This window comes from Sebastes fasciatus, chromosome 16, assembly GCF_043250625.1.
Source record: "Sebastes fasciatus isolate fSebFas1 chromosome 16, fSebFas1.pri, whole genome shotgun sequence".
In the NCBI taxonomy this organism is placed as follows: Eukaryota; Metazoa; Chordata; class Actinopteri; order Perciformes; family Sebastidae; genus Sebastes; species Sebastes fasciatus.
Window position 1 is genome coordinate 23772279 of NC_133810.1, and position 128368 is coordinate 23900646.

The window sequence follows — 128368 nt, forward strand, 5'->3', positions numbered from 1 at the left end:
GTAATGTTGAACATCCTATTTAATTCTCAAGAAATGTGTTTTGTTTGTTAGTTTTTTACAACTAGATTCCCACCATTTAGACCTGATAGTGCCTTTTCCGATGTTTTTATAGTTTTTATAGACTGGTCACTGTTCTTAATATCACTAGGCCTAAATTAAATTCTTGAAGGTGCTAAATTCAATAACCAGAGCATCAAACAACAAAAATATAGTCAAGTAATGTCTACCTGAGCAGAGAATGAAGTCACTCTCCCTCTGTGTGTGCTGTAATCTGAGCTTCTCCTTGCTTTGTTGACATAGCTGGGCTGGCCGTGCATGCTTTTTTGAGCATGTCCGTGTATGTGAGCGTGCCCCACTGGCTAGCTCACGGCTGCTGATCTGCCCTGCTCTCATACGGCGGTTACAGCTGATAACGCCATCCCAACCAACGGCGTCATCACGGAAGTGTTACCTTTAATTTATACATAAAAAAAAAAAAATCAATGTATTAATCTTTATATTTTAAATGTCTGTATTTGCTTTCAGGTCTAACAGTGGTTGAAGCGACAAAAAAGGAAAATTTAAGTTTTAGGTTTGTAACTGGAACAGCTGGTAAAAATAAAGAAAGCTGCTTCTTGATATCTTAATAATTTGTTGCCTTTGCATGTCAGTCGAAAATAATGGATGCAATTGAAAATTTCTGGTGAGACTTGAATGCTTTTGCTTTCTTAGCAAAACACCTGTGGTTTGGTAATGATTAGTTACAACTGAATAATAATCTAATATCAACTTTAGCCATCAAGATGAAAATAAATTCACTATGTCTCTATGTTGTTGCTTTAAACGCCATCAGTCCTAACTACTGCCACTGCGGACCATGCAGCCTGCTGGTTCAGATAGATAGATAGATAGATAGATAGATAGATAGATAGATAGTAACTTTAATGATCCCGAGGGAAATTCAAGGTTCAACTATTCAACAAGAAATGGATCAGGTGAAATAGGGAGATTTCAATTCATCCAGAAGCTTTCGGAGCTTTAAACACATGCTCTCGGTAAAATGAGTGAGGGATCAGCTTTTGCACTTTATCACATCTTTTTTTGTTTGAATGCATTTGTGATTTGTGAATTGTTAATCTGTGTCTTTAAACTCTGAAATGTATATGAATGTTGCATAAAAATGTACATTATAATTAATGCATATCATAGATATATTCTGCGACATAATGCATTAGGTCTGGTTTAAAATGCATTCAAGCAAGCTCCATTCATGACTATACGCATTCAAACCTCATCAGCCTGGTTTCTGTGCTTCTGTAAATGTTTGATGATGAATAGAGGATACAAGTGAACCTGGACTGAATCCCAGAAAAATAGGGAACAAAAGGAATAATGTGAAAAATAAAGGATCCATCACTGATTATCACCATCCCAAGATAGTCCAGCCACGTGATGGAACTGTCTTTAATTATTGTTATAGACCAACATAATGGGACCAAAATCATTTCTAATAATGTTTAAACTGAGTTACGGATCCACAATGGTACCGTGTGCGTCATCGTGTCTTTTATGAAAATGTATCACCGGCTCAGAAGTGTGCTAATCCAATATTGTGCTTGTGTCATTAGTTACATAAGGCACAGTGACCGCGCCACCTACCCTGATCTGACACGTCGAGTCTCTCATTTTCATCGTGGTTATCTGTTTACTCTGACATGATCATTTCCTATGTAGCACAAAGGTAAATAAAATCCCACCTGCTGTGCAAAGAGCAGCGTTTTTTATCTCAATGTCAATATTATTATTGTTTTGGTGTGTTACTGTCTGTGTGCGAACAGTTATTTATTCGTGTTAATGAAGCACAGACAATTCAACCAGATAGACGTAGGTACAGTGTACACTGCATCAGTTAAAGCTGCAAAAGATAATTCTCTTTTCAAAAGTATTTTAGATGACCTTCAGGGTTAAAACAAACAGGGCAGCCCGTTCTCATTCCCAAGGTGTTTGATACCAACGCACAAGGCACACTTTGAGACGCACCAAATTTTCCATTAACTACAATGTAAACCCATCCGCGTCAATATTAAACAGTCAGGTAAAGCGCGCCGGGAGTGTGGTGACGTAGCTTCAAGTGTGAAAAGACACACACCAGGCAGGCGGGGCGGCAGGTGTATAGGTCCAACAAACGCAAGGTTTTCATCCAGGAGACCGCTGTTTGTGTCCCTTACGTCATGTTACAATCAGTTGTTCATTCATAACGTTCAATGTCATTTTCACTGTACAAACGTACTGTAGTAGTTTTAAGCCCAACCATGTTGTTGTTTTTCCTAAACCTAAATATAGTGGTTTTATTGCCTGAACCTAAGCACATGTTTTTGTTTACTTGACAATATTAAGCATATGTTTACTGCTTCCGAAAAGTGACACCAAGGGCTCGATAATCACGTGTTTTATTGAAACCGAAAAGAGTGACGGCGAGGGGTCTGACAAGTCCGTCACTGTACTCATTACAATATGAGAAACAGAGGCACTAATTATGTTTATGGAGAAAAACAGATGAGGCAGATGAGATAAGTTATGAATCTTATCAATAACCATGTGTGACGACCCCTACTGTGTGTCTGCTTGGCCTGGCCTGCTTTTTTTTTCTCATCTCCTTTCGTTGCTGGTGGTTACCAAGCTGGCTCACCTGGGTTGATGAGCACAAACCTAAAGCTGGCCGGTTTAGACCGCCTCATTCTCTCAGCTCCCACATGGTCGTTTGGTTTGTTTGCTTTGTGTTGTTTTTTTCTTTTAGCATGCAACACCGCCTGGCACTATTTTTCACTCACCACAGCACATACATACACCACTGATATACTGATTGGTCACATCTCATTATTTGTTTTTTGAATAACATTCTTTAATAAATGATGTTACCTTTTGATGTCTAACATTTTGTGTGTTCTCCCTCGTTTTATCTGGACCGTGAGCCGGTTCATGACACAGGTCAGGAGAATGAAGCATGAACTTTTAAAGCTTCGGTAGGCAACAATTTTGTTGGCATCATTAGGCAAAAATTCCATAATGACCTTTCAGCATATTGTAGTTCAAGTGTTCTGAGAGATAACTAGACTTCTGCACCTCCTCATGGCTCTGTTTTCAGGCTTTAAAAAATCTGATTTGCTGATTTTGCTGATATGACCAATCACAGGTCATTTCAGAGAGAGAGCGTTCCTATTGGCTGTGCTCCGGCCATGTGTGCGGTGCTTGGCATTCCCTCAAGAGTTCTCAACATGTCTGCCGGGTCACAAACTTTTTCATTTTACAGCTAAACCGTGCAGTACAAGATGATTCTGAAAACATTTGAGGTGAGAAATAGGCATTAACGTGGCATAATATTGATTCATATTTGATCAGCACTGCCTAGTTTGACCGTTTGGTCGGAGTTTGCGAGTGATTGACAACCGGCTCTCATAGACGGAAGCTGGACGGCAGGGCTCCAGCTCGGCTCGGACTGGTTGTTTTCCTCCGGTCTGTGAAATCTTGCAGATGCCATCAGTAGCACTGGAGGACACCAGACGACACTGGAGGACACCGGAGGACACCGGACGACACCAGAGAGGAACATGTTTTTTTTTTTTTCAGATTACCTGTTTCATTTACTAATGTGAGGATATAGCGACCCTTTTACAAAATAACTTCTTTTGATCATATTTGCTCCAATCTCGCCTACTTCAGCTATAATATGGTAAACTTTGTTAAATTACAAGGAGGTAAAAGTTCCACACCTCAAGCAGTATATGCATATTTTATACCTCATGTATGGCCACAAATTATGCTGTATGCTAATGTAGGAGCTGGAAAAGTGTTTTCTGCCTTCAGAGAATGAGTAGGAGCAGTGCACAGTGCAAAGGGATGACTGACAATAAGCCTATATTACTGCTGCTAACAAGTTAACTGTAGCAGTTGCACACTCTCTGCTGAGGCAGAGGAGTGTCATTGAGTTTGTGAATCAACTGCAACTATCTTTCTAGGAAGCCAATTGTATTTCTCCTGCTTTCTCTGAAGTGAAAAAGTGGAGAGGTGGTGATACCTGGGGCTGGATTACCAACCAGGCAAAGATTGCAACTTCTCCAGGGACTCATACCTCAGGGCTCCCCCAAAGCACTGGGTGCAGTTAGTCGCTTTGTGGTGGCCCTGTCTTGTCTAGCTGTGTTGTAGAGGAGCTCTGTTTGGAGATTTCTATGATGCATGCTCCTAATTAAATTTGTGTTTTAACAAATTACCACAAACAGAGGTCAGTTTGGGCCAACAACTAGATTATACCGCAGGGCCCCCTAGTGGGTTAATCTGGCCTCGGTGCAGCTGCTGCCTTTTCAGAGGTCCATTATTCATAGATTTGAATATGTTCAACCTGATTTGCACATTTTTCAGTGAGTGGATTCACAAATTGATGTTGCTAAACCTGCGGTGTGTCCATGGGGCATGCTGCAGCCTTTATCAATAGTTCTGTTCTCTCATGTATGTCCACCAGATGGCAGAATAAACCAGTTTTTACTCTGACTCAACCTCCATAAATAGTAGATAGACTTCCCAAGGTTCAGTTCCATATGGTATGCATGCTCTCAAGACAACAACAAATCTTGATGATGAGGAGTATGCAGATACAGGGAAAAAGGAAACCTTGTATTCTGTGTTATTTCTGCAAGGTTCCTAAGTGATACGTGGCAACATAATGTTTTTGGATGTGGTACAAGACAGCACTCGTGCCATTATGGCAGTCGACAGTTTAAGAGATCTATGATTCATTAGCAACTCGGCAACTCATTAAATACAAAAAGCCCCCATAAATGTTACCGTCGGAACGGAGATAATCAGCTTTGAGATTTAGGAGTAGAAAAATGGCTATAAACTCTGATGATTCTTTTTCTTAAATGTACTTAAGGTGTGTAGTGGTGCATCATGAATGTGGAGATGTTTCAGTCCACAAGGTCTCTCTTCAGTATAAAGTATCTCTATTTGGTTGTTTATTGATTTATCAATTTACTTATTGTCATAGGAATGCGATAAGAGTGTTTCAATAACCTCATCCATTATGCAACTGAGTAGGAGTTGAGGTGGGTGGTGAGGTGCGAAGCGTAAAAAAAGATTTTTCTCCTGCATAGTGAGGTTGTAAATACTGCCACTGTATTTGATTAGAGTGCTGGCTGGTGTTTATTGAGTCGCACATTCTAATTGTCCCCAGTGGACCTGAACAGGACAGCAACTGCTATGGATAATTAAACAAATTTCTTCCGCATGCTGCGCCGGGAGTGAATTTTGTAGAGGTTGGCCAATGGGTCAAACTAAAAAGAAAGCAAATGAAACAAGTGTTAAGTCAAAATGTATACTTTTAATAAGCAGCGTCTCATTTTTAATCAGCAGATCTCTTGTGTTTTTGCCCAAAAGGCTGTGATAAATTACGTTTTACTTTCAACTCTGCAATAACACAGTGTGCTGTACAAAACGGATGATCTTCTTTATGTGGATTCTGCTTTCTCAGCACTTCTTTATTGGACCTACATCAGTGCCAGCTGCAGCAAAAGTGGTGTCTTGCTGTTTAGTGCTGTAGAAGAACTCTCAACTGAAGTGACTGTTTAACTTCACAAAACTTAGTCTTTTTTCTTAATATGTTTGGCTGTCGGTCTGTCAGGCATACAATTCATGGTCCCTACAGGATGAATTGTAATTACTTTGGTGATGTCCTGACTTTTCATCTAGTGCCGCCACAAGGAAAAAATATTTCCAATACTTTGGTTTATGACTAGGGCTGTATATCGATTCAAATATTGTTAAAATAAATAAAATGTGCGATTTATTTGCGATTAATCGTGGACAATCGTGATTAATTTCAATTAATCGCACATTTTTTAGCTGTTCAAAATGTACCTTAAAGGGAGATTTGTCAAGTATTTAATACTCTTATTAACATGGGAGTGGACAAATATGCTGCTTTATGCAAATGAATGTATATATTTATTATTGGAAATCAATTAACAATGCAAAACAATTACAAATATTGTTCAGAAACCCTCACAGGTACTGCATTTAGCATAAAAAAATATGCTGAAATCATAACAAGGCAAACTCCAGCCCAACAGGCAACAACAGCTGTCAGTGTGTCAGTGTGCTGACTTGACTATGACTTGCTCAAAACTGCATGTGGTTATCATAAAGTGGGCATGTCTGTAAAGGGAAGACTCGTGGGTACCCATAGAACCCATTTACATTCACATATCTTGAGGTCAGAGGTCAAAGGACCCCTTTGAAAATTGCCATGCCAGTTTTTCCTCGCCAAAATGTGTCATACATTTGGAGCGTTATTTAGCCTCCTTTTCGACAAGCTAGTATGACATGGTTGGTACCAATGGATTACTTAGGTTTTTTTAGTTTCATATGATACCAGTATCTTCACTCTAGTTTTAAAACCCGGGCCCCCTACAACCTAAAAAGTGCAAGTTGCGTTAATGAGTTAAAGAAATTAGTGGTGTTAAACTAATCTGTGTTAACACGTTATTATCGCGTTAACTTTTAACATGTTGTAAAACTGAATGAAACTAACAACAAAGCTACTAGCTCCTGTCATAATTACTACGGTGGCTAGATGGCGCTGTTGCCTTCTTTTATACTTTCTTTCAGTGATCGACCGTGTGAATCTATGATAAAACCTACTAGTAGGTGTAGTAGGCCCCTTCTGACCCACATCTTTGAGGCTTGTAACCACTGATAACACCCATTTAATGACCTGACAACACTCTAATCGGCTGGCACGTTAGCATGCTAAGTTAGGATTCAGCTCAAAGCTGTCGACCCAAGCTTGTTTAGTTATTTCCACATGTGCCTCTTGAAACAGCTGAATGTTGCAGATAAATTTTACTTCACATCAGTTTAATTTGCAGCTTTCAACCACCATACAATAACTTGCTTATAACAGTCATTCTTTTTTCCAAGGATAAAGCCTATTACCGATATTATGAAAAGCTTTCGTGTTACAGTCGAGACACGCTTTCTTGTATATGTTTTCGTGGGTCTGTATGTGTTTTTGTGTGTGGGCGTGAGTTTGTGTGAGCGTGGGTCTGGCAATGAAGCCTCACACTGCCAGATACCTCAGCTCCATGTCCTCCCACTGTTCTTGTCACTTCTCATCCTTCCATGTGCAGATGACTGCTAAACTCCTGTCTAGAGATTCAGAAGCAGGTTTGTCTGAGCATGCTCAGTGCGGGGGCTTGGGAGACTTAAACTCAGAGTGTGGGAGGCATGGATGCAGTGCTGTTGCAGGGTTTCAGTGGCTGCCGGTGCCCAGCAGCAGGTTTCACTGTCAGCACTGAACAGCCAACCCTGAGGAGATGGAAAAGCTAAGGCTTCACTCACCAAGATTATGCAAATGCATAAATGAATGAACACTGGATCTTACTTTCAAAGCAAAGCCATTAAACATGCGTATCTTATTTTTTAATAAACTCCTGAACATCTCCTTCTTCTTGTTGTTTCTTCTATACTCAAGGAATTGGCTTCACTATGGCAACAATATCTTCCCCAAACAAGTGCCAAGGTAATTTTTGAGAGCTTATTTATTAATACCTCCATATCACCATGGACACTGGTATTTTTCATGTAACTGAGTTTTTTTTTTCCTTCCTCTTCACCTTCTTTTAGCTTTTGGTGTTGATCACACATAGGGTATTGCTGCCTACACGATTTTAAAAAAGCAGTTTAATGAAAAAACATAAAATTATTTTGTCACCGAGGCACTGATATGCTGTCACAAACAATCCCATTATACAGCAGGTGATATGTTTTTTTAGGAATGTATATTATGTTTGTGGGTGTCACGTTGGCCCAATGATTAGTTTTGGTTGGTGTAAAAAGCTACATGATACGGTATGTAAAGGCTCTGGGTCATGCTTGTGATGAGGGACTACATGAATAACTTGACAGTGCCATAGAGAGAAGAAATTAGACTGGTGTGTTGACGTTGCTATGCCTACTAATGGTCTCCAGGGGGCAGACATGGTTACATTGAGTGGGTGGATGCATGAGCGAATGAGAATGTCATCTCTAGTTAGTTTTTGGACGTGTTTTGCAGCAGTGGTTGAAAGTAAATTAATTTACTCAAGGACTGCACTTAAGTTCAGTTTTGAGGTACTTGTACTTCGCTTACTATGTTACTTTATCTTACAAAAAAGAGGTCACAAAGGTGTAGTTATAAGATTATTTGCAGTTCCGCCAAAAATACATGTCCACTCTGAACTTCTCACATGGTTTCATTTACAGAACTTCTTGAAGCCCAAAGAGGTCGAAGTATCCAATAGTTTAAAAGAAATGAAATATTAGAGGACAGTAGAAAATATGAATACGATTTATATGGCAGAGCTTTGTTTTTTTTTCTTCTTTCCTCTCCCATTAATCATCTCACAACCACTCAGATTTATCTTTTGAGTCTTAAGAGGGGCCCGACCCCTAGGTTGGCAACCACTGGACTAAACACTGAAAGTAGTTAAAACTGGCTCCAAATTGACAATCTAATAATGTCATGTATAATAATATATCAGTCACATTTTACTTTAAGTACACTTTGCTGATAATATTTTATTAGGCTCTATATTTTTATCTTATTTTAATTATTTTACTGATCTTGAATGCAGGACTTTTACTTGTGATGGAGTATTTTAAAACTGTTATATTGGTTCTTTTACTTAAGTAAAGGCAGTAGAGGAAGACATATTCTGATATTTTACTTCAGTAAAAGTAACAATACTGCTGTGTAGAAATACTGTGGAAAAATGTAAGTTTTAATTTAAGTAAAAGTACACAAATATTAGCATAAACATAGTTCCAAAAGAATAATATATATTGTATTATTGAATTGTAATCATTGATGTATTCTTGTGTTCATCACTTTAATGTTGCAGCTGGTAAAGATGGAGCTCATTTGAATCACTTTATATACTGCTGGGTAGTTTAATCTATAATAATACATTATCATTTATTAGTTGATTTATATTTTATATTAATAATCTGAATCTGCAAAGTAACTTAAACTATCAAAATCAATGTAGTGGAGTAGAAGTATATAATAACTTAAAATGGAAATATTCAAGTAAGTGCAAGTACCTCAAAAGTGTAAATGTACTCTGAGGATCTGAGGATTTAACCTGTTTTTAATCTTAACAAATGTCATGTAACTTGCTGATAATTTCCATGTCCAATATGACACCAAAAGTGGTGAATAATGCAAAATATCTGTGTTTTTAGGGTAGGCAGCATACTACACTACCTCCTTTTACCCCTTCACAATAAAGCGTAATAAAGAGTATCTTGGTGAAAGTATGAAAAAAAAGTCAAACAGAGTCAATAAGTTGATACATAAAACTAAAATATAGGTTTAAGTTGACTGTTTTGTTTATAATTGAACAGTAATTACTAATATCGGGCATATACTCATACTCTATTTGACACTGTGGCTAGAACTGTGCTGCTATTTTTACTCTGCCACTCTGTGAGTAAAGTGCTCCCCTCCTGGGATCCAAACAGGATTGTGCGAACAACCACCTCAAGTCACGAAAGAAAGCTACCGTAGGGTCTTCCATAAAAAGAAAAATGTATGTGTGACATTTAGGATAAAGCTACTGTAGGACAGGGACTTCCTGAAATGCAGCGGTGACTGTGACTGTTAAAGGAGGAGATAAATAGAAGCTGTAAGCATTAAATATAGACAAGACAGAGGATGAGGGGGGGAGAAAAATAGACAGAGGAAGCACTGCGTCATGCTCTCCTCAAGCATTTCCCCAGTTCAGTGGAGTGAGAAACAAAAAAGCTCCACAAGCAAACTGCAGGCTTACATAACCTGCTTCACAGTCATTTGGTGATGGACTAGACTGAGTGTTTATGGACGATTGCCTCCATATATGTGAAGTTGGCACAGACCTTTTGCTTCTGTTCCAGCAATGATAGCCACTCAGCACTGGCGGGTGCCTGATCACCATAGTTACGGAAATGTGCATTCAGGGTTTACGGATGTACTTCCCTGCTATAGCTGTACAGATAATAATGATGATGGTGATTCATGTTATTGCTGTAGGCAGCCATTCTTGCGGGATAGCCTCTGTTCCACAATGTATTTTTAGACAGGGATTTCTTTTTTTAAATCCATCCTTTTTCATTTGCCATACCTTTTTTTCCATAAATATATCCACATGTAAATGCACAGCAGTTCACTTGATACATACTGAGAAAGTGCATGCATGATACAGTACTGTGAACACAAACATTCTCTTATCCCATCCCCAGACTCACCTCTTTCTGTTTTCAGCCAAAAAGCAGAAAGTTAATGGGTATGCGTTGTTGTGTGCAATAATTAAATTTGTGTATCTTGTTATTTTAACTAAGGAGTTCCATATGTTGAGACAAGATAGTGTGTTTTCTTCTTTTATGTGACTTTTGGGTAGAGACAATTTGTCACAGTGAAGTGCAGTGAAAGCCCTGAATTGTAATGCATGAGGCAGACAAAAATGTAACGATGTGTGATTTTTGTGAACATTTTTTAACAACAGCTAAAAACGTATTTATTTAATTTAGCTTATAATTAATGTCATTCTATGTATTATTATGATTGTTGTCATTATATTATTATTATAAGTAGTAGTAGTATTTTTTAACTAATTCTCCCATTTTTATTATTATTAATGGTCTCTGTTTTTAACTATTATTATAAACATTATTATTTATTTACTTTTTTCTACTAATTCTCCCATTTTATTATTTTTAATGATCTCTGTTTATTATTATAATTATTATTATTATTATTATTATTTATCTATTTTATTTTATTTTAATTATTTACTTTTTTTAATAATTCTCCCATTTTTATTATTTGTAATGGTCTCTGTTTATTATTATTATTATTATTATTATTATTATATTATATTATATTGTATTACATTATTTGAATTATCTACTTTTTTTTACTATCATTTTTATTATTCTTAATGGTCTCCGTTTTTAATTTCACTTTTACTGCCCTCTTATTGTCTAATTTTATTGCCTATAATTGTTTGAATGTGCTGCATTTTTTGCACTTCTTTTGTAAAGAACTTTAAGCTCCATCTCTTGTATGAAAAGTGCTCTATAAATAAAGATATTATTATGATTTAATACGGACTGTATCACTGATGTTTCACTATAAGCTGTGATGTGACATCTTTCAAAAATACATATAACAGCACTGACAAGGTGTCCAAGAAAGATGTGTGAATTTCACAGTAAAATTCTGTAGGTGCTATGAATGAATGTCAATTTCTATTTATGGCATTTGCTATCACAATGTGTGAGAAGATGTTGTAATAGTTCATAAAAACTTGACTATTTGCCACAGGGATCTGGGCTCTAGCCTTGAATGACCATGAACCACCAACCTTAACCGCCCCCTTGCTATTTTGCTATTTACTGGATCATGCAACTGTGAAGGCTCTAAAAAAAAGAAAAGAAGAAAGAGCATTAGCCAGACTGAGAGTGAGGGAGCACAAATCCAAGACAGGAGGAGGGAGCATAGAGGAGGGAGGGCGGGTACAGTGGTGGCTGCTGGGCGCTCTCTGCAGTACAGATCTGCTGAGAGCACCAGAGCAGAGCTCCTCCACAGACCACAGCCGCAGGGCTCCCACTGCAGCTCAGAGACAAAACCTCACACTGGACACTGAGGAACTGCTACCTCACAACACCACAAGACACAAGACAAGACAAAGAGGAGGAGAAGAAAAGAGTGATCAGACAAATACGGAGAGGAGGTGAGAAGAACCGGACTGGGTTATCTGCTTTATTTTTCTTGGAAAAACAGAACTTCCAGGCTCACACGGCTCTTTGCGCTTCACGTTTGGAGTCCATTAAATAATTTAACTTCTGCCTCATTTTGGTTTGTGGAACACAACTTTGCTTTTTAAAAGTTTTGACATACAGGTCTGGATTTTATTTTATTTTTTTCAAATCAGCATTTCTGCCCATCTGGCTCTTTTGGCAGCACTGTTTCAATACCTGCCTCTAAACTTCACCACAGTGTGTGTATGTGAGTGTTTCTTTGGGTGTGTGAGCATCAGTTTCTGATTGACCTCAGTGAATAATGGTTGAGTTAACAGGTACTCACTGCATGGAAGAGAATATACATTGTTTTATTCTTAAGTTACACTAGTAATATATTTTGCAGGTGAATTATTACTCATCACAGTTCTTACTTTTTTCTCCTCAAGGATCCCCTTAAAGGACCTTAAGATGTTACATCACAGAAACTACTGAGTCTTCTTTGCAATAAGGATCGCTGCCCACGCTATAGCAGCAATATCTCCAGAGAGGACACTGTGGAGACACTTGCAAACCTTTTTCTGAGATATATTGGAAGAAAGAGTTTTTCTCTGGTGAAGCCTGTGCCCCGTCTCCCCCTGCCTCTACCTCAACCTCAGGATGGCTGGCTGTACCTGCCGCTGCAGGCAGGGGGTGCTCAAATTAATCCAGTCCCTACAGAGATTGGTCTCAGGAACTCTCGCGAAAGGTACTGTGGCTTTTTGCTCTTTTACTCTCAGATGCGTTCACTGTACATCTTTCACTTAAATGTGCATTTACACGGTTCAGCCGCGAAAGTTTGTGGCTGGTATTGTTTTGTGAGTCTGTGTGTGAGTCATCATGACACCTACTGTAGCGAGAACTATCACAGAAGCGGTTTTGAGTACTTTGCCAGGTGTTTATATTCCTGTCTGTCTGTCTGTGGACCGATTTTGTCACCGTAATAGCATCACAGCCGTGCAAGATGCAGTCACGACTCTTTATAAGTGTGTAGCTGAGTTGAAGACTAAGTTCAAAGATGGGTGTGGTCTGAGCAAGGGCGCCAGAAGTAGGGGGCAGGCCCCTGGTCTGATTTAGAGTCATGGCTGGTGTGATCCCACACATATTAGACATATTAGAGTGTCTTGAAACCAAACAGATGTCGACCCCATTGTGATCATTGGGTAACATCTGGGTCTGAAAAGTTTAGCCAATGCAGAAGTGCAGAAGTCAACCTGCATTCGTTCTAATGGCCAGCAGGAGGCGACTCCTCTGGTTGCAAAAAGAAGTCTGATTGTCTATGAGAAAATGAGCCTACTTCTCACATGATTTATTACCTCAGTAAACATTGTAAACATGAGTTTATGGTCTCAATCGCTAGTTTCAAGTCTTCTTCAATACAGCATGATGTTTATTTAGTAAATTATGGTCCCATTTAGTCAAATAGATGATAAAGCAGGGTATGCTTTAGGGCGTGGCTACCTTGTGATTGACAGGTCGCTACCACAGCTCTGGGAGTTTTACGTGTTTTCGCCATATAGCAGCTAATTGTAACAATTTGGTCGTCTAAAAAAGTCTTATTCAGCGTTCAGTTGTACTTAGCTCCACCCTCTCGTGTCACTTCTGGTTGCAAAAAACAAGATGGAGACGGCCAAAAACCAAGATGGTGACGGACAAAATGCCGAACTCTTGGCTTCAAAAAAGCATTCCAGAAACCTATGGGTGATGTCACGGTTACCACGTCCACATCTTATATACTCTCTATGGTGTGATTCCATCACAAGATGGTCTCCAATTTTCATGAGTACTTCATTGGATACAATGTGGTTTTGTGAGATGGCTACACACAACATATTAGAGTGAAACCCAACAGATGTCAACCACATGATGTTTTCATACAACAGTGTGTAAAAAAACATAATTTTAATGTCAACAGCCACCAACTTACCTTCTTTGAAACACCCTCACTATATAAAGTAAGCCCATAGATGCCATTATCTTGGCACTATTGTGTTCTGTTTGATGCAGCTGCAGCAGCCATGTGGTCGAGGTCAAGACTCAACTCCCACACCAGCCAAAGGGAAGTCTATTCATCAACAGCCATGTGTTCTGTCACAGTGTCCTTGAGCAAAACACTGAGCCTTTGCTTTGCAAGTGTAAGTCTGCAAGAGTTTCAGCTCCTATTGTCTTATTTGATGATGCAGTAGTGCTCAATTGTAACACAGTTAGATGTGAGAATGCGTCACATATCTTGATTTAAATAAGAGCTTCTGTTGCCAGCCAGTGTTCAGTTTTGGACATGGCTCGTGGCAGCTATATTGAACCATCAGGTCGGATGAGCAAGATAGAATTAGAGGATTTGAGGCTCTTTAACATAGAGGACAGTTATTTTCAACCTATGGGTCAGGTCCGAAGATAAATATGAGAGGTCAAACGATATTTCTGTGAAATACTGGATATTTTCACTTTTGGGGGGGCTTCTAAAACTGCTTCAAATGAACCTCCAATTTGACTGTTATCAGGCCATTAAATGTGCGTTATCAGTCACTATAAACACCATAGATGTGGGTCAGTAAGGGCCTACTATGCCTACTATGTTAAAAGCAACACGTTCTAACATGTAAAACTGAATGAAACGTCACGTTTTGAACACAAACAAAAAGGCTTCTTTAGGTTTAGGCAACAAAACTACAACTTCTTTAGGTTTAGGCAATGAAACTACAATGTATTTGGGTTTAGGCAATAAAACTACAACTTCTTTAGGTTTAGGCAATAAAACTACAACGTATTTGGGTTTAGGCAATAAAATTACAACTTCTTTAGGTTTAGGCAATAAAACAACAAATTCTTTAGATTTAGGCAATAAAACAACAAATTCTTTAGGTTTAGGCAATAAAACTACAACTTCTTTAGGTTTAGGCAAAAAAAAACACTTGGTTAAGTTTAAGGAAAAACATCTTGTTGACTTCCACTTCTGCTTCCGTCATAATTACTAAGGTCACTAGAGGTCACTGTCGTGTTCTTTTATACCTTCTTTCTGTGATCTACCATGTGAATAGATGATAAAAACCTACTAGTGGGTGTAGCAGGCCCCCTTATAGCGACTGATAACGCCTATTTAATAGCCTGACAACAGTCTAATCGGCTGAAATGAAACACCCTGAGAAGGAAAATTCACTTTTTGGTTGAACTGCTCACAATTCCACAATCCCTGTAAACATAAAGGCCATAACCTGTAATGAGAGGTCATAAGTAGACATTTTAAGGGGTCACAAGCCAAATAGGTTGGAAACCTCTGATTGCACATAACTTTGCATCACTGTTACAAAAATAGCTATTTCTATAATTCGACACTGTCCTCAAAAACCTTTTACTTGCAATGGATAAGGCCCCCTCCTTTATGATCTGGGTCCACCTTCAAGAGCTGAATGATGAGACCACATCGTATGCGTCATCCGTTCACACCCCTTGGGGCAAAAGTTGAGATGCACTCTCAACCTCGTGTTCATCATATTTGTGATAAAAGCTCTCGCTCTCCTCATGACCTCCATCATCCTCTAGTTCAAAGTTACTTTTTACCTAACAGCAAAACAAAAAGTATGCTGAGTCACCAAGTCAGAGGGCAGCTGCAAGTCTGATGAAACACACTGACCTGCTCTCACTTCTTGAGAAAAACTCTGGTCGGATATATCTTTAAACTAAACACATACACACACATATGTGCAAATATCTGTGCAGCTGCATTTAAACTCTCACTGTGGACCATGAATTTCAGGGCTATGCATTTTTTTCCATCTTTTGTTACCTTCGATAGTCTCCAGATGCATTCTTTCCAACCAGAAACATTTGGATACTCTTACTCTAAATCATTTGCACCACTTCCAGGAATTGATTTCTTACAGTCTTTTTTTAATTTATTTTTTATTTTCAAAAGTAGCAAGCTATTTGTAAGAACACAACTTAATAGCCGGCAGCTCGTATAATGTTTGATCCTACTCAGGAATTTTCTACACTTTCTGTCATAAGTATGAAAATGCAATTGACATGAGCAATAATATCACTGCTTCCCATATAAAGCAGTAATCCATCCACTTTTGATTTCTGTTTTACCTTCATACTGACCAAACTCTCACAGATTTCTTATGCCTTGTTACCTGGGATGTGGCTGTCCAGTGGGGCTGTCCTATGGACAACAAGGCTAAAATCAACCTCCAAAGTATATGCATATTTATATGACATTCCTTTGATATAAAGTAAAGTAGCTTCTACAACTTTAATGAAATGTAATGAAACCTGCTGCGGGTGTGTTCTAAAGCGGTGGCTTCATCAGCTTCTGTGCTATTCTAGAAATAATACAGCCTACTTATGGCCGCATGGGTTGACTATCTAGGTCATGCAACGCGATGAGGCTTCATATCTGTATCTGTAGTTTCTAAAAACTGAGAGACTGCGGAGCCTTTTATAAAATACAGATATATGTGAACAATTCAAAACCTACTTTAACAATAAGAGGCTGATCTTCAACTGCTCGGACTAACCAAAGTAAAGCAATACTGTGGGGGAATAAGTCGGACGTTCAGACATTGGCCTATGTCCTGCATTAACATATTTTGCATTAAGGATTGGCTTTGTTTAAGTGAGTGTCTTGTGCCAAAAACGATATTAAATCCAGAGCATAAATTAAGTCGTCTGTGTGTACGAAGCAAGAATTACTAATTTGAGAGGGTTTTTTTTTTCTCCGTGACACCTCTTGGGCTCCTTTCATTATCCTTAGATAGCCAGTTATGGTGCCCTCTGCATCCTCAAAGGATGAGCAGCTGATGAAATGGAGTGTGAATTCTATTGAGCGTCTAGTCCCTTGACGTTGTGCCTCTGCGTGTGTTTGCTGCTTCTCCTCAAATGTTCCTTTATGCTTTGCTGATTGCAGCACAAGGTACTGACCTGATGTTACTTAAGGTTGACATCATGGTGCATTGGGCAGCAAAGGGGCTGTGTCCTCTTTTAACTCCATAATTGAATGTCACTGAGTTAAAGGTGCCTCGAGACAAACTATTAAGTGGTCTAAAATAGGAATTGATTCCATCATTTCAACCCACAGTGGGATTTTTTTTTTTAAATATATGTGTTTTTTGTCCTGCTAGTGTGAGAGAAAATAAGGATAGCTTTCTAATTTAGCACAACAACACTTGGTGTAATGTGTGTTTCAAAGTGTGAATTATGCAATATCAGCTCTTCATTGTGATATCAAATGCCCAAGCTTTTATATACACATTTAACACTAACACAACAGATTGCATCGCATATTGTACATATGTTCCCGTTACTGAATCCATAAATTAAAAAAAAACATAAATAAAAGATTTCCATGGGGTATAAAATCCTCTAAATCACTTCTCATTATTAATAAACTAAAATGACAAAATGATCTGTATTAAAACAAAAGGCCCAATCCATGATTTTGTCTCCATGTAAATTTGAAGAAGGTTCATATATATACACAGTAAATTATATGCTTGGAAAGTTTGTATTGTGCATTTCTCAACCAAATGTAATTCCAAACCCAGGCCATTTTTTTTCATCAATGTTTACTGAGCCAAACAAACCATTTACTGCGTATTAAATCTGGTGATTGTCCACTGTTAGTTCATGTATTAAAAGATCTGTCAATAAATGTGCATACTACCAGTTTGCACGTTTGTGTGTTTGTTGTTTAGCAGCAGGACTAGCTTTTGTTTACTTTCAGATCACAGATTGTACCTTTAATCTGTACGAAATATACATTTTGAGTATATTCTCAACCAAAAATGGACTAAGAGCTACATTTACCGCATGCAAGGTCATAAATGTCATCTTATTTTAGTAAAATGGTATGCACTGCAGCATGGAAAACAATATATAATCTTTGGGCATGATAACATATAAGACATATTCAAGAGTTGATCTTGCTATGTAGGTTTATAGCAAGTGAGACAATGGTCTTTTTTTAACTGTGGTTGTAGTTGCGTTCCAGATTGAAACCTTTCGCTGCACAATTAACTTGTAGAGGATTTTCAGAGGACCTGCTTGCTATCATATGCATGGAAGAAGGCATGAAAATATGCACACACATGCATAACCAGCTTCGCACACGCAAGCATGTCAGGTAGACTGAAAAATGTAAGTCCCTTATCTCCAGCACACACTTATCTCCAGTAGTTTGGTTTGTTAAGCACATTTGCCTGCACACGCTTCTACAGATAGTGACATGAACCGTAAAACTGTGCCCACTCACCTTTAAAATGCTAATGCAGCAGCATGTTTAATCATTTTAAGACCTTTAGCTGGAATGTCAAGAGTTGGGGTTGGGTGGTGATATGCCTTGGGCCCTATCACCTGTGGACTTAAGAGGGGGGTCAGGGTGAACGACCACAACCCTTTGTGCCCCCGTGTTCAAACAAACCGCAGCAAAAGTACCCTCTTGTATGTCCTTAGGTAGATAAAACATGATAAAGTGCCCTCCAGGGTGCCTTTCCAGTAGAGAAAACGTGATGAAGTGCCCTCTAGGGTGCCCTTCAAATGGAAAAAGCGTGATGAGGTGCCCTCTAGGGTGACCTTAAAATTGAGAAACATGATGGAGTGCCTTACAGGCTGCCCTACATGATAGATAATAATATATTTTTTTGCCCCTGCTCCTCAGACAGCCTGAGTCTGTCACTGTGCCTTATTAAGGTGAAAGACACTTCTAGTAGCTAATGTTTATTGTATACTGTACTATACTCTTGTTTCACATAGTTCTGCTTTTAAATCGTTCTGTTGTAATCTGTAAATCCGCAAAAAAAAAAAAAAAACTTTGATAACTTTTTGTTTTTCTCTAAAAAAGCAACTGCTGCTTAATTTCTTTATAATGACAGCCAAACAAAACTATCAAGACAGTGTCCATGCATGCAACCCTCTTGTCTTGTCTTGTCTTGTGCACAGGTATATTTGATTGTAGATTGGAAAACATTAATTTCAATTCAGTCAATTCATACTTAGCACTGGCAGCTATGAGCCAACACTATTGCCCCTAACCCAAGTATTAAAATTCACATATGTGATGTGTCCGACAAAACTAACCAAGCTATTTGCATGAAACGAAAAATTATAATTGAATATTAAAATGTAAACGTTGTAGTTAAACCCATGATACTGGCTTGCATATTACTTTAATAAATAATGACCCTGAAATTGTTATGCTTCCCTTCACAACATCTCACGTAAAAGCAGGACTATTTAACTTTTGAGAGAACAAATAACACACACTATGACCTTAGAAAACTTGAGGTAAATATTGCTGCATCACGGACTGTACGGAGTCAGTTCATTGACTTTATGGCTGTCCTCCACTTGTGCTACTGTTTATATATAGCTTTGCATAGCATTATCTCATAATTGTCACCACTGTTCAGTTAAAAAATCATGTTGAGACCAAAATGGTGATTATTTTTGAAGAGTTTGCCTTTACTGAGATATACAGTTTCTTGTGTTTACACCATTTTTCGTACAGGTCCTATTGGAAACAGTGTAGCTGAGGACAGAAAGCCTCTCATCCGGCCCCATGCTGCACCTGTCCCTCGCTATTACAAGTCACATGTGTCCTCTAAGTGCATAACCTTGCAGCAAGAGTGGCATCATCCCCCACTGCGGGAACAGATTCCGATCTATGGCCTGTGTACTTCTACCATAGCTCTATACTATGACCAAAACATATGGCAGAATTACCCAGCATTACCCTGTAATGTGTTCTCCCCCAAGACTCCTTCTCTTCCTCTTCCTCTCATTCTCTTTCACTTTTCCCTGTGGCTGCAAAAGCAGTGGAACGGAGCTGACAGTGTGTGTCTCTGCTTTTAATTTTTTACATCACCTCGCTACACACTTTTATGTAACCGTCTTCTTCTAGATTTATTTTTATCTCTTGCCTCCTCTGTGTGTTTCCTTCTCCACATTAATTCTCTCTAGCCTCATTGTTTTACTATCTGATATTTACTTATATGATCGTATTTTACTGTAATGGACAAGTGTTTGGTGCATTGAACATTATGGTGATGGTTGGGTGATGTGTAGTATTGTAGCAGGGTGCTATAGATTCTGCACGCTCATATGTTGTTGTTAATTTTTTTCTCATATTGTATTCAGTCAAAAGCAATATGAGCTTGCAATAGTGACCCAAGCTGCTGATTGTACCAGGAAATATTGTACACTGCCGCCACCTGCTGTTCAAAGAGTAACAGAACAGAAAACATAACAGAAAAGGAGCCGACACAGCTCTGTGCTGGCAAAGTAAAAATAGATAATAGATTCACGAAAACGTTGTGAGATACAACTCACAGATATGAACACCATCATAGAGCTATTTACGTTTGTGTATCTGTGCTGACTTTTATCAATCACACTATTTAGATACAGTTAAAAATGCTTCAGCTGTTATGTACAGCTACTTGAGTGTGTCCATCTCATTGAATAGAGCCAGTGGTATATTTTTCCAAGGAGCATTTAGGGCACTGTTCAGTGTGGAAGATACCAGGACTCCAGACTTCAGGGCTCCTAACTTCTCCTTACAAATGTAGTCGGTAACTTTGAGCAAATATGATGAAAAGTTATAGTTCAATCGATTATAATATTTAATCGCAATTAATCGCATGATTGTCCATGATTAATCATGATTAATTGCTCATTTTTATCTGTTCAAAATTAACCTTAAGGGGAGATTTGTCAAGTATTTAATAGTCTTATCAACATGAGTGGGCAAATATGCTTGCTTTATGCAAATGCATGTATATATTTATTATTGGAAATCAATTACCAACACAAACAATGGCAAATATTGTCCAGAAACCCTCACAGGTACTGCATTTAGCATAAAAAAATATGCTCCAATCATAACATGGGAAACTCAAATCCAACAGTCAAAAACAGCTGTCAGTGTGTCAGTGTGCTGACTTGACTATGACCTGCCCCAAACTGCATGTGATTATCATAAAGTGGGCATGTCTGTAAAGGGGAGACTCGTGGGTACCCATAGAACCCATTTTCATTCACATATCTTGAGGTCAGAGGTCAAGGGACACCTTTGAAAATGGTCATGCCAGTTTTCCCTCTCCAAAATTTTGCATAAATTTGGAGCTAAAGGTAGTATGACATGGTTGTCTAGTTTCATATTATACCAGTATCTTCACTCTAGCTTTAGCCTGCCACAACCTAAAAATCGCAAGTTGCGTTAATTCGTTAAAGAAATTAGTGCCAATAAAAAATAGATTTGTGTTATCACATTGACTTTGACGGCCCTAATTTTTTATAAAACTGTCACTATATCCTGACAGAAGTGCATGAGACATATAATCTGTGGAAATAAATCATGTTCCTCTGTGTTCTCCTAGTGCTCCTAATGGCATTTGCAAGATTCTACCGCACCCGAACAAAAACAACCAACTGTTTTAAACATGGTAGCAAACTTTCGCATTTTACAGCTGAACAGTACACTAAAATACGCTTCTGAAAACATTTGAGGAGACATATAGGCATTACAGTAACAGAATATTGATTCATATTTGATCAGCACTGCCTAGTTTGACTGTTTGATCAGAGTTTGCCAGTTTTGCGAGCAGTGATTGACAGCTGCCCAGAGACTCATCGGCTCCGATTGGTTTGTTTTCCTTCGGACACGTTGAAATCTTGCAAATGCCATTACAAAGCACAGGAACATGACACAGAGTAACATGATTTTTTTTCACATATTATCTGTCTGCACTACTGTCATGATATAGTGACAATTTTATGAAAATAACATCATATCATATATGCTCAAAGTTACCGACTGCAGCTTTAAAGCACAACTAGTAACATGGAGTATGCAGGTGTAAGAGGAACATTCAGGTGAAGAAGAGAGCAGTAGAAAATAATTTAATGATGAGAACCAGGTATGAAAGATCTGCCATCTCATGCCAACACAGAGACTGCAGTTTCCCTCAAAAGAGTATTTTAAAGTAGCTGTTCCTACCTCTGCCAAATTTAATTTCTTGAGCCTTGAGAAAGATTTATTATTTCATCACATTTAAAGAACGGTTTCAGTCAGAGAGCCGGGGGTCTAACTGAGGACACCACATGAAGCCACATGAAGCGGGAGATTCCGGAAATAAACTGAAGCAAGTCAGTGAAAAGGAAAGTCGTGCAAACATGCATCTATTGATAATTATGGATATGAATTGGCATATAATTGATATACAACGGACAAAGCGAGTAACACTTGATAAATCCTGACAAAAGATGGGATGTGTTAACAAATGTTTATTGATCTTTCACCTTTGTCAGCAGTGTCCAGTCACTGTACTGGCAGCTGGTGGTGGTGAGCTGACTTGTGTAGATCATGAACTGCTTAAAAGATAATGAGGAGATTATGAGGTCAGACTGCAGTGCAGTGACGCTGCGTGCAGGATGATACGGTGCAGAAAGGCGCTTCCAGATGGCGAACATCTGTCACGGCGATTACGGCGGGTTGCTTATAGTTTTCTGAATACTCAGTTCTCCATCTGTAAGTGTTTGTATGTGTGTCAGGGGGCTCGTTTCTATTTGCAGTGGGAGAAGCGGAGGGGAAAGGTTGTTTACACATCTGGGATACCACTTGTAATTGTAATTTGTGCTTCCCGGACTGCTGATTTTTCCAGGAAGTAAAAGTAATGAATAATTAATAGAAACAAAATGCAGGGAAATCAATGCAACAATGACATGAGTTAATGTTATCTGTAAAGGTAAAGAGGTAACTTTTAGTGTGACAGTATTTGAATGGAGGAAAAAGAGGCTGCAGGTCACTTAGCGTGAGCGAGGTGTATATTTTTCAGAATTATGCATGGCTTTATGTTTAATTAATCAGTGCATGTTAAGTCCTTACCTCAGCTCCACCTGGGAAATCCTCTCAGCAAACTGCATGCACACACACACACACACATACACACAAATTTACTTGCAACGACCTACATACTTAGCTCTGTGCAGTCCCCTGCAGCGTGGACAAACACACAGCAGTGATGAGGCATGTTTCAACGCTTACATAACTATCAGGGAATGAATATTACATTTATGAAAGACCACAGAGCTAAGGCTCTTATCTCGTGACGTAATACATCGTAAATCTGGGGGTTTTTTTCCTGCATTTTTGCCAGTTAATGCCACCTTTCGCATGGCTTTTGCAGTTTTTTTACAGCTCCGACAAAGGAGGTGGAACGCAACTTTCAAGAAACAAGGAGGCTGAAACGTCATTGTAAAAAATGGCAGTCCATGAATTTTTTAAACAAAGAGAGGTTTTCTGAACACACACACACACACACATACACAAAAAAGAGGCAGAGAGAGCATTTACATTTAGGCCTGCAGCGAGTGGAATATTTAAAAAGACATTTTCTGTGCTTCGCTCTGTGTCTTTCCAGTACACGGACCACACAGAAGCACTCGCGGTCTTCGGCTGAGTCCTGCTGAGAATCACTGCCCTTTGTATGTCAGATAACATATCAAATCCTATAATATTATCCTGTCTTAGACATATTTTTACTCATTAGCTGCTTTTACCACAGTTAATGATCTTGTTTAAGTAGCAAAAGCACTTATAGTATACAGTAATAAACATTCCAACATCCCTGTGTGGTTTTTAATGCTCAGCACTTAAACGTTACTCACTCCCTCAGCTTCCCTTTCCCCCCAATGCACACAGTCTCATTGTCTCAAATTGAAGCTGCTTCATGAATATTAATTGGCACCATTAAACACTCTAATGTTCTTGTTTGTACGGCAGTAAAAAATCACTAAATCTCTGTTGCCCTCTGCATTAGAATTAGAGAGAGAGAGAGGAAAAAGGTCTAGCCATGTTACTGTTGTGATTTAACACACCAGTGGGCAGCCTGCAGCTATCTACATGCTCATGGTGCAAACTGGAGCAGACACTATTCAGTGTGTGCATGTATATATGTGTGTTAGGGGAATAAAGAGAGGATTAAGAATGAATAAGAAGATAAAATAAGAATAGATAGATCAAATCTAAAGTGCAGGATCTGTCAGCTTAAAATTCATGTCCTTCACCTGCTACCATTCACTTGTTAGTAGAGTTATTATTGCATCGGTTACCAGCACTCCACAACAACACGCGGGCATGAGCAGGGAGCTAGAAATAGGGGGAAAGGCTGACAGATGAGTAGAATCAGGCACAGAACGGAGGGAGTGGCGCAGAAAGGCAGGAGCAGCTTGTGAGTGTGTGTGTGTGTGTGTGTTTGGAGAGAGGAATCAGAAATCCAAGAGAAGCAGCTCAAAGAAGAGACTCGTCCCTCAGTAACAGATCTGAGGCCAGCGAGGAGAAAGAGGAGGAATCAACAGGGGCAAATCCCCCCTTTAAGATTCAAGAGCCGTGGAGGCAGATCCTGACGACAGGGCTGACAGAATCCTGAAATAAACAAAAGGACTATCACTCTCTGGGTTGTTTGACCGGGCCGGTTTCCACGGTGACAACATGGGTGCAGTGGTGGGCACTTTGACCATGCAAACCAAGCAGAGGAGACCGTCCAGAGGTACGTCAACATTAACAAAAAAAAAAAGATGGAGAGGAAACAAAAGAGCAACAGAGTGAGCAGAGCGAGAAAGCATTCCACGGAGCAATTGTGATTCATAATATGGGTTGTAATATGTTATTTTCTACGTGTTGCACACTTTTAACGTAAACAACAACATTTATATGTTTGCCATATCTCTGTGGAGCGACTATAAATTATTGAAAAAGGAAGTCAGTCAAAAAAATAGCAAAAATAGGCCAGCTTATGTATACTAATGCTACTTACATGTAACCAAATGACATGTAAAGTACATTAACCAATAGCATTGATGCATTTTTTATATATACACACAAGAGTATAAGAAAGAAAATAAGAATAGCTGGGGTTTTTTTAGAAAAATTTAGAAATATTCACTCAAGGAAGTAGCAGCAGAATTGCAAGAGATCAAGCAATAAGAGGTATGAGGCACAACAGCGATGGAGTGATTACAGTATACACCGTGAAGTATACGTCCTTGAAAATAACTGGAGAGCAAAATCACTGCTCCTGACTCTATATGACTGCATGTGTGTTTTGTGCGGACGGCCGTTGAATGTAAGTGAAAAAGAGAGAGAGAGAGGGGGTTCAGGCGAGAGCATGTGAATTAACAGGCAGCTCACATATCATACCTCTCCCTGGCCTTATGCTTGAGATCCTCGTTGTCATGGAGACTGGGTTGTAGGGGGCATAAGAGGGGAGAGTGAACGCTACTCAGCCAGGAGATGAACGAGGAAATTTATAGCAGCGTGAAGCGGAGATAAAATAGATGAACTGGCAAACAAAAGCAATTGCTCTGTGACGGTGGACGTATAAAGCGCCCCGCAAGACAGAGGTGGTGTTTGTTTTTATGAGATGGAATCATTCGTCCTTGTTCTGATAAAAAGCCTTTGAACAAAATGCACAGAGGTCATCCAGTTATTTTGAAGCTCCATTAAAGTTTATCTTGCGGCTGCCAGCTGTGCACAAGTCTATGAGATAAGATGAGACAAGATAAGACTTTATTGATCCCCCCAGGATGGGAAATAAGTGTCCCAGTATAGCGCCAGAAATGGGGCAGAGAGACAGGTCAAAGTAGTAATAAAAATAAGTCTGAGTCAGAAAGCTATCAACATGATATTGTAGCCCACAGAGCATGCAGTACATGTGCTGTATATGTCAGTTTCAAAAACTGATATTTCTGTCTGGAGGGTTTGCTGTTTGAGTCATTGGCAGTACCAGTACCAGTCATTCTATAGGTCACCAGTATGGTGGATAGGCTACGTCTGTGGTGTCGAAAGTCAAAGCAAAGACCGAAGATTTGAAGCAACAGCTGTTGTCGCTCCATGGCAAGAATGTAAAAGAAAATAGAAATAACTGTATGTGTCATTAGAAATAAAGGAATAGTTCTTTTTGGGAAATACACTTGGGTTGCGTCCGAAATTCAACACTAACATTCAATTTAGTACACTAAAACAGTATGCAAGATATTTTAGTGTGTCCGAAACCTTACTATGGAACCAATAGTACGTGAATTGCATACTATTTCCGGTGAAATATTACAGTATGCAACGCTGGACACTACGGTGGCATAAATATCCCACAATGCAATGCGGTAGTGACGACAATGTTCATAACGAACGTTGACAGGCAGCTCTATAACATCAATAACGCTTTAATTTAACTGTAAGTTTAAGATTCCACTTTGTAATATAGATTTTAAATGAATTCAGACATGAGGTTGGCACGGGTAACCATGGTTACTTGATTCATAACAGATTGACGTGGTTTGTCACAGTCATATTTCTATTGGCCCAGAGCCAACGTGGGTGGGAGTACTGGACACAAAATGCTTGTTTAATATGCACAAATGGTCCCCATCTGTAGATATGTACTTTTTAATGATACAGCAACATTTTATAATTTATAGCAAATTATTTCGGACCCTCTGGCAGAGTGCCACGGACCCCTGAGGGTCACTGGACCCCTCTTTGAGAATCGCTGCTCTAAAGCTCACTAATTCCAATGTTATATCTCCTTTCTTTCATCAGTATAAAAATGGAAGTATACAATGACACGTTGTGGTTTTATGGGGGTTATGAGCCTGACTAATTAATGGCTCGGCACAGTAACTTCCTGGAGATTTGTCGTCACCATGAGGTTGCAAGGCAACAATCAGGAACTCCAGGAAGCTTTAATTTGGGAGCTTTAGAGTTGCTAGTCGGTGAATTTTTGTAACCTTTGGACCAGTGGCGTACCGTCTCAGACCAAACATCCCCTTAATAGGTTCTGAAACGCATATGTTAATCAAAATAGTGCCTGAATGCACCACAGTTTAATCATAGAAGCCTTATACATCATCATCATCATCATCATCTAAGGTAATGTTACAGGCACCTGACATGTTTGCATGCACATGTCCACCTACTTTGTGTGTAAAGCAACCTGTTACATTAATCATTTGCACTCATTGCACTGCTGTATTATTGTTTACAATTTACAGAAACAGCCTGACACAATACATATGTAATTCTTTTTATATATAGCCTATATGTTTATCTTCCTTATTTACTCTTGTTCAGCTTTGTTGGCCTTGCTTTTAGCTGCATTTCTATGTAAAATGAGAGTAAAATAACCAGAGTCCTGGTAGCCTCTATGTGTGGCCTACTCATACCTGGCCAATAAAGCTGATTCTGATCCAATAAGGCAAACATTAACAGCATGGCATAGCCTGGCAAGGCAGGCGGCCACATATTCACACTACATCATTAATAAAGCATATGGATAGAGCACCTGCATTAAAAAAAAATACACTTTAACATAGTCTGGCACGGCAGCCACATATTCACACACACAGCTGGCAGCAACATCAGCATCAAATCTAATTGTACACTGAAGAAAAAAGCTACTCACAATAAACAATAATACTGAAACAGGCCACTATAGTCCAAAACTGTAAAATGAGCTTACTGTTGATGCTGGCAGCAGGAGACTTGGTTGGGGCTTGGTGTTGAAGTGATTTCATTACAGTCTCTCTGAAAGGAGAGCAAGGACAAACAGTTCAGTCTGATGTGAAGCACTGATGCCACTTTATATCCGACTGACGGTTGAAAAGAGTCTTTCAGCAGCAGGCCTGCAGCTTGTTATGGGTACATTATATGGTGACGAGGGGCCACATAATGTCCTTATTATTTGGCACTTGTTGAGGAGAAAGTGGCGCAGGAGGATGATGGCTGAACTTCTCTTCCTCCTGCTCCTCAACGCACAGGTGTTTCAGTTCAACGAGTGACCGTGTTCCCTGGTGACTTTCAGCCGAACGCATCCGTGTGCTCGCAGGTTATGTCCAAGCCCCTCCAGGAAGAGCGCCATATAAGCAAAGAGGCGAAACTCCGGTGCTTTTTTGACAATGGCCACTAGATGGCGCCATTTTGGACTGAACACACCAATGAGTCCATTGCCATGAATGTATAAAGAGACATCTGTAAATCAGAGGGTATTTTTTTTATGTAAATCAACTTTCCAGTATGATCATTTAAATAGTCCTCATTTAAATCATTATGTCCTAAAAATTGTAAAATTAATGAATAGCCAAATCCAGAGTTATTTTCCTCGGTATAATAAACGTGCATCAGACCAACAGAACTGCACGTTCATATGACATATTCAGTTCTGCCAGCTTCCTGCTAGCTTTATGATGCTATAATAATGGATATATTGGCTGTAATTCATCACTTTTATTATCTTATAATACATCCATGGTCTGTATGCTGTAAGCCTGTACCATGGTGGATGTATTAACGCCTCTGTTCCCGGCCAGTAGCTAGTAGTGCTAGTAGCAAGACATAAACAGAATTTAATGTAGTTGTAGTCTATTTACCAAAACGCAGGGCAAAGCACAGGGCACAACTTCTCCATGGTCTGTGGCCTATTGGACATCTATTTGTAGGTCCTTGATATGAAAAAGTTTGAGATTGCTCTCAAAATCTGTGTGCTGGATTTCCATTTATGTCCATCGCTCTCTTTATGCTCCTCTGGGAAGCGACCGGGCAAAAAAAGTTTAATAATAAATAAGTAGGCTAAGTAAGTAGTTATAATAGTATGCATATTTATAATATTTTTTATTGTTGAACACAGGCCATTTTGGTAGAGACATTTAAATGATGACAATAGAATAGAAATCATTTAGTTTTATTTTTGTACTGCACTTTGTAGGCGGACGTTTTATTGGCAGTCCAAAAAGGCGGAGGCGCAGGCCTGCTGCTGGTTGCTGGCGTTGTAACGGAAAAAAACAATTGACTTTCACTTCTTTGATAACGCTATGCCGAAGAATTTCTGTGAAGTTGTTTGCACTGACCATAAATACAAAAACGCTGATCTCCGATTTGTTCCTCAGCCATATCCTACAAAAGACCCTTTTGGGGGAAAAAAATTCACTGTCACAAGACAGAAATTGACGAAAAGCTGTTGTGTAGTGGGTTAACAGGCTTTCACACTGATTGTTGAGGCACATAAGAGACGTGAATATTTACTGTCAGTGTGGTAAATGGAAAGCAAAGATATCCTAACCAGCTGCTGGCTGTAGCATTATAGCCTCTTTACTGCACAGACAAGAGTGATATTGATCTTCTCATCGAACTCTCAGCAAGAAAGCGAAAAAGCGTGTATCTATTACTAGAAGGTCAGCTGACAAAGGGGAAAATACGTCATACAAAAGCACGCTGAATCCCACCTGTAGAATCAAAGCTACACTTTGACCTGCAGCTCCTTAATAACAACCAGTCACTCATATTGTTTGTGTGTGTAAACACCACTGGCCTGAAGCTGCTGCAGCAGCTGGCGTAAACAGTATGACAGAGCTGCTGGTTTGTCTATAGAACCACCATCTGACACACACCTATAATTATCTCCATCACTTCCAATCATGTAACACTTCCCTCCCAGCGCATACTGATGAATGTTTAGCATCAATACTGGAACTGTTGGTAGAGAGTCTGCAGCATTTCTGTGCCTGAAAAAGAGTAAATCCCTTAGTTATATAACAATATGGTAATCAGATAATGTTGTCAACTGGTAAGGTTTTTATCATCAATATGTGTTTTAGACCCCCAGGCAGCAGCTCCAAATCACTATGTCCCTTTTCCTCATCATCATGCCTCCGAGATCAATAACTTACTGTTTGACTTTTCAAAAATCCTGTTGTTTTTTTTTATGTCCTCCAAACATATTGTGTGATCCTATTCTGCTATGTGTTGTTGTCTTTCTCTCACCTTTTTTTTTTCACACTTTGCCACCTCCTTCTTTCTTTCTCTCTTCCCATTTCTCCATGCCCCCTCTTTCCCTAATCAACACCTCCTGCCTGGTTCCTTTTCTCGCCCTCGTTTCATTTCATCTGTTTCCGATCACACTATAGCGTTTGCAGGAAAGCAATTGCACCCCACCGGAAAGAACACACGCATACAAAAAAACAGGAGAAAAAAAACGACACTTCTGTTGTTATGCTGTCCTGTTATGAGAGGCTTTTACTCGCAGGGAAGATACATGTACAAATTGTTTTTGACACCTTTTTTTTTTATCAGTTGATCCAGTATACGCACCACTGTTCATCCTTTCCGTCTATCCCCATGACAACAAGAGCCAATGAGATCGCAACAGGAGCTGAGAGGAGGCGATGTACTGTATATATATATATATATATATAACCACATGCTGTATGTTCAGCTGATAACTGACAGCAAATATTCTGCACCAGTTCAGCATTTACAATAAACCTTGAGGAAAAAAGGGCCTAGAAAAGGGCCGATATGTGAAAAGTGGCAACAAATTTGTCTCAGAATATGCTCATTTCACACTAAACTGGCAAAGTATCTTTCAGGGTTATTCTTATAGTTTTCAGTGCATGTGGAAGATCTCTTTTAAACTCGCATTTTGTTATTTCATATTATTTCTAAATTAGCATAAAGCTATAGGGAAGCCTCAACACAGTGATAGTTGATACATTTTGCATAGATTGAAACCAGGGTTGCTTAAGGCATAGGATATATAGGCGGTCGCCTATAGGGCACCACCTTCTGGGGGTGCTGGTCGCCATCTGAAAAAATAATAATAATATATATATATATTTTTAATGCCAGTGGGTGCCCTTCTCCATTTTCTGCATTGAAGTAACAAATGAACAAATAAATAAATAAATACACTTTTCACCCCTCTAACTCTCTTTCTCACACTTTTTCATCTGCCCGGCCATACTAATTTGTTCATAAAAGTGTAAATAGTAGTGAAACTGATTAAACACTTTTAAGACAACAACATCAGGGCCCAACTGTTTATTTATATTGCAATAAATACAGCAATTTATGAAAATAAAAATCTAAATTTTTGTCTTAAAACCATTGTGATGTCTGATTTGTGTTAGAAATCCAAATTTCGCCTTGGGCACCAAAAGGATTAGAGTCGGACCTGATTGAAACGGAAATCTAATAAATAACAAACAGGATCCAAATGAAGACGATTCAAAGATTAAAGCAGAAGCAATTACTCTTGTACAAAGAAACTAATGCAGCTAATGAGAGCTTTCAGCACTCATCGCATACAGCTGAAGTCCTCTGGGGAACTGCTAAAAAGCGGATGACCAACAGGATATTTGATATCAAATTCAAATTACTCTAATATCGCCTCTGGCAGATGATGCATGACACTAGATACAGTTTCAGCATTGGGGATTAATCTTGACACCGCTGCTGAGATGGTTGAAATTAATGAGTCATCGCCGCCGTCCAAAAAGCAGGCGTATTATATTCATCTTAATCTCCTTTTCTTAAAGGCTGACGGAGACAATTGTTGCTAAAACAGATCCAAAGCTTTTTTGTGGGTGCATACATGGGAGCAAGTCGTTAATTTAGCCAGCTTTCATTATAGAGTTTGGCAAGATTTAAAGAGGTTTTTGATCTTTGTGTTGAAATAATTCAACCAAGGGTGTAGCATATAATATCACTATAAAAGCAAAATATATTGCTTACATCACAGGGACCAGCTGGGATATGAAAGCAACCAACTATGTTTAAATATGCTGCCAGTGAATGCAATAAAGGCTTCCAGAGGGAACTATATGTGGCTGTTTTCTCTTGGATGTTTGTTCATGTTTGACAGCTCATTGGTGTGTGTACTGTGTCCACTGCCGGATGTCGGGATGATAGCGTTGCCCTGTAGCTGGAGACAGTCGTAGTGACAAACACTTGCCCGCAGCAGAACCAGAACTCTTCACATCCAACATCCATCTCCGCAGCACCCGATACAGAGCACCTTGTCGCCATTAATAACATCCCTCAAGTCCTAAGGGGAAATCCATTTGTCAAGTACATCTTCTCAAACCCGTCCTTTCTCTCTTTTTACCTCTATGCAAAGCTCTTATTTTTATGCTGCTTCATTCGCTTCCCCCCGTGAGCGCTCTTCTCTGCCGTCCAATAAAAAATGTTGATATCTTTCTTGCCGACTTAACATTCTCAAGCTTCGCTGACTTGTCTCTTTCCTGTGTATTACACTTTTCACATTTCTAAAGATTGGGAAGAGCATATGTTAAACAGGGATTGTAGAAGTCTTGACATGATTCTGTGTAATAAGCATATTTCTTTCTATCTCTCTCTTTTTCTCTCCCCATGTAGATAAATTTGACGATGAGCTGGAGATGACGACGGTGTGTCACAGGCCAGAGGGGCTTGATCAGTTGGAAGCCCAGACTAACTTCACCAAACAGGAGCTGCAGATCCTCTATCGTGGTTTCAAGAATGTAATCACACACTCAGATTTTATTATTAGATCACATTGGTGCATTCCAGATACCTAAAACATTAAATATTTAGATCACCCTCATAAAAAATGGTAATGGTATCTAGCCATGCAGATTGTTTCTATTTGAACAAGACTAAGAGTCCACTGCAATACTTGTGGTTCTCCGAGGCTGTACAGAGTCGTGTCTACAAGGGAAAGCACAAATAGCAAAAACTCTCACGAGATGGTTAAGGTTAGGCATTGACCTTGAATGGTTGAGGTTAGGAATTGACCTTGAATGGTTAAGGTTAGGCACTGATCTCAAATGGTTGAGGTCCTAACCTGACCTTGAATGGTTGAGGTTAGGAATTGACCTTGAATGGTTAAGGTTAGGCATTGACCTCAAATGGTTAAGGTTAGGCAATGATCTTGATGGGCTAAGGTTAGGCACTGACCTCAAATGGTTGAGGTTAGGAATTGACCTTGAATGGTTAAGGTTAGGCATTGACCTCGAATGGTTAAGGTTAGGCATTGACCTCAAATAGTTAAGGTTAAGTATTGACCTTGAATGGTTAAGGTTAGGCATTGACCTTGAATAGTTAAGGTTAGGCATTGACCTCGAATGGTTAAGGTTAGGCACTGACCTCGAAAAGTTGAGGTTAGGCATTGACCTTGAATGGTTAAGGTTAGGCATTGACCTGAATAGTTTGGTTAAGGTTAGGCATTGACCTCGAAAAGTTGAAGTTAGGCACTTGACCACCTTGAATGGTTATGGTTAGGATAGGTCATCGGGCAGAGAGTTTTTTATAAGTTGCAAGTGTTCACAATTTGGGGATTACCTTCTAGACACAACTGCTGTACAGGAGTTAAATGCTAATGCTAGCATGTGATAATGCTAACATGCTGATGTTTAAAAGGTATAGGTTAATGTTCACCATGTTCACCATCGTAGTTTAGTGTGTTAGCATGCAAAAGACAAAGAACAGCTGAGGCTAATGTGACTGTTGTTGAAGTTTTCTGCCAGAATCTGGTCATAAACTAACGTATTGGACAAATTAAAACTTTGACCTGTTGGTAGCACTGCATGAAACGTGTACAACAAAAATTCAGAAACAACGTTACTTTAACTGAAGCTGATGTATCCCAAACTTAAGACCTTGCAATGAACAATAAGGCTACTGAGAACTATTTATTTTCTGCTGAAGGTAAAAAAAAGAATATTGTTAATTGTACTAAACAAAGTCAGTTGTGTCAGTTGATTCAAATATACAATTATGAATCAAATGTCAGCATGCTAATTATGCTGGCTAACATGCTAACATATGTTTGTGCCAGATGGTACTCCAGGAACAAATATGATTGGGATCACACGACTGCACAGTTCTGATGAATTGTTCCAACAAACAGGATCCCATTGAGTAGAGTAACCTAACCATAATTCCTCTTTTCTTTCCGCAGGAATGTCCAAGTGGGGTTGTAAATGAGGAGACATTTAAACACATTTACTCACAGTTCTTCCCTCATGGAGGTAAAGTGAAATGCTTTTGAATCTCTTTCATTGCTCCATGAAGCTTTTTGAGAAACCTTACACATAATGTTTTGTGTTGCAGATGCAAGCATGTATGCACATTATCTTTTCAATGCGTTTGACACTACAAACAATGGCTCCATTAAGTTTAAGGTCAGTCATTCTCCTTTTGTAATTGGATTTTTGTGTAAAATATCCATCATTTCTTTACGTCCGTGTGCTACGATGCTTTCAGTATCTAACTTTGCCTTCTTTTGCATTGCTGTCAGGACTTTGTAATGGGTTTGTCTATACTGCTGCGAGGAACACTGAGAGAAAAGCTTGAGTGGACGTTTCACCTTTACGACATCAACAGAGATGGCTACATAAACAGAGAGGTGAGACTGTGCTTTCACTATCGATGCAGAGTTTAGAGTGTCATCTAATGTCTATGTCTCATCACAATGTGTGAATCTTCTCTTCTCTCAGGAAATGACAGAGATTGTGAGGGCCATTTATGACATGATGGGCAAGTTCACCTACCCTGCAATAAAGGGGGACGTCCCGCAGCAGCATGTGGACGCCTTTTTCCAGGTTAATTTCTAAAATATAAGATTAACATACATAAGAGTCTATTTTTGTTAACAGTGACAGATGATGTTAAACCCACTGTGTTTGCACAGCATGAGGGAAAACAATGTCTTAATGTCCCTTATCATACCCCATAGCTTCCCAAATTAACCTCTCTGTCTTTATGGAGACACTTTGCATATTTTTTACCGGTACGACAAGTTTTCGATAAGGCTTATAAAGTTTTATATCATTTGCAATCCCAGTTCCTGCGGTCCATAAACGCCAATTTGCTGCAGTAGTATATGTTATTCTTCTCCATATGGTGTTCTATATAGTGTGAACAATGTTCTACAGTTTCTGTATGCTAAGTTCGTTGCAACATGAGCTCACAATGAACACAACAAAACATAATTCTCAAATATTTGCTTCTATTTGATACTGATTCACATTATATTACATTGCTTTTTCTACAGAAAATGGATAAAAACAAAGATGGAGTGGTGACTTTAGAGGAGTTTATTATAGCTTGCCAGGAGGTATGTATTGTCCTACATTTGAGTTGTGTATAAAGTGTAAATTAAAGAGGACCTATTATGCTTTTGTGCTTTTCCCCTTTCCTTTAGTGTTATATAGTTTTTTGTGCATGTAAAAGGTCTGCAAAACTACAAAGCCCAAAGTCCACTCCAAAGGGAGTTTCTCTCCCCCACAGAAAGACTGCCCCTGAACTGCCTGAAACACTTTGCTTGAAGTCTCGCGTTTTCCTCCGTAACGTGGTGATATCACCAAGTAACACATTTGCATAATACCTGCCTAGCGGCTAGTTTGGCACACCCTCAAACACAGCTAGTTAGAGCGGAGCTGGAGCGGAGTCCGAAGAGTTTGGTTCGGTGGACCAATCACAACAAAGTGGGCGAGCTGACCAATCAGAGCAGACTGGGCTGAGGGTGAAAAGAGGTGCTGCAGCACAGCCAGTATGAGAAAATGAATCAATTAATCATGTTCTATAGTAGAAACCCAAAATACAAGTATGAACCTGAAAATATGCATAATAGGTCCTCTTTAAATACATAAAGTGCATACATTTATGTATTTAATTTATATGTATGTAGAAATGAATTCAAAATTTGAGCATGGAAATTCATTCTTGACCTTTGGGGAGCAATATGTAACATTTAATCCAAGCACAAAGGTTCACTTACTGGCTTTGGGAGCTGTCGACCACAATGAAGATGACCATGAGATGCAGTTTAAAGTTCCAGAAGCTAGAAAGTGGACCTTCGAGCTTGAATTACTTTTTTATGTGTACATATAAAATTTTGCAAAACGCAAAAAACAATATATGTATGTCATAAAAAATTTAATAATTTAAAAAATATACATGCATTACATGCAGAGAAAATAGACTTAAAAGTACAGTGTGTAGAATTTGACGGCATCTAGTGGTGTGGTTGCTCACTCCTCCCTTTCCAACACTGCGATTATGTGAGCTGCCAAGTTCAAAACTGTGGTAACGCCGTTCGCCTCGCTCAGAGGCCATCCTTACCATAATAACACTAGTGTCTTGAGAACTACGGTGGCCTTCAGGCGACGTAAAAATGCGAAAGGCTCTCTCTAGATCCAGTGTTTGGTTTGTCTGTTCTGGGCTACTGTAGAAACATGGCAGAGCAACATGGCGGACTCCGTGAAGAGGATATGAACGGCTCATTCTAAGCTAACGAAAACACAATGATTCTTAGTTTCAGGTGATTATACACAACACATAGTTGTGAATATATATTCCATTTCTGCCAATAGATCCCCTGAAATGCTACATATTGATCCTTTAAACATCACAAAGAACATAGAGGCATCCAAACATCAGCATGTCCTCCATGCTGGTGTTCGTTTTTGTAACACTTGAAACTCTTTTTTAATGAGCAAATAAAAATGATGTTATTTGTGGAAGCTGCTTTCGTCATGCAGCCTATACACTCCTGTGTATATATAGGGATTCAGTCCATTGCTAGTTCATTGCATCATTCTGCCCTGATTACTTTGTGTTCTCTCTCCGCAGGATGAAACCATGATGAGCTCCATGCAGCTGTTTGAAAACGTGATGTAGGACCAGAGGAGATGATGGAGACATGGAAAAAAAAGAGAGGGCTTGGTGTGAGTGTGTGCGTGTGGATGCATATGTGCAATACATCCAGTCTCTCCTCCTCCTTCCCATCTGGATACAGTCAGATTCCCCCCGCAGTGACTTGAAAGAAGGGACTGGACTGGAATGCTTTTAGCCTTCCTGCAGAGTTTTACCCCACACAACACAAAAGTGACTGATGTGACAGACTTGGACGTAAAAGACATCGCTCTCGGTCCTGTCTTGAAGATTGGCCTGTCAAAGATAAAGATGCTCCTACATTGCAAGGCTGCTCCGCACCAGCAAAGAGCTATTGTTCAACCAGCAGAACTGTTTGTTTGTTTTTTTCCACTGAAAGACGTTCTTTTCTTTTTTTTGCCAAAATACAATTGCATGCTTTTTGCAAGGTGTTTTGATTTATCTCCAAACATTTGTCAGATTTGTTATGGGAATCTGGCCATAAGGACTTCTATATTTATCTCATGCATCACTGTTGCAGTGACCCCTGTGCTTTTTGTGTTGACATGGCTGTCGCTTATTGCCCGCTCAGTCTGTCTGATGCTTGTTGCTAAGAGTCTGTCTAACAGTGGAACGTCAAAGAATTTGGAAACGGTACATTTTGTAGGGGTCTGATACGGTGCGTGAGTGAGTATGCGCGTCTTCCTGTTTATGTTAGTGAAAAGAAAGAAGAAATCAAATCATTCTTTTATAATTTCACCCGCTGCTTTGCTTCTTGTGGTCAAATCGGTGTTGTCAAAAAATGTGAAAAAAAAAATTGTGAAAAATGTGCTTACATTTTTGGATTTCATTAGACAAAAATTATGAATAATTAATCAGGAAGAGGCTTTTGATCATCAATTTAATATCTTTATTTGCACAGGTGGTCAAGGTATAACTCTAAGATGAAATATTTGTATGCTACAAACTTATTGATCTTGCTCATAGGTATGTAATTATACATGAAATGATATAACTATGAGCAAAAAAAAGGAGTCAAATTCCTTGTATGCATACTTGGCCAATAAATCTGATTCTGAGACACAGTCAGACGGTCGTGGGCCATTTTAATTAAATCCTGGTATGAGGAAGTTTCTGATAATCTTGCAGGGAAATAGTACTAAATGTCAGCTTTGGAATGTGATATTTTGATGACGGCGAGGACAGCTCCATCTGTATTTCCTCCATCCAAACCAAATCTGTGATGTCACGCTGACAGGTAAAGGTACAGACCAAATAGAATGACTCCTGCAGATGTTTTTTCTGTGACTCAGGGTGTGTTTGAAAGCGCCACCGTAATAGAAAACCCACCATAGGCTACAGTAATATACCGGTGGTAGTTTAAGCACTAAAATATTCATCACCGTTCTTTTCGCTGTCGGCGGAGCAGCTCTTTTTTCGGAGCGGTACATCAGTGCGACATCACAGCCTCTGGTCTCTGCTATCTTGGTTTGGAACAGTTATTAAATCTCACAGAACAGAAAATTAATTCTAAGCCATAAGAATAAATATGTAAATTCTTAAATTGAGTGGTGTTTTACTTTAGAGTTCTTCTTGTACGCAAGTGTGTGTGTGTTCTTAATGTTCTTAATATTGTTCTATATTAAGAAAATAATTTATTTAACCATAAATCAAAGGAAAAACCTAACTAAATGAGAGGAGAACGTATGTTTCTCCATAATCCTCCAATGTAGGAGCTTCCAAGGACTAAGGACTCACTGAATGGCCTATAGTGTGGGACATGAATATCCCGGTTATGAGGCTTATCCCGGTTTTGATCATATTTGGAATATGATGTGATCATAACTGGGATACTGCCATATCCATGTAAACACGTGAATTATACGCCATGGCCTTTGCAGTCCCCATATTCCAAACCATTTTGCTCATGGTGGCCCAACACCTTACTGAGACTGATTTTTTTCTTTTTTCATTGAATTTAATTTCTCCCCCATATGTATAATTAACATGCAGAGCACATTTAGCACCCCACATTAATTTAGCCTACAAAGGGAGATGCAAATTGGATGAAGTAATTACATTTAGAAGAATGTTCAGAGATAAGGATCCATCTACAGGTTCTTATTACTTTTACTTAGACATCTTTAGAAATGCAACTCAATTAGATCCCACTGACAAAATCTATTAAAATAATTTTCTCAGAAAATTCACAAGTATTCTGAAAAGCTATAGGCTTACACATAGCCTAGTTTTGTAGAATGTCCATTAAGTTATATAACCTTTTACGACTTATGGATGAATGACTGAATTACACTTTATCGTGTCATGCATATCCACATCAGGGATATATATAATAGATACATACAGTATACTGTAGGCTACATTTTCAGACAAAATACAAAGAGGAAAAAACAAAAACAAAAATTTCAGACCTTCATTGTCCACAAAACTTAATAAATAAATCTCAATAAACTTAAACAACAAAATTCATCACTGACAAGAACATACACTAAACACAAACAGGAGAAATCAGAGTAAACACCAATTAAATAGTGCATCTCGCCTTCTTTTCCAGACATTAGAGACAAAGTTAGCAAACGTAAACCCATCAAAATTAAGATAAGATAAGATAAGATATACTTTTATTGTCCACGTGGGGAAATTTTTCCTGAACTCCGTCCAACTGCAGTTACAAACACTAAATTAAAACAGCATCAACAACAATAATAAACGATTCCACACAAGAAAGCGAAACAGTTCCACAGAAACAGATCTTTCAACACATACACAGTCCACGTACATAATGACACATACTATCACACACAACATGGCAAGTATTGCACCCAGATAGTGCACTGCACCGTCTACTGTCTTGCACATATTGCACAGACAATAGCCCAATATTACACAGATGCAACATATTGCACTCTCCCAATTTAACATATTGCACTGTCCCTATTTAACATATTGCACTGTCCAAATGTAACATATTGCACTGTCCCTATTTAACATATTGCACTGTCCAAATGTAACATATTGCACTGTCCCTATTTAACATATTGCACTGTCTAACCATATTGCACTGTCCTTATGATAGCTTTATGTTACGAGTTGTTGAGAAGTTTAATAGACATCGGCAGATATCTCCTGCCGGAAGGTAAAAGTAGGTACTCCTGGTGTAAGATGTGAGTTGGGCCTGACACAATTTTCTGAGCATGTCTGATGACAGACTGCTCATAAAGCATCTGGAGGGTAGGGCAGTTTTTGACCCCCATAATCTTCATGGCAGTCTGCACCAGGCGAGAAATCTGTGCCCTCAACTGCACAGTCAGGTTACCGTACCAGGCCGAGATGCCATATCTTATGATACTTTCCAAGACAGCCGGTAGAAAAGTAACATGATTGAACACCCATTCCAATTTTTCATCTATATACCAGAATACTTCTGGGTTTTGTCCATATATCTCATGGAAAATATACATTCCTAAATCATCACTGTAAGTACACTGTCCACTTCCCCCAAATCTATCTATCTATCTATCTATCTATCTATCTATCTATCTATCTATCTATCTATCTATCTATCTATCTATCTATCTATCTATCTATCTATCTATCTATCTATCTATCTATCTATCTATCTATCTATCCTGTATCCTGTGTGTTCTACACAGTGTGCTCCGGTGGGTGGCGCTGTTTCTTTTCTACGTGCCTGCATGAAACAGAGAAGAAGAAGAAGAGAGGAGGCGGAGTAATACCTCCATGTGAGTAACACGTTAGTTAGTGCCCACTAGAAGTAGTTGGTTGTTTCTTCCACCGCAGTCAGGCAGCTTGTCAGCGTTTTAATCTCAACATGAACGGTTTAGACGAGGAACCAATGGCGCCACAGACCTTTCTCTACGGTAAGGTTTTAAATTCTGCACATCATATATGTTATTTCAAGGTGTTTAACGTGAATTTAGCTGTCCTCGTGTTTGACTACTGATATGAGAAAACGGTTTAATGCAGCTGCGAACGGTCCTCTAATGGAAGGTAATGCTCTTATTGTAATAGTAAAGCATTTTAAAGAGTTATGTTGCATATTATGTAGTATTCATCTTGCTATGGTAGCAGGAGGTTGAGTGAGTCTTGGAAAACTGCGCCAGTCTAACACGTGTTTGGCTACCAGCATGGCGGCGCCCATTGTGTGAACAATGTTGATATTTCTGCATTTTCTTTCCACTAAACGTTGGAATTGTGTCCTAGTTTCATTTACATAATGTTTTTGTTACATTTTAAGCTAAATTGACATGTGAGTTTGTTAGCTCGTGGGGGAAAAGCTATTTCAACGTGGTTTTAAACACATGTGCTGCCGACTTCCTCCGCCTGGGTGATAAAGTAGATCCTTTGTAATTAGGTCAATTGGTTTGCTCAAAGCTGTTTGAGCAAACACTTCATCATGTTTGAAGGACTATTAGATGATGTGAATGAATATGCTAACATTGGAAGTCCCACTATTAAGTGTTTCTTTGGATGACCTAGTGTAGTGTAGTGTCTCGTCACCCAGTTTAACCTCTTCTCCTCCTCCTCGTGGGATCAGAACTATATTTAGACATGATTGAGATGTATATTGCAGACAGGAACCAGAGATGGGTTTATAATAACTCTTGTACTGCTGAGATTTTTTTTTTTAAATTAATTCAGACAATAGGAAATAAGTAAAATATCATTTACACGTGTGATATGTGAAATTATTTTGACTAATTATCCCAGTAATAAGTCAAAACCCTTGTTACGAAGCATCAGACACCCATTAGTTCTGTTAATTTGAACCATTTCAAAATGACTTTATAGTTATTTCTCCTAATTGAGGGGGATTCACTGAGCCAAGACCATGTGGAAATATTCATATCAGTAGTCTGTATGTCTCCCTCTAGTGTACATTTGAAATATAGCACTTTTCACCCCTCAATGAGGTGACTTTCCACATTTTTTTTAAGCAAATGACTAATCTGGCACAGATTTGAAATATTAGTATGGTTCAAACTGTCGTTGTCGGAGCACTTTGTGTAAATTGTAATTGATTATTATTTGAAATCTTTTCATCAGGGTGCGTGCTGGAATCTGGAAAGGATGTGGTGTTCAACCCAGAGGACGATGACTTTGAGCATCAGCTGGATCTGAGGATGGTGAGTACCCTGAGATCTGATCAAATAACGCATGTCATTTATTAAAACTTGTTAAGTGTTCTATATTCCTCTGCTGACCCCTATTTTGGTATTTATGAAACCACTTTTGAATTTGTTCACCACTGTGGATTCTTATTTTTTTTAAAATATTGAACAAACATAGGGATACAGTTAATGCAACCCTTAAAAAAAAAAGGTCTCGTATTGCATAGCCGTTACACCCACTATGCACGTTGACAGATGATTGAATAAACCTGATTCCAAGTGATGGAGCAGAAATAGGCATAGTGTCAAATGGCCGACTAAATGAACACTATTCTCTATTGGCAGCCTCTGAGATGGTTCTCATCAACATTTGGAGAGTAAGTGCCTGGATGTGGCAACAGGAGCCAAATGTGAATCAAGCAAAATAGAATTCTAAGTGGTGTTACCAAATGTTAATTAGTAGTTTAAATGTAATGGCGGCTGCTTTTGTAATTTAGTTAGTTCAAATTAGCATCCTGTTTCATAAGGTTCCACCTTCTTGCAGCTTCCCGCGTTTAAGTTACACGCACATTTTCTTTGACAAAATAATTACTATCTACACAACAATAATTACATGCCTGAGCTTGAAACTCAGTTTAACTAAATCAACAGCACAACAAAGTCAATGTTTAGCTTTTTTTTTTTCTGCAGTAGTTTTAGGGTGCAAAAATCTCAGTTCACACTGATTATCAGAATAGGTTATGCATGATTCATGTCTGTCACTTTGTTTCTCACTCATTTTGTTGAATCAGTCAGTATCCCAATGAAAATTCAGAGATGGGCAGCAAGTTGTGCTGCAGTTAATCAAACCTTTTGTATTTATTAATCTTTTCTGGTGTCACAAAGAAACTATTATTATTAATAAATAATAGACCTTAACTGGACCCCGTATGCCGTAAGTGGTGTCGAACAAGTAGAAACTCTACGCTGCATTATCTGCTTTGCTTTCACACCACAAACTGAACCAAACGGGCAAACGTACCAGTTTGTTTCAACAGATTTCAAACAGTTCCGGTACGAAAGCACCCTTAAAGTTAACGCAGAATTACAGCCATCTGTTGCTTTGCCCACTGTAGGCCTGTGTGGACCCCAACACCAAAGATGAACTTCACATGGTGGAGGTGGAAGGACAAGACACAGAGGGTCAGAAAATCAAGGCGGCGCTGGTCTCCCTTAAGCCCTCTACCCTGCCAAGTGTAAGTAAACTGAACACAAAGTGTCTTCTCACTGCGTCAAATTTACAAGTTTAAGGCTGTATTGGTTGAATAATGCATCTCATGTATCCAATATCAACTCGGAAAATGATTAAATTATTTGTTGCAGGTGTGCCTCGGTGGTTTCACAATCACACCCCCAGCAATTTTCCGTCTGAAGGCAGGCGCTGGTCCAATCCACATCAGTGGACAACACCTCGTCAGTAAGTATCTGTCACAAAGAGTGTGGGTGTTTTCACTGGTCAGAAAAACAGTTCTATGTATATTTTCAGTGTGGTTTATTGTGGGGGTTTCTGCATTAGTAACTAGGGTAACACTTCATTTTACATGTCTGCAAAATTTCATGGTAATTAGGTGATATTTAGCAAGTTACCTTTTTGAAATTTCTTTGGAATTACTGTCAAATTACCCCAATATTTACCTCAAAATTTATGAAAGTACTTTGTTTGGCTGTCTTCACTTGGGACTTGACTCTGGACTTTTATTATTATTATTTTATATCATTATAAACATTATTTAATAATTATATTCCGCTATTTCCCAATAAGCAGTAATAAATAGCTGGTGATTTATTTAATACATTTCCAGGAAAATAATACAAATTAATTGATATACTTTATTTCCATGTCTGCTGGTAGATACATTATAATTATCAAATAACGTATTTGTAATTTCTTAAAAAACTCCCTGAATCATTACATTAGCTACCAGGTTACATTTGTGTAGACCATAAGTCACACAATGGTGAGATTTGTGCCTCATCAGAAGTGTCTTCTATTAGTTTTGGTTTTCCAACTCTGATGAAGAGCAGCGCACAGCCGCTTCTCAATCCTAAGGGCCCTATTTTAACGATTGTATGCTATTTTAGCAAATAATTATTAAATAATGTTTATAATAAAGTAATTTTTGATAAATTGAGGTAAATATTGGGGTAATTTGGCAGTAATTCCAAAGAAATTTCAAATAGGTTACTTGCTAATTATCACCTAATTACCATGGAATTTGTGTTACCGAACTAGTTTGAACAAGCTCGTTTTTTTTTTTTTTATAGCACAGCATGTATTTGGTTTTGGTGGTAGTGTTTAAACCTGGTCTAACATTTCTAAATTCATCTTAAAGTGATGGAGACCGATCAGTCTTTTGAGGAAGAGGAGGACGATGATGAAGAAGAGGAGGAGGAAGATGTCAAAACATCAAAGAAAAGAGCTGCTTCCTCTTCACCTGCCAAGTCTCAGGTTTGTTTTACATCCTTCAATATTTCAGTCTCTAATTTGTCAAAATTCAAATGACCATAACCCACTGTTTACCTCCTTGCAGAAAAAAATGAGAATGGAAATGGAGGAGGATGACGACGAAGATGAGGATGATGAGTGAGTGTCAAAGCATTCTAATCTTTACATACACTGAAACCCCAAAATTCAACACTAGAATCAAAAACCTGCCTCTCCGTCCCACCGGGTTTGCGGTGGCGCTAATAAACGATGCACAGATTTATTTTGTGAGTGCAACTGTAGGTCACTAGGGTTGTCACAAGCAAACCAATAATTGCTTTCGGTTTGGATAGTTACAAGAGTGTATTGCCTCTGAACAGCACTTTGATAAGACGGATTAATAAGATGACATCCTTTTATTTGTTATGGTGCATATAGCTCCTGTAGCAGGTTTTGTGCCCATAAAATCAGATTAGTTTGGATGACTCGCGCATCCCCAGTCTGCAGTCCGAGTGCTCGGCACACATATACAGACGAGCAGTGAGAGCGCACAGGGAGCAAGATGCCTGGATATTTATTATTCATTAACAATTTTTAATTCAAACACATCAGTTTGATCAGTTCTAGGTATCCTTTTTATAGCAGTAGCCCATAAGATAGTTTTTTAAAAAAGTAATTTCTAATTATTTCTATTCTTTTATATATTTGTTTTTGCTTTCCAGAAAATGTTTTTCTTTAATACCCAGATGGTAATATGGCACTTTAATGCACTAAATGGGTTTAGTTTTGACAGATAATATTGTATTCAAAATAGATTTCTTTTCTTTAAAAAGAAAGCCAATTAGTTATTCCGTCTTATTTTTATTTTTTTAATTTACTATTGCTCCTTAATAAAGCAGAAGTATTTCTTATCTGATTGCTCAATTTAATTGGTAGAATACTTAATGATAAATTGCTAAAATAATAGATAGCTGCAGCCCTATTTATATCTTAATAACCACTTACAATCTGGCATCAAATTGACAACTTCTTGCCAAAGTTGAATATCCAAATCCTATCATCGTTCTTTTAAAAGATCCCTGAGAATGTCTTGTGTTGCTTTTCTCTTTTCATCAGCCTGATGTTGAATCTTGAAGTGAAATTTAGACATTTGATATGCCGTTAAAGTGTTTGGATACTTTTCTATTTGGCACTCTGACAGCGAGTGTACTTCTGCGCTTTGTTCGCCTGGCTTTGTGTCTCTGATGGAAATGCTGCTCTACGTTAGCTTGATTGGGTTTGTCACTGGGATTGCGTTTTAGCACTGAGGACAAAAATTTGCACCTCAACTCTTACAGGGAAATATTTCGGTTTTCATTGTATGCCTTGTATCAAAGTTAAAGCGCTAGTAATGGCGATAAAACAAAGAGGGACATATTAGTTTAGTCTGCTTAGTTTTTTGGTAAAAGACCAACAGTTCACATTGCATGTAATCTTAACATAATGTGTGTTGGAACAACAGTGGGAGAAAACAAGATATTGCGGCTTCCTACAAGTCTTTCTAGAAGAACTAAGAATGATCGCACATTTATCTGTTCAAAATGTACCTTTTTAAGGGAGATTTGTCAAGTATTTAATACTCTTATCAACATGGGAGTGGACAAATATGCTGCTTTATGCAAATGTATGTATGTATATATATTATTTGAAATCAATTAACACAAAACAATGACAAATATTGTCAAGAAACCCTCACAGGTACTGCATTTAGCATAAAAAATATGTTCAAATCTGACTTGCTGGCTTGACTACAACTTGCCCAAAACTGCATGTGATTAGCATAAAGTGATGGGAGACTCGTGGGTACCCATAGAACCAATTTTCATTCACATATCTTGAGGTCAGAGGTCAAAGAATCCCGTTGAAAATGGCCATGCCAGTTTTTCCCTCACCAAAAGTCGATTTATGCCGTTAAAATGAATTTGTGTTATCAGCGCGTTAACAGTCCCATTTTTTTGTGATTTGGATGGTTCACTTTTTAATCAGATTTCATTTTTTTATTTTTAATCTTTATTTTATTCTTTTTTTTTAGCGATGATGATGAAGACGACGAGGACGAGGAGAGTGAGGAAGAAGAATCACCTGTTAAGGTAAGCACCAATTTCATCCAGTTTTGTCAGTTTCCAGCTGAATGACCCTGCAGTCCTTTTCTCACCAACGGCTGTTTATTTGTTACAGGCCAAGCCGACGCCATCCAAACCAAAAACCCCCGCTCAGAACGGCAAGAGTCCCAAACCCAACACTCCTGCCAAAAAGCAGGTAATGATTAGTTTTCATAAACTGGACCTTTTTTTGAATCTACTGAATAGCATGTGGGCACTACTACTTAACCATTGGATGTAGCCAGTATGTTACAAAAATAAAGCTTTCTCATATCCAACTTAATTTCTCCAAATGGTAAGGTAAAACAAAACTTGTCTCTCTTTCCTAATATCTAAATGTGATGTTCATTATAGGAAAAGAGTCCTAAAGGTAAGGGTGCCAAGTCACCTAAAACCCCAACAACTCCCAAAGCAATTCTAACAGTTCCTGAGATTCAAGCCAAGATGATGGAGGCAGTGAAGAAGGTCAGTATCATTGGAAATCCTTAATTTATTACCATCCATTTCCGTATTACCTGAAAGAGTAATATGTGACATGACTACATTTAAATTTACTCATTGGTTGTAATTCTTTCCATTTTACAGGGAATCATATTACCTAAACTGCAGCCCAAGTTTGAGAACTTTGTGAAGAATGGCCATAATGTCTCAGACCCCAAGGTACAGTACAAGTTTATAGTGCCTGCCAATATTTATCATACCCCCCATTGTTGTCCTAAATTATCTTGGTAAACTTAATAAGTAGACTTTACATGTTTATTTTGAGTTCATTGGCCATAAAACGTTGAATACATTTGAGAAAATCATGCATACATACTTGGTTTACTTGCACTAAACAGGCTGCGTCCAAAATCGCATAATACATACTCAATATGTGTACGATTTTCAACATACTTTTATGTGAATAAACAGTATGTGTCTTTTCTGACGCACTGAACTGTGATTACCACGTCCCTTCTTGAGAGCCTCCTTGCCGGTTGTAGACACATAACCATGGTAACCCCGTACCCATGTGACCAAACGATGATTTGTGAGAATTCTGAACTAATTTAAAAACTACATTATGCCTAGCAAAGTGAAATCTAATACACGTGAGCAGCAGTAAAGTCGCTCTGCACTGGGTGTGCCATTGTTTTCCTATGGGGAGAGCGGCGCCGCCCAACAAGGCGGAGGCACCACAGAACGCTGCGCTCAAAGTTGTGAGACACTGTGACCTCGGTTGCCGCTGACCTCTCAAAGCGCAACCAATGAGATGACTGCAACCGTTGTTGCCTAGAAACGGTGGATGGTCTTTGCACACTTTTTTGATGTTATATTATACCGGCGCTGTGCTTTGACTCTGTAAGGCTCTGCGCCCTGCCTCTCGGTGAACGAAGAGCAAATGTGTATCTGCAGCGTGTAACAATTAGAGGGATTTATTGGCAGAAATGGAATAAAATATTAACTGTTTTCATTAGTGTATAATCACCTGAAAATAAGAGTAGTTGTGTTTTCATTACCTTAGAATGAGCAGTTTAAATCTACATGGGGAGCGGGTCCTCTTCACGGAGTCCGCCATGTCGCACCGCCATGTTTCTACAGTAGCCCAGAACGGACAAACCAATCTTAACTTTTCCTGATTGGGCCGGAGTCAATAACTCATCTCGCTCCCATCGCCGCCGCTCTCTCTCGCTTCACCACTCACTTCCCATGCACACTCTACTCACTGGCTCTGCTCCAGATGACTCTAGATAGGGCCATTTCTGTTTTTTCGTCTGCCACCGTAGCTCTCCAACACGCTTGGCACACTGGAGAAGCTTCAGTTGGTTGCAATTGCCTCACCTCACCACTAGATACCGCCAGATTCTACACACTGCACCTTTTAAATTACAGCATTATTGACGTTGGAGAGCTGCACGCCATTATCCGTCAGGCACTTTGTCGTTACTACCACATTGCATTGTTGGATATTTATGCTGGCGTAGTGTTCAGTATTTGCATATTGTAATATTTCACCAGAAATGGTCTGCAGTTTGCATACCATTGGTCATACTAAGGTTTCGGCCAAATTTGGAAGACAAATCTTAACCAATGGTCTTATATGATTAATGGATCTTAGTTTTGAGATTAAAAAAAAATATATATTTTAAATCCTGTCAATTTTTATGGTAATTTTAGCTAGCATGTTTTTGCATTTTGTCTTTATTCAATAGTTCACAGTAGAGTGATGACAGGGAATGAGCATCTTTCAAATTGGAAGTTGGATGTTGTGTTTTTGGTCCTTGTGAAAACGGACTCAGTCTTTGTTGCTCCAAAAAATGTCAAATCTCACACACAGGATGTCACGTTAAAGTAAATACAGTGAATATATTGTACAGGACCAGATCAGTAAACAATCTGAAAAGCGCTCATTTGTTTTCTAATCAGACATGTTAAATATGTGCCCCATGCTTCGGCCACCGTGTTAACAGTTTTTTGTCTTCTCTTTAGGTCGTTTCCGAGCTGTGGAAGTGGAGACAGACCGTGAAGGATGCTAAATAACCGTCTCAGGAGTTTTATTATCTATTTTTTTTTTATGACTTGTTTATACCCATTGCACCTCTCAAACCCTCTGAAGCCAAACTCAGTGCCTCGCCACTCATCTCTAGGTCCAGTCCAGAGACTAGAGAGAGACAGTGATGTGGACGCTGACCGCACACTGTGGTGTTGTGTTGTCTTTCCTCCTCCGTCAGTCACCCTCTCACTGGGGCAGACAAATGATTTGGTTTGTTGAATAAACCCCCCCGGAGAACCAGCTTACAAATTTGCATCTTTTTGTAAATGTGTAAATAAAATTCGCGCTAGATTGTCGGCACCTGAATATGGAGGACATCTTAATGTGTTTTTTATATATACAGTAATTTGGCCTCATGCAGGAACAAAAAAAATGCATCACACACATAAAGTAACAACTTCTCAACAAATGACAAAACTTCAGCTAATGTTGGCCTCGGCATTTAATGCAAAGTTTTTGACTGACAGACATCAGCAGTAATGATCAAAACATAGATATTGATTGAGCAATACAGATTTTTCTAGTATTGTCAACCATGAACATAAATAAAACTTTGCACTTTTTGAATGTTTATGCTATTGTGAGATTCCTACGGTCAAGATCCCATGACCACAAACTGTCTTAACATAATAGATACATGTCATTTTTATCATGTATTTTACCGTCCCAAAGTCGTCAACCGTGTCACAAATGAAGCATCCTGCACATTTCAGCACTGTAAGTAGAGATTGGTTCGTTTGGGTTGTTTGTATCACCATGACTACTAGCCAATAGGACAAAGGTTGGATATTTAGTCTGAGTGACTGAATGCATGAAGGAATTCCCCAATTAGTTATTTTTTTGTTAACCTGAGTTGCTTAAAACTTTCCAAACAAGGATTTGCAGATGTTACGTTCTAAGAAAACTCCCACCTGTACTCAGTTTGATGAGGCCACAAGTTCTGTGCTCATGTGACCAGTTTAAAGTAACGTTAAAAATGTAAATGTCGATGCATGAGGCCTGTTAAAGTAGAAGATCATTCCATGTTCCCAAGAAACACGTGTAAGTTTGTATGACATATATAAAATATGCTGTGGGTTTGGATGGACTATACCAAGATTCATTAAATAAAAATACTATGTAAGTGTTGCTGTTCTGTTTCTCTGCAATGAGATTCTCTGATGATTTTACCCCTTTTTTTGAAGATAAATTCAGGTATTTGATTATTTTTATGTGCAACAATGGTACTTGCTATTAAAATTTCAAGTATAGACGATTCTTGTTTTGTGTTTCTTTTTAAACATTAAGTGTTGAATCCAAAACATATCTTGAATTTTGCATTAGTTATGGAAGTGTACACAGACAACTTTTTCCTAAAGTTGACTTTCTCCATATGCATGTAGGCAGGAGTTTTAGTAAAGAGTTGATGAGGTGCGTGTTATGTCCTGAGATTCCACAAACTACTGAGGAAATGATACCCCCCCCATCTCAAAATATGTATTCTTGAACTTGTATTTGATTAATACATCTACAAAGAATGCACCTACACCCAATTATTACCATTATTTATATGAATCAAGGAGGACTGTCTTTCCCCAAAGCAAGTTTTCCCAAAGCACTCCACAGTGTATAGATATAAAATCATATGGTAATAGAGTGAAGCTAATAGAGTGCTCTGGTGTGATTGCATTGTGTGAGTTTATAGAACAGAGGCAGACTGGAGTCAGACAGTTTGGCCACTTCGGAGTGAAATCATTATCATTACTTTTTGGATGTGGCCTGAGGGGAGGAAAGAATAATGATTAGAGAATGGCAGGCAGAATGAGAACAGAGGGAAAGAACTAGTGCAAGATGCTGCTAATAAATCACAAGAAGCATAAGTTCTATGACAAAGTGAGAGGAGATGACACTAAAAAGAACAGGAGGATTCAGGTGAAAATGCTCCACTGCAGTGAAAGATTTTGAAAATATACACTATTTACAATGTGCAGTATATATAGCATCTACTCCAACTAACAGCAGTTACCTAAACACACCACTAGATGGCAATAAAACCAAAGCAACTTTAATTTTGTTAGCCATTATGAGGCCTTTCACCTAAAAGGAAGATGGCTTCCAGCCAGTTAGTATGGCCTTGATGAATTCAGGTTCCTACCTCGGTACGAAAATCCACTGTAACCTGAGTCTGTTATGTTTGCTCACCAACATCTCTAAATGCCAAAATACTGCATGTTTGAGTGTGTTCATAACTGCTTCATATGTCAACTGTGTTTCACAGCATGCATGGATTGTGAACTGGTTTTCTTCAACACTACTTTAAGGATAAAGCTGATGTGTACTCTATTATCAAACTATTTTATTTCCCTCTTTTAAATGTATTTCAACTCTAAAGCAGCTGCATTTCTTTTTATTAGCTTTCAAACAGAACCCGCTACAACCTAAAAATCACAAGTTGAGTTAATATGTTAAAGAAATTAGTGGCGTTAAAACAAATTTGCGTTACCTTTGACAGCCCTTCCTTTTATGCATGTTTACAGTTAGACATTTGCGTAAAAGCATTTCAACAAGCCAGAAACAGTAAATTTTCCACTTTTATTTTATGTACAACAAAACATTGCAAATCACAATTTTAAACGTTTAAAAAAAAACTGAATTTGATGAACGCTTCAACAGCTTTTGTGACTTAAAAAAACAGTAGCAATAAGCCAAGCCCATTCACACAGACAGTTATTATTACAGAACAACTCAACAAATAGTTAGCTCAACATCTGTCCCGCTGTATGGATGTGTGTTGTATGTCGACAAAATATTGGCAAGATGAGTTAAAAGGTATATTGGAATTTATAGTTACAATTTCACTCCGGCACTTGATTAAAATAGTCTACAGCGGAACTGAATGATTTGTAGTTTTCATATAAATAAAAAAGGCACAAATACGTGGAAAGATGGTAGCAAATTGATTCTCAGGTGCCGGATAATGAATATGCATTCGCCCTACAGTCAGAAATGGTGTAAGAGTGACTTCTATTCAGTGCATTCAAATCATTTTCCCCCTAACGCACTGTAAAATCTAGCATGCGAAACATATATTTCTACATACCAAGTTGTATAATATCACGGGTGTTTCAACCTTAACTTAGTGCTTTACAGGTGTCTACTAAGTGGATAGTATACTGCATAGGATACAAATCATTAAGCACTAACGGGAGTTCCAGACAGGGCAAGGCCATTATTCAAAACTTGAATGCGGTTTGTTCAAACAATATTACAGTAACATCACAGGGTAGCCCTGAAGAAACTAAAATATAAAAAAAAAAAAAAAAAAAAACAGCTCCTGGGATACATCTTTTCAACGTTATAATCTCTGAGTTGGACCTAGCAAGAATGTCAAAGTGTTCCTTCAGCCTCTTAACACCGAGTCCCGTCCTGTTCAAACGTACTCCTTGCTGCTGGGCGGTCTGGAGATGGGGTACTTGGGTGTTGAGTTGGATTTTCCTCTCGGGCAGGACGCTGCCAGCATGGCGCCTCCGACTACGGCCAGGAAAGCTCCGGCCCAGGCGATGAAGATGGCGGAACCAAACTCGTACCTGCAGAAAGAGAAGTTACAGTGAGTCAAAAAGGGTAAACGGATGTCGGCAGAGCTCCGACTGATATAAAAACAAACATGCACAATAAAATTCATCAGTACTCGAGGAGTGGCTGGACACATGCAAATGTCTGGATGTAGAAGGGGGAGTATCAGCTTACTGGAAATTACACATCACAATGTTGATCCCACTTCAACATTTTGTATTTCCTTATAAGCATTTTGTATTTACTTATTTGTACTGTGGTTATTTGTTATATATTGCACATCTTAATGCAAATGATTGTACATATTTCTTCTCATTTTATTATTTTAACACTTTTATTTCTTTATATATAGTGTGTTTAAAGTCCAGCATCATGTACATAACTTGCATGTTACATACTCCTTTATTTCTATCGTCTTACATTTTTTTACGTTTATACAAGAGCAACTGTAATGCCCAAATTTCACCCGGGGGATCGATAAAGTATTTCTGATTCTGATTTAAATTTTCACTCTCAAAATGTGGTCTCGGCAGAAGACAAAGTTTTCAGCTTAAATGCTCGTGTACTTACTTGGTATTGACGGGGGTGAAAGGGTCGTAGAAGGCTCGGATGATGTCGTGAGCGTACCACGAGCAGGCGATGACGGCACACAAAGCTGTGGGAAAGTAAAAAGGGAGAACGTCACTTAAACTGTTAAGAGTCAACAAGGGGAAAAGGAAAAAAAACAAGATAAAATGGCTTCTTACATCCAATCAGGATGATGATGCCTCCAACCATAGCAATGCGGGATTTTTTGGTTTTGTCATCTCCTCCGCAGTTGGTGCACTTCATTCCCATGGTGGCTGCGCCCAGGCCAATCACTGTTACGATGATGCCCACAATCATGAGGGCGCGGGTTGCCTGGAGGGCACCTGGGTAAAGAGGAAAGGATAGGGTTAATCCATCAGTTATTGTGACAAGTATTCAACGCCAGTTCGGTTCGCAGGGTCATGGGTGTGGCAACATTTGGCTTTACTAGAGTAAAATAATCATTTGCATTTGAAGTGAATTTCTACAATGATTTGTAGTGACAACTTATTTTCTGCAAAGTTGCTTGTATGCGCTTTAAAGCCACCATTCGTCAAAAAAGCAGTGTAAACAAACACTGTTGGTGTACTACAGAGCAGCTTCTGTCTCTTGTGTCTCATTGCCGCTCCCTATAACAACGAACCACAGAAACTGGCTCCAGCCAGAAGTCACGGAGAAACTAGAGGGGGGTGGGGGAGTGTGTGTGGGTTTGTATGCATGCAAGTCAGAAACAGGTCTGACCAGGTTTCTGGTTTCATTATGAGGAAGACACTCCCAATTTCAGGTGCTCGCAGCCTGCTTTTCAGCAGGTGGACGTTTCGTAGCTTAAACCTACCATCCGAAAAAGAAAGACTCCCTCTTGAATGTGAAGAATGCCCCAATGAGTCACAATCTAGTGGTCACACTTCTCGCAGTTTTGATATCAATTGTTCCTAAACTTCAGATGTGCGTTAGTAGATTTTCGCAAGGTATTTCTGAACGAGCCGTTATTTGTTCACTTGCTCCGTATCTAACCGCAGCTTTAATCACACAATGTTTATCAGCAGTTGGTTTGTGCTCGTGTTTGAAGAGGCGATAAAGACGCATTGTGCTGCAGATATTCTATCAAATGTTTTGATAAAGCCAAATAGAATGCGCTATTTTGAGGGAAATGGACAGTTGGTGAACTTTTAACTCACAAAATACAGATGTGAAGTGCAGTTGAGTGAATATGTTGAGTCAGGGATTAACACACAGGGAGGGACCGATTTACAAAAACTGCACAGAGGACTTCCCTGTGAGTGACTTTCGGGCAGTTAATGCCCGAGGGTTAATCTATCAATCAGTTGAATTTGACACATGTACAAGGAAGAATCCAACTGCCTACAGTACATGGACTTGTGTTGTTTTACTTTAAGGCATTTCTTCATTTAGCTTTAGATGCAATTTTTTTTGCTAATGGCCTACATGACTACAAATGACTAACCAGTTCACTTTGTTCCCAGAAACCGCCCACACTACTACATACGATAGCCCGGAAGCAGGGCCTTTTTTAATCGCTTAACCTATTCACTATATAAGTGTTGGAAATGCTGCATTAAATGCAATCTTATCCAGATTCTGTAGGAAAAACTCAACATGTTCTCTCCCAAAACATAGCAAAGAATGTTTTTGTGTTCATTTGAATGCCCTGTAGGCCAAAGACAAAGCTGGTATTCACACATGTTGACTAAACACTGGCTCATACAGGTGTTTGTTAACCTACTAGGCTGTGTAATGCAAGTCCTACACTATAGGGTTCTCTCCACACATGCAAGAGGAGGAGGAGGGGGTAGTACTGCACTGGACAATGGATGCAGGATAATCATTGCCTGAGAGTAAAAAAAAAAAAAAAAAGTGCTGCATACACACTCCATCAAGTGGAAAGAATGCAAGATTAAAAAAAAACTAATTATCTCGTTGCTTTCCTGCACCGTGCAGGTGAGGCCTCATGGTGTGGTTTAAACTAAATGATCCTGCATTGTAGGTGAATAAAAGGGGAGTTAATAAGTGACAGAACCGGTTAGCCAGAGCCACAGGAATCTGTAGCAGCGAAAGAGTTGTAAAGAAACAGCTCAGAAGTGTAGAAAATGCCCTTTAGGGGAGAAAAAGGTTACAAATTCAAACAGGTGCATGTCGGTTTGTTACATCGTTTCCGGGTTTTTGTGTAGGAAACGGTGAGCAAAACTAACTTTAAAAGCAAGATGAGCTTCTAATGAGAATTACACAGTAGGCCTATATGTGTTTAGACTTTTAATTCTTATTACAGAAAGACTAAATTAAACCAGCTCTATGAAGCTCAAGGCATCATTTTACAGCTTTTCAAGGGCTTTAAGGCCTAACCCGGGCTAGTAAACTCGGTTTCTTCTTTTAAATCACGCCCTCAAAACCTAACCTTAACAGGTAGGCCTTTCTTTGTTTTCAAGCAATCCCTTGGTTTAAATTCCATTATTGTTGACTTTTCTTACAAAACTCTTATGCTCAACATTTTATTTTGGCCTGTGTTTTTATTCTGTATTGTTTTTAATCTTATCTTGATGTTTGCACTATTTTAACTTATGTAAAGCACTTTTTTAACTATGTTTGGAAAGGTGCTATACAAATAAAGTATTTCTATTTATTTATTTATCCATAATAGACTTAAAAAAAAAGAAGATACATTTGACGCTTTTGGTCCAAAAAAGAAAAAGAAAAACTGTGATGACCCAGCCTACTTTAAACGCAACACTAGGTGTGTATTAACTTACTGTTGAGCTGCAGGATGGAGTCGTACACTTTGCACTGGATCTGGCCCGTGCTCTGGAACGCGCAGCTCATCCACAGTCCTTCGTACATGGCGATGGCCGTGATGATGTTGTCCCCAACATAAGCGGACATCTTCCATTGGGGCAAAATGGTGCCAATTATCAGTCCAATTAAGCCGAAAAGGGCGAGGGCGAATCCCAAAATCTGCAGACCCTTGTTGGCCATTTTAAACACTTCTTCTTCTCCTGTGAAACCAACAAAGAAGACGACGTCCACCTGCTGTTGAAGGTACAAATCCCGCACTCCTCACACTTCTCACGATGTTTGGCTTAAGTTTGCTGACAAAGTTAGCTCTTCTGTTAGTTATCTGTTTAGTATTGCTTTAGCTCTCTGACAAAGAAGTTAGTAGCAGACAACGGTGATATTTCAGTTTATATAAAGTTTGGCGGAGCTTCTTCTTCTTCACGCACCTGTTCGTCTGCCGCACCTCGAATGGGGAGGGAGCAGCGGGAGCGAGCTTTATTAGGCGGTTTCTGTTGTCCAGGTGGGCGGGGACGCGCACGTAGTTTCGACTCATCAGGCGACGCAGCAAACACCTGAAGTTTCATGATGTAAGTGTTTCCTGTAGCAGACCCCTCTGCACTCACACACACACACACACACACACACACACACACACACACACACACACACACACACACACACACACACACACACACACTATTGATAGACTATAATGATTTTGGTTTGTACTATATCCAATAAATATGATTGATGACACAGAAATGCATCTGAAGTTAATATTGTAAGTGCAGAATTTCTAATAAACCAATGGATATTGTTAAATATCTTATTTTATATTACCAAAATAAAAGTGGACACCAGCATTAGTCATAATAATGTAAGTCTAACCACGTCTAGTCTAACCATGTGAGGCTTGGTAAGCTGGAAAAACAGGAAATTTCAAAACTAGGAGGCATTTTGTTTGTTTGTCTGTTTCTTTATTTACACATGTGAAAGATTAAAAAGATACAGTATATAATTTGCAAGGGGATGTATTTAAAAAAATAATTATATATAAAACTGCACAAAATCCAGTTAATGAAAAGAAAACAGGAAATGTGTCAGGAGAGGTCAAGAAGCCACAGGTTTATACAAAGGATCTCCCCCTAACCCCATGAGAGAGAAAAAAACAATAACAAAAAAGGAAGGAAGATCTAAACTAACATAATTTTAAAAATACAAAAAAAGTTAAACAACAACAAGAAGTACACAAAATGTGCAGAAAAACCTAACCAAACAGTGGAAAACAATCCAATAAAAACACTGAAATACATACCAAAAAAACAGTACAGAAGAAAAGAAAATATATCTAAACATATCAGAAGATAATTAGACATCATTAATTAAATGTGATGAGAATTTCCTTTTAAAATGTTCTACGGATAACGAGCTCTTGATAACATGTATTTTGGTGTTCCATATTTGTACACCACGGTATCGGAGGGAGTACTGGCCATGTTTTGTTTTGTAAAAAGGCAAGTGAAGATGATTAATCTGTCTAGTATTATGTGAATGAATTTGAGAATAAGATTTAAAGAAGTTGCTAAACGATGATGGTAAAGAAGAAGGCAAGAACATATATTTATATATAAACACACATATCTGATGAATATTTACATCATAAACTGAAAGAATGTTCAGTTTCCTGAACAGTGGAGCAGAAGCCTCCTTAGAGTTTGACAAAGTTGCACTTTGTACACATATTTTTGAACAGGAAAGGCACCAATAGAGAGACATGCTTTTATAATATATGCATGCTTAGCATCGTGCTGGCTTTATTATATTGGTTCCACATGACTTATAAATGGTCCAAAATGGGAAGTTGTATTAATGTAAGTGGAGTTCCATTCAAATCAGGAGACATGAGTCAAATAAAACATTATACAGTGTAGTGTGATGAAAAGCCATTTTACTATCTAGCCTATAATATTATTATATATTATTATATTTAATCATACACAAATTGAACAATCAACATCTAAACCACTACTATCAAAAATTGTATTACATAGGATAATATCGCATTCTTATACACACGCAATTTTGTTGTTTGTAATTTTTATATTCAACACTTGTGTGAGTGTGGCTGAGCTTGAGTTATAGGACACTTTAAATGGCCCTCTGACAGAACCGTGCTTTATCTGCCATAGGTCAGCAGCAGAACTGAACTCCACTCTGACATGGAGGAGGTACATTTTGAAAACCAGGAAAATCAACAAACAGCAACACAAGGTGTGGCTCTGAGACTGTTTGGTGAAGAGTTAAAGGTATGAGTACTTTGCATTGATGGATCCTGTTGTTATGGTAACACATTTCAGTTTGAATCATGTTAAAATAAGATGAGATAATTCCTTTATTAGTACTACAGCCTGGAAATTTGCAATGTTATTGAATGTTAATATCACTTATATACCTTTAAACAGAGGGAGATTTTATTCAAATTGCATTTGGACACAACTTCACAGCATTTATTGCCTACATTTCAAGTAACTGTGCTGAGCTTACCAGTCTAAAGCTGACTTTCAGTGAGTGCTTCAAGTTTAAAATAACTATTGCTGTGTGTCATATCAGAGTTTCTATCGGCCCAAAGGGAGTAATGGACACACTATATGCTGGTTTTATTGGCGCAAATGGTCTGTAGATAGCCTATACAATTTTTAATGAAACAGCACAATTTTATAATTTATGGCAATGTTTTTGTGCCACAGATCCCACTTTGAGAATCAAGAGTCAAATCAGAGTATGAGTCAGGGTTTCCTGAGTCTGCTGATCCCTGATACTGTATTGAATCAAGTGTTGGACTAAAGAATGTATGACTGAAACGTTCCCTGTCAACAGTGAATGAGATGGACTACTGAGTCCTCAGCTTTCTAGTACATCTGAACACTGGTCAATGGAATGTGTTTGTGCCAGTCATCTCCCACCTCAGATAGTGTTTATTATCAGGAACCCTCACTTCCCCTTTAGATAAACTTCTGGGCTGGTGTGGTTAAAAAAACAGAACATCATTTTTTCGGGCCTTTCCTTTAAATAATTTGTTGGTATGTTTTACTGTCAGTTTTGTAACCATTCTTTTTCGTTAGTTTGCATTCTATACTTATTACTTTTTACGTGAGCGCTTAAAGGCGCCACTACCACCACTACTACTACTACATCAAAACATTTCAGTAGAATCCATTATGAAAATAAACACCTTCCCTCTGACACACTGCAAAAGGTGGAGCTCTAAGAGGCTTGGAGTTTTATTTTTAGGAGCACTGTGCCCTGAGGGTGAATTTTTTTCAGATGACTGTTTGTTCTCAGGAGTTCACTATGACAACATGGGAGAAAATCCCAGGACTTGGTCAGTTTTCAGCCGGATAGAGATACAATCTTGTGTCAGGTTTGCTCTAGTTTTACTTGAAAATTTCAAATGAAATCTTTGCTACATACAGTATATGATGATGAGGTTATATGTTAATCTGATTGAATCGTGCCTTTTAAGAATCAGTTTCCCTTTTCGACTTCACTCTGTGTTGTACAGTTATACGTTACAGCCTGGCAGCGGCTTCAAAGTTACACTTGGAGTTGATTCAGTTACCAGTCCAAACAGGTTTTATTGAGAACCTTCTGGTATCTATGCAGTTATTATATTAGAAAACATAAAAATATGCCACCCAAACATAATCTCTATGCACATGCGAGTCTAACAAGCACAGGCATGTGAATTTCTCACACACTTTTACTACATTGCATCACATACCATATAAACATACAAAGGGATTGTCAGGTTATGAAGATACTATGATACTTGCGCAACATTGAGACTTCAGATAGATACCCACAGTCACTCTCTGAGTCATCACACGCTGTAGGAAAGACACAGGAAGTAAGACGTAAATATTTTGGACTTGACACTAGTTTCTAGACCAGTCAGATGATTCATCTCAGATGAAACTGAATGGAACAATTTACATTTGTTTATCCTGCTTTACAGGGCGTGTCTAATGACACTTATAACTGACGTTGGATTTTCATGGTTTTAATGATTTAAATTATTTAAATTTGTTCTTAGGTTGGATCACGTGTATATGCGGGCAATGTAATTTCATAAAATTATTCACACTATTAAAAAGTTTTTCCCTGGCAACTAATTAGATTAAGGTTAATGTGACTTGTCACTGAAGTTATTACCTGCCTGAACAACTTTCCCCAAAACTTCCTTTGATATTTTGAGTCATATTTTTCTCTCTGATCAGATGTTTTCCAATTAGGATTTAACCTCGCCGTTTGACACTTGTGTGGTGATGTTACCCTAATGACTCATTGTAATCCCTTTAACTTGAGTGTGCATCATTCGTGGGAAAATGGCTGTTGGACAAAAGGTTACATGAGGCTAGATGAAACAAAAATAAATCTCAAATGCAGTGCTGCCATCTGGTGGTTACTGTGAATCGCTCTTGTGGCTGTAACTAAATCATATATACATATATATATATATATATATATATATATATATATATATGATGGTTACTTATTCTGTAAAGACAACCATGTTTGAGGACAATTTCAAGTAGATTTCTGAAATTTTCTGTTTAACTCCAAATTTGTCATGCATGGTATCTATGCATTCTTGTGTTTATTGAAGTGTTTGTGAACTTTACTCACCAGAATGTATTCTCAGATTAGATTATATAGGTTTGAAATATAAAAAAATATATATAGGTATTTAACTGGACATCATGTGACTGCATTGGGGGCAACTTTATATTTTCAAAAAGTACAATAAAATAAAATAATACCATTAATTTTACACAAATCCTACATAATGGTTCGTAGGTTTGTTTGTACAGGAGCAACTTAATAAAAAAAATGTTCATGAGTTACAAAATAACAGCTTTTCAATTTTTTTCTAAAGTCACAAGAAGAAGTAATATTATATATGGAAGATGGAACGTGCCTAAATAATAAATAAATAAATAAATAAATAAATAAATAAATAAATAAATAAATAAATAAATAAAATGTACCAAAATAATATAAAAAATAAATGTAGGCATTAATTAATTGATAAAATGTGACATAAATTTATATTTCTGATGTCGAAAAGTTAACCCCGTGACAGACTTTGGATGATAGCCCCCTCATTTACATAATAGAGCAGAAATGCATAAATAAATGGAAAAAGTAAATGGATAAAGAAAAGAATACAGAAATAAATAAGTTTGGGGAAATAAATAAGGGGGGAATGCAAAGGGGAAACCATGCAGAAGTAAATACATACATAAAAATATATATACATTTAATAATGAATAAAAAAATAAAAAAATAAAAAATAAAAAAATTAATTAATTAATTAATTAAAAAGTTGATCAAAATAAATAAATGAATAAAAAGAAACATTTAATGGATTAGTAGATAGATAGAGGAATTAATACAAAGGTAAATAAATAGAAGCTAATTAAAACAGAAATACCAATTTATGTCACATTTTATCAATTTATTTAAGTGGCAGTATATTTTTGGCATCATTGGGCAAAAATTCCATAATAACCTTTCAGCATATTGTAATTCAAGTGTTCTGAGAGATAACTAGACTTCTGCACCTCCTAATGGCTCTGTTTTCAGGCTTTAAAAAATCGAGCCCGTGACGGGAGACTTTGACCAATCACACACAGGTTATTTCCCTGAGAGAGCGTTCCTATTGGCTGTGCTCCGGTCATGCGTTCCTTCACCAGATTTCACAATGGTGGTGGCGTCACAAACCTTCTCATTTTACAGCTAAACTGTACACTACAAGATGATTCTGAAAACATTTGAGGGCCATAAATAGGCATTAACGTTACATAATATTGATTCATATTTGATCAGCGCTGCCTTGTTTGACCGTTTGGTCGGAGTTCGCGAGTGATTGACAGCCAGCTCTCATAGACAGCAGACCTCAGATCAGCTCTGACTGCTTGTTTTCCTCCGGTCTGTGAAATCTTACAGATGCCGTTAGGAGCACCGGAGGACACAGAGGCACATGCTTTTTTCCAGGTTACCTGTTTCATGTTCTCATATTTGCTCCAATCTCGCCTACTTCAGCTTTAATGAGTCATTTATTTATTTTTGTTTTTGGCAGGTTCTGTCCTCCACAGTCATGGGCCACGCATAATGGTGTATAAAAATAATGCTCCTGAAGAATTTCTAATCATTATCATTATGTTTGATCCATTTTTGTTAATTTGCAAATATGATCAAACAAGAGCAAACAAATGCTTTCCTCTTATCAGCAGTCTCAATTCACAGATGAGAGACAGTGGTGGACAAACCAGTTGTCACCTATAAAAGTGTAAACTCTAAGCTATGAAACATAATCAACAATGATCTAGAAGTGTTTGAATTATATCCAAATGTACATGTGTTTAAACGTATTCCTTAACTGGAATTATATATATATATATATATATATTATGTATAGTGGCTTAATTAAAGCTGCAGCTGTGAAGTGCTTCTAATGATCCTTTACTTATATTGTAGCTAGCAGAAAAACTGTGACGCTCAGGGCATTTCTTGCCGGCATTTGCATATAAGATTTTTATTTTGATTGTGTGCAATTTTTGCCAGCGCACTAAGATAAAAAAGGAGGCTTTATTCCTGATAATGTGCCAAAAAGTGATGTTTCGTTCTGCACTGTGGAACGCCTATTGTAGATGATGAAGAAGATCATATACATGCATATCATTTGCAGAAGCAAAGTATAATTTAGAACTTGTCAAACACTGCCTTTTGCTTACATTATGTGACATCTTTGTAAATTACTTTACTCTCTCTATTTCTCTCTCTTTATTATATTCTACATTCTACTATATTATTTACATTTAATCAATGAAATCATGACTTGTAGTTCTGTACTTTCCCTTGAAAATGTATGATGAAATACCAAATGGCTTTTGTTCATCATCTCAATTGTTTTATCTTTTGCTTCATAGCAATTATTGATATTGAGACATTATTTTTTTTTACCTTCACCATACACTTCTGCTGACTTTGTTGATCATTTCATGATTGTTTTCCCTCCATCTGCTGTGTTATTGACATGAATATCAATGCAAGAGCAGTTGATTGTGTGCAGTCAGAAGACATTCAGTGCTTGGAAAAAAAACAAACATAATTAAATGCAACACATGCACATAAAACCTTCAAGGTTGTGATTTTCCCACGTCTGTTCAAATTTAGCATGTAGATGCCTGTAACGGAAACATGCGCACGCTGAGGGTAATTGGCTCCTCCAGCTATCGTGAGAACTATATTTGGTTTAATGCCTTAATCCTTATTTGCCGCATTAAGAAATATAATGCTCCATTCAGTCTGTGCGCAGACGGCTCCTCTCTGTGTGGGTTTTACTGAGAATAATCTTATAGAAATGCATGAGCCATGCTTACATGGAGATTTGAGATGTCCCAGTAAAGCGCAAGGGAGGATCAGAGGAGGAAAAGAGGGGCTGTCTGACCCCGGCCGAGGTCGCGTCTCAAAGGGGGACTCGTCGTGAAAGTCAGCGACAGCCCAGAGCGCACAATAATCTGCCAGATCAGATGCTGCTCAATTTGAGCTTGTTCTACAGTGTGACTTGTAGCTTAATTATCCCAGTCTGTGGGACACGAGCCATCATCCATTTACCACGGTTACCACTGAGAGATTGTAATGGCTAATTGACTGCTGGGTTGTGAACTAGAAGTAATTGCAGCTATTCATCCATCTGATGTGTTTCGGTTAAATAATCTCGGGTTTCTTTGAAAAGGCAGATGATTCTTTAGATCAGACAGCTGTTAGTTTGTTAATCTCACACCAAATGAACACGACATCATCACTACATCAATGTATTCATGCTGATTTGCCTTATATGCTGAATGCAATGTGTTGCAAAGTGTAAAATATGCAATTTGAGCTGTCAATGTTCAGAGATTTTTGTCACTACTATAAGGCTTTAGCGTCATGGTTGATAGCTACAAGGGAGATGCAAAGAGGGATGAAAGATGCGAGGGCAATTGTGAAAGGTCATGAGCCAGATTTAAGCCCACCTTTTTAAAGATGATGACAAAATTCACAAGATTATGGCCAGTGCAATTAGTTTTAATCATTAAAACTAAATGTGATGGTGCAGAAGTCAGTGTGGCTATACAGGCTTTATAGTGAACTCCAAGCACTCTATCTGCAAGCCTGTGCATGTTTGGTTTTATAGGGGTTTTACTTTTATTTACCCTGTTTACCGAGAGTCAGACAAGCTTATGGGTGGCATGACACTTGATTGAAAACCTTCTAAAATAAAACCTAATTTTTCCACAATTACTGGTAAGTAAAACACTACACTCACATAAGGAAACAATAAATCAGGAGTTTTCCATCATCTCTGTGGTTTTGAGCGTGTTAATAGCGGCAGTAGCTCAGTCCGTGGGGGACCCAGCTTGGGAACCGAAGGGTCGCTGGTTCAAGTCCCTGTACGTACCAAGTACAGACTGGTAGCTCCAGAGATGTCAGATCGCCTCCTGGGAACTGCTCGGGGCACCATCCTCCTCACTCTGACATCTCTGCATACATAATGCATGTGTATAGGTCATGTTTGCATATTTGTTTTTTAGGCCTGTGTGTGTCAATATATATATATACAAGGTGAAAGAAATTGAATTTCCCCTTATTAATTTCCCCGGGATTAATAAAGTATACATTATTTATTTATTTTAGATCATTATTAAAGGTCCAGTGTGTAGGATTTTGGCGGCATCTATTGGTGTGGTTGCAGATTGCAACCAACTGAGTACCGTAACGTGAGTTGCCGAGGGCAAAATCTTGGTAACGCTGTTCGTCTCGTTCAGAAGCCATCCTTACCGTAATAACACTATACTTTAGGAGCAAAGGAAGTCAGACGGCGGCTGGCGATTCCACGGTTTTAGTTTCACATGCGTGTCGGAGAACTACAGTGGCCTTCAGGTAACGTAAAAAACTTAAAAGTCTCTCTCTAGAGTCAGTGTTTGGTTTGTCCGTTCTGGGCTACTGTAGAAACATGGCGGAGCAACATGGTGGACTCTGTGAAGAGGACCCGCTCCCTATGTAGATATGAGGGGCTCATTCTAAGCTAACGGAAACACAATGATTCTTAGTTCCAGGTGATTATACACTATTGAAAACATAGTAATGAATATCATATTCCATTTCTGCTAATAGATCCCATGAAATGTTACACACTGGTCCTTTAATAGTGGAAAATAATGGAAGAAACACCACAAGAAGGGTCCTCCCTCTAGGTTTGATAGCTGCCAGTATAGGCAGCATGACTAAAAAGCCCATCTGCTAATATTAATTACACATGACACAGTATAATGATCATCATTACAAATGATTGCTTCCTGTATAAAGAGATAGGGGAGTGTTTAGTCTAACTTGGCTTAAAGACTGGGAAGCAGAGGGAGACTGAGAGCCCAGCCAAGATTATGCATTTTGCCCTTGTTCAACATTTCTCCCTGCTGGAACACTGGCATCACTTTGTTGTGTATGTACCTTCTGCATGCAGAGGCTACTCTCTGTCCTAAGAAAAACACATCCGCTTCTTTTTATCAACCTCAGGCCATGTGGACCATCTTTTATGACGCAGAGGCATCCCTGAGGAACTCCTTTCACTTGCTGCGCATTAACTACCTGACAACCTCTTCATTTACAAGTCAAAACATTAAAAGAGTGTCTAAAGTCTGTTATGCAAAAGGCTCTTGGGTAAATATCATTATTATGCAGAGGGGATGGGAGTTCTTCCCTGAGGTGGTAAACCGAGAGGCAACTGGCTGGGCAAGGTCGGGATATGGCATCCTTAGCTGCAGAGGTGATGCTAGGAAAAGCTATGAAGCACACCCTGATGTGCCTGTTTGGCAGTTAACTTAATGTAGTATAGAACAGGTAATAGTCCGCCACACACAGATGCACACACCAGAATGGACATGCACAAAGTGTGCCAGTGCTTCTGGAAGAAGTCACCGTCTCTTGGAAAGATGACTCACTCCCAGCAAGACCCCTATTCAAAGAACGTTTTCCATGGATTTTTGAAAGGATGGTTAAGCAGTCCATGAAGGCCATGTTGGCAGCCCACCTCCACCCAAGATTGTCGGCTACACTACACCCCCTCCCCCATCCTCCCAGCGTTTTCAGTCCACCATGACTGAAAGAGCTTATAAAGGCAGCAGCCTTGATGGTGAGAGCTCTTAACATCACCTCCGTGTTGACAGCTTACCAAGTGGAACTTTTATAATGGTGGGAAGAGATAACCAGGATTATGGATATTTGTGTCCGGTGCTGTGCTGCCCGTGTAGCGGGGAAGTGTGTGTCTGCATGAGAGGTGGGCGAGATGGCTCAACCTGAACAACTTGTTGGAGAAGATTCCAGACTCAGAGTTGTGAAATGCGTTGATGGTGGAATACAAAAGAGGAAGTGCTAAAAGACTAATGTACAATAATAATAATGAAGATAAATAGATATAGATATATGTAATATATAGTGGAGCAGATGTGCATGCCGTTTGGCCATTAGACCCTTTTGAGTTGCAGGAGACTGCAACAGAGTGAGGCAAGAATCAGGGAAGATATTTCACCCCCATCCGGTCTCGCTCTATAGGGACCTGGCCCACGAGTGGTTTAATCATTTGAGAACTGCTGGGCTATCACAGAGTTTTATTAATACTATTCAAAATGCCACATCATCATCCAACAGACACGTAAAGACTGTAAGTGGAGAGAGTTTTAGGAATGGTGTGTTGAGGCACAGGATATTCCCTTCCAGTGGTGCCATTTTGTCATTTCTACAGGACTTTATTGACAAGTGTATTGTTGGTTTCGATGGAAAAACCGCAGGGGTACATGGTTTGTCGGTTCATGAAAGGGGCACAGAGAGACTATTACCCATCTCCAAGCCAATTCCACCATCATGGGATCAATTCCAGAGTTCCTCACCAGCCATCCCTCTGAGCCATTTGAACACATCCATCGCTGTTCAAGCGGTTCAAAGGGATAGCTGTGTCTCTTATAGTGGATAAGTCACAAACACGGCACTGAAGCACTGACTCATGATCAGACGTCGTGAAGTGCGTTTGGTCCCTGATCGTATAGCGATTATAATAGAGGCTGTGTCTCAGACAGAGAAGGTAGTTCTCACAATTCTCTCATGGCTGCCTGATGCACATGAACTCACTGAGTAGGCCTACCAGAGTCCGCTAACCTACCAACCATCTTACTGTAGTATTAACATGAACCATGACGGCCTACTTTTACACCCCAGGCAAAAACATTGTTTTTCATGCACTGACCAATTTTGAGATTTTGGGCTAATTTGCTTCCATAACATGTCTTCTTTCAGACTAGTAGAAAGAAAACATCCAAAATACACATTTAGGTGTTTATTTTACTACTTTGTCTATTTGCGTCTGTAGATTTCTCCTAAATTCACCAAAAAGTTAGTATTAGATAATGCCTCATTTGTATATTTAGTTACATTTATATTTAAACATTTCAGAAAACTAATTGTCTTAATGTCAGTAATCAACTGGGGACATTTCATAGTGATATCTATTAGTTAAATTTTTTTACCCTATTCACCTGTAGTGTCTTTCAACATGTATGGAATTCTATAATCCATATCTTTTAAAGGCCGTTTCTCAAAATGAGTTTTTTCTCATACTCTTGTCATGCTTGTGAGCTTTTATTGTGTTGTGTTCTGTTTTATGGCAGATGCTTCTGCAGAGAAGAATGCAAAGAACAAGCTCCTGGTTTAAGGTAAGACAGCTTGCTCTGCTACTACTGGGTGCTAATGTTTACAGATGGCTGGTTTTATTAGCAGTGCAACAGGTTGCATGACTAATGCTTTGCAAATGTGTGACGCTTTGCGCACAATTTACTGTAAGTGTATGGCTGTTCAGGTGGTTGTTTTTGAACGGCAAATACACAGCATTGTCTCATAATTTATCTTAGAAGCCCCAAAACTGCTTTGTGACTGATTCATTGAAGTGCTTCTTGCCTCCTTTGATGCTCCTCTGCAGCTGATGATATTTTCTTTTACTGATGAAATCTGAGCATGCAGGTGTTGATGAGTGAAAGTTTGCATGCAGTCATTTGATATTTCTGTATGAGCTTTTTGGATTAGACATCTAGATATAGAAACATGTTTTTTTTAGGAAACAGCATGGATTTCATACCAGTGTTGAGTGTTGTAGGCCAGGGTATCCACTATGTGAGGGTACACAGGCCTTTGGAAGATCACAACCTCACCTCACCTCTTATGTATATCCAACATTGAGATGAAGTGAATATTAGAAAAGCTGCAGTTTGTGTGTTTCTGCTGTATTTGTGAGTGAAAGCAGATCATTCTCAGGTTTACATTGCACAAAATGAGATAATAGATACTGTATTTACGGTGTATGGGCCCTCTCATTGATTTGGTTTTATTGTATTATTATTATTATTAGTGGTAAATCTTTATGAGGTTGCATATAATCTTTAAGTTATAGTGTTGCTGTTAAGTATCAGTGTTATAAATCCAGAGGACTAACTTGAATTAGATCTTTTGAATCTGTTGAAAGGAGCTGTGCGAACATCAGTGTGTTCACTGAAAGAATATGGATTAGTTTATAATTTTTATTATAAATATGATTTAGGCAAGTCAGCCATTTGTAATATTGCTTTTGAGTAAAAGTATGACATTTGTTAATAGTACAATCATTGACTTATATCTCCAAGTGACTGAATGAATAGGTCTAAGCGTAACTGAGGCTACAATTCCACATGTCCTTTAAAGATAGAGGGAGAAAAGAGAGAATCAGGGCAGGTCAGCTGGTTCAGCCTCGCCGCGCTGGGACCTGAGGAGTCACCGACCTATGACACCATCTCATAGCTCAGCTGGGACCACAGACACTTATTTTAAAAACACTGACATACTTTCTAGTAGCAATCATAGCTTAAACATAGGCTAGGTATTTCTCTATATATATTTTATTGATGTTATATGGTCTAGACTATTCATTTATAAAAGCATACAGCTCATTAGGTGACTGCAAATGGAGGGCAAATATGCAAATTACTCAACAGCGCCTCAAAGAGGAAACTAATACAGCAATTTATGGGACGTCAAAGGTTCTCTATACGATATCCATAGCATTAAGCAAACAACTATTTACTATGTAAAGATATAGAGGAGTAATGTCTACCTGAGCAGAGAATGAAGTCGCTTTCCCTCTGTGTTGTGTTGTAATCCGAGTTTCTCCGTGCTTTGTTGACATAGCCGGGCCGGCCGCGCATGCTTTTTTAACATTCCCACACAGGTGGGTCGCAGGAGATTTCATTAAGGTCGCCAAGTGAATTTGCAGAATTTTTTTCTATAGTCTTTTATTTAAGATTTATATCTGCTGTTCACCTTTGAGCCACACGAGGGAGCCTGAATGTTTGTTTTGTTCTGATAATTGTAGCCGACTTATAACGTTGAATCTAATATGAAAGGCAAGCGTACATTCTGTTTATTTTACTGATGAGAGGAAAAAAACGAGAGCCTGTTAACTCCACCTAAATGCATTTATTTGGTCTCATTCGTAAAGTATTTAACATGTGTATATGTTTTCAATAACGTGCATAAAATGAAATTGTGATTTATCAAACATATATCTCTCATCGACATGAATGGTTTATTCAAGATAATATAAGGTGATGTGTAAATGGCAGTAAACATGGTGGGAGCGTTAATTTACGAACAAATTTGCTCTTCTCATGATTTATAAATAAGGCCTATTATGAATTGGGTCGCGATGGTTCATCATTTTTAAGAAGTGGGATCCCTGAAAAAAAGTGTGGGAAACACTGTTTTAGTGCATGTGAGCGTGCCCGGCTGGCTCACGTCTGCCGCTCTACACGGTGATAACACTGCGGTTACAGCTGATAACGCTGTCCCGACTGACGCCACCGTTGCGGAAGCATAGCACCCACTCTCTGGTTCCCCCCTCAGGTAAACACTGTTAGCTCTGTCAGCAGTGTTGCTGTTGTTTTCAATGTTGGCGCTGTTAGCTGCGAGTCGCTGGCTCAGCCGTCGCCATGTTCCGAGTTGTGCAGAGGCGATAGAAACGCTCCCAATCTCGCATTTAGCACCTTTGTTTAAGGAAATGGGGGGAAAAAGACGACAAAACATCAAAGGGCACTGCAGTGCTTACAATCATACAAATATATGTTATTTTATTGAATAATATTCCAGAATAAGACATCTCCTTTCAATTCATGTAGGAGTTATTGTAGAAATGTACACAGGTCTGATGGCAAACATGGAGAGAGGGTGAATCGAGGGCTTGTGTCTGTATAGATACTGAGAGGGAGTCATCCCTAATGAGCCAAAGAACAGTGGCGAATGCATGCTTTGCAAAAAAAAATTCCCTTTATCAGTCATTATTGCAGACCACCGATCGCCTTCGTATAGCCTGCAAATCCTGATTGTAGTTTGTTAGCCTGTTGTATTTGCTCCCGTCCTTGAGTGCAGGCTGGTAGTTCTCGTTGCATATTGCTGGTCTTCATTTGCTGCTTCCCGAAGTGGTCAAAAGAAACAGTACGTCCCTGCCACTTGCTTTGGCTCTTATTGTAAGGAGTCCAGCGTGTCTAAATCCCTGGTGACACTCGAGAGCTGCCTGAGGATTCAGGCTCTTCTCTCTGTGGCAAATCAGCGCCAATGCCCATTTTTATTTATGGCTTTTTTTTTCTTTTCTTCTTTTTAATATTTTCTTTTCATTGTCAGTTTTTTCGGAAGACAATAAGATTGGAGTTAAACCAAGAGTCTATAAGAGTAGGAGCGAGAGGTTGTGGGAACTTCCTGGAAGACTTGCGTGACTGTATAACTGAGACCACCAAGGTCATTGCTGTGTGTGTGTGTGACGGGACACGTGTTGGCTTTAGGAGTTGTTATCCTGTTGTTTTTAACTTGAACACATTACATCTTTCACAAACACACAACTCAGTCGCACATTGGGTTTCAGTTTGTTCACTCAGGGGACACATCAGTGGACACAAAAGCGCAGAATAAAGACAAAAAAACACAGGAACATTTGGAGGGCAACAAGAATTCTTCCTCCTTCTGAGGAGTTTTTAGAAAGGAAACATGACAAGGTAAAATAACTGAAAGACAATAAAAAAAATCATCAACACTGATTATTTAAATACATTTCTGAAAAGAATAGATCTGACATAGTACGTCAGATATACACTACTTGTATTATTGACATAATAACATACATGTAAACTGGCAGCATTCCGTACATTTAGGCCATCCGGACAGGTTTCGTTGTCTGGAAGCACGCTGCTGCTACATTGTCAAGGGGAACGTTTTGCATCCTTCACATTTTTAGCATTCCTCAAAGAGGCCACTTACTGAAACAGGGTGAACATGATGCCGCAACAGCATTAGTACTCCACACAAGTACAAAATAAATGGCTTCTAGGTTGTGTCCTTTTAATGTGAACGCTCATTTAATTAGGAATATTCAAACACAGTGTTGCAGCCAAGGCTCAACCTTGTTAATCCTTTCAATATTTAATACTGTGAGCATGGCACACTTCCATTTCCTACTCTAATTTAGGGGCTGATTTATTTTTAATTTTTTGATGGGGGATTGGGTTATTTGATTTACCACGAACAGTTCCAAAAATGTGATCCATATAGTTTCTAACCCTACTTGGGTTTTGCAAGGAAAAAGGTTTTTGCAAAAAAAAAAAAAAAACTGTATTTCATATTGCTAAGCAGAGTTTTGTTTATCAAATGTAGTGTTATGTATTGACTGGATATAATTCTTCTGTACGGAATACTGTCATGTACCATCAGTAACTAGCAGTGACATTTCGAATGTGAGGATCTGTCGCATTTGGAAGTGTTGCACATAACAAGGCATCATAACCGCATCAGAAATCAATTATGCGTTGCGTTCACACATTGCAGCATGATGTAAACAACCGATCCTCAGCATAAATTGTAGGAAATCAAACGGTAAAGCAGTTCCCGTGTGAAAACGTGAGGATTATATCTCAGCACAGTAAAGCAGCTTTTGAGCGTGATTGGATTTGATGTGTAGAAATGATGCTTACAAACAGTGTTTCTTTGTGGCCCTCATTAACAGTGTTACCTCTTAGCTGCTTGACTGCTTCCATTAGAGGGAGCCAGTTATACACAGATTTCCCCTCTAAAGTGACAAACTGCCTGGTACACGTTTCATTATGCATATATTGGTTCGAACACGTTGGCAGCAGTTTTTGGGACAACGTACCGACTGCAAATAACCGCAATCATACTGTGTGAGAATGGACTGTGGTTTTTGGACAGTGATGAGCTTCTGGTCTGCTTCTAAGTTGGATCATTCTGAGAATTTTTGGGTGATTCACAAAAGGACCAGAGCATGAAATTTCTACATTTTTTTTGCCATTTTGGTAGAAAAAAAGAAAAAAAAAGACAATAATAAAATCCTACACACACTTTGTAAAATCTTAAAATCAAAAGATGCATAGCTTGGAATGGTCGCATGTTGTACACATGAATTAATGCTAATGTAACATAGTGTTGTTATACTGTATTAAGCGGGATTAAAATGCTTTGTTTGTTCTTTAATACACTTCAAAATCAAATGCTATCAAGTAGGGCTGTCGCGTTGAAAGAATTTTTGCGGTGATAATGATTGGCTCAACAGTGCGATATGCGGTAATACTGCAACTTTTATTTTTGCAAATGACTTTATCTTGATTTTAGTGTTATATAAATAAGCTTTATTGTTTTATTAGGTGTAATTGTTGCTTTTTAAATGACAAAGATGACAGTTTTTACGAATTGAATACTTGTTTATTGTGAAATGCTGAACAAAGAAGGGCAATGAGGGGCATCGTTTTTTTTTTCCAGCTGAGATGCTTTGGTTGCATCTGGTTGCTGTGATACGGAATATCAAAATGCTGGCAACAAGGTAGCGTATTTGCTCTGGATGAAGGGAAGGTCGAAGCACGAAGGGAAAGAGGACGGGCCTGCCGGTCTATGTGTATAAATTTCTCCTCCATTGTTGTTGTTGTCCAGCACTTGTAGCCTACATGTAGGATGTGATGGTTGATCATTGTGGAGTTTTACCCAAATTATAAAAATGTTCAACTCTTGGCGACCAGAAAAAAAACACCAAACATGTAGCCTTCAGCGCAGAATAGACGCTCGTGACCTCGTCACGCTGCTGCCGTTTGTAGCAAAGTGTAAAAAATGCGGCAAAGAATTTAAAAAAGTGAAAACATGAACATAGCGGTTGTGGCGGTTGCTTGCCATCCCCTTGCGGTTGGCTTGTCAATATTGCGGTTATTGCGACAGCCCTACTATCAAGGATTGTTCCAAAAAGTTTCCCTGGATGTTGGAGTTGTACAGTGCAATAAAAGCTTTAAATCGCTACTGCACTGCTCAAACATTGGCGGTGGCTAAGTAGCCCCAGTTTTACTGTTCATTATTGCCTGTTATTCCCACTAACTCTTGTAAAGTAGCAGAATTCCCTGTTTGTTTGTTTGTTGTAATCTCTTAAGAACCTCCGAAGACAGCGAGTTAACTTTGTAAATGCTTCAAGCAATGCCCAGTGCTTGTAAGGTGCGACGCTCCACCGCTTCTCCAATGACTCAGTCTTTTAGTATAGGCCAAGTTTCGGGATGTGTTTTATGTTATTATGCACCTGTGCTACCTTTAGTGGATATGTGTCTCAAAGGATAGTATGGCTGCTGATGCTCACACTGTTTCAAAACACTGTTTGTCTGGCCCTGAGGAAAACCCCTTTCTGTTGTCGTCCAACTGGATTCTATGTTGAGTTTACAGGTAGAGACCAAACAACAGCCCTCTGAGGTCATTATGAGCGAATGGATTTCGCTGTCTCTGGCAGACCTTGGGGAAATTTTTTTTTTTGCACCCATCGCAGGGTGGCCGTTCTCTCTTTTGTGTTTTTTATTGAGTCTATCGATCATTGTTTCATTCTCATGCCCTTTCTTTTTTCTCCTTGCCTCTCTTATCTTACCCTTAATCATAGATGCACACACACAAACACACAGACCTTATAAACACACTGTTAAGTATACGCCTACACAGACAACAAAAGGAAGTTAATGGGCTGTAGATACTGTAGGCTGTGGTTAAAGAGAGGTGTGTAGGGAAGGGATTACGACTTTAAACCTCTCGTGCGTGGGCACACAAGCTATGTCTGTATTTTTACTTTTCCGTGTTACCACCTCGCTGCTCAACATATTCACATTTCTTCAAACTACAATAACAAATATCCTCTTAATACCTCTGCTACTCTATGGCTACCTTTTTCCCTCAACCTCACATAACTTTTACATTCAAGAGCAGAACTAGTTTTATTTAATAGCTGCATGACCAAAATCCTACTTTCTGTTTCCTTCATTTACACTTACTTGTCTCCGACAACCTCTCGACAAGACTTTACTTCACATTCATTGTAAAAACGTACTGTTCTCTTTAGATCTTCCTGTCTCACATTCTATTCGTTCTACACTTCACATTCAATATCGGACTACTTTACATTCTCTGTTCCTGTCCTGTCTACTTGCAGTATCACTGTCGGCACAACTTACTGTGGCATTCTTTCAGTATTACGATAGTAAGGACTGGTTGCTTTTTGGGAAGGAAATCTATGGAGGGTTTGGATCTCTCTGATGTTTAACACAATAAAGTGATAAAGGTACATTTAAATCATGGTGAGGGTTAATACCTTTACTTAGAGTAGATGCTCTCCTGTAACAAATCCAGTAAGAGCATCTTTAAAATCAACTATTTTCGCGCCAGGCTTTACTAGATCAGTGGAGTTGTTAGTAGAGCTGCAACAATTAGGCGATAAGTCAATTGATAGAAAATTAATCGGCAATTATTTCGATAATCAATGATTCGTTTTTGTAATTTTTCAAGCACAAATAACCCCAAGAATTGCTGGTTGCAGCTTCAGGAATGTGATGATTTTATAATTTTCTGTTTTATACCATTGTAAACTGAATATCTATGGGCTTTGGACTCTCAGTCGGACAAAAATAAGGTTTTGAAGACGTCTGTCTGGGATGTGGGAAACTAAAACAGGCATTTGTCACCATTTTCTGGCATTTTTCAAATAAAATGATTAATCAACGGATTAATTGATAATAAAAGTAATGATAAGGTGCAGACCTATTGTATGGAATAGGAGAAAAAAAATGCCATTATGCCTCATTTTGGCATGCAAGTTTCCCTTGCTGTCACTCAGTCAATGCCTTGCACCTCCAGATACTTTCCTTTCATAGAACGGACTTATGCTCAACGTTGAAATGTGAACTGGCATTAGTGTAATACGGAAATATTGAAAACTGTATGAGTACTGGCAGCTAAAATAAGCCCATAGCGTTGTATACTACCTGCTGTGCACACACTTTGATATCATTCACAGAGTAGTTAGTAATGCAAACAGTTAGAAACCATTCTAGGCCGTACCAAATCCACCGGGGAGAGGGAGCATAGGCTCGTCAAAAAATAGAGATATGTAGGTCTACAATGCGAAATCTGCTACAAGGACAAAATATCCAAATTTGTACTGAATGATATTCCCCCTGGAGAAGCCCAGAAAATGAAAGACCTAATGGGAAAAATGCAAAGCTCTCCAACTAATTTCCTCCATAGACCCCCTTGTCATAAATAGCGCACAGTGCCTCACATGCCTCTTTGTCTTACATTAATTATCATATCCACACGCCGCAGAAAACCCTGCCAAGAATCTCGCTCACTTTTACTGCAGAAATTCCTTATCGACATTCCTCAAGAATACACCTGCTAATCCTTCACTCTTTCTAAATAACTGCCTCCGTGCGCTGACCTCTTTTACAATTCAATACACTGTTTCAGACTTACTCTCACCCTCAATGCAGCACATTCGTAAAGCCTCCCGTTTCACATTCTGTACCCCGTCTTCACATTACGTTACCATTAAAATTAGACGCCATCCCCATTGCTTTGAACCTCCTGGAGATTATCTCTGATTGTTAGCGACCATATAATGAGCGTTTTTTTTTTTTTTTTTTTACAGTTTGCCTTCCACATCTCCCAGCGTTGCTCATCCTGACATAACAAGGGACTTACTGCTGTCTGTGTTTGTTGGTGGTATCCATGCAAATTCACTTTGACTGAACATTAGGGTGACATTTTATTTCCCCTCAGTGGCTTATCAGAGCACAGCAACAACCAATACCCTGACAGCTCCCATTTAGATGCCTCAACTTCTATCAGGTCATTGCATGTTTTTTCTGAAATTGTATCTGATTGAGAGACCCAGTGGGCGATATATCGATATTGTGATATGAGACGAGATGTCTTTAGATTTTGGATATTGTAATATCGTGATATGGCATACGTGTTTGTCTTTTCCTGGCTTTAAAGGCTGCATTACAGTGACTGATGATGAGTTATCAAAAGTCTTATTGTCTAAATATTTTGTGAACACACCAAATGTCAACCCTAAAATATCGTTGCAATATCAATATCGTGGTATTTGGTAAAAAATATTGTGATTTTCTCCATATCGCCCAACCCCGAACCAAAACATTAGTTGATTGCACCTAATGAAAATATTAAATTAATGTTCCCTTTATGTGTGTTCAGTCCTCATTACCCAGAAATCCTCCTCCCTGCTGTTTTAAAATGTATTTGACTCCCTAAAGTAAGTGAAAATGGTACGCAAGACAGATGTTCCCACATGGTATCACCTATTCACAGACATACTAAAGACACAATGTCGTGCCCTGTCTGAAGGACGTGGTAGAGGTTACCCACATTATCTCGATCTATCCACACACAGTGCATCCATACACATCCACACACATGGGGGTTAAAACACAATCACACAACATTCACTCAGACAACTACACTTTTTGAGGGGCGATTCTTCCAAGGTGATTTGATAAAGCTAGTGAGTGGGATAAGCTGCCAGACATCCTCAGAATAACAAGTGCTCCAGCTCAGAGGCTCCTCTGGCTTTGATGTTCGCCTTCAAAAACCTGGCTTTATGCTGACAGCAGATGCTGAGTGAAGTATACACTACAGTTTTTTCCCTTCAGGTGGCTGAGTTCAGATCCATCGTGGATTTAAAACATGACCCAGTTGTTCGTGCGTAGCCTTAAATGAGCCATTGCGATAAGAAGGGGTCACCTGGTATAGAGAAGGGTGACGCTCACTCTCTCACCCGTCCACGCACTCGTTTTGTTTTTGCTTCCCTCACTGAGATTTATGTTTTGGCTTGTTATATTGCTCAGGTGGAGTAAAAACTCTCGTAATGTATGCTCTATTTTATGGCTCATCTTCCCAGGAAGAATAGTGGCTTTATTTTATTTTATTTTATTTTAATATATGACACTTATGCAAGCAGTGCCTCTCTTCATAAATCTTCTATCATACATCTTCTGGAATTCTAAAATCCTGATCTCGTCATTGTCTTCACCATCATTTTTTTACATTATCATCACCGCCTTGCTATTGTTTTGAGCATTATTATCATCTTAATCATCTTTTAAAGGCAGTTTCCGTACCCCATTTCCATCTGGGCTGTCATGAATTCAAATATTTTATCACAGGATTGGTTGAAATACTAAAAAAATGATAATAATACTAATAGATTTAATATCATAAACTCCTCTAGCTGTCATTTTGTCCACACTTTCTTCTCACACCCTTATCTTTGCTCAGCTAACCTGACCTGACCTGGCCCAGGATCCCTGCAGATATGTTTCCTCTGTGAGCTGTTTCATCTCACTTTGAGCTTTTAGTTGACCTTGGTGATTAGCTTAGCTGCGGCAGATGGTGGGTGGAAAGCTGGCTGAGCCACACTGTCACCAACTTTAGGGCTCAAGAGAAGGGGGCCCACGGGTGAGGATTACGGTGCCGAGTCAGCGCTGGAAAATGCGCGAGTGGTGAATATACAGTACAATAGAGCAGGCGGTCGGTAGGGCATGTGAGAAAAGAGGAAATTGTCAGCGGGACAAAGAAGCTTGAGCATGACAGAGGAATGAAGGAGACTGCATTAGGAAGTCACAAGAGAAAGAGACAAACAGTGGGAGGGGGAGGTGGTAGTAGTTCTGGCTCAGGCCCTTTCTGCAGTGACAGTTGAGGGGGGGACTCCTCTCTCTGGCCTTCTTGGCTGCTGATGTACTGCTGACCGTTTCTCCATCAGCATCTCGTAGCAGTGCACTTCTGGAACGTGGCGGCCAGTGAGGGTCCGTTCCCTCAGCCACCCTCAGTGCATAATGGCTGACTGTATATTCCCAGTGTCACTGCTGCCCTTTGTCCCACCCTCGGTCTCCTGTGCTATGTGGCATCAGCCTTGGGAGCTTCTTTCCGTCCGCTCTTTAGGGTCGGCGAATCCGACGTCTTCACCGTCTTCCGAGGAGGACTCACCGGTTCGCCGGCGAGCTGGTGTAGCGACGGTTCCTTATACATCGCAACTGTGAGACAAAGATAGAAACTGTTGGTTAATGATAAAGGAGGTGATTAATAACTAAGGTCCTGTTCAGACCTGGCATTAACATGCGTCCTGATTGATGTTTCTGTTTTGATTTGCTTCTTTATTTATTTTTCTAATAATCCCCTTATTTATTTAGTCGTCTGTTTTTCCATTTTTATTTTGGTATTTATTTTTATTATTTAATTTTAATTTTAATTTGTAATTTTTTTAATTTATTATTTATTTATTTATTTTATATTTTTATTTTTATACTTTTTTAAAATTAATTTTACATTTATGCATGATTTTCCCTTGGCATTAACATGCATCCTAGGTGATCCGATCACAAGTGGACAGCTCTAAGTACAGGTGTGAACTCACTCAAGAGGACGCATTGAGATCCGATCGCTCAGATCACATTCGGAGTTGGTCTGGGCCACATGTGGGCACATTCTTTTTAGCAGTGTGTACGTGAATGTGTCCCGGTCCACATTAAAGACTTCCTACTATGACGCATGTTAATGCCAGGTCTGAACAAGGCCTAAAAAACTGGTTTTGAATTGAGCTAAAGTGACACAAAGGACACAAACCCTCTATAACTTTAGGCAGGAAGTGTGCAGCTCCTTTGGTCTTCTTTACCCGGTTGCCCTTCATGACCTGGCCGTCACGGTTGATACCGATATACCAGGAGCGGCCAGACTGGGTCTGGCGATAGAGCATGGAGGAGTATGTGACGTAGTAGTTCTCAAACACACTCTCCTTGAACTTACACTCCGGATTGAAGTGCTCCTGAAAAGAAACATGGAGAGGGGAAAGGGGGAGAGGTGCATTCATATTAGCAAATAAAGAAAGCAAATTTATGTAAACTGTAAAAAACATATTTATGAGTCTTTGAACATGAACTCCAATGCGTGTGAGCACACACTTGAAAAACCAACAACAACATGGATACAAGAAGTGAAATACATTAATTAGGTGACCGTTTCCTGAGGGAAAGGATGTATAGAATTATATCTGGACTTGAGTTTCTTTGAAAGCGTGAAAACGTCCTGGTCCTTTGGGAACCATACGTGTAGAAATAGTACTAACATGTCTGCTAAACATACATAACACATTCCCAAAGGGAAAGAGCAGAGAAGATGAAAAGCAACCGAAACACTGACACCTACACCAGTACAATATCAAACATACAACATACATACTGCACATATAAATGAGTAGTTCTGACATCAGCGTCAGAGGCATCCCAAGTTCAGTAAACAAACTTGTGTAGCATACAATATCGCCTAAAGAACAAGATCCTTGATAATGGGTTCGGTCTTTAGGAAATATGCAGGTTGTTGCTTATGAACAGAATTCTCCCCAAAAGATCGGAGGAGATCAATCGACAGACAGTCTCAACAAAGCCAGGTCTCTTATTTTATACGTTTGCCTAGTCTAGTAATTTATTCATTTGTTCGTAGGCCTGCTTATGAGCAAATAAATTTTTATGGGCTATCGCTGTAATCTATTTGATGTGATTATTGCACATTTGGTAGCCGTTTTCATATCAATAACGGAAATCCTCTTTAGACAATAAGAACAAAGTAAAGTGAAACATAAGTAAATAATGACAGCAAGTTTGAGGAAAGTTTGATAGCTTGTGTTGTTGCTTTGTCCCCTTCCACCACTGTTCTAATGCACATGTTAACTGAGGCTCAAGTCTGATAGCTGCAACGGGATGGTCCATGTGTAAAGAGGCAACGGCAGCGGGGCTTTTTACCCCGACACAACCTGAGTGAAAAAACTAATTCTATCAGCTTTATATCTGACTGAGATCTGTTTGTCACTTACTGACTGACTGACTGAGTGAAGGGTGAGAGGCGACTAAAGAGAAGGAGGTTCCCTCCTCGTTCATCTCAATGGATGTATTAAGAGAACTTGATACAGCGTTGGAGGCGGGGCCCCGTTCATTCCTATGAAAGTTGCTCAGTGGCGCATGATGCCAAAATGGCTCGACTTCCGACTGGAAAAGTACCCGGATCTTCTGGCGATCTTCTGCATCCATTGGGCGCATGGAGCAGGAACAGTAGCGTCCGCTCGATCACATGGCTTGTTCACAGTGTCACAACCGTCACGCTGTCGTCACGGCTTGCTAACCCCGCCTCCCAGCCCTCGCTCCAGCCTCGGTCTGGGTCTCATTCACATGAACGGAGGAAGGAAAATAACTCTGGATTCAGCTATTAGTGCATTTTACAACTTTTAGGACCTAATGATTTAAATAAGGGCTAATCAAGTGTTCGTACTGGGAAGTGGATTCATCTAAAAAAAAATTATCCGCTGAGTTACAGACGTCTCTTTCCCAATGTAAGTCTATGGGAAAAAGTCTTTTTGAGTTCAATGGCATCACGTGACGGACAGGGAAGTTATTGTACCGCCGTTTGGCCACTACCAAAATTTGGATCAACAACTAGCACACTTCCTGGGGGCTTGGTTCTCTATATTTTCCTCTCACTATGTGTGTGAGTGTGTGTGTGAACGAAATTCAATTCATTATTATAGAGGAAAACCAGCATATATTCACCTTCAAATCATGATTATTCAATTATCAGAGCTGTTGCCGATGTATTTGATGAAGTCGGTCAATTAATCGACTAATCGTTGGTATATTTTTAAAAACGCAGGGTGGAACAAGTAAAAAAACAAAAAGAGGGGAAACTGACTAACGGGTGTAACTGCTCCCAACTCAGACATGTAAGACGATTAGGGGTCATAAATAGACACTGCTTTATTTTGAGAGCTCACAAACCAAAAAGATTGAGAAACCACTGCATTGGCAGGTTTTTCCCACTCTGGGTATGTAGAAACAATAGTAAGATTAATCCCCCTTCATTGCCCCCAAAAGGGAATTAATATAGCCGACTCTCATGTACTGTCAATTGTCCGAGACTGGCTAAATCTGAATAGACATTACAAAATCAAATTAGCAAAACTTGGATGAAATCCAACAGAAAGAGCCATTCGTTATAAATTATCATGTTCCAGCAGCACTCCCCCCCTCCCGCTCTGTCCTCAACATAAGGACTACTGAACCCTGCATAATGTTGACTGGTGATATTAACCAATAGCGACAGATATACATCTCTCTTAGTCTCCATCAGGGTCTGGACATGGTCCTTACCCTGTCAGAGAGCAAAGCCAATCTGCTGGATTGATTAAGTGAGAGCAGCAGGGCAGAAATGGCTGAGTGGAGAATTTCTCCGAGACTCGGGACGACAGAAGAGGGCCAAAGGACCGCAACTTGGCATAGACGAGCTTTAACAAAGAGCCAGAAGTAGATTGAGAAGGTATAAGGGACCTCCAGTTTCACACTTATCACAGATCATCACCTTTCTCCTTCACTGGGAGGCGTCAGCCCTTTGAGCTGAGAAGGCAATTCGGGACTTTGTGATCTTTCTCCGTCCACTCCTGTGCTGCTGCTGCTGCTCAGTTTATGTCCCTTTAACCACTGTCTTAAAAAAAAACAAGCCCCTAACCTTAACTCAACAAACTCTCCCACTATACCATCACAGAGCTATTTTAAGATCCTCTGACAGGTTTGATATCTTCTGCTGTGCTAACACAAAGAGGATGGGATCGATAGATGATCTGCTTCATTCATTATTAATCAGGCCAGAGAGCAAGAGGGGCGGGAAGTGCGGGAGACAGAAGGGAAAAAGGTAGGAGAGACAGGAAAGAGAGCAGAAGATCAGAGAGGACAGAGGGCTTGCTGGGTACTAGAGGAGATTAAAGGGTTAGGGTCATTATTTTTGAGTTTTTTATATTATTCTATAGCGATCTTCCCAGTGGTGTTCCTTATGTATTCAAATCTGGACATTTAAATTTTGGTCAAAGTATGCATGTTTTAGTGTCAAAATGCTATTTTCGCAAGCCCCTTTAAAAACTTTTTGCATGATGACGCTGTTACAGTATATATACATGATTTTCAGCATGTATGTAGTCAGAGATGTCCTGAAGTCAAATATATCAGTCATTGTCAGGCATTATTTATTATTATTTTTAAGACATTTCCCTCACAAATTAGTGGTATTTTATCTTTAATTTATAAGGGACATGTAATGTTTTATACTTCTGGTTAATATAATCAAATCAATCTTATTTCCATTTATGTATTTTGTATATACAGTTCCATTTGTTATTTTGAAAACCGGACGTAGTCACACGTGTATAACTAATAGCTAACTTCGCCAAGTGCGACGCTAGCTCTGCCGTCATCTCCGTTCTCTTTATACATCCATGGTCAGCTCCATCGGGGCCTTTTGAATGCATTTAACATACATGTCAGTATATGGGTGCTCTATAGTTGTAGCGTCAGCAGATTTGACCACAAAGATGAGAGTGACGGCCGGCTTGACTGCATGTTACAATAATGTTTCCTGACAGAATTAGTATGCAGCTTTAGCCATCATGTCTAGCTCTGCTTTTCCTAGCAATGTGTAAAACCCAAAGTGTTTCCATACTTTACTGTATGTGTAGTTTTAACCACTTTGGATTTCAAATGTGAGGGTGCAGGTTGTATCCAAGCGGACCCTCTGCCGTTTTCTACTTCTTCATTTTGGCTCGCTGGGGCCGGCTGCTGTTTTTATGAATGGAGTCTGGTCTGGTAGCTTTCAATACCGTCAATTCCCCGTTGGAAAGGGGCTGTCTGATGGCTTTATAGTCACCAACACCCCACGATCTGACGCTCATGTCCCTCTGGAAAGAGAACCCATCCCAACAAAATACCCTTCAGCTCAACCTCTGGAATGACACCAGTGATAACCCCTCTCCCAAGTTATCCTATAATTACCTAAATTAAATTAACTTAAATTAGCCTAATGATAGAACCCTTCTGTATTACATTCAAGTAGTCTCCAAAGGTCTGGAGGAGGAAAGAAAAAAAAGTACACCGAGAGAGCAGACAAGACAATGAAATAAGACAGGTCTTATGAGATATTTTTCTACCACAAGGGCCAATATACCTGTCCCTAACTGATACAAATATGTTGCTGTAATTATCCCCATCTGTGAAACTCACCTTGAAGTAACCTCCAATCCTCAGCAGAACTACAGAGACCACCCACGGTGTACTGACTGCAGATATCACTCAAACCACCAGATTTACCTGCGCACATGAATAATTGTTGAGGATGTGTTGAGGGCTGCACATTTTTAAGAGTGATGGGGGAACATTTCCATCTTAATGGCGGGGCGCTCGGACTAGAAATTAAATAAAAACCTCTTTCTTCAACGGCGGCCTCATTGAGAGACTCAGCTTTCCTTCCGTGTGTCTCAAGCCAAAAAAATGAATTTAAATGAAAGCAGACGAGAAAGGTAATATGTAGCATTCGTGCCGAGAATCCCCAAGATGGGAAGAACCTTTTTATGATGCAGAGCAGCATCCCGACCCCCCCCCCCCGACACCCCACCACCACCACCACCCCCGCCCACAGACACCACCTCCTTCCCCATCCCTCGTGTCTGATTACATCTATTCTATACCTGCTTCAGGAGGCTTAACTCTCCATGCCAACATTCACTTGGGGTTGCACTCTTCAACAAATAAGGACAGCGAAGTACTAATAATATACACTCAAAGGGCAGAGTTCCTGACTAATCTGACTAATGTCTTTCCCTGCGTTAGGATATAAGAACAGGAACAAAAGTTATGACTAAAAAAGATAGTGAATCCATGAATATAATATCTTGTTTACTCTCATTTCATCATGCATGCACAGGCATGAAATCAGAACTAAATGCCTATGAAAATGTAGCCCTACTTCTGGAATTTAAAACATGTTTTAGCATTTATTTTTGTTTGTTTGTTTATAGTGCAATTCAAGTGAAAACAAACCTATAAAACATATGACACAGTACAAGAACTACACTCAAATCGATGGAGGATGGAACCTGCCAAAATAACAACAAATAAATCAATAAATTAATAAATGACTAGATAAATAAATTCATTAAATGTAGCCAAAATAATATTGAAATTAAATGTATAATTGTAGCCATTAATTCATTGATAAAATGACATAAATGATTGTCTTGTATTAATCCCCTTATTTATTTACTCTTCTGTTTAATTTTCCCTTTTTTATTTCTTCATTTATTTTTATTAAGTTTTAGATTATTTTATTTCTTATTTTTGCATTTATTCTTTATTTGTTTTGCAATAATTTTTCATTAATTTTACATTTATTTTTAAATGGCTATATTTATTTATTTATTTATTTTGCACGCTTTTCCCTTTGCATTTCACCCCTTATTTATTTCTGTATTCTTTTCTTTAAACATTTCTTCACACATTACTTTTTGCATTTCTGCCTCATTATGCAAATGAGGGGGCTGTCACTCAACGTGTGTCATAGGCTCAGAGCATGGGTCAGAGTGCATAGATTTTTAATATTATTTTTTGCTTCATCTAATGACATTTACTTATGGAGTCATTTATTTATTTATTCATTGATTTTTGGCAGGTTCCGTCCTCTATACAAACTAACCCAATCAAAAGAGTAACAAACAACAGGGACAGCAACAACAAGCAAAAAACAAACAAACAAAAGATTGATTTTCTTATTGTACTGAGCATTTAGGTGTGTGTGTGGATGGATTTTTGGTGTGAAAGATATAGAAGGGAGATGGCAAAAAAAGGGGGAGACAGTATTAACCAAAGGAAGATAGAAAGAGAAATATGAAAATAAATAAATAACGTAACATAACTACAATGCTCTTGGAGGGCTCTAAGGACAAATAGATGTTTTAGCATTTTTGACGTGCAATTATTATTTGCAGTCCCCTATTTAGACAGCAGGGGTCACAGTGTCATACAGGCTTCCTGCATCTATTGACTGTCCCATCAGCTCCCAGGGTAATCTATGGGAAACTGTGAAATCTGCCCAGCTGCAGTAATCCCACAATTTTTCCATAGTACTGCTGCATTACTTCTGCAGCAACCCACTCACATGACAACGTGAAATGCAAAACTCATTCACAACAATCCTCTGTTACGTACACACACTGCACATAATCTCTGTGTGTGTGTGCGCGTGTGAGAGAGTGTGCAATGCAGAACACCACCAGCAGGGCACATTGCTGATGTTGTCGTCGTCGCACCAGATGCAGATGCGCTGTGACACGCCACGTTACATAAGTCAATAGGGCACAGACGTGCTTATTAAGAGGGGGCTTAACAGAGGATGAGACTGGCAGTTAATACTGTCTAGCAAAACACACACATGGTCTGTCTGTAATGCTTTATGATAGTCCATAGAGGCACGCATGGCGAGAGCAGAGTGGATAATAATGTGCAGGGGAGTCGTGCCTCTGCAGTGTTGACTGACAGCTGAAAGGCTCCTGTCAATAAAGTGTGGCTGAGAGAGGAGCGGTGGCTGACTTTCACTCCTCGACCCTCAGCGACAGAGGTGACCGACTGCTGCTGCAGCCTTTATCGCCCTGCTTTTTCATTTTCTAGCTAAGATAGGACACAAAAAGTGGTGGTTGATTGTGTATCATCATAATCACCATAGGTATTTCATAACTTGGCAAATCACAAGGACTATTCTAATATATCCTGGAGAGAATTTTTGGAACGAGGTACAAGATAGTACACCTATATCATGAGCCAATCACAAAGAATAGGTTCCCTAAGTGCTCTTAATTGGCTGCCTGGCAAAATATATGTCCTTATCATTGCATTTTCTGCACTTCATCTGTTCTCCTCTTGCTCCGGCCAATTATCCTCTCTCCGCTACTTTTTCTAATGTCCACATTTTATCCTGTCCTGCGATAAAAAAAGCGATGCTATCTCGCCGCAGGTGTTGTCCTGCATCTCAATGCAATCCTCCCACGAAAAGAATAGAAAGGACATAGCTTTTTCATCAATAGGTCTCGCGCTCTTTCTTTATCCCTCTCCTGCCTGTCTCTCTATCACCCACACACACACACACACACAAGTTCCACAGGCCTACACAGAGCACAAACAATAGTGTTTATTGTGTGGGTGTCCTTTAAGTGTTTCTTTGATGCATTAAAGGACCGTATAAACTGTGTGATTGTGTGCACTTCCCAGGCGAGCGCTGGCAACTGTGAGGAAAAACGTGGCCCACAGCGATCAATTTAGAGCTCAAAGACATCCTGTGTTTGGGGCAAAAGGGTGATTTTATTTCCATATGTCCATGTAATCTTGGAAGGGATGTCCATATCAAGTTGTTTTGGCCCTGATCCTGATCCGAGTCTGATCTGAAACTTATCCAAATGTTGATTAAACATGTGTGTGACTCACTGAAATAACAGCTGTAGCCTATACTTAAATCTTACATACCTTATTTTTAATGAGCTACTTGACGTATATACTGCAGGTCCTGGTTCAAAACTATTACATTTATAAACTTAAATTGCTGCTCTGATGTAAATGAAAGTTTAACTGGGAGAAAGCAACTCGTGAATTTGACGTGACACGATCAGCTAGAGAGAAGACGTAGTCCATTGGCAATTGTACAGTGGTGTAACAGAGTGGGGGGGGGGGTCTTCGCGCACAAAGAAAAGTTGGCCGAGCACATTGACTGTATGAATGAAGTGGACGTAGTCACCGTGACGTCACCCGACGTTGGTTTGTGGACTGACGCTTTGAAGCCTGGAGTTCGGCATTTTGGCCTTTGCCATCTTGATTTGTGGCAAGGGATGTTAATAATTAACAGTTTAACCGTTAAGCGACATTAAGCATTTTAACCGATTAACACGTACAACAATGTCAATTGTCAACTGTCAATCACAATGTAGCCACGCCCTAAAGCATACCCTGCTTTATGGTCTATCTGACTCTAACTGGTATCATAATTTAATAAATGAACATCATGCTGTATTGAAGAAGACTTGAAACTTGAGTGCTCTGCACTGTTGAGCCGACTTTGGTAAAGCAGAGCAGCACTGCAACACCAGCCGGCTGAGGTAAACAAAGCACAATACAGTACAGTAAGTAAGGACTGGAATATGATCGGTTTTATTTTGGACGATACTGATCCTTTAAAATATGTCCGGATCAGGGACATCTCTAATTCTATAGGCATTTACTGTCCAACCTGACGTGCCTCAAAATCGATATTGTACAGTCTGACACGGATGACAACAAAAGATTTTAGTCATGTGTTTAATTTAGTTTAGTTTATTACTTTTGCCAGTGTACTATGTACAAAAAACTCACACAAGGGAAAGAGATGTCCCATATTAAGCAACTAGCTAATTTCCATCCGCATTCTCCGGGGATCTTTTTAAATGTAAAATGTGCACAAACACCTGCATGAAGGCAAATATTTACAATAACAGGCAAAGCCCGTGTCTAAATCGTGATTGGCACAAAAACTGCTTCTGTGAGACAGCCTCCTCCAACACAAGCCCTTCTTTCTCTCTCTCTCTCTCTCTGTGTGTCTATGAGGAGTTTTCCAGAGCACATAGATTATAAAATGGGGCACGAACGAGCCGAGCTCTATTTTTATATCAGGATCAGCCATTTCCTGTTGTCACCTACAGGTAGTGAGGCTGAGATTTATGTGTAAGACAAGGCAGCAGTGGACTTTGCCTGCTTGTTATAGAGCCTGGCCCCTCAACCTGACCACTATATGTGTGTGCATGAGAGAGAGCATGAGAGAGGGATTCAAGACATAACACAACATAATTACCACCATTAAGCAGCAGCAGAAGTGGCAGTATATGCAAGAAGATGAGCAAATAGCTGGAGGGAAGCGACTAGTCACTCTGTCAGTCACCTCAGCTCCTCTGAGAGCGACAGTGACAAACTTATTCATCGTAAATGGAAACATTCCACGTCTGTGTCACGCACTCTCTTGGCACGCTTTTAAATGTAAAAGCGAATATGAGCATGCTGTTAGAGCACAGAGATATGTATAAAATTGCCATATCGTGCCACCTGCACTCCCTCCTACAGCAGCAAATTAGCACATCAGATACACTATATAGAGAACAATATGTGGCCATAAAATCAAACGTGCATGATATACGCAAGCAAACAGCTGTTGTGTTGTGCAGCACCTATACCGACTCATTCATGTATAACTGTATGTGTGTGGTTGAGAGGGAGTATGTTCTCTGAAAGAGGTCAGTGTGGGATGCAGTGCAGATATTGACTGGTGCTGCTGAGGAAATCCCTTCTCCTCTCTGTTCACAGAGGCAACGCACCAAAGTCTAATGCATGCTAATCAGAGGCTCTGTTGGAACCAACACACGCATGACTACTACATATTTATAGAGGGGCACTGACATTTATTTTTACATAAGTTTCCATTAAACTGCGGAATAATAACATCCGCTTGTATTATCCTCTGATGTTTTATTTTTTATTTATGTAAAGTGTGCATATAGTATACATATATATGTACTATATATATGTGTGTGTTTGTGTGTATAGGGAGTGAGGACATAATGACAACAAGGGTAGAATTGTTAATATATTATGCACAATCCAGATTATTATACCGAAGGTATTCTGGCCCCAAAGACTGTCAGGTGACACAGTCTTTTTTTAGGTGTAAAGGACTGCTTTCTGAGCCTGGTCTCTGTTATTAGTAGCAACACAACTTTATTGCTCTTGTGCTGTTATCTTATACAGAACTGGATAGATAACAATGGCCACTAAATATGTATTATGAATCATGTAGCTATGGTTAAGTGCTTTGACGCTGATGACGTGTAAGCAGTGTCATGAGCACTGTCCATGGTGCTGATCAGAGTACACACACTCTTAAAATGACACTAACGCTGTCCAGGGTGCTGAATGAACTGCCCACCCTGAAAGATTCACTAGCTGTCGAGACGGGCTTCAATGCTTCCTGGCTTGAAAAATAAAAATTTGACATGATGTTAAGTGATTTGGCCATATTTTATCATGCTATCACGCTATTGTTGTAAGCACTGTCCAAGGTGCTGATCAGACTGTGTACCCTAAAACTGTCTCTAGCGCTGTCCAAGGTACTGATACTGGGACGAGTATTGTTCAGTGACTGCATGAGTGTTCTCACCAGAATTACAGCTTGCGGCTTATAGTGGAGCAGATAGTGGAAAAATCATGCAAATAGTGATACAAGCACCAAATTTGGCATGATGATTCCCGAGGGGATGCTAATGCAAATTGACCTGCCAACAATGGTTTCTCTCATAGAAATTCATCTACTTCGAGTAGGGGATCAGTAGTCCAAAGTTTCCTTCCCTGAAAGACCGGATAAGCAGGAATATGACAAGCTCCATATCCAACGCCAGGTGCTAGAACTGGAACTGTGGACTCTCAAGACGCAAAAACCACAAAGCAAAGACTCAGCGGACAGCCAGGAAGTAAGACAAAACTTATTGGAGGATGTTAAAGCTGTAAAAATGAGATCCAGCATACCAGAAAACATATCACTCTACATCACACATTCAAATTGACCAAGTACATGCATTTCCTGAAGAAAAACATTCTACGCAAGTAAATTTGACAGCCATCTTGAAAAATGACCGCCATATTACAGTTAAAAACTATCAAAATTAGATCCAGCTTGCCAGAAAACATATAATTTGACACCAAGATCACTCAAATCGATCAAGTAGATGCATTTCTTTTTTTGTGATCAATTTTTTATTGTTATTTAAGCAAAATTACATAGGGTGGGGTTACAAATTGATAGATCACCAATAGATTAAAAAAATATATATATATAATCACAAATGTCCATGTACTAATCAATACAGAATTGGCAAGCAGCTACAGAAAAAAGAAAATGAAAAAAAAAAAAAAAAAAAAAAAATGAAAAAAAGTAGATGCATTTCTATTAGATAAATCATTATCGGCAAGTCAATTTGGCGGCCATCTTGAAAAATGGCCGCTATCTTGGATTTTCAAGTGGCCAATCGTTTATATTTGCTTAGGGAACCCTCGGCAATCATCACGCCAAATTTGGTGCTTGTATCACTATTTGCACAATTTGATTGAAAAATGGATGTTATCCGCTCCACTATTAATCCTGAAACTGAAGACAATGCCTGCTGCTAATATAGCAGCATATCTCTCGATTGTAAGTTGTAGATTTTTGTGTAGTGGTACTGAATACATCGATTTGCAACTCGTACTGAATGAAGCCCTGATACCCTTAACACTTAATTAGACTGAATTGATATTGATTTTACATTGATAGTGCTTTGCCACATCGACAAAATTAGACAAAACTCATGTCCTTGGGTGTTGCACTTTAACACTTCGTTTCACCCTCCTGTACACATTTTTTGTTTCCTTGTCACCTGGAACTGGTTTAATGTATGTTAACGTAATAAATAACACTGATTTGGAATATATATTTAAAGTGTAAAGCGGAAAAAAAACAATTGAACGTGTAAAAGTTTGTGGAGATTTAAAAAGTGCAAAAGTACTGATCTAACCAACAAAACAAAAAACAGCATAACATGCATATGTGCCACTTTACCACCTGCCCTGGACCAGAAATGTGTCAACAGAACTGCCCTCAAGAGACCCCAGATTCTCCAACAGGAGTTTTACACCCACTCTCCATTCCTCCCTGCCTGTCTTTCCAAAACTAATTGGAATACTCATGCAAGTAGTCTAACAAGTTGTCACCTTATATCTTTCACTCCCCTTCTCTCTATGTCTCACCTTTCTCTCTCAAACATTCATTAGACACTTTAACACTAAACTGAAGTCCAACTGACCGACAGCTGAACCTCAAAATCCAAAATGACAGTAGACGATGAAGCCCTAATTGGTGTTTCCCCTCTTGACTTCCATGTCAGTGATGTGGACAGATACTAGCTTTTCTATTGTGCAGATATCATGACCATGTACAGCAAGACATGCAGCTTATACTGTATAATCCCAACCTGAACACTGACATTACAAGCCAAAAACCAGAGCAATCATAACTGGGTTTTCACTGAGATTTAGTGTCACAGCAACATATATTTTTTTAAATATGGTAGTCGAAATATGTGATCAAAAAATGACAGTGGAAACCCATTATAGTGATCACGTCTGTCCGGGTCAATTTGATCACTATAATAAGCGGATGATTACTTTTTTTTTTGTTGTTCTTTATTTCTCATGCAGATTGTCATCTAATCGACATCAGTATATTTATTACATTAATACACAGTAATGAAATGGACAGTTTTGCTATATTTACAGGCTCACTAGTGGTGAAGCATTGCCGTTTTTGGTCGGCCCTGTGTCACTGCAGCGCGGGCGATGCATGCAGATGAACACCGCCCCTTTGTCGAGGCTCCTCGCTCGCTCACCCGGTGAGCGGCGTGGAAGGAGGCGGGCGCCATTTGTCTGCAAACTGCTGCCCGAGCTGAGTTTCACTTTATGCTTACCATACACTAGGAGACTTTGAAAAGACTTCAAAAAGACTGAAGTCTGACACCCTCTCACATCTAAAGACAATCACAGACTGCAAAGACTGGGGATCTTGCAGGGTCACCAGTTACAAGACTACAACTAGATTCCATTTGAGATGATGTCACATCCTGCTCCTGGTGAAAATTTAGAAGTGAACAGAAAGAAGTGGACAGTAATTGCTAGTAATTGCAGTAAAACGCTTTCCCGCCGTGGGCTGCTGCTCCCAGCTTTCTAACCGGAAACAGTATGGAGGCTCGTTTGGAAACTTTCTTCTCTTATTTCACGAAAATAGTTCACCGAAATGTGTTTCTGAAAACATTTGAGGCGAGAAATAATCCATGTAGTTGCTAAATCTGTCTTTATTTTCGATCTACAACTTTTATTTTAAAAGATTCTCAGGAGTTTCGAGAGGCGGCGAGTCGCGTCGGACGCCCGTGATTTGCATAAAGTAGACTAGACCTCAACTTTATGCAAATAAGGAGCGGGCGTCAATCATATCAACAATAGCTAATGTTAGCTCGCAAGTAGCCCCGTTTGGGACAGTGGTTAGCTAGAGCATATAGTAAACTCACGGGGATTTCGAGAGCGGCAGCTTTTTTCCTTCTCTACTCTATCGTGGTACAAATGGGAGGACACGTCAAAGTGGCACTCTTGTTCACTCCACAACTCCTCCAGTTTCTCCATGTTTACTTTTTACCCCGTTTCCTGCTTCCTGTTTAGTGCTGGAGAGAGCACACCTATTGATTGTTGACAATGTTCTTGTCATTGAATTTACGCTACTATTAAACTTGTTTCATTTTATTGGAACGTCAAGACGAGAAAAACGACTGACTTAAGCCGTCTTAAATCAGTCGTTTTCTCGTCTCGGACTGAGTTTTATGACCACCTTACGATAGAGATCACGGGAGCGCGCCGCAACTCTAGTAAAACTCTCGTTATTTTATTCCGACAATGGAAATATGTCTGCGACAGTGAAATCACTTTCAAAGTCGTTTGGTGTAAAGGTCGGCATTAAGGGCCGCATTACGTGACCAAGCATTATCAATCCACTTGACGAGGGCGGCTTCAACCACAGTTGCTTTCCCCGTGCACATTAGTTTTTCATTCAGAGAAAATTACTTTCTCTTTTCCCCATCATGATTTCAATGTGCACGCAGCACCAGCCGGTTTGCGAGGCAAAGTATCAAGGGAGTAAAGCAACAAACAAAAATGAAATCAATGTTTGTCTAATGTAGTTTTAAAATGTTTTTTCCATATGTTGTCATTCATGAAAAGACCCAAAACTGTAAGCAGACTATAAGGGAATTATTTAAACAGCATTTGTATAGGAATGATTCTGTCCCAAGCTTTTTGATCCATACATCACTGTAACCGTGATCACTATAAGCAGTTTCCACTGTACTCTTCTATGTACACCTGACTGATCTGTAGCGCACACTTACCGAGGTATAGAGGTGTCCGTCACTATTCATGGCAAGGTATAATCCTGTCTTTGCTCCCTGGATTGCCACAATCCGCAGTCCCACCGGAATTAAGTTGAACTGAGCTGAATTGGGGAATAAAGTAGGAGAGATAGGGCACGACAAAGAGAGAGAGAGAAAAAAGAGAAAGTCAGAGAAGATTGTGAAATCAAACTACAATGCTGTTAATAGCAACAGAGCTTTCTGGGTTGGTTAAACTACTCCGAACTTGTTAACAATAAAAGAGTCCTCAAGAAATAATGTAGGTTGTTGAATAAATACAATTTTCAGTTTTAAGAATCTGCCGTATTCAAACTACAGTCCGAAAAAAAGGGCCCATGTCTGAGTCTGGAAGGTCAAATACAAAGAAATGATACCAGGAAGAGAACACCTCACAGTTTCTGATCTGAAAACCACAATTGGATTGCTAAAGGTCAGAATGAACATTCTCATCATCCCAACGGTGGCAGTATGTCACTTAGAAGCACTCCATACTCAGGTAGCAGCTTTTTGTGATTCATAACCCTTCAAATACTGAGTCTAAGATCCAATCAGAATCAGTATATCAGTGATTTGAGACCCAGTATAGATGGCTTTTAAAGACGAGCACATATATCAATCGTTTCTGCATAGGGATGTCACAATACCAGAAATTTAGTAGTCGTTACCAATATCAGTATAATTCCACGATTCTCGATACCAATTCGATTCCACGGTAAAAAGCTAAAGTAAAACAATAAATCCCATGTACATCATCATACACTCTGCATTCTGGTGTTTGTTAGGAAGTTAAAGAGGATCATAACTCCCTCTCTGTTATCTATTTTATATTGCTGTGAAACCTTCAAACAGCTGTATTTATTCAAGTTTCTCACCGAAAACTATATTTTACAAGATTGCATTTGAACACATCATGATAACGTTAGAATTTACCTTCGTCTAAATACAAATTTTTACTGAGCCTGCGCGTTATCGTAATGTAAATCAATGGCACCTCCCGTGTTGAAAAGGCCAACGTTAACTAGCTCACGTCCTGCCGATTTCAACACAGATTTGTTGTTCGCAATGTAGCATTAGCAGGCACAAAATAGGGTGCGCCCCCTTGACACATCGATAGTGATTTTACTGCATCCCAAACACATTTTCTGGACGCCGTTGGTCTTGAGCCCTGACGTGACGGTACCTTTGGTACCTGTAGAGAAACGAGTCTCAAGCCCTGACGGTAGAAAAAGTACCGTCACATTTTCAGAATTTTGGCATCGACTTGGTACGGAAGTATCGGTTCTTGTGACTGCATATGAGCAAGTACACATTAAATTACCAAAGTTTGGCAGTTTGACGTGATGTTCCTTCTTATTAAAAGACAAAAATAACAGCACAAATTGGAACAAATTTGACATGACCTGACAAAATCCAAACTTTTGCTTTGACTCTTCAGCCACAGGGACCTACAGCACAGCGTGACACCTACTGTGGTTCTGTTTAACTCAGTGTGTAAAGTTCAGCATTAACTTTGCCGAAGAAAAACTCACTTTTTCAGTGCTTGTGCACATAGACGGGTTTCTTGTTTACAAAGAAGGGCTGTCAATCGATTAAAATATTGAATCGCAAATGAATCACATTTTTTATCTGTTCAAAATGTACCTTAAAGGAAGATTTATCAAGTATTTAATACTCTTATCTACATGGGAGTGGACAAATATGCTGCTTTATACAAATGTATATATATTTTTTACTGGAGATTAAAAAAATCAATCAGAAAAATAATGTGTTTTTTGAACATTAAAGCATGTAATCTATGGAGGACCTGCCACAATAAAAAAATAAATGACTCGATAAATAAATAAATATGTCATTAAATGTATCAAAAATATTATAAAAAATAAATGTAGCCATTAATTAATTGATAAAATGTGACATAAGTTGATATTTCTGTTTTAATTTGCTTCTTTATTTATTTGTACTTGTACTTTGTATTAGATTTGGCTCCTGATGAGTGTACGAGCTGTTCCATATAAGCTATATGATGATAAAAAGTGCAGGTGTTACATGCATTTAGTACAGTATGGCTTCTGCCTAGTACCTCTGTGAATAATTTGTTTGAATTTACACAACACAACCACAAGCAAAGACATTTAGGCCATAGAGAGAAACACACTCACAAAATGAGCTGCTTTCATCCCTTGTGCTGTCCATGGTGCCGTCAGGCTGCATCTGCAGGTAGTATCCATGTTGGCTGTATAGCCGAGTAACAATGCCTTTCAGCTGTGGCTCTGAAAAGGAGCACAGGAAAACAACATTGCATTAGACAGGTGCCACCGCCAGACGTCGAGAGCACAGAAATGACATTTACAGAACCTGGAAAAGGAAAGGGTTAGTCAAATATGTCAGAGTTAGAAGAGACCAACCACAGAGGAGTTTTACTGTGTGCAATATCTGAAGTTAGAACATGGATTATGTGTGATATGTAAAACTATTTTTTTAAGTTTAATTGGATGGATTGCATAGACAAATTTGTACAGACATTCATGATTTCCAGAGGATGAATCTACTGACTTTTTGTCTCTTGCCATAATCAAGTCAAATAATTTTTTTTCCGCCAATACTAGCTACAGAACTAATGGCATTACCATCATCCTCAACGTTAATAAGCACATATTACCATGCTAACACCATAAACTAAGATGGTGACAATGTTAAACATTATACCTGCCAAACATCAGCATGTTAAGATTGTCATTGTAAACATGTTAGCAAGTGCAGCCTTATAGATTTGATTTATACTCGTAACATACCATCATGCAAACTGGTCCTGGAACATTCCATAAAAAACTTGTGAACTGATACGGTGTCAGTGTCATTATGGTTGTATGTAATACTGTTCCGCTCCTTCATTTCCAGTATATGAGCATTTAAAAAATCAAAGTCATGTGAAAGATCTATTGGGCATCAGTGTAACGTCTTTAGGGAGTTTTACCAGGAGGGAGGACGCCTGGCAGAACAGATGATCAGGGCTTGACATTAAGCAGGGAAGTAGCTGACATGTTGTACTTGCCTAAACATTAATAAAATATACAGGGATTTCGACAATTATTATAATTTATTAATGAACGAAACATACAATTAATATGCTCTCCCCAAAGCCACGAGACTGCATTGGCAGAAACAGTAATTTTAACCCTCTGATCACTGTAAAACAAACTTCATTCAAACTCGACAGAAACAAAATAAAACTTGGTTAGACTTTCCACTGTTCCAACAACCACCAACTCTGGTTGTTTTCTACAGGAGCTTGGCATTAGTAGTTTTAATGGTGTATTGTAAAATGCTTAGAGCTAGTGTTAGGAAGTTAAACAGGTCATAATTCCCTCTTCATCTATTTGATATTGCTGTGAAAACATCTCCTCCAAACAACTGTATTTATTCAAGTTTCTCTCCAAAAACCACATGATGATGTTCTAATTTACCTTTGCCCAATACTCATTACTGAACAGAGCTTGAACACATCATAACATAGCTCAATGGAACCTCTGTTGACGTTAGCTTTTAGCTCCGTTTTTGCCCACAGACTGCTAACAGCTAACGTTACTAACTCTCCTGCTGCCATTTTCAACACAGATTTTGTAGCATTATCAGGAATTGGCAACTAGAAAGCATTATTTTACTGAATGACGACTGAGAACAAGATCACATTTATTTTTTCTCTTATTAATCGGACAACTGCATGAGTCATTCCCACTCGTCCGAACACAGAGTTTACTTGCCCCGGGCAAGCGTTGCTGTCGAGTCCTGCATGATGATTGATCTCTGACATCATAATAGAGGAAGACTTGTCCAATCTTAAAACACTTCACAGTACTACAAAAGAAAAGAATACAGCTATTTATATTGTGTAGTTCTTGTTAGAGGTTAGAGATTTTTCTCTAGAGGAGAGAAAATGTAAAAATATCCAGCAAAAGAGTTTCAGTATTCAATAACAATTTCTTGGTTAATTAGTGAATTGCCCAAGGTGCATTTTTGGACTAATTCACCTAACACTGGGAATGCAAAACATCGAAATAATCAGAACATTCTGTGGTAATGCATCTGATGAATAGAATGGATCTATAGGTTAAGCTAAGGCATCAGTCCACTGGCTTGCTAGTAGTATTTTTAGCGAGAGCCGGGGCCATCGGAGGATGAAGTCAAGTGAGAGAGTTAGTCTGTCTCCCGCTAAATAAAAGATACATAATCAAGGGGGCCGGGTGGTGGAGGGTGAATAGAGAGATTGAATGTTTCATGAGTGGATTCCCTGCAGCCTACTTTGCGTTCATTTAAGAAACAGACAGAATCTTCGCAGCAGCTCTCAGACATCACTAGAGCCCCCCTCCTCAATTACACCAAGCACTCTCGGTGTTGTTGAGGAAATCTAAGTTGTCTCCTGAGCTCGGCACCTCGCTGCCTCGACCGGGCTACTCCCAACAGCAAGGACAAGAACCCCTTAGGTCCTCTTTCTTATAGCTTAAACATGATAACTACCTAGGTAGTCATTTGGACCGTTTTTAAATTTGTTTTCTTTGTTGAAACAAAACCCATGCGACTATAGGACCCTGACTTTTCCTAAATGTGTCTATTTTTATTCTAGCATTGTTATTTTATCAAAATTTCAAAAGACAAAATAGTTATAGGTATGGGGGGGTGAGAGAAGAGAGAGAGAGGGAGAGCGTGCGAGTATGGACTGAAGTGTGGCTGTGATACAAAAACTTTCTTTGATCATGAAGCCTAATGTTACTGTACAGTTCTCTGGTTTATCAGTGACGTGTATGAACTACACTGTAGACTTGAGTCTCTGAACGTGTCCAGCGCAGACTGAATGCGCATCGGCAGGTCGGGTCCGCATTCAATACGTCTGATGTATGAAATGTCTGTATCGTCACTACGCTGCATTTCTTACAAACATAAGATAATCTGGTCACGGGTCACATCTCTCGGCCGCGTCTCGGCGCCGTGTCATTCTCTCTTCCTCTACCTGCAGTTCTCGTATAGGCCTACTCGTAGAACTAAACAACCAGTAATTGTGATTTTTGCTTTGTTGTTGCTGTTACGGCTAAAATGGTACCAGTGGAAATACTGGTTGTTCGCATTACTCTTACTGTGTATATTTCTGTGACATTCTGTAATGTTTATTGCAACTTCAGCATGCTGCTCTATACGTTACAAACAGCTTCGCTCGCTTACCGGAGCAGCTTTGATGATATGGGCACAGTAGCCTTCTGTGTTGATAGGCTATAGAGTCCTCCAGGGATATTTTTATAGGCCAACCAGGAAGTTAGCATCACCCTGGGTTCCCTCGACAAAAAGCCAATGTGGTTTTTCCATTGGGTTCTGGATAATTGCAGAAAATAAACCCTGTGGCAAACAAACATTTATGATACTTGCAGGTTTTGTTCAGCAAGATAATCTCCACAAATGAACACCACTTTATGATTTTTGAAGCGTGAATGCAATCGCCAGAAGTTAAAAAGCTAACGTTAGGCTATAGACAAACTACACCACGGTCAAATGAGCGCGAGTAGACACAAAAAGGCTGTAACGGTGGATGAGTCGGCGTAATGGTCTCATTTAGCCACTTGTTAGCAACCGTCTTTTTTAAGACTTCAAAATTCACTAGTGGGGTATTTCATGATTTTATGTCCTAGAACAGAACGTTAAAATCTCTTTATTCTTAGTTTTTATATTAATTATTGACATTATTATGCAAATAATGTATGAATGTTCAGAATGACCACCATTCTAGTAAGTTAAAGAATTACGGTAGTTTGAGCGTTAAAAAGCTCAGTCATTAAGTCGGGTCAGTGAATTGACCGGTCTCCCTCGATAAGGGAGATGAAACATGGATGAAGAAGCAGTTCATGACAGGGCCATCTGGGATCTCCCCCTCTGCTAAACTTCGCCCGTGCCCTCACACACATTCCCCAGGGAGGGGCCTAAAGGGCACTGCGCAATCTGCCCGTCTTCTTCAGACTGGCACAGGAAGCGAGAGAGTGGCGGAGGATGCAGGGAGGAGATCTGTAGGACTATTTCCCACAGGAAGTGTGCCAGGGTTGAGGCATCAGTGAAACTGTGACCTACTCCCATTGTTACACGCAAGCATCTGCAGCACTCGCTTTCAAAGATGCTTGTCAAAACATTTCCGTATCTCTACTCCTGCACTTTCTTCTTCTTCTTCTTTATCCTCCTTTTGCATTTCATTGTCCTTTGAGCCACGTACGCTTTCATCCCACCTAATAACATCATACATCATCCAATCAGAGGCAGGGACGCCGTTCATTACGTGTCCCCACAGATGCAGAAACAGAGAGATGAGAGAGAGAGAAAGAAAGAAAGAGAGATGAGAGGAGAGAAGTGAGCAGAGGGATAGCAGGAGAACAGAGTGAGTGAGATGACACTGTCATTTCATTAAGAATGACGGCTGCATGTGCACGAGGAAAAAAAAAACACATTTAGGCACAACTTCAATAGACAGCTTGTGCAATATGGCTGCAATCAAAACTCCCATACTTGGTGTCAGGGGCACTAAAACTAATGTTTCACTTAGCAGAGCTGGCGCTAACTTCAACATCCTCATCCCAACGCACAGTAAATTCTGATCCGACGTAATGAAAGCTCCCAGCAAAAACTGTTTTACTGCAGCTGCATTAGAGATTCATAGATGATAAAACACCTCTTGCTCTCGCCACCTTATTACCATACAAATATTGCAACTTTGGACTATTGAGGCCCAGAGTCATATTTTTTGAAAACCGTTTGTGCTCTAGAAGTTAGCAGCGCCTTCATCATATTAATGTGGTAATTTGGACATAAAGGAAAATGCACTCATGTTTTGCTACTGGGAGAAAATGAGTTAGTTGTTGATGTAGTTTTTAACATATAGAACTTGGAGGTATACACTTCAAGAAGTGGGAATAATACGGTTTTATAACCTTCAGTGTTGTGTGTTTCTGTAAACTGACAGAAGTAGTCACAGATATACAGTATTCCGTTTCACTACAATCAACATACACAGTTGTTGTTTTCTTTGCCTGTACATCCAATAGTACATGTAATCTTAACTTTCTTGACTTTAATTTCTTACAATTTGCTGGAGAACATTAATGATGACATCTCAAACCTTCTACTGTGTGATTGATTTATTAATAATAATAAATCATTCTTGGTTTTGGTTTAGGGAGTCAGGTCCACAGGATCATGATTTCTATACCAGACATACCTGGAATACCCGTCATATAAATACAGCAAACAACCATCAGCATTGTTGACAGTTCGGAGCATGAAAGACAGAGTGTGCTACAATACTACATACTACAGTAGTAGCAATACTATACTACTGCTTGTGAGCAAGTATCTTAAAGTGTTGACCAGTTACCCTCCCTTCCACTCATTCATATCCCTTATTCTGTCACTCTCCACCTCTGCTACATCTGCTGAAGCCTCTCCAAGCTAACATTGAGCTAGCAACTTAAACAGCTCTGAACCACAGTATTGACCATCGGTGAAGTCGGAGACTCGAGGGGGGACTGAAATCACTGTTACTACTTTCAATTTCAGCCAGTAAGAGGCTTTGAGTCGTTAAAGTGAAACACAAGCCGTTACTGAAAACTGTGAGTCACAGTACATAACTGTGGTTATTAATTCTGTGTGACCATCACATGATTTGTCTAGGCATTAAAGGTCCAATATTGCAAAAAGTGAGGTTTAAGTGCTATATAAATACTGTGGAAGTATTGAAATGTTCAATATACGGAGAACTACGCACAGCCTGTATTCAGAAATTGTGCGTTTGAAACAAGCCGTCAGGATTACTGTCCATTTGTGATGTCACAAATATACAATATTTAGACCATTACACTGTATTAAACGTAAACATTCTTAATGTGTCCCAGTTTATTTCCGGTTGCAGTGTATGTAAATGACATCAGCTGTCAGGAAGTAAACATGGACCCAACCTGTTGCCTAGCAAGGCAATTCCGTTGAAATAAGCTAAAACGGAGCATTTCAGACACATAAATACAGGCATATTCAGGCAGACATTATTAGGAAAATAAAGTTGTTTTTTTTAACATTGCAGCATGTAAACATGTTATAGTAGAAACACAAAATACAAGTATGACAATGAGCATAATATGGGACCTTTAAAATGGGTAGGTGTGAGGGGTGAATGGGACGTTGCCTCGTAGTTTTGGGGCAGAGTGGCCCACGGTACGTTATAGATATTAATAGATTTTTGGGATCTAGAAAACAGGATTACTGGATTACAGGATTATTTTTTTTATTTTCAGGAAAAAGGAAAATAGCTTTTGTTGCAACGACCACTATAAATTTGGTCCAGGATCAATACATAGTGTGTTAAAGTGACTACGCTCCAAATAGTGGATTTAGCGCTAAGTTAGTCTTCAACAAACTATTTTTTCTTTTCTTTCTATAAATGCTTGCATCTACTGTGAAATTATCTTATTTGGCTCTAATAGTTGAGTGCAGCGACAAGGCTTTTAACAACATGCAAATGAACAAAACTGTGCATAATCATAACACTGACTTGACTCAGTGTCATCAAACAGCAGAGATGCAGTACATCCCCCATGCATATTCTGCCAACTGCTCCCCTCTCACTGTCCTGACAGCATCTGTGTCTGCATAATGTGTGCACACATACACACACACACACACACACACTTGACACGTTCTGTCATTGTTGTTAATGTTGCAGTACGTTGGCATTAGGAGGTAAAACATCAAGGCTTCAACAAACATGTCACATTGTCACCTAAGTAGCACGCCCCTGTCATCAAAAAGTAAAATGGAGAACATCACACAGACCACAAACACACCTGCCAAGGTCAAATTTGTCTCTTGAAGAGTTGAGTTAAAGGTTGGAAAATACATATCTATTCTATAACCAAGATCCAGTATTGAAAGTCTGCATGTACTTTGATATTCTCTTTAATCACATGTGGAATGTTTTATACAGATATTTGACTAGTATGTGGTTTATGATGTCTTCATGAACTGCACTGAACTGGAACACAGCTTTTTTTTTTTTTACCTTGACCTGCTGCAGGGGAAACGGGTACTCGAGAAATTTTGTATTGCACTTAAAATTTAAATTGGAATTTTAACAAAATACTCTGTCTGCTAAATTTGCCTTCTTTCAAACCCAATAACTAGGGATGTCATGGTACCAGAAATTTAGTAGTCAATACCAATACCAGTGAAACACACCGCAAAGACGATGCGAAGTAACGGTTCTCATGAAATCCCCACCCATAACTTCAATTTGCAGTATCAAACCCAAGCAGACACCATCTGGATTATTTTCTCAAACTTCAGAAAGCTCCATCCAGAGACACAAAAGACATTAAACATGTGTTTTCACAGGCTGAGTAGTCCTCCTCGTGACGACTAAGCTCAACTTCACATGTAAAATCACTGAAGTGCCCCTTTAAATTTTAAAATAAGAGCGCCCATTACTAGGCAAGCCAACTTATTTTACCCCTCATAAGCCTTGGGGAAGTATACTGACAGATAGTGACACACTGTGACAGCAGTCTACCTCTGGTCGGATTAGCAAAGCACACAGAGTTGTCTACATGAGCAAAAAGCCTGCGTTTGTATCATGAGGATGCGTAGTGTGCACATGTAGTGCTCCAAAGGGGTAAACAGAGGAGATGATAACTCGGAAAGCCACTGACTCAAAGGTCATGTTTAGTGATTTGGGTATGTTAGGGCATCCTTGTATTCAAAGAGTAAGAGCATATTTTATATGGCAGGTGGCCAAAATCAGTCATACTTTTATAAGACCATGACCCAAACAAATGTAAGGTTTGAAGTGAAGCATCTTATAATGCAGTGGTGGAAAATACCTAAGTATATTTACTCAAGTACTATACTTCAGAACATTTTGATACACTTTGTACTTACTATAATATTTACATTTTCTGCTACTTCCTACTTATCTATATCTATTAATCTATATTTCAGATGAAAATATTGTACTTTTTATTGCACTACATTTATCAAGTAACAGTAGTTACTTGTTACTTTTCAGATTAACATTTTCAATAAAAAACCTTAAATGCCTTATTAAAGATTAAATCAGTGACTTTTGACCCCTTAAAAAAGCAGTGTCTACTTGGGGCCCCTTGTCACTAGCAGTACCATTTAAATAAGTTTTAAAGGCACAAAGTAAATCTTTTCTAATCTTTGTTTCACAACAAAAGCAAAGATTAGAGAAATGTGTAAAAGACAAATACACATTTATGTAGAAGAACTTTGTTTTGAGATATTTTCAATTAATCATCTCACAACCCCCTCTTGTGACCCTTTGGAGGGGCCCAACCAGTGGCCTAACCTACTGAACTCTATCTTAAGTAGTCAACCGTTGCATCAGTCACAGGGGCCATTTTTCTATTTAATGAGTATTTTTTAAATTTTGGTACTTTAAGTACAATTAGTTGATAATACTTTGGTACTTTTATTTAAAGGCAGGTTGGGCGATCTTGAGAAACTAGCAAGAGCGCACTAGATTTTTAAAAATGATCCACCCAAAAAAACGAGCCCAGTGTTGCCAACTCTTTTCCAATGAAAGTAGCTAGCAGCACTAGCTCCAAGAGTCGCAAAACCCAGAGAGAAAGTTGCCAAGTCGGCAACACTGACAGTCCGTCACTTCAGGCCTCCCTCCAAAGCCACTCCCCCAAAATGTTCATTACGAACATAGCATATCAGAATGAACGTAAACGGCGAACATGGCTATTGTTCATACTCACAGCTGTCAAGCTAGCAGCTTGGAACACTCCAATGTTACCGCCCTGCAACAGCCACAGATAGCGGATTTTCTCCTTTTTTTGTCAGAGCATTTAATTTACTGATAGCTGTCAGGATGTAATGAGAATTTCAATTCATAAAAGAAAAAAATTGTTTCTAAAATCTTTACCAACCCGGCCTTTATGTAAGATTTTGAATGCAGGACTTTTACTTAGAGTACTATAGCGTCAAATCATAACAGAAGTTATCTCGAGACTTTTCAAAGCTTTTCATATAGAGCAGGTCTAGACCGTACTCTATAATAGACCCAACAAGAGATCCCTCATGAGCATGCATTGCAGTTTTATATACATATATCGGTACTGTTACTTCTCTGAATACTTTGACCACTGTTATGATGTCCTAACAAGTGGTCCCATGAAGTGTAGTAGGGCTACAACTAAGGATTATTGTCAATATCGAGTAATCGGCAGACTATTTTCTCGACCCAAAGATGTTCAATTTACCATCAGGACCTGGGCTGAAACTATTATAAGAATAGTTGCAGGTTTTCTGTCGATCCACTAATCAATTAATTGACTAATCTACTAAGCGTTTCAACTCTAGTGTATGATTTATATAAAATGCTTATCAATTCAGTAGAATGTCATTAATGTTACACAACAATGTGAGAATGAAGTCTCACTGAGGGGTTAAAAATTAAGCCATGGTTTAAGACGGCCCTTTTTTTTGCATGAAAGTGAAAAAGTAGAAAGTGCATCTAAGGACTCATTAGAAAGGGAGTGGGTTGACACTGTAACTGTGGTGGGAATTTGAATTATTGTTTCCTGGGTGGAGGATGGGATGTTTAACTCAGATGAACTCATGCTAAGTTTTCTCCCGTGAGCAAAGTTTTACATTTATGATCATGACCATACAGTAAATGGATCAACGGTAAAACTGCTCTCTTGAGCCCACTGAGACTGCTCATAATCATGATTCATTTTACCATATGTATAGTGTGAGTCATCTGCTGTGAGGTGCGTCCCTGTTCTGTAGTTAAAAGAACAGCAGGGGCTGCACATTATCTTTCAGGGTGAGCACACCTACATCTGCCTTTCAGAACCTTCTCTGTAGCTATGCCAGGAACACAACCTGCAGCCTGCCGCGGGTATTTCCCGCGGAGAGGTGGTGTGCGACTACATCCATCACTCCTGGGACACGTGTGGGCTTGAGTGACAGGAAACATTCGCTTATCCAGGTCAGTGGAGTGTGGGTCAAAGAGAGCTCCCTGTCTGTTTATGTACATCAGCGCACAACATGTTGACTCATCAGCAGGCTCATTTCCAAGTGACCTCTCCGCACATAAGCGAAAATATGACTTGTAGTTGACAAGCAGAAAGTGTGTAGAGAGAGACAGAGAGAGAAAGAGTCTTAAAGCTGTAGTAGGCAGGCCGTGGCAAAATATTATTTAAAAAAAAAAGGTATTTCTATGAAAAGGTCACTATATCCTGACAGTAGAGCATGAGATGCATGAGCCTCTATGTCCTCGCGTGTCCTCCAGTGCTCTTAATGGCATCTGCAAGATTTCACAGACCGGAGGAAAACAACCAATCAGAGCTGAGCTGGAGCCTTGCTGTCTCTGAGCAGCTGTCAATCACTCGCAAACTCCAATCAAACGGTCAAACTAGGCAGCGCTGATCAAATATGAATCAATATTCTGTTACTGTAATGCCTATTTCTCGCATAAAATGTTTTCAGAAACATCATTTAGCTGTAAAATGAGAAATTTCCGCCCACCAGGTGGAGCAAACTTTCTCATGAGGTGAGAAATAGGCATTACAGTGACAGAATATTAATTAATATTTGGATCACCGCTGCCTAGTTTGACTGTTTGATCGGAGTTTGTGAGTGATTGACAGCTGCCTCCGTTGAATGAACAGCCAATAGGAACGCTCTCTCTCTCTCTGAAATGACCTGTGATTGGCCAAAGTCTCCCGTCACAGACTATATTTTAAACCCTGAAGACAGAGCCATGAGGAGGTGCAGAAGTCTAGTTTTCTCTCAGAACACTTGAATTAGAATATGTTGAAAGGTTATTATGGAATGTTTGGCCAATGATGCCAAAAATATTCCGCCTACTGCAGGATTAAGGGATGTGGCTTTAGAAAAAAACTGTATGCGCAATGTAAGTAAAAGTGAAATTTTACTCTGCCAGTGTCAAAAAATTCTTGCATTATCACATTTTATTTCAGAAGATGTTTGTGTTAATGCATTATAATTCTATGTAACTAAGTAACAAGAAAATGCTTATTTTTGGCATATTGTTTTGTTTTTATTTGTTAGCAAAAGGTTAGTACATACATCTTTAAATGAACTTCACATGCATAAAGGCCTTTACACACCGGGGGCGTTTTTTTTTTCATGCAATTAATTTGCACGTCAATATATTTTTTCGAACTGTTGTTTTTGTCAAGAGTACTTTAACACAGAATGCAAGTATTCCGCATTATCGTGTATTGATTCGTCACGCCGCCGGTGTATAAAGGCCTTTCGTGTAATGGCTCTCCCATTTGACCGAGACATTTTCTTGTGGTTTTGTTATCTTCGGGGAGAAAATATTCAATTAGCAACTTTCAGACAGAGGTAAAAATATTATTAAGTAAGCGGTCCAAGTTTTGGAAAACCAGGAGAGATTATATTCATAAGAGCATTTTGTTTATTAAATTGTGTTTCGCCTCTAATCCCAGCAGTAACCGATCTACACAGGGATGCCCCTCATCAATTTACATTCAGCTCTGATAATCATTTTGGAAAATCACCTGGGGGAGACTGGAGCCCTGTGTTACAGCACAACCGTTCGCGCAGCAATTATGTGTGTGTGCATCTGTGTAAATGAGGTCAATGCACATAAGAACCCAAGGTAATCACTTTATGCATCACGGCTGCCATCAAGGACACTTAAACCCTTCGCCGCGACGTAATTGCTCTGGAAAAAGAAGCGTTGGTTGAAGGTTTATCGCTAATCAGCGTAGTGTATGGCTCGGTGTTGGTTATCATTACACTAATGTATTTATCTGAGCTCAGTATGTCGCTCGCTGATCTCCCTCTTGCCGAGGTCCTCTTGATAAGGTTGGGGGTAATTACTAGGGTGGGGGGGCTGCATGACTGAGCAGCCAAGGGCATTTCTTCTTCTGCTCTGACCGTAACCGAACAACAGGGGTTTTCCTTGGCTTATATTTTCAGGACTCCCCTCCCTTCTCATCATGCTCTCTTTCACTTTCAGCTGCTTGTAGATGCATGTGTGTGTCTGCATGCGTACATACATGTGGGCGTGTGCTGCATGCATATGCAAGAAAAGATGGAGTCTGTCTCTTGTGTAGTGTTTGATTCGGCTTCTAATAAAAGGAGAACATGGTTCCTCCTTTTTTTTTTTTCCTTTTCTAAACTGGGCCACGAGCTACAGTGCTGCTAGTACTGTAATTATCAACCTTGTGGGAAGATAAAGGGGGAGAGTAGGAGAGGAGCAAGGGAGGAACGAAGTCGCGAAAAGCTAGTTAACAACACAGGGGCAAAGACTGAGGAATGCTCTAGTCCAGAAATGAAAAGAGGGAAGGATAGCAAGAGGAAGAGAAAAAGGCAGTGATGGATACAAAGATACAGACAAGCAGACGTGAGGAGTAGGGAGAGAGGAGATAGTGGGGAAGACAGACAGGTTGAGGAAGGATGCTGTAGAGGAGGAAGAAGAGGGATAGCCGGACGAGGGCGAGGTTAAAGAAGGAATAGGAATGAACGAGGTGTATCACATCACCTGCAGCTCCAATAATGGATGTTTCCAATTTATGCATAATGTACAATTAAACATCAAATGTTATTGTTGAACATAAACATGATTGAAATAGGGAAAAGCCACATTTATGTAGCCTATAAGTATTTTATTATGATGATGATATTAGCCCTATTAACTAAAATGAAATATTATTGTTCTTCAAGATAAAACCTAACTAGTTAGTTTTGAAATAGAAGGAATATTTTCTAGATTTGGAGCTCAACCAATTATGCAAGGATTTCCATACGTTTTTGAATCGTATCACAAGCATGAAACAGGTGGTGTGTTGTTTCTAAATTTGTGTAGCAGTGCAACACCTTGTTCTGATGAATTCAGTTCAAGGATAAGTTTCATTTACAGTTTAAAATGTATGTCTTTATATTAGGGCTGTCAATCGATTCAAATATTTAATTGCACGACTGTCCATCATTAATCGCAAATTAACTACACATTTTTTATCTGTTCAAAATGCACCTTAAAGGGAGATTTGTCAAGTATTTAATACTCTTATCAACATGGGAGTGGGCAAATATGCTTGCTTTATGCAAATATATGTACATATTTATTATTGGATATCAATTAACAACACAAAACAATGACAAATATTGTCCAGAAACCCTCACAGGTACTGCATTTAGCATAAAAAATATGCTCAAATCATAACATGGTAAACTGCAGCCCAACAGGCAACAACAGCTGTCAGTGTGTCAGTGTGCTGACTTGACTATGACTTGGCCCAAATTGCATGTGATTCCTCTAGCCCTTGTTATTATGTGGGCATGTCTTTAAAGGGGAGAATCATTGGAACCCATTTTCATTCACATATGTTGAGGTCAGAGGTCAAGGGACCCCCTTTGAAAATGGCCATGCCAGTTTTTCCCCTCAAAAATTTGGCGTAAGTTTGAAGCATTATTTAGCCTTCTTCGCGGCAAGCTAGTATGACATGGTTGGTACCAATGGTTTCCGTAGGTTTTTCTAGTTTCATACGATACCAGTATCTTCACTATAGATTTAAAACTGACACAACCTCTGGCACAACTGGTACAACATCCGGAAGATCAATTGCGTTAATGCGTCAAAGAAATTAGTGGCATTAAAACGATTTTGCATGACGAATTGGTAATTGAAGGAATTTTGTTCTATAAATCTATTTTTTCATACTTTTTGAGATTAAAACTGCAGCTGGTAACTTTAAGCAAATATGATAAATAATATAAAACTATATAAAACACTTAATATCCTGACTGTAATGAGATAATCTTTGAAAAAATCATATTCAGTGCAGACATGAGGAGTATAGGGAGAGAGGAGGGGGAAGACAGACAGCTTGAGAAAGGATGCTGTAGAGGAGGAAGAAGAGGGATAGCCGGACGAGGGCGGAGGTTAAAGAAGGAATAGGAATGAATGAGGTGTATCACATCACCTGCAGCTCCTACAATGGCCTCTGAATGTAAATTCGAGGCTCCATAAATCATTTCATGTGACAATGGCAGCAGTTCACGTAAGTGAGACGGAGTTATTGCTGCTTATTAACGGCGCTGACATGAGCATGTCAAACACGAGCAGAGGCAAATAGGACTCACAGTGCTCCCCTGACACATTCAATATTCACACGTGTGCTTCATTAGCATTATGACAGAGACATATCAGTGACGGTTAACAAAATGCTCAGGACGGGGCGATTCAGTGCGACGTGGTGCAGCCCTCACAGCTTCATCAATAACACTATAGCAGCACATTTTATTTCTCCAGGTTAAAATCTCCCTCTTAGTCGTCTGTGCTTTCAAGACCACTGAGCCTAACAGCTTCCCCCCCTAACACACCTGTCCCCTTCTTTCCCCACGGACCCTCCAGCAAGGACACAAATAGGCACTTTAATATATGCAGAACACACAAACACAAACATTCCTCTGCACTCCCACAGGGGTCCAGACCTCTGTCAGATCGTGTGATGATCACACAAGTAAACAAACAACTGAGCTAAACAGCGCAGTGATGGACAACAAAAGGATCCAGAGTTTCAACTCGCATTGATTTGCTCGCCGAAACACTTTGATATAGTCCTTACGGTGCGCTTTTCCCACGCAGAAGAAGAAGAAAAAACCACAAGTAGAGACGCTGAAGAGCAGCTCAGCATGGGAGGAGGGGGATGCATTGTAAATTTCAGCAAAACACTGTTTGAGATTAAGTTTAGCTGGCACAGTTTCGATACTCACTCTGAGCTGAATAGAAATATACAGACACGCAAAGAAGCTGGCACATAAATTTGTGGGCTTGATGAAATGAATGTACAGTAAACATATTCTAACATGCAAACCAGATGTTACATCAAACACAATAGGTTTACATTTAACGATGAGGTTTGGGTAGTGTTGGCATTTTCAAAATCATGTTATAATAGCACAACCAAATGCTGCATTGCTATATATATATATATATATATGTTAAAGCGCTCAGAATGTGCTGCATCCCGCAGTCTGTTCTCCACCGGATTAGACATCGTCACTTCCCGTTTTGTGATCCAGGAGTGAATTGAGCAGCTGGATGTTCTTGATGATGTGGAGTAAAGAGAGGCCAGGCAAGGCCAGCAGCTGCAGGTGCGTCCTTTGGGGGAAGCCGAGGGGATGCACCTGGCACTGGTCAGCGGAGTCGAAGCTGGTCTGATGCCAGTCTCGAGTACTCTCTTTGCTCCGTTCTGTCGACGTTTTACTGTGAGTGGGGCTCTAACGTTTCTGACCTCTAAAAGGTCGTCACAAGTAAATGTAAAAGAAAATCAATTTGTCATTGTTATACAACAACCAGAGACTGTATATAAGAAGTGGATGTAGTCACCGTGATGTCACCCATTAGTTTGTGGACTGTCTCCATCTTGTTTTTTTGCAACCAGAAATGACACGAGAGGGTGGAGCTAAGTACAACCAAATGCTGAATAAGACATTTTTAGGCGACCAAAATGTTATAATTAACTTTCATGAACTGAAAACACACTGTGAAAGGGTTAAAGTTGTACGACCAAAACACAGAGAACTCCAAGACCGGACAACGCCATGGTAGCGACCTGTCAATCGGGTGGTAGCCACGCCCTAAAGCATACCCTGCTTTATGGTCTATTTGACTCTAAATGGGACCATAATTTAATGAATGAACATCATGCTGTATTGAAGAAGACTTGAAACTAACGATTAAGAACATAAACTCAAAAGACATCTTGATCCCAAGGACCTGATTAAGGTTACATGATGGACAATTTGCACATCTTGAATCAACTGTTAACACTGGTTACAGGTGATAACACGGATAAATTGGATTCTGCGGATTTTAATCTGGCATTTCAGTATGCAATAATAGTGACTTCTTAATGCAGTCTGTACATGTGTACACAGGGACATTATCTTTTTTGGAATCTTAAGAGTACTTCCTGGTTCTCTTGCAGTGCATCTCCCATTCATGCAGCTCCTCCTCCTCTCACATCCTCCCTACCTCTCCTTCTCCTTGTCTTCTCATCATTACCTCTATAGGTGTCCTCCGTCCTCACTGTCTTTCTCTTGTTAGGGGTAAATTCAATCTGTCCTTGTCAGCTTTAATCAAAGCACCCACAGATTCAATTTAGCAGGTGTGTGTGGGAGGTTAAGGTGGCGTCTTCAGGACGACACGAAACAAAAGTGCACACATCCCTCCGCCTCCTCACTTTGAATACGACTTAAGGCCATTGTCAACAGCCTCTCTACGGCTCAATATCTTTTCTCAAGACAAATCTAACTGCTATAATACTCAGAAAAAGTCACTTATCCCCCTGATCCCTTCATGTGCATTGACTTTATTTGCAGAGTGTTTTAAGTGCATCTGCAACCCAGAGCTGTAAAGTTATATAAACCTTCAAAATTAAAAGAAATACATAAACAAATCCCTTAATCACTATGGATTTTTACTTTATATAAAACAAGCTGACAGATTAGGGCTCAAAACTTTGTTGTGTCATTGTGGTTTTAATCTGATGCGTACATGAACAGCTGCCCCCACCATCTTCGTCATTTGACACCATTTGGTACCAGACACTGTATTTAAGTTCCCTGATGAAGCAAGGGGGTTGTTCAAAGCTGGAAAATCCCCAGAAATTGGATGACCTCAACAGCAATCAACCGCTAATCTTTTGTCTGTCTCGTCTAGATGCAGACAAACAGAAAGCTGTTGTTTCTTGGAAATCTTTCAAAATTGGATTAGGACTGGATGTCGTCAGCCGTAAGCAATATAAGTAATATATAATATAGCGGTTTTACTATGGTGAAACCTTTTAGTTTATGGGAGAGAGGAGACAGGTGGCTCATAAACTCTGCGAAACAACCCAAAAATTCCACCCACTAAAATGTAATTCATGAATGAAGGACCAAGTCATTGTAAATAATGTGAGAACAATTGACAGTGTGTTTGATTTTTTGGTTCTTTCACAACTTTAAACAACACCCATAGACATCAGAACATGAATGAAACCTTGAAGGAGTTCATATAATCAAAGTAGAGCTGCAACGATTTATCGATTAGTTGTCAACTATTAATCGCCAGCTATTTTGATAATCGATTACTCGGTATGAGTAATTGTTTTAAGAAAAAAAGTCAAAATTCTCTGATTCCAGCTTCTTAAATGTGAATATTTTCTGGTTTCTTTACTCCTCTATGACAGTAAACTGAATATCTTTGAGTTGTGGACAAAACAAGACATTTGAGGATGTCATATTGGGCTCTGGGAAACACTGATCGACATTTTTCACCATTTTATAGACCAAACAATTAATAGATTAATCGAGAAAATAGTCAACAGATTAATCAACACCGAAAATAATCGTTAGTTGTAGCATTAAATCTAAGAGTGTGCTGCATTTAAGTAATTTCTAATTTAGCCATAGACATTAATAGTCTTTAAACTGTAGAACAACCAACCTGCTTTTGTTTATGGTGCTTTTAAGTGTGTTTGATGTTGCAGTCCAACAAAGTTGCATCATACAGTTCACTGTTCACTTTGTTAGGTTTAATCAAATACAAGGTAAAGGAAGTTTACTATATCTTAACACTAATAGTAGAATTTCATGAAAGTGTAGGGATTATTGTGATAATACTGTTTACCGTGATATTTTCAGCCACAATGATCGTAGCATTCAAATTTGATGGCAGTACACCCATACATACCCGTATGTTTCTAATGAACATGTCTACCAATTAAATGTTCAGTGACGATGTATTTCATTTTTTGTGGTTAGGTTTTGGCACTCACAGCACTTGGTTATGGTTACGGAAAGGTTGTGGTCTTTGTTGAAAAAAACAGTGACTTGAAGCACGAGATAGGATGTGTACTTTTTCAAAATGTAACCAAAACCAGAATCTTTCCCTTAATCAAAGTGCTTTTGTTGCCTTAAAGATAGGGTTGGTAATGCTGAGAAACTAGTGAGAGTACACTAGATTTTAAAAATGATCCAACCGAAAAACCCAGTCCAGTGTTGCCAACTTTTTCCCAATGAAAGTAGCTAGCAGCACCAGCTCCAAAAGTACCGAAATCTAGCAAGAAAGTCACAAAGTCGGCAACACTGACAGTCCGTCCCTTCAGGCCTCCCTCCTAAACCAGTCTTCCAAAATTATCATTACAGCCACAGATACCAACGTTTTTTTCGTTTTTTTTAGTCAGAGCATTTCATTTATTGATTGCCGTTGAGATGTAATGAGAATTTCAACAAATTTAACAAAAAATGTATTTGAACAGCACAACCAATCCTACCTTTAATCCCCCCTAAAAACGTGGTTTCAAATTTGAAATACTTCTCTATAACATTAAAGCCTCATGTTCAAGGAAGCAACAATCAAAAATCAAAAATGTTGGTATTGTTTATTAAAAACTCAGTTTTATCTGCTTCATCAGGACTGTGTGGGAGTGGTTTGACCAGGTTTGATTGACAGTGGCCCTGGCAACATTAGCGGCAACCCACCTACTGTCATCACATTTTAAGTGCATTGAAGTATGCGACATCACCTTCTTCCATCTCAGCCTCGTCCACTTCAAACAAGTCACTATAGTGCTCGGACAAAATAATAGAAAATATAGAAATCTCTTATGTGAAATAAGTTCACAAACTGTTCTAAATTTTGCAGAAAATTGTGTGTTCATGGAGGAGCTCATGTTATGTTTGGGGGCCTTTGTCACTCAAAAAAAACCACATAAAATGTAGCTAACATAACAAATAAGTAGCGTATAAATGTAATTTATTTATAATCGTGCATCTGCCAGCGGTACACCAGCCACCGACATGACCCACCCACCCAACTTTAACCAACTGAAACACCTAAAACATTCATTGAATAGGAGAAAACAGGCTCAGCTTTCAACCTACTTCATAGACACAAGAGTATTAAACAATAGAAGAACTCCATTTCTTGCAGTGACAGTTCACATCCAGCCCCGATGGCATCCCATCTCATGTTCTCCACATGCTGCCTCTATGACAGTCTGATTCACAGCTCTTTCCAGTCCCACCCACCTTCCCTTTAATCTCCACTGCTATCTCTCCCTGTACCCTCCTCTATCTTTCATTACCTCTTTATCTGTGTCCACCCCCAGCATTGCCACCCACCTCCACCGTTTGATACAATTTTTTTTCCCCCAGTAATATCTTCTCTTTAAAACCCTCTGTTTACCTCCACAGTCTCGCCCTCCCTCCCTGTCTCTGTCTCTTCCTCTGTCTCTCTCTCTGACCCCTGTCACAGGCAGTAAAGTTCTGATGAGAAGCTACCTAACACTGCATTGTCTGATCAGGTGTTGTTGAGTAAGCGAGTTTGCGGCCCCGATCTCCTGGGGTCAGCTTAATGCTATCCTCTGCTGGATCTCTCCTTGTAACCCGGCCCGCCGCTCCGCCAGCCGGGGCCTACATTTGTGCTCCGACTGTCGACTGGCCCCCTCGGATGCTTACTCCGACGACATACTACAGCGCACCTCCATGCCAAACAGTCCACACAATGCTACAAGATGTCTAGGTCTGCACTATATTTGCATGCATTAGTTTCTAATGACTCAGCTGAGAGTGTTGCTATTTTTAATGCTTATTTGTATTTCTACGATACTGTGAAGTCTATAGTGGCATTCCCTTTCTTTGTATCACATATCTGGCTAATTTTAGATTTAAATATCTCCATGAACAGATATGTTTGTGCAGTGCTCATTTGATCTAACTCAGAGAAAGGTAGTAAAGGTGATACACGGGGGTCGAGCAGCTCGATATCCCTCCCTTTTCTAGTTAGATTCCACCTTGAACAATCTAAGAGGGTGATTATTGATTAATCGCTATACATTAATGAGCTGAATTGATCTGAAAAGAGGGCAGCAGTGCAGATCACTGATAGGAGCGGGGGAGAGTTTTTTTATTGGTCAGGCCAGCAACCCTTGAAGGGGTTAATTGCATAGTAAAGGACAGAACAGGACACCTATAGAGGTGGATGATGATGATGATGATTAAGAGGGGTGAGGCAGGTACAGATTCTGTGGTTCTGTGACGGATCTCATCCAGTGTGAGCTTTGTGCCAACCACATGTAGAAGCAGCAAGGTTTATGTCCGTCCCCATCACTTCAATAGCACGTTGCTTTATGGCAGTAGTAAATATAGCTGGTGTGATGCTAATATGACAGCTGAAAAAAACTCTCCTTTAAAAAAGAATCTACAGAATGCTGTGATGTCGGAGAAAACGTGTAAATGTATTTTCAGGTAACACGGTATTAACTAGGGCTGGGGAGATTCACCTATCTCCCGATTCAATACTATCACGATACTTGGTGCCGATTCGATATGTATTGCGATTTTTAAGTATTGCGATTCGATATTGCGATTTATTGCAATTTTTGTTACCTTTTTTAACACTAGACCATGGGAAAAAGTTGAATCAATATAACATAAATGTCAGTATAGGTGCTCTACAGTTGTAGCGTCGGCCGATTTGACCACAGAGATGAGAGTGAAGGCTGGCTTGAAAACGGCTTACCGCAATACGATAACGTTTCCTGTCCATGAAAGAGTTAGCATGCAGCTTTAGTCACGTCTCTGCTTTTCCTGGCAATGTGTGAAACCCAAAGTGTTTCCATACTTTACTGTATATGTAGTTTTTACTACTTTGGATTTGACCTCCATTTCCTACTTTTTTGTTTTGTCTTGCGGCAGCTGCTCGCTTTTTGTTTAGGTTTAAGGATCAGGAACGGATATGACGTCACATTGCGCAGACTACAAAAATAAAAGTGGTAACTTCCTTCTCAAATGAATGATTAAACTCAAATGAAGCAAATATTCTGGAATTAAAAAATTGATTTCGAAACCGTAAAAAAAAAAAAAAAAGCGATACATAGGTGAATAATTTTTTTTGCAATTTTGTTGTATATATATATACAGTATACTGTATATCTGGTCAAAATCCCAAAGTCTTTCAGGCAGTACTGTTACTGTAAAAAGGTCAATAGCATAAATGAAGCAGATTGGTCTTTTCTCTCGGTTTGAAACAAGAAGAGTAACACTCGTTACCTGTGTTTAAACTGTAGCAGGTGCTACTTTCCTTGCCTGTTGGTGGCAACATTAACAGCTCTACATCTGCATGTCTATCGGGTTAGTATATGTGGAACAGGCTGACAGTAACTAATTAGCTCCCCCACAAACTGCAGCCTGATAAGCATGAATAGGCGGATTTATGAGTTTGTGAGTGAGTTGGTGAGCCCGTTTTGCTTGACAAATACACTATATATATAAATATTTCAACAACTATTGGATAAGTTAAGATGATATTTTGTACAGACATTCATCGTCCCCAGAGGATGTATCCTAATGACTTTGGTGATCCCACTGACTTTCATCTAGTGCCATCATGAGCTTTTGATGAACATGGTAAACATTATGCCTGTTAAACATCAGCATATTAACCTTGTCATTTGTGGACTCAGTCTTGCTTTTTAACTTTAATTTGTAAAATTCATATAGACACTCTCGGTATATAAAGAACCACAAGAACATACTGTACAAAGCTTTCTTTCTCCACACTGGTACAACATGCACATTCACAAATATGTGTAGAAGAATAATGTCATGTCCAAGCCGTCCTCATCGAAAAAAAAATTCCGTATAGGTCGTCTGTGCAAGCAGCTTATTACGACCAATATTTACGTTTCTTCGTAGGCGGCAAACTCTAGTGTCTGTAGTGATTATGAAAGGAAGACGTCAGGTGACGTAGTATAAAGAGTGGCAAAGTCTGTGTAGAGAGGAGGTCGGGGTGGATGGACGGGTCAAACAACCACAGGACTTTCACCTAAGAGCCCGCTGTTCATGTCCTGTGTCAAACCAAAAATCAACACGTTGAGTTATTTTAAGTCACAGAACCACATCACATACGTCACGTACTTAACGTTGTAATTTAACCAAAACTATGATCTTTTCCTAAACCTAACCAAGTACCAAGTGCTGTTAGCACCGTTAACTGCTTGCCTCCAGCTCAGCCGTTGCCATGTTGAGAGCCGTGTGGAGGCAATCCTTCAAAGCTCTGAATTTTGAATTTAGCACCTTTAAATCGAATGGTCACATGTTAAAAACTGCCACCATGCGCCCGTTTCACAATGTTAAATAGAATGGTCATATATGTTGTTTTGGGTGTCATTGACAAAGGACCTATTCTGTCGTCAAGGTATGAGGACGTGTTGCCATGTCACACAGAGCCTTACAGCACAAACAGCAAATGGAATTTCAGAACAAACTAAGACACTGACAATATTCTCATGAAACCAAAATGATAATAACTGTAACTTTATGTGAGCGACCACTACAACACCAGACGAACATCTGGTATTATTACGTAAACAGCCAGTTTCATAAAAACAGGGATTGTCCAGGCTACACGGAACAGATGCAAAACAATGGTTCCAATGCACTTTTTCAAAGAAATAAAGCTGTATTATTACAGTATGTTATCATTGTTATGTCACATTTGCAAAGTCAGTCATATTGAGCCACCAACATGTCTTTACGGTTATGCCTATTACCTGCCACAAATGCCATTGGATAAGCAAGACTTATTTCATTCCCAGACAAATTTCAAGTGAAGCTTTCTGCAATTCTTTCAATAAATAATGTACAGTGTCTTATCTACAGTTCATCAGTTTTTTTCGCCAAGCAGTGGACTTCAAAGTTTTTGAATTACAATGCTGTTTGAAGTATAGTAGACATGTGTGAACGCAGCGGTGCAGAATGAAAATGAAAGTCTTCATCAAGCACAAAGCTCTGCTCATCGCTCATCATTCTCACGTTCAATCTGCTTAGATGCAGTCTTTAGCTCTGTGGGGGGAAAAAATACTCTAAATTCACTCTTTCTTCACCAATCAGCCATGAAAGTGTGTGGCCTCTTTATGAAGGATGTTTGTTCAGCGACATTTCTGTAATATGCATAATTTAACTTAAGCATACTACACTTACTAATTGTGCATGAATAAGGCAAAACATTTCTCAGTCAGGAATTAAATAATTCAGCAGTCTACCAGTCACACCAAAGGAGTAAAGAATACTGCACAAATAAATGAAGAAATCACATTACTCTCTCTCCTGAATTAATGCAAGTGCATTTAGAAAAAATAAAAAGCTATTATGGAAAGGAATACACAGGGGGTTGCATATTAAGAAATGAAACAACAAAGTTTACTTTCCATTAAATGTTAAACATAGAAATTTGTTATCATTTATGAATATGTAACAAGAATATAACAACACGTGCTGCACCCGCAAGCACAACATCAAGGAGATGTTACACTTTTAAATGAGCTAATTTTTCTTTTTCATTGACAAGAGAGAAGGTGATGTTGGCAACACATCACATAGTTCTCCATTCAGAGCCTCAGTGTTGAAGTTGTGCTTTCAAAGAGAAAGTACATCAGAAAAGCTGACAGAGGAAGCCAGCACAGGGAAATGTTTTACACACATTTGGCTGTGTGGCAGGTTGTGGACATCAAGACAGCAGTACTGTAAGATTTACCTTTGAAAGGTTTACAATAGGGCTGTCAAAGTTAACGTGAAAATAACGCGTTAACGCAAATTCGTATTAACGCGACTCATTTCTTTAACGCGTTAATGCAACTTGCATTTTTTGTTTTTTAAATCTAGAGTTAGTAAGTAAGTAAGCTCTAGTAAGCTAGAGAGATACTGGCGGGCTAAAAAACGCTCCAAACTTACGCTAAATTTTGGCGAGGAAAAACTGGCGTGGCCATTTTCAAAGGGGTCCATTGACCTCTGACCTCAAGATATGTGAATGAAAATGGGTTCTATGGTAGCCACGAGTCTCCTCTTTACAGACAAGCCCACTTTATCACTTTTTTCACATGCAGTTTTGGGCAAGTCATAGTGAAGTCAGCACACTGACACACTGACAGCTGTTGTAGCCTGTTGGGCTTAATTTTGCCATGTTATGATTTGAGCATATTTTTCATGCTAAATGCAGTACCTGTGAGTGTTTCTTGACAATATTTGTCATTGTTTTATGTTTTTAATTGATTTTCAATAATATATATACATACATTTGCATAAAGCAAGCATATTTGTCCACTCCCATGTTGATAAGAGTATGGAATACTTGGGAAAATCTCCCTTTAAGGTACATTTTGAACAGATAAAAAAGTGTGCAATTCATTTGGGATTCATCGCAATTAACCATGGACTCTCATGCGATTAATCGTGATTACATATTTTAATCGATTGACAGCCCTAGTTTACATACATGAAGTTGACATGACAGTGTACGGTAGCCCAGTCCACCAGAATGTTTGTGATAGAAATAACAAATAATAGTCACAAAAATGACCAAACAATACAACATCCATTGAAATGCATATGTTGTATCCCAATTTTCCTAATAAACTTCCAAATCTCAATCGACCGATGGATTTTCCTCTTCTAACCACGATTTGTGCTCGAGTGTGTCCTTCACTGAATTCTGCATAAATTCAATTAATCAATTCAAAACAGAAATCTTAACTTCTACTCAAACTATTCAGGTGTGTGCGTGTACATCCGTTAACGTTTCATTAACATTCTCAATAATTTCGCCCATTGCGTGAGACAACTATTTGTTGTACAATTGTATGCAATCATGTGTACATGGTAATGGGTAACTGAAATGATGCATTGAATTCCACAATCTGCAGATGTGCATACAACTAGAGAGAGTACTTAGACTGCATACAACTGTAATGATGGTTTTTAGCCAATTTCACAATTTATTGTTCCTGCAGTTCTCCGTATAATTATATGTTTGAATGCAAAAGCCCCATTAGGTGTGTGGGAAGTCATTCCAGCTGAGTTTTTGCATTCATTCAACAACTTTTGTTTATTTTTTACTTTGCAGAGCTGAGTGCAGTAGCTGCCATTGGTCAGTGTATCAAACAGGTGAAGCTGCCCTGAAAACAACTGCTTCTGTGAAACCATTCGGTTTTATTAGCAATGACAGCAACAGATATTGTGATTCCTTTTGGAAAGGTATTTTAATACAATGTTGACCTTCTGAGTTTCAAATGCACAGGAGATAAAAGAGAACTGAATGATATGAAAAAGCTCTCTGGCAGGTCTTTGATTGACTAAATAAACCTGTGGGACTCCTTTTTCAAATTGAAATTTCAAAGTGGACATTATGACAACACATTGAAAGAATACATTTTATAATATAGATACATTTTGTGTTTTAATAATTGTAAAACTGTAAATCTCATTGGCTCCATTTTCTGTTGTTTGTTGAAAATGTAATCTTTCATTTTTAGCCAAATATACCAACATATTGAGCAAGAAAAGATGAAAACGATAGCAGTGACTCACCCGGTCTTTTCTCGTTTCGACCTTTTCGACCCCCGCATAGTCGCACTTTGGATATCAGGACCAGGATCTGTTTCTGGCACAAGGACTTGTTGCTCTTAGGACAGGGCTTGCGCTTGTTGGCTACCGGTCGGTTGCCTGGGTCCTCCTTGACCGCCCGTTTCTGTCTGATGAGAGAGCTGGCGAGAGCTGCCATCTTCCCCCCCTCTCACCTTTGGGAGGGGGGTTGTCTTCCTTCCCTGTACCCCCCCTTTCTGCTGGTTTGGCTTTTGCTTTCCTCAAAAAAAACTGGAGTAGGACAAACGGTTCAGAGAAGCCCCCACAGGGGAGATCGGGCCGTCTAAGTGGGTTAACAGGGAAGAGTTTAGTTTGAGGGTTCCCTTGGAGAGGGAAGAACTGGAGGAGATGCAAGTTCACCTGCAGTCCACAAGCCTCCTCTCTGTCCAAAAATAACAAATATGACACTATAAGGGAGCACACGAAAAAGTGCCACAGTCACATTTTCAATTTTGAAAAGAACAGAAAGGTTGGAATGACTTTTTAAAAAGGGAAAGACGGAGACATATTTCTACCCCTCTTCCCCACTCATTTTCACATTAAAGGGTGCCTCAATAGCCAAGTTCAAAATATTATATTGCAAAACCTACTTTGACTAGACAACAACCAAAAGAGAAGGCGCTCAAATGTTTTTACATATAAAAACACTTTTACTGAAGAAAAGTGAAATCATTTTGAATGCTAGGAAGCTCCTGAAAGCGCGAGAGAAACCAAACTGTTTGTCACCATTTGTGCAGTCCACAGAGGTCCAACTTTGCCTCCCATTTAAAAGTGGCAGCGTGGAATAATGAGCCGGGGGTGCGAGCGGTAATCCAGCAGCCGACTTAAATCCAGAGGTAGAACGGCGGGCGGGACGTCGGCGGTCTTTGCGGGAATGAAGCCCTGAACGGAGCAGCAGAGACATGGACACAGACAGACAGAGATTCCTCTTCTGCCTCCGATGGCACGCTCCTTTCCCACAGTCCTCACCGAGACCCCCCTCCCTCCTCCTCCTCCACCTCCTCCTCCTCCTCTTCCTCCCCCTCCTCCTCCTCCTCCCATCCAAAGTCAGCGAGCGGTTGTGAGAGTATGTGTGCGTGAATTCCAGCAGCCACCATCAGTAGAGGTGACATTCATGAGAGAGAGGGAGAGAGAAAGAGAGAGAGAGAGCAAAAAAAAGAGGGAGGGAGAGGGAGGCTGTAATGTGTGAGAATGAGCGAGAGACTGGCAACAGCCACTTCACAAAAATCACTGCTCGCAGAGGCTACAATTTTGTTATTTTACAGCAACCCCCCCTCCAAAAAAAAGAAGAAAAAAAAACTCAATCATTTTGACTGCTCTTCTGAAACAGAGAGACAGAGCCAGAGGGATGGAGAGAGAGAGAGGGAGAAAAAAAGAGTGCTTGAGGAGCAGATTGTGACAGTTCTCTGTCTCCTCCAGAGGAACAGCATCACCATGTGTTACCTCCCTGTCACATGCACCCACACACACACACACACATGGCACATCAGCATATTTTGTAGTAGAGTCTTCCCTGCTGTATAATTGTCTGTCTCTAGTCAGTATTCTTCTTCATCTTTCCTCCCTGACACCCGCTCGTACAGTAGTAACCTCCACAGTCTTGTCTTGCGATTTGTTTCCTTGAGCTCTACATATGAAATGGAGGCAAAAAAATAAAAAAATAAAGTGACTTTGTTCCCCTGAAACTGGCATTTAGTGTCTGACATATCTGACTGCTGGCTTACGCTAACCCTGACAGGAACATGAGCTTGGACAGATTGAGTTAGACAGCTAACCCTGCCAACACACACACACACACACACACACACGCAAACCCATATCATCCCTCGCTCTCCCTCAGCTCCCCCCCAACCTGCAAAAATACCCATACAAAAACAACACACATATATTACGGATAGTGTTCATGCAGCTAACCCTCATTTAGATACAAAATGCGAGGGGCTGACATTTCTCCTATAATAATTTAGGACAAAACAAACTTCCACAAGTATCAGTATAGAGAGCACAAATCATGCTGACATACTTTTGCACGAAATAGCGGGTTGCTGGTAAATGACAATGCCCCGCAGTCAAGCATTTCTCATCTTGTTGAGTTGCAACAAAAACAAGGTTTTTTGCTTACCGTTTTCATTCTGCAAAACAACCTGATTTTTAGACAAACAGTATGTTTGGAGTAATGCAATGCTAAGCAAGTCTATTCAAACATTTACATAGATTTGTATAAAGTGAAATTCTCAAAAGGATGTTCAGTGTCAGGCACACTGTCTAAACGGCATGCTTTTGGCTATATGTATTGTGGATGTCAGTGGTATGATCACAACGTACCCTCATACAACGGTTCGTATGATATCTTGCGAAAAGTTATTCCTAATTTTTCTTGCGTTTTCCCACGAATGTCCAACAACACGTGGCGCAAGTGTCAATTTCCACTCCGGTCTTTTCAAAATAAACTTCTGTCTTCACAGGAAACAACTTGGTTAGGTTTAGACAACAAAACTACTTAGTTAGGTTTAGGAAAAGATCACAATTTGGGTTAAAATAACACATGAAGTTGCGTAACTTAAGTACGGAAATTGCGTGACAAATACTACTTAGTTAGGTTTAGGAAAAGATGCGGTTTGGATTGAAATAACTCTGGATGTGGCGTAACTTAAGTACGGAAGTTACGTGACAAAAACTACTTAGTTAGGTTAAGGAAAAGATTGTGTTTTGGATTAAGTAACACCGGAAGTGGCATAACTTAAGTATGGAAATTACGTGACAAAAACTACTTAGTTAGGTTTAGGAAAAGATTGCGGTTTGGGTTGAAATAACTCTGGAAGTGGCGTAACTTAAGTATGGAAGTTACAGTACGTGACAAAAACTTCTTAGTTAGGTTTCGAAAAGATCACGGTTTGGGTTAAAATAACTCGGACGTGGCGTAACTTAAGTACGGAAGTTACTCGACAAATAAATGAACGTTGACTTCTGGTTTCACATAGGGTATCAACAGCGGTCTCCTGGGCAAAAGTCTGGTGTTATTTCACCCACCCATCCAACCCTACCTCCTCCGTATGCTGCATTTGTCTCTCTTTATACTTCCTGGTTCACAATTACATGGATTACAGTACATTACTTTTTGTAGGTATAACTACGAACGGTGTATGAGAACAGCCTGATGATCATATATAAATTGTTACATTTCTGCAGGAAATGTGGTCACCTTCAATTTTAGAGTACACCGGTGCGTACGATAGCTTGGTAAATCAGGGCCATGATGTAGAAAGCTCATTCACTATCATTGTGCGCCATGGATCTGTAGTAGAACTGAATATAAAAAAAACTCTATGAACATCTACAGTCCGTCCCTTCAGTCTCTAACTCAATAAATCAGCTAATCTGAGAGCTAATCAATCCAATTTTATTTGTCATGGCACCTCTTTTAAAAGCCAATTGCCGGGGAAAGCAGCAGCGGAAGCAACTTGAAAATGCAAGGTCGATTCAAATCGTTTCTAACAATGCCGAGCAAGGTCACTGTCTGTCAGGGCTTGATTGACAGGTGACAGCGGATGTTTGGTCTCCACGGAGGGGCGGGGGCTGAGGAGAGGGAACCCACAGATGAGATAATGCAGTTTGTATTGACAAGGAAACAGAAAAGATATTTTTCTCCTTTTTCTAATGATTCGTTCTCCCTCCAACTATCCTCAGCCACGCACTCGTCTTCTTTCTCTGGTTTAAAAATCAATCTTCTAATGGACATCGCATTGCAAACATTGGCAAAGGTTGCTCTCTTTTACGCTTTCTCCAATCACAGGTACATGCCAAGTTACACCAAAAGAAAGCTAAGTGGGGGACATTAGACAGTCTCAAGGTTAACAAGTGTTTCCATCATTATAATGGAATTTCATGCACAACATCTAAGTGGACTCATTAAGAGTAAAACCACTTTTCTTGTCGTCCTAAGAGCTATCACCATATGAACACACCCCAACTAACAACTAAACACCCATTATGCCAGGACTATGTGTTACTGCCATTAGTTATTTCCAATTTATTACCATATAAATGTTAGTCTTTTGTCTTGCTCAAATATAATTTGTGCACAGCTTGCACACTTTTCAACAAGGTTCTTAAACTCGCATCTAATCACATTGAGGATTTACTGTGCGGGCTGCCTCAGCCCTATAGTGTCATTATTGGACCCTCTTTGGTGAAGTGGAGGAAAACCAATCTGCATAAATCAAAATGAAAGTAAGAAAATTTGAAATAGCAAAGAAGCACTCCGTCACGTGTCCGTGTATAAATTCTCGTCATCTGAATAATGCACAAAGGGGGATTAAATGCAGATGTTTTGCTAAAAACAATCCATGTCACAATCCCCGCATGCATATCAATTCACATGGAAGCCCAGGGTATTAACAGTATATCCTCTTTCCTGTTGAATTGTTTTTCCTAGTATAACGGATCACATGTGTTGTTGCATTCTGTGTTACCTAACCAAGACTTCTCTAATCTTTACTAGACCGGATCGGATGAATAGATACCATACTTTAGAGGTCTTTGCTTGGAGGATGGTGTGTTTCTGTTTCTGTATCCATCCCAGTGGTGGAAGGTAACCAAACATTGTACTACAAGTACTGTACTCAGTTTTGAGGTACTCTACCAACTGTCTCCTACAAAATTCCGTTCCCATACAATTAAACTGCATTCTCAATTACTTTTTGAGGGAAACAAATTTTAATTTTGCCCGGATTACTGTCACAGTGGTTAACCTTGTAAATTGAATTGCAAATTAATCGCACATTTTTTATCTGTTCAAAATGTACCTTAAAGGGAGATTTGTCAAGTATTTAATATTCTTATCAACATGGTTTGGGCAATATAATATGCTTGCTTTATGCACATGTATGTATATATATATTATTGTGAATCAATTAACAACACAAAACAGTGACAAATATTGTCCAGAAACCCTCACAGGTACTGCATTTAGCATAAAAAATATGCTCAAATCATAACATGGCAAACTCAAGCCCAACAGGCCCATCAACCACCTCTCTTGCCCGCCTGTAGTGAATCTCGCCTGTTGTACTCGTTATGCCACATAACCTTCAATAACGTTATTATTCCTCGTAACTTAAATTAACAGTCGCTCAATACACTACAACACCTGCTCTGTGCCTAGCTCGTCGTACTACGTCACTTGCTGCGGCTTTCCGCGGACTATTACAAACGCAATTCTACTTTACATGAGCATTTCCACTTTATGCTACTTCAAACTTGTATTCCACTACCGAACTAATCCGCCAATTATAAACAATTTTCATTATTTCACAAAATAGATTTCTCTATTTGTGCTTTTCTCTGTGCTTTTCTCACTGGTTTAAATTGGGAGAGAAAAAAGATGATGTCACAAACTTCTATCAGGATTTAGCAACATGTCAAAAATATGATGACAGTCGATGTTTGTTTATGTTGTCAGGCCACTGTCAATCACATCTGATCAAACCACACATCCACAGTCCTGATGAAGCCGTCTCAGTCAGCAGAGAACACTTAACAAATAAACCAGGGATGTTTTTTCTTTTCAAAACGTTAACATTGATGTTTGTTTATTTAACCATGGATATGTAACTGGAAAAGTTTTCAGGGGCTTTATGTTTTAAAAAAAAAGCATATTCATATATATAAATGAGCTTATAAAATATAACACATAGTTATGTTAAAGTAGTGCTTACCGATTTTTTTGCCTTGAGACCTCTTAGAGAAAAGCAGTTTCTAGCTAGGGTACCTTGTCATTTTTTAGATGCCTAGCAGTTCCACAAACGAGTGATTTCCCCTTTAAAACTTCTTACATGGTTTCTTTAAAATAATAGTTTGAGGCCCTAAGATGTAAAAAATCAAATATTTCACAAAAGAGTAAAACCGATAAATACTGATTTGTGTAGCAGAACTTTGTTTTCTTTTCTCTCTGCCATCGATCATTTCACGACCTCTTCAGAATTATCTTGTGACCCATTGGAGGTGGTCTGACCCCGATGTTAGCAGCCACTGTTACTGTAGCTTCACCTTGACCAGCTACAACAGTCAAATGCTGCTTATGCAACAATCTAATTATGTAACGTGTAATAATATATCACTTTTTCTGCAGACATTATATCTTCGGGTTGTCTGTCTGTCCATCCGTCCGATATCGATATCTCAGGAATCAAGGGGAATTTCCTCAAATTTGGCACAAACGTCCACTTGGACTCAACGATGAACTGATTGTATTTTGGCGGTCAAAGGTCACTGTGACCTTCCGTTCGTCCCATTCTCGTGAAAGAGGTATCTCAGGATCGCCTGGAGGGAATTTCATTATATCTGGCACAAACATCCACTTGTACTCAAGGATGAAGTGATTAGATTTTGGTGGTCAAAGGTCACTGTGACCTCACAAAACACGTTTTTAGCCATAACTCAGGAATGCATATGCTTATGACAATTTCACACACATGTCTAACAGGATGACATTTTGGACAGACATGGATATAAACTGCAACTTGACTTGTTGGCGGAGGCATACGACTGCGAGGCGTTAATTCTAGTTACTTATGTCGGATTTTGATTGCAAGATCTTTACTTGTAATGAAGTATTTTTACGTTGTTGTATTACTTTTACTTAAAGCTGAAGTAGGCGAGATTGGAGCAAATATGATAAAAAAAAGTTATTTTTATAAAACGGTCGCTATATCGTGACAGTAGGACATGAAACAGGTAACCTGAATAAATCATGTGCCTCTGTGTCCTCTGGTGGTGACCTCAGGTGTCGTCCTCCGGTGCTCCTAACGGCATCTGCAAGATTTCAAAGACTGGAGGAAAACAAGCAGTAAGAGCTGATCTGAGGTCTGCTGTCAGTCACTCGCGAACTTCGACCAAACGGTCAAACTAGGCAGCGCTGCTCAAATATGAATCAATATTATGTTACGTTAATGCCTATTTCTCACCTCAAATGTTTTCAGAATCATCTTGTAGTGTACTGTTTAGCTGTAAAATGGGAAAGTTTGTGACACAGCAGCCTTTGTGAAATCTGTCACATGACCGGAGTACAGCCAATAGGAACGCTCTCTCTCTGAAATGGCCTGTGATTGGTCAAAGTCTCCTGTCACGGGCTACATTTTTTAAAGTCTAAAAACAGAGCCATGAGGAGGTGCATAAGTCTAGTTTTCTCTCAGAACACTTGAATTACAATATGCTGAAAGGTTATGATGGAATTCTTGCCCAATGATGCCAAAAAATATACTGCCTACTGCCACTTTAAGTAAAGGACCTGAGTACTTGTCTGATCTACCTGTCATCACAAAAACAGGTTGAGTTCCCTCCAACTTCATTGCTGGATAAACTAATTCCTTACTACAAGCCTCTCAAATGTGATGTCTGTTTTATACGATAGTTAATTGACTATTAGTAGGTTTTGGACTGTTGTTTGGACAAAACAAGCAATTTGGGGTTGGGTTGTGATAAGCATTTCTCCCTATTGCCTTTTATTAAATAAACAATCAAGTAAACAATGGATGATTAATCAAGTACATAATTACTTAAAAAATAAAAAATGGACATAAATCAAATAATGAAATTAATAATTTATTCAGCCCTCTAAAGCAAACTTCACAATGTCATGTGTTGAAGGCAGTATGGTTGCTGCAAGATGTCCTTTAATACAGGTCCAGTGATACAATGTACCTATCCTGAATGGCATGTTTACGTAAACACACGCAGACACAAAGCCAGAAAGAGTTAAGCACATCAGAACAATTGGCCTAGTTCTGTCTCTTTCTCCCTCCTCTCTTTATCACTCTCTCTCTCCTTCGGTCCCCTCTCAGCTCATCACGCTGTCCACAGATGACAGGAGGTATTCTTCGTTAATCCCCCCCTCTATTATGCGACCATGTGGAATCTGACTGAGGCCCGCTCCTTGCATACAGAAATAATATTTCCAA

At 39.2% G+C, this 128368-nt stretch overlaps 4 protein-coding genes and 1 long non-coding RNA gene across 6 annotated transcripts; 3 read left to right on the forward strand and 2 right to left on the reverse strand.

Annotated features, from left to right (window-relative positions):
- Positions 1–11583: 11583 nt before the first annotated feature.
- On the forward strand, positions 11584–37847 carry kcnip1b (Kv channel interacting protein 1 b). 2 transcript variants are annotated; one of them, XM_074611157.1, is made up of 9 exons: positions 11584–11783; positions 12240–12538; positions 32030–32154; positions 33594–33663; positions 33746–33816; positions 33933–34040; positions 34132–34236; positions 34689–34751; positions 36269–37847. In XM_074611157.1, exons 2-9 carry the CDS (start codon positions 12451–12453, stop codon positions 36314–36316), a joined length of 678 nt encoding a protein of 225 aa, XP_074467258.1. In that variant the 5' UTR covers positions 11584–11783; positions 12240–12450; the 3' UTR covers positions 36317–37847. The 2 variants fall into 2 exon arrangements, with proteins under 2 accessions (XP_074467258.1, XP_074467259.1); XM_074611158.1 differs by lacking the exons at positions 11584–11783; positions 12240–12538 and adding an exon at positions 23905–24374.
- A 2173-nt stretch (positions 37848–40020) lies between these two features.
- npm1a (nucleophosmin 1a) lies at positions 40021–49833 on the forward strand. The gene is made up of 11 exons (XM_074611959.1): positions 40021–40191; positions 41378–41457; positions 42558–42677; positions 42805–42898; positions 43815–43930; positions 44013–44065; positions 45978–46035; positions 46124–46204; positions 46402–46512; positions 46633–46707; positions 48517–49833. Exons 1-11 carry the CDS (start codon positions 40143–40145, stop codon positions 48565–48567), a joined length of 888 nt encoding a protein of 295 aa, XP_074468060.1. The 5' UTR covers positions 40021–40142; the 3' UTR covers positions 48568–49833.
- Positions 49834–51141: 1308 nt separating this feature from the next.
- On the reverse strand, positions 51142–55954 carry cldn7b (claudin 7b). Its single transcript, XM_074611960.1, has 4 exons — positions 55465–55954; positions 52879–53043; positions 52703–52787; positions 51142–52146 (listed from the first exon to the last, which is right to left on the reverse strand). Exons 1-4 carry the CDS (start codon positions 55685–55687, stop codon positions 51990–51992), a joined length of 630 nt encoding a protein of 209 aa, XP_074468061.1. The 5' UTR covers positions 55688–55954; the 3' UTR covers positions 51142–51989.
- Positions 55943–69230, forward strand: LOC141753374 (uncharacterized). The gene is made up of 4 exons (XR_012590439.1): positions 55943–56073; positions 57676–57792; positions 67252–67296; positions 67695–69230. It is a non-coding gene; the product is annotated as an uncharacterized LOC141753374 (long non-coding RNA).
- Positions 69231–74693: 5463 nt separating this feature from the next.
- Positions 74694–121450, reverse strand: fgf11b (fibroblast growth factor 11b). Its single transcript, XM_074611961.1, has 5 exons — positions 120357–121450; positions 95054–95164; positions 92874–92977; positions 78605–78803; positions 74694–78015 (listed from the first exon to the last, which is right to left on the reverse strand). The coding sequence occupies exons 1-5, from the start codon at positions 120547–120549 to the stop codon at positions 77879–77881; spliced, it is 744 nt and encodes a 247-aa protein (XP_074468062.1). The 5' UTR covers positions 120550–121450; the 3' UTR covers positions 74694–77878.
- Between the last annotated feature and the right edge of the window lie 6918 nt (positions 121451–128368).

Bases quoted from the DNA above. Each gene is read 5' to 3' on its own strand.
- npm1a (XM_074611959.1), top strand. From the start codon at position 40,143: ATGAACGGTTTAGACGAGGAACCAATGGCGCCACAGACCTTTCTCTAC. The intron at 41,458-42,557 runs GTGAGTACCCTG...TGCCCACTGTAG, and splicing joins ATCAGCTGGATCTGAGGATG to GCCTGTGTGGACCCCAACAC. The intron at 46,205-46,401 runs GTAATGATTAGT...TGTTCATTATAG, and splicing joins ACACTCCTGCCAAAAAGCAG to GAAAAGAGTCCTAAAGGTAA.
- kcnip1b (XM_074611157.1), top strand. From the start codon at position 12,451: ATGGCTGGCTGTACCTGCCGCTGCAGGCAGGGGGTGCTCAAATTAATC. The intron at 33,664-33,745 runs GTAAAGTGAAAT...TTTGTGTTGCAG, and splicing joins ACAGTTCTTCCCTCATGGAG to ATGCAAGCATGTATGCACAT. The intron at 34,237-34,688 runs GTTAATTTCTAA...CTTTTTCTACAG, and splicing joins ATGTGGACGCCTTTTTCCAG to AAAATGGATAAAAACAAAGA.
- cldn7b (XM_074611960.1), bottom strand. From the start codon at position 55,687: ATGGCCAACAAGGGTCTGCAGATTTTGGGATTCGCCCTCGCCCTTTTC. The intron at 52,788-52,878 runs GTAAGAAGCCAT...ACTTTCCCACAG, and splicing joins CATCATCATCCTGATTGGAT to CTTTGTGTGCCGTCATCGCC. The intron at 52,147-52,702 runs GTAAGTACACGA...CTCTTTCTGCAG, and splicing joins TTCACCCCCGTCAATACCAA to GTACGAGTTTGGTTCCGCCA.
- fgf11b (XM_074611961.1), bottom strand. From the start codon at position 120,549: ATGGCAGCTCTCGCCAGCTCTCTCATCAGACAGAAACGGGCGGTCAAG. The intron at 92,978-95,053 runs GTGAGTGTGTTT...TCCCCAATTCAG, and splicing joins GGATGAAAGCAGCTCATTTT to CTCAGTTCAACTTAATTCCG. The intron at 78,016-78,604 runs GTTTGTGTCCTT...TTTGTCTCACAG, and splicing joins CCTGCCTAAAGTTATAGAGG to TTGCGATGTATAAGGAACCG.